Genomic DNA, 144179 nt, shown 5'->3' with positions numbered 1-144179 from the left:
CATACACCCTGCCATGACACCGGTCAGTCAGAAGTGCCAGCTTGATGCCAGATCCAGGGAAGACCTGTTTTCTATGAACCTCGGCCACATGACCCAAACCACAATCGAGCCAGATATGGCATGCCATCACATAGACAGTGTCATCTATGCCAGGCCTACCTGGGCCATATCAGGATGACATACGTCTTATCATGCCAGAAGTCAGCCAGCAGTGCTGGCTTGATACCAGATCCGGGCCAGACCTCCTTGCTATGTGGGAATGGGCAGTGAGGTCAGTTAGGGGCAGCTTCACAAAGTCTTACAATGCTTCTAAATAAGAATACTTTTCAAAAGGTTTTCGAATTCACTGAGAAGGCTCGTCTAGCACAGCGTGAAAAGTCTAAGGCTACATCCACATTAATGCGTTTTCGTTTGAAAACGCATTGTTTTCTCTCCATTTTGGCCTCCTGTCCACACTGAGACGACGCTTTCCCCAAGGAAAAACGCATGGTTTTGAAAATGCTCTTGAAAACGCATACATTTCAAAACAAAGCTGTCCCGTCGCAGTGTGGACACTCGAAAACGCAGACTTTCTAAAACGATGATGCATTTCAGTCATGTGAAGCGGTCATGTGACCAATTAACCCTCTCAAGGCAGGCGTTGCCGATTTGCAACAGTTAAAAATTAACAACCTGATTACCCCACATACATATTTTATGAGGTTTTTTTACTCAGAAGTACCACTGCAGGACTTGGTTGTGCATTAGCAACAAAAAGTTTAATTTGAGCCTGAGAGGGTTAAACAAAGATAGCGGAGGGTATTATACAGCAGTTGTTTTGTTTGCTTTCAATTATGACAGCCCTGTTAAAGATTAATATCAGTATGTACATGTTCCTTTTCTTCAAATCATTTAATTCTCACGCGCTTTGGCAACTTTGTACTTTTGTGTTACTTGCAGCAACAACTCCACCTCATTGTTTTTCCATTTAAAAAACTTGGTGCTTTTCCCCAACCTTTTGCTGCGACGTTTCAACGAGCCGTAAAGTAAATAAATGGCAGACAGAAATGAGGCAGGCCAAATCTTCTTGTTCTTCTTGCATGCGCAGTACTGGAACGTAAGCATTTTCAGCCGTTTCAATGTGGACGGACAACTCTGAAAACGACTGAAAACGCTAGTGTGGACGCGGAGCATTTTCAGACGAAAACGCTGTTTTCAAATCTATCTATAGTGTGGACATAGTCTAAGACCAGGCAACAAAGAAAGTTTGACTTGCTGAGCATCAGAAACACAAGCAAAATACAGAGAGTGTTCTCAGCGGCCAGAAGAAAGATGGATGCCACACAGAGAAGTGTGGACAAGTGGGTGAAAAATATGTCTGACAGACAACTCACCCAAGCAGAGACAAATCCCGCTAGTGGACTGATCACAGCCACAGAAACATTAATTCGAAACAACATTGCAGACGTGGAAGCAGAGCAACTACGGACAAAGGTTTTGGCCTGTCTCAGCAATGCAAAGCCCCCAGTATCAATACAGTCATCCCACATAAACTCACTCACAAGCTGGCAACACTCAGCCTACACCCCACCTTTTGTGACTGGCTACAGGACTTTTTGACTGGCAGGCCCCAGTCCGTCAAGATCGGCAACAGGACTTCAGCCAGCATTATTACAAATACTGGCGTTCCACAGGGTTGGTCCTCAGTCCCATGTTCTACATCCTGTACACCCACAACTGTGTCGCCTCCAATAGGGATAACACCATACTGAAGTTCGCGGACAACACAGCAGGGATTGGTTGCATCACTGGAGGGGACGAAGTGGCTTATAGGAGAGAGGTGGCCGGTCTGGTGTCATGGTGTGAGGACAACAACCTCACCCTCAACACTGATAAAAGAAAAGAGATGATAGTGGACACAAGACCTCACCAGCCGCTGTTTATCCGGGGCTTTGAGGTGGAGAGGGTGAGCAGCTTTACATGCCTGGGCGTCTACATCACTGAGGACCTCACCTGGACACTGAACACCACACAGCTGGTCAAGAAGGCTCAGCAGCGGCTGTATTTCTTGAGGAAGCTGAGGAAATTTGGTATGTTGGCCAAGATCCTCAGCAGGTTCTACAGCTTCATTGTGGAGAGCACACTGACCAGCTGCATCAGTGCATGGTATGGCAGCACTACTGCTATGGACTGCAAACGCCTGCAGAGAGTGATAACAACCGCGGAGAAGGTCACCCCGCTGCCCTCTCTGCAGAGCATATACCATCGCAGAGTCCAGAGGAGAGCTGACTCTCACCCCAACCGGTCGCAGCAGATAGCCACCGCTCCCTGAGCCTGGTTTTGCCAGAGGTTTCTTCCTGTTAAAAGGGAGTTTTTCCTTCCCACTGTCGCCAAAGTGCTTGCTCATAGGGGGTCATATGATTGTTGGGTTTTTCTCTGTATCTATGAAGCGCCTTGAGGCGACTTTTGTTGTGATTTGGCGCTATATAAATAAAATTGAATTGAACTCCATCCTCAAAGACCCCACACACCCCGAACACGGACTGTTCACACTTCTAAACCTTTGTCCTGAGGGCAGAAGTGTCCAGAACATCCCAACTGAACAACTCCTTCTTCGCCACTGCTATCAGACTCTTGAACAACTGACCTATTTTAACAGTAAAAATAACCTTTGCACATCACATCATCTTACATATCAAACCAGCATATTAAGCTCATAGCTCTTTTGCATATAAATCTATTTATCTGTTTCAATTTTTGTTGTATGTATTTATTCATACTGTTTATATTTTATTTGTTCTAGTTCTATTTGTACATATTAACAGGCATCTGTGTGTGGACAGCAGAGAAAGAATTTCATTGCATAGAGAAATGCTTTTCTTTGTACACATGACAATAAACGTTTTGAATTTTGAATCTATTAATGTGCAAATGTACTGTTTATAAGGTTGGGGAAACCTGCAGAACTCACTTGGATGAGTGACTAAACGTTTCTCCCACTAAAAACGTCCAGATGAACAGAATCAACCTTTTGGGACTTCCTTACCTTGATGATTGAGCATGCATCAAAAGATCAGACAGAATATTTACAGACTACAGGTCACTTAAAATGAACATTTGGCACAAGCAGCTCACAGAGATAATTCCAGGTGGAGGAAACACCCAGTTTCAGTTTGAGTGCAAGCTTTAGGGATAGACAGAAGGAATAACTCTTGAGGTTAATGAAGCCAACTTTTGGGTTGGCACTTTTTGGATGTTGGTGTATGTGAAATGGGAGGGTCTTTAAATGAAAATTACTAACATTGACTTTTGAGAGAGAGAATAAAGCATTTTTTTTTATCATGCTGGTTGTTAAAAAAGCCTAAATTGGCCCAAGAATGGAGCAGCTACTGCTTTCTGTATTGCCTTTTACCTGTAAGTAAAAAAGAGGCCACACCCCTAATAATGCAAAAGGAGAATTTTAAAAACATCCTTCCTCATACAGGTGTTATGAAAGGGGAAATTATCTATAGAAACTAAAACAGTTTGTGTATCAGGCTGTAAATACGTTTATTTTTACATGGGAGTCTATCCGTTTTTTAAGTGATGACGTATGAATCCTGCTTCCGAGTCCAGACTACTCTACGTTTATTAAGGCTGTTGTGTTTTTAACATGTTTTAATGATTTGTATCTTGAAGTCAGTAATCACTGTTTACCTTTCTCGGGTTTTATTACCACTATTCATTTTAAAGCTCAGTTTTTAAACCCTTACGATGTAACTACATCCCAGCCCATGCAGAAGTATATTAATGGCTAACCTCGTATTGTGGATGAATTATCTCAGTTGTTTCTCCTGACTGAAGTTTGGTCTCTTTACAGCATCCTGCCATGTGAATGCATTTGTCCCTAACCATTGGGAACACTCACGTTAACTTTTATCGAGTGGAAAAAAGTTAGCGTTCATCCTCCAGCTTCGGTCTGTTTATATTATGCTAACATAGCTGTGTAGCTAGCCACCGCATAGCACATCATTATATACCAGCTAGTGCAGCTTCAGTAACCCTACTAACGTCACTGCTGTTTAGTTTTCTGTCTTCATTTATGTCTGAAGTGATAACAGAGCTGTACGTTTTAATCTTACAGAAATCCCTCAGTCAGAACATGGTATATCATCTTTAGATGGAAACTAGTGAGCTAACGTCCTGCTAAATTCTAACTCCGTTAAATTTCAGAAATTCTGTTTTCATGGATGCTTGGATGTTAAACTTTACTGTTACACCTGGTAGAGCAGCCACACCGATCATTTAAACAGTCAAGAATTTATACAGTGATCTCACTCTCAGTGATACTGCAGTGTTCGTTTGATTTAGGGACCTGAAGCAAAGTTTGGACCCAGAAACAGCTAATGACGTCAGACTTAAACACCAGATGGGACTGACTCTCTGCTGCTGCCTCTGCTGGACACTAGAGGAACTGTAGCTCTTTGTTTTCATATTTGCTGCATAGCAGATACACTTGTTCTGTTTGGAGGGTTAATGATGTTCATTAACAGGTGTGCTCACATCTGTAGACAACGCTCTCTTTTTCTGCATTTTGTCGCATTATTTTATCATAACTCTCTAAAAGAAGAAGATCAGTGCAGAGGTCTTATTTGAAGTACAGAAAAACAAGATGAGGGTACAAAATGATCTTGTAATCAATTAGCTATACAGTGTAAAGTGGATATTATAGATCTACCAGCTTCTATAAGGTATAATTTCTCAAATGTGCAATTATACCAACCTTCGTGTGAATTTTAAAAAGACTGGAAAAAGAAAGTCTTTCTGTTATCTGGAGTTTCTCAGCAGGATGTAAACCCACTACAGTGTCAGTGCTCACACTTTAAGCACTCTGATCCTTCAACAAAGAGAAAAAAACCTCAGATGCAGCAGGTTACTTCAACCATCTCAAACTAAACTCTTCATCTGTTCCAGTCTTCCTGTGTGATCGAGTAGTAATGATACGGTGTCCATGATAATACTAACAAAAAGGTAGTAATGCTCTCTCAGATCAGCTGACAGTTTGAACAGCACCATGAAAACTGCTAAACGAAATCACGAAATCGGCCGACTTGAGAGACGATGCAGATCGAAGGTTCAAAGACAGGTTTTGATTAGTTTAGATTACATTTTAAAGATTGAGGACGTCCACGTGGAGCCTCATCCATAGAAATGCTGCTGTGATAAATGCCTTTTAGTACCAGACATTAAGAAATGATGGTGGAAATGATGAAGCGAGCTGTTTCATGCCACATTTCAGACAAAAACAATGCACATTTTTTAACTGGAGTGATGACTGCTTCTGGTTTTTTGCACCAAGGGAGAAAAATGTGACACTGGAGATTTAACTGAGCTCAGGCCTGAAAGAACAGTCCATCAACACGACATCAGAGCCGTACAAACGCAGCAGGACATGTGGCCACAAGCAAAAAGTTCAGTGTTAGACTGTTACTGCAAAAGTAATCTAATTACTTTCTGCAATGACTAAGTAAAGTATGCATTACTTTCTTCATAATTTATTTTTCTGGAGGTTAAACAGCGGCGCGGCGCAGTTTGTGTAAAATGTGTTGATCTCCAGCACCCTGACCTGTGCTGCGTATTGCTGTGAGGAGAGACTACGAGCAGGTGCAGCAAGTCTGAAACCCTGATGAATTGATTTTCCTGCCTGGACTAATTCTCCTGAGGTCTTGCTGGACGTCATGCATCACCAGAATGTGAAAACTGCCAAATAACTCATGGGGAAATATGTGAGTATTGAAAAGTGCAGTGAAGGAGTGTGAGTGCTTTATCAGAACCTGTGATGATGATGTGTTTGATGAGCAGGAGGTGCTCAGGTGCTTCTGAAGTGTGTGTCGCTGTCAGAGTTTTACTCATCGATCACAGTGAGTCAGCTGTCAGGCTGCCAGCGCTTCGTTTTTCTCACACCTCAAACGTGTCGGGGAGTCTCGGAGAGTTTGATCCTCTGCACGAGCCAACAGCTCATCAGTGCCTGAGAGCCAAACTTCAGACTCTTCAAGACTTTCACAACAAAAGAGCTATTAAAGGAACTCATCAACCTGTCAGGCTGATGTTAGAGTGGCTTCTGTGAGGACTCTGGGGTACCACATACTCTTTTTATTTCTCTAAATATTCTTGCAGGTCTATTACAATAACCAAGTAACTGCACGATTATGACTGTTTTATGGTTTTTATAAGATTTCTCAGTTAGGATATCATCAAAATATCACGCAAACATACTGAAATACACAAACATGAAAGCATGTCTGAGCCATCGCCCTCAGAAAAATGGACCAATGGATCAATCCACTCATTTTTAACTCCCAAATGATTAAATTCCTATGTGCTCACAGACAAACACAGGAGCAAAGAGAAGTGCTTTCATCTCATCATTGGATCCATCAGCCAATTAAACTTTATTAGCTTTTCATGCAGGTTATAGGCGCTTCACAGGTGACTGAAATATCTAATAAAACAGAACAAAGGACACAAAAAGATGATTTTAAATCAAAAGAAATACATGCAAAATGCAAAGCTAGAGTTTATTTATCTTGGAAAACTTGGAAAATGCCTGCAGCACAAAAATATAAAACAACCAACTTGCAAAGAAAAGTAGTATTATTCAAGCAGAAAAGAGTTCAATAAATGAAATCAATAAAATTGAACAGAAATAAAACGATTCATGCTGGGGACTCTTAGAGAGACATTCACTGATGTAACCGAACATCTGGTCACATCTGTTCTGGAATCACAAAGTTCCAAAAACTCAAAGAAATCCTGCTGACGAGCATCTACCGGGAGGTCAAGTGTACCTGCTTTCCTGAGCTTCCTGTTCCTGAACACGGAGACGATGACCAGCAGGTTCCCGATAACATCCACCACGATGGTCGCGATGAGGACGCCGGCCAGCAGGGTGGCCACCCAGGGCACGGCGTGGTGCTGCGGGGCCTCTCCTCCCGCGGCCGGCGTGGAGTTGCGGGGCCCCAGGGTGCCCGTCGCCGCGGTGGGCTCCCGGTCCTTCAGGGGCATCAGCTGCGGGAGGTGCCGGGGGTCGACGAGTCGCATCGGGTCCATTCAGCGTCACGCGAGGGGGTCAGAGCTGCGCGCGACGCCGCCTTCGGGCGTGCGGTTGTCCGGGTGAAGCATGCCGACGCGTCTGCGCAGGACTTTTCCCGCCTCACGGTTCAGTTACAGTCACAGCTCCGCGCCGCTGTTGTCACACTCACGTGCGCACAGACGCCTCTGTCCGCGCGCAGCAATTCCGCGCGCTTATAGCGCCCAGCCTGCCCGCAGCCGCTCTACGTCTCCGTCTGAGGAGAGGAAGACAACTCTAGCACTGTCTCCTCTGCTCCTCCCTCCTCCCTTTCCTCCTCCCTCCCCTCTCTCTTCTTCTTTTACTATTTCACATCTCTTCTTCCCCTCTTTCCTCCCTCTTCCCCTGCCTCCTCTCCTTCCTCTCCTGCTGCATCTCCATCTTCTCCTCTGTTGTGCTGTTTGAACCATTCTAATGGTTAATGTTCTAAATGATAACAAATGCCCATTCTATTATTTTCTATTGTACTGTATTGTGAGAAAGAGGAAATAAATCAGGAAGGTAGAAGAAGTGTGGTTAATGCTCTTGAAGTGGAATATTTGAACCCTGACCCCGTGATCTCTCTCCTTGCTAAACCCAGATGCTTCCAAAATCTCAAAGTTTGTGGCAGGAAGCCCCGAGGGCAAATTTCTCCCATTGGCACAAGAAAACATAAATCCCTTAACCCCCCCCTCACACACACACACACACACACACACACACACACACACACACACACACACACACACACACACACACACACACACACACACCACCACCACCACAGATCCACGAAAAGGACTCATGTAAGGAGGTGCTCCAACAGGTCATTTACAACAGCACTCATCTCTGAGTCTGAGCACAACTTTTCGTATCTTAAATTCACAAAGTGACCCATTTTACTCTGAGCTGATTTTTGTTCTTCCAGGGAGTGTAGAGAGGTGAATATCCAGGCCACAGACAGGAGGAGAAAGACGGCATGAGTAACATTAGTGGCCCACAGATGGGCGAAGGTTTTCACGATCTGCGGGACTAATGCAGTGTTTTACTTAATCACCCACAGATTTGACTGAACTAATCATCTTAGACATGGGAACAATGATGGAATCACCTCGCTTCACAGAGATGAGACCAAAAATGAAATCATGTTTTTTCAGATGAAGTGGAAGAAAAAAGATGGACTCATTAAAAACACATCAGCTGCTGCCGTGCTGCACCTGCTCTGTGGCCAAATTCATTGTCATCCGGCTTCTTACATGAGCAGGAAATGTGCTTCTCATCTTCAGTCATTTTTTTAAATATAAATTTTATTGCTTTTTGCAACAACATACAAAGGTTTGTTTTCCCAATAATATGCTGCTGTAATAGGAACCCTTTTCCCCCACCCCCCACCCTGCTCTCTTCCAAACCTACAACAAAATAAAAATAAAAAAAACCCCACATAGAATATGTATACATTTGCACAATATGTGGCATTTATACATATTCAAGGAAACAAAAAAGAAAGGAGAGAAAAAAAAGTAGACAATAGAAATAGCTAGCACATACTAAACAATTTTCTCCTCATCCACACTCCTGCAGGAGTTGTCCGATGTTCACTTCTTTTATAAAGTTTTTAAATGGCTTCCAAATTTCATCAAAATATGTTAACTTGTTTTTGAGAAAGTACGTTATCGTTTCCATTGCCATACACTGTGCCAAAGAATTTATCCAAGCACCAATAGCAGGAGGATCTGATGTTTTCCAATTTAATGCAATCATACGTTTTGCCTGTAATGTACATTAATCCATAAACTTAATTTGATGGGCTCTTAGTTTAAGATTTTTAGAATACACTTGTAATAGCAACATTTCTACATCTAAAGCAATCTTTTTATTCAAAATTTGGTTTATTTTGTTCATCACCTCCTGCCAAAATGCACGGACAATTCTGCATTCCCATATACAGTGGAAAAATGTTCCACGGGCTTCTCCACATTTAAAACATGTATCTGGAATTCTGTTATTATATTTATTCAATTTCACTGGTGTTACATATGTTTGCATGATCCAATTGTATTGTAATAACTTTAAGTTATTATTAATTGATTGTTTTTGTGATTTTAAGCAAATTAACTTCCATGTCTCCTCAGAAATATTAATATTTAGGTCCTTTCTCCAAGCTTCTAACTTAGAAACTGATGTATCTGGAGAGGCAGAGACAATCCAGTTATAAAATGTTGAAATTAAACCTTTATTACCACCTTTTTTCACCATTAACTCCTCTAACTTACTTAACTGGGGAATGTTGAGAGACTGATTTTGCATGGAAGAAATGAAGCTTCTAATTTGTAAATACTTAAAAAAGTGTTTTTGGGGGATTTGAAATTTTGAGACTAAATCCTCAAATGAAACCATTACTCCATCACAAAACAGATCACCCACTTTCTTAACACCTTTTTCTGCCCAACCCTGGAACCCTGCGTCCAGATTTCCTGGTACAAATAAGGCATTTCCCCAAATAGGACTAAACTGAGAGAGATTATTCTTAATATTCATCATTTCTTTAATTGTAAACCAAACTTCAATCATATTTTGGACTATAGGATTATTTGTTTCTTTCTTTAACTGTTTTGGCTTTGCAGAGTATAAGTACAAATTTAATGGCATTTTAAGAGAATTTGCTTCCATCCCCACCAAAATAAAACATTATTGTCCTTAATTGAATAGCCAGATAGTACCAGTAAAAATTGGGGCATTTCAACCCCCCTGTATCAAAGGGAAGATACAACAAAGACAAGCGAATGCGGGGATGCTTCTTGTTCCAGATAAACTCTCTGACTAATGATGCTAATTTAGTAAACAATCCAGCAGGAGGAGCCAGTGGGACATTTTGAAACATATACAACAGTTTAGGTAATACATTCATTTTAAGAACACTTATCCTTCCAATAATAGATAGTGGTAAACTTATCCAACGCTCCAAATCTTTGGAAATTTTCTGTAGAATTATATTATAGTTAAGTACCACCACATCTTTTAATGAAGGAACTATTTTAATGCCTAGATAAGTGAGTTCAGAATTAACAGTAAAGCCAGATATATTCTGACTTACGTTTTGATTATACCCTTGTTTAAGTAACATTAATGATGATTTTGTTACATTTACTTTATACCCTGAGAAGGCCCCAAACTGGTCTATTAAATCCTTTATAGCGGGCACAGAAATTTTTAGTTGCTTTAAAAATAATATGACATCATCAGCAAATAAAGCAATTCTATGCTCCTTTCTACCAATCCTAACACCTTGTATTTGTCCGCTGGTTCTAACAGCTATTGCCAGCGGTTCAATAGCTAAAAGGAATAAAAGTGGAGATAAAGGTGAACCCTGCGGGCACCCTCTTTTAATGTCAAATGGTTCAGAAATTATCTCATTTGTCTTAACCTGAGCCACAGATTGACAGTGTAGTAGCTTAATCCAATGCAGAAATAAATTACCAAACCCAAATCTAACAATGACATCAAAGAGATATGACCGTTCAATTCTATCAAAGGCCTTCTCCGCGTCAAGCGAAAGAATGGCTGTATCTTCCTGTTCACTTTGATTATGAAGAATGTTGAGGACTCGTCTTACATTATGAAAACCCTGTCTATGTTTAACAAATCCATTTTGATCATCTCCTATAATAACTGGAAGAATACTTTTTAATCTTTTGGCAAGAATTTTACAAATAATTTTAGTGTCTGTGTTAATTAAGCTTATAGGACGCATATTTTCACACTTGTTATTTAGTTTTCCAGGTTTAGGAAGCAATATTATCAGGGATTCCCTTAATGAGTCAGTAAGATTACCAGTATTAAAACATTCTATATACATGTCTAAGAGGGGCTGTGCTAATTTATCTTTGAAGTATTTATAAAGGTCAATTGGCAATCCGTCTGGGCCAGCTGTTTTACCAGCATTTAGAGAGTTTATAGACTCTATAATTTCATATATACTAATTTGCCTGTCAACATTTTCTTTGTCTTTGTCTGAAATTTTTGGTATATCAAGTTTATCTAGAAATAAAGATTGAATTCTAGTTGCATTGTTGAATTCAGAGTTATATAACGTTTCATAAAACATTTTAAATGCATTATTTATCTCTAATGGGTCTACTATGATATTTCCATTTGAAGTTTCAAGTTTTGTAATTGCCTTTTCAGATTCCTGCTTTTTTATACGCCAAGCCAGGAGTTTGCTGGGTTTTTCACCTTGGTCATAGAATTGTTGCTTTAATCTCAATAAATTTGCAGCTGCTTTTTCACTTGTCATTTCATTATATTGCGTTCTCAATAGTAATAATTATTTTACAATGTGCTCATTATTTTTGACCTGATTGAAAGCTGATCTCTTCTAACATTTTTATTTTTTCTTCCAGATATTTTATCCTTTGGTTTCTTTCTCTTGTTTTCTTACTAGAATAGCTTATAATTTGCCCTCTTAAGTATGCCTTAAAGGCTTCCCATCTCACACTTGCCGATGTTTGATCTGAATTGTGCTCAAAATATTCATTAATTTGCTTGCCTAAATACTCAGGAAACTGTTTGTCCTGCATCCACTTCAATTGAAACCTCCATTCAATTAGAGTTTTAATCAGTTTTGGCTCTATGAAAGTCAAAATAACGACTGCATGGTCAGATATTATTATTTCCTTATACTGGCAATCTTTTATATAATGAGCCAGCTCAGTTGATACCAAAAAGTAATCTATTCTTTGTGTGTACCTGACCGGCAAGAATATAGTAAATTAGTTGGATTTTGATCTCGCCATATATCAATTAAATTTAACTCCTTCATAAATTGTCTGATCACCTTTCGTGTTCTATTATGAGTATTACCCATGCCTGAAGATTTATCCTTCTGTGGGTTCAAAGCACAATTTAAGTCCCCAGCAATTATACATTTACCTTGCAAGTCTGAAATTTTAAGAAATAAATTGCTATAAAAGTTTGGATTATCTTCATTTGGGCCATAAATATTAATTAAATTTAGTCTAGTAGATAGTAGATTACCTTGTAGTATTAGAAAACGTCCATTACAATCCTTAAGCACATGCTCAACGTGAAAAGGTATAGATTTGTGATTCATTATCATGACGCCCCTGGAATTGGAGGAGTAAGGCGCTGAAAAGATTTGACCTGGCCATCTACGTTTCATTCTATTTGTCTCACTGCCTAGCAGATGAGTTTCTTGTAGGAACACAATTTTGGCTTTTAATTTCTTAATCCTACCAATGACTTGTTTTATTTTTACTAACTTACGCAGACCTCTGCAGTTCCAAGAAACACAGTCAATCAAGACTTCTGCCATATATATTCATTTATGTTAAAACTGTACTATTAAATAAATACACACATATATATACACAAAAGAAAAGTATTGTACCATGTTGAGAATTTACCGATTTGAGAGAGCAACCCTTCCCACACCCCAGCCTGTGTAAGAACATACAGGCATCCCTTAACCCCAAAACTACTTCCGCCCTCTTCTTGGAGCATGTCCACCCTACACCGAGGAACTATTCACCCGCGTTTAGCAACAGTTGTTAAAGTAATTACAATTGATTAAAAGAATTTAACTAAAGAAAAAAAAAGATAATAACAATAGAAATAAATCCACCTTGTCAAGTTTTTACTCTCACACATTTGACACAATAAGTGAAATTACTAGTAACTCTTATTAAGAGAACAAAACAACCATTGTCTAACCCAGCATTGTATAACAACCCTTTGGCAATATAATAAATTGTTCTGTCCATTATGGTTCGTAAATACAGTTAGAACAGAGTTAGTAATCTACCATCATATACCTTATCAAACATCTTGTACTTGATTGAGGCTCTTAATGTAGGCGTCCACGTCCGCTGGTGTATCGAATACATGCGTACGTTCCTCGTTGGTCAAAAGCAGCCTCGCTGGATAAATGATCCGATGTTTCCACAATCCAATCTCCCGCAGCTTCTTCCTCACACCATCGTACTGACGCTGCTGTCTATATGTCTCTGCAGGCAGGTCCGGCAGGAAGGCTATCTTATTGTCCTTATACGTCAGTTCTTTTGTCGTCCTAGCGGCTTTCATGATGCCTTCTCGATCTCTGTAACTTAAGCACTTAATTATAAAAGTTCTCGATCGGTTTGCAATGGAGCTTTGCCTTGTGATTATCCTGTGCGCTCTCTCCAGGACAGGAGGGGGGATTTTCAAAATGTCCGATATAAACTTCTCCATGAAAGTACGTGGATCTGTACCTTCTTCTTTCTCAGGGATGCCGAGGATTCGGATGTTATTACGCCGACCTCTTCCTTCCAAATCTTCCACCTTTTTAGATAGAAATTTGGCTTGTCTTTCAAGGCATTCCATATCATTTTTCAATAAGGTGATTTCGTCCTCCGCGTTGGAGATTCTTTTTTCAGCCTCGTCCACATTTTTGTATATCAGCTTGAACAGCTCCTATTGCTGACATAATACCACCCATTTCAGTATGGAACTCTTGCTTGAACAATCGAATAGCGTTTAAAAGGTCCAAGGTAGAAGGCATTTCTGGCATTTTCTTGTTCGTGTTCATGCATAGCGTCTTTCTGCCCTTCCTCCACCCCGCTTTCGTCTTGTGCCTCAGACGTAGTTTTTTGTTTGTCCTTGTTCAGTTTTTTAGGCATGTTAGTGTTCTCATATGTTCCCAAACGAACTATGTCAAAATGTAAGTTCTATTTTGGATTTACAGAGAGTATTTAACGAAAAAGACAACTGAGCTCGCGAAGCACGGGTCTCCTCACTTTGCCGCCATTACCGGAAGTCATCTTCAGTCATCTTTGTTTGTTTGGAAAGACGTCAGAGAAAAATTCCAGCGTCATGCGGTCGATTGCTCGTCTTTAGCGTCGTGCTGGTTTGTTTTTGTCTTTTCTGTGTTTGAGTCATCCACTTTCAGACAGTTGTGTCTCAAACACCGGTTCCTGCTCTGTCCCGTCTGTGTTTCCTTTGTTTCTACTACATTTTGTATTCTAAGCTATACTGATTGGAGTTTCTGTCCTGATGTTCTGACCTCTTACACCGTCTCCACGTAAGCTTCCTATTTTGGTTGCACTTGCTCCAAATTTGAGAAAAGTTGGCTGAGCGTGTGCTCTGTCAGGTTTCCTTCTACAGACAGACTTATTTTGCATATTTAGATTTGTGTAGGTTTTGAAAGGTGAGTCCATCATTTTTTCTTGATATGGCAAATACTGTGTCGTTCAGTAATGTAATAAAACATGTTTGGTGTGTTTAATGAGGCCAGGATGCTCGGCTGTTAAACACACATAGTTTGTGCCGTATCTGTCATATCTCCATATGCTGAATAAGAAGGGGAACGAATAGCAGAGGGGAGATGAACATGACTCCTTTAAATGTGCTGAGTGATGTTTGATTTTTAAAAATCCTTTAGCAAAGAATGCCCACATTATAAGTTAGAAATCTCACAAAGAAATGACAGAGTGGGTGAAGCTCCGTGTCATGGCGGTGCTTCACGTCCTGTAACTTCCTGTAAGCTGTCACAGTCGCCAAAATGAACAAAGAGTTCCAAATTTAACTTTGGAGTATAAAAGGAGATTTGGGGTGACAGCTGTTTGTGAAACATGTAGCTACAGGCCTCATTTCCTGATTTTGATGAAAAATCTGCTGCTGAGCTTCTGAAGTACCAAAATATTCTCTATATTTTTATCTTCATGCAGAAGATTAGAATGCATTCCCATCCATAATTATCCTGCGTTCACAAGATAAAAATAATTTGTCTTCCTTAGAGGGTTTGGTATGCTCACACATCATCCCGCTGCTGCTGCTGCTGCTAAGGCCAAACATGGATGAAAACTGGATTACTCAGATCTATGTTCCATCCCTGGTCACTCCATCTAAAATCAGTCCAACCTGACCACCTCAGAATCCGCTGATTTCTTTGTTATACAGTCTCTCCACCAAATCCTCCCGTTAACAATTAAAAAATTCAGAGGCAGAGGGAATCATGTCTGGACGATGTAAAAACTTTAACAGAGCTTAAATGTTTCTCACTCCCAAAGATTTCATGTAGATATCTTGTGAAATCCTCATGAAGATCTGAGGGAAGAAACAGTGAAACTGGAGCCATGCCTGTGCACTTCAACAGCCTCTGAAAGCATTCACAGTATGAAGGCAAAAAAATGTACGTGGCTTCTTTAACAAAATGATCCGTGTGAGCGCCACGTGCTCCAGTCAGAGATGTTATGAGCAGAGATGGTCAGTAACGTGTTACTTGTAATGCGTTACTGTAATCCGATTACTTTTTTCAAGTAATGAGTAAAGTAAGGGATTACTATTGCAAAAACGGTAATTAGATTACTGTTACTTTCCCGTAGGAACGCTGCTTTACTAAAACCGTGATTTTTTTGCGAGAATGTCTCATTAACGTCGCACGTTCGTGACAACAGCTGTGTGCAGATCATCAATGGATAATATATCGAGTGCGGGAGAGAGTTTGAGCGTGCAGCGTTTAAAGCGTGGAAGTACTGACCTTACTTTGAGTTTGATTCCATAAAAAGTGACAAAAACATTAGTGTCCGTTGTGCGTGGGAAGAAAACGTAGCACAGAGTGCGCTACCACGTAATGGGAAATTCACAGAGAAACTCATGGATTCTTCAACTCACCGCTGCGGCACATCTGCACCAGGGTAAACCTCTGCCTACCCCACTCCTGCTTTACAGGTGAAAATAGAGCAACAGGACCGCTAGTCTTTGATTTTATTTATTTTCTGCTGTGGTTTACTTGCATCTATTTGAAAGAGTGAGTGTAAACCAGGGCGATTCTAGGATCAGAGCTTTGGGGGTGCTGAGCACCCAGAGAGCTGCCCGTCCAGGCAAGGTAAACTTTCCTCGTCACGATGAGACTTCTTCCCTGTCTCTGTCAGTCCCTGCATCCTTAAATGTCTCCCGTTGTCCCGAGTTCCCTCTGACTGTCCCCTTGGTGCATTTAAACCCCTGGTCCTCCCTGTCCTCGTCCTCTGTTGTCTTCATCTCCATTATCAGTCATCATAATTTTACCATCTCTGTGCAAGTCTGCAAATTTCTTTATTAAATCATAAGGTTCTTAAATTCATCAAGTCTCTCTGTGCCTGGGTCCTCGTCACAAAACATGACATCACTGTTTTGTACATTTTAACACAATTTAATCCCCACATTTGTGAAAGAAAAGCAAAACACTTTTTTGAAAAGTCTGTAACAAAACCATCAAATCTGAGCAAGGTTATTTAAATGCTGCAAAAGAAGAATGGATTGGAATTTTTAAAAAATACATATACTAATAATGGATTGCATTCATATAGCACTTTGCGGGGCCCTCAAAGTGCTTTACAATTCCACTATTCATTCACTCACTGGTGGAGGTAGCTACAGTTGGTGACAGAAGCGAGGCTGCCATATCGCGCCATCGGCCCCTCTGGCCATCACCAGTAGGCGGCAGGTGAAGTGTCTTGCCCAAGGACACAACGACCGAGACTGTCCGAGCCAGGGCTCGAACCGACAAGCTTTCGGTTACAAGACGAACTGCCAACTCTTTGAGCCACGATCGCAGTTTCCTAACCTTAATTACTGCGGGAGAATAATGAATGATGCTCACTGTGAGTAAAAAGTAAGCTGAGTGCATTTGTTTGGACAGAGATTCACTTTTAGTGTATTATAATACAATAGAGATACATAAAAATACACTCCAAAAATAGAAGAGTCCTTGAAATGTACAAAATATTATTAAAAAATGTAAAAAAACTGAGACACCTTAGCCTCTGGTACAATGTATACAATGTATGAAAAGATCTTTACTGCAGATACTAATATGGCTCTGCAGATTTTTTCTTGTCTTTTATCCTCTGCCGCCTCAGCTTGAGGTTGGCAAATCTGTCTATCACATTTTGGTGTTCAAGTCTCTCAAGCATTTCTTTCTCAACTGACATCACAGCCAGGTGCTGGAGTCTGCTTTGACCCATGGTCCTTCTCAGCCAGGTATGGAGCTGACTCAAGACACTAAAAGACCTCTCACAGCTCCAGCTGCTAACTGGGTTTGTTAGGGCAACCTGAATAACAGTTTTCAGTTCGGGGAAGATCTGATTATCCAGAAGATTGTACAATGTTAACATATCTGGAATGGCACCAGCCTCACTCTTGAGCTTCAAAAAGTCTCTGGCAACCGTGACTTCCTCTGACTGAAGCTCAATATGGTAATGCAGTGCCAGGGCTGACAACCCAGTTTGTTTTGCAGACTGTGTATAGCAGCTTTAACATAGGGAGAACACAACTTCCAGATTGTACGAGTAAAATTAGTTTTTCTTTGCCAGTTTAACAGTTTCTGTTGTGCCTGTTAGTACTCCCTGTCTGTTTTCTTACCTGGTTCTTCCTGACCTTGTACTTTCTCCTCATGTTCTCCTCTTTCCTCTCTCCCTCTTTGGACTGACAATCATACACAAATAGATTGTATTCAATTAGATTAAAAAATACTATTAAGATCACTAATAAAAAAAAGTCCTCTCTCAGTTTACTTTTAACCAAAAGGCAAATAACCAAACCACATGTACATCTAATAAAGGATATAAATATTGAAACACTGATCCAACATTATCCTTTATTGATGGATCATTTGATTTTACACTTTTACCTGAATGTGGCTCCTTTTTTTGAAAAAACTACCTCATATCCATTATGAACCTGGCTGTCTCTCTATACACAAACAAACACACACACACAACAGGAGTTATAAGGTTAATGGGCATCCAGTCAGCTAGTTAGTACCTTGGGTTCAATATCGGCACATATGACAAAATAACCAGTTTCTCTCATTACATTTAAAACAGGACGGTGGTAACAACAGTAGGCTGCGGACAATGTTACGTTTTAGATTTTAAATAGGCTGCATACATTTAAATGGGAGCAACAGGACGGTCAAATGTTGCTGATTTTACTACAGAGCAGGACGGATTGTAGGGTAGCAAACACAGTCGGAAAACACGTTTTCAACACTGCAGGTTACCTGGTGTAATATTTTTCAGCTAAAAAGAAACATGGCCTGACTCCTACCTAACTATATAAAGAGTAACTGAAGGTTAAAGGCAGCTAACATGTCCTGTTTTAAGCCAGGCACTTACACCTCTGCTCCGCTGCGTCTCAGCCACCATCGCTCTGGCAGCAACGGCACTAGAGCCCGAGCAGGGGAGAGCTGGAACAAACCACTTTGGGAGGGGGGAGGGGTTATCTATACTTTTGTTGTTAAAATGTTCCATCTCAATTACGTACTGGATGCTTTTTATATTTTTAGTAGTGTGTCCCACAAACAGCAAATATTGTCAAAAAAGTAAGAAATGTTTGGGGGTGCTTTGATTCATTTTTTTAAAAAATGGGCTAAAATCGCCCCTGGTGTAAACACAAAAAATATATTTTATTTCATGTGCTGGAATGTGCAGAAAATAGGTTTAAATGTTAAACTAATTTCTTCCAGTCAAAGAATGTTGCATATAATTAAAATTTTGCTTGCTGCATAAAATTAAAATATTAAAACTAATAAAACAAGTTTTAAAAAGAGACTTTTCCATTTGATTACATTTTGTATGGTGGATTATGCAGAAAAAGTAGAATTGGGCTCTCAGATCTATTGCTTTATCACCTATTCAGGTTGTAAATCGTGTTTTTAAAAAGTAACTAAGTAACTAAGTAACTCAGTAATTAATTACTTTTGAAAATAAGTAATCAGTAAAGTAACAGGATTACTTTTTGGGGGAAGTAATCAGTAATTAGTTACTGATTACTTTCAAGTAACTTGACCAACACTGGTTATGAGTGATATAATTATTGTAGAGGTTGAGGGATTTATCACTGTTTCGCTGTTTATTTGCTCTGATTAGTTTGCCAAGCTCTGGACCGTCTTCTGTAACTGCTAACTATTGTGTAACTAATAGTCAAATGGCTAATGCTAACATGTGCACTGACCAGCTTAGCATTTATGTAACTGTTTGATACTTCAGTGTCATTGATAAAGGACATTTTCTTCCTCCTAAAAGGTTGTTCGGTGTTATGAGCGTTAACGACTTCAGCTGTTAGTGAGGGGAGGAGCTGTGTGTCTGTGTGAAGCTTTGCCTGTCATGGTCCGGAGTTTGTGACTCAGTGTTTATGTTTCAGTTTATTATTATTCTGGGTTTTTGTGTTCCTTTTTCACGTTTCATGTTCCTATGTTCTGAGTCCCCCAGTCTGTGTTAAGTTTGTGTGTTGTGTCATTACGTGTATGTGTTTCCTGTTTTATTGTGAAGGTCTCGGTCTTATGTGAGTGTTTTCAGTTTGCCTCCCTGGTCTCGTCACGTTAATCACTCCCAGCTGTGTCCCTGTGTAATCTCCCTGTGTTTCTCTGAGTGTATTTAAATTGTGTCTTCTGTCTTAGTAGTTGCTGATTCGTCTGTGTTGTTCGGCTCAAAGAGACTGCTGTAATTAAAAGAACCCCTGGAAACAAGGTGCCTACCTGTGATAAGTGCAGTGTGATTTATCATAGATCCACATTCCTGAAACAAGAAAGCCTTTTGACTTGAAACGGTCAATCAGACATGAGTCTGAACAAACTGATTGTTGGATGATATTTTGTTCCAAGGTTATATTTGTACTCACACTCGTACTCATGCTGCCCCGACGTTAGCCAGTGCATATTGTGAATGGCATAGGCACCGATCGATTTTCTATCGCCCATTTGCTGGGAGTAAGGGCGCTCTTCGTTTGCGAGGTGCACCTGCTGCTTGCGGCGCAGGGAGGAGAGGGCGGGGCGGCGGGGGATTCTCTGACCGGCTGGAGCTACATCTAATAACCAACTCACAAAATAAAACAAAATAAAAGCAAACCAACAAACACAAAAACACCAGACATTATAATACAGACTTATAATTTGGACCGATGGTTTTTTGAAATTCTATAAAGTGAGCGCGAGAGCCCTCAGTGCACCTGCTTGCTGCTGAAGTCAAAGTAAACTTTATTGTCATCTCCGCTACAGTCCAGTACATAGAGAGACAAGACGACGAGGCTCCAGTTACAGTAGTGCAAGTAAACAAACAATATATATAAGAAGAGTAAGAAAATAAATATAAACTTTAGGGCTAGGGGTAAAGGGATCAATAACAATTTAAAATTTACAGTTTGATGATTTAAAGTCTCACACATAACCCGTCGAAAGGGGAGGGGGGCCATGCTGCTTCCAAATAGAGCACATTCCATTCATGATGCTGTAGATCCAAGTCCATTATGAATTCATGATTTGAATCCTGGGTTGTGTGAAATCTCAGAAATGCACCCTAGACAAAGTGAATCTGTGAACTAAGGTGTAGGTCTATTAGGTTATGTTGTGGTGATCCTCGGGTTGAAGGATGGGTGTTTGTACTGGAGTGCAAAATTAAAACCGATGGAAGATGGACAAGAAAAGTTCAAACCCATCAGGTCCTCAGTTTAGTAGTGATGGGATTTCCGGCTCTTTTTAGAGAACCGGCTCTTTCGGTTCGGCTCACTAAAAAGAGCCGGCTCTCTAACGGTCCGAACCGGCTCTTCAGGTTGTTTTGTTGCTTTAATTAATTTATTATTAACAATAATATAAAATTATGCACAAAAGGAATTACTAATGTAAAAAAAAAAGTGGTTTTATTTATATATATGCGGTGGCCCCTAGAGACAAAACACGTACAAACTCCAAAAAGCACGTACAAACTCCAAAACACATTTTCCTAGCATGAACTGAACTTCCAAAACAGAGCTACCTAGATCACTTAAATTACACAATTCAAAGCATGAAAGCATATGTGTATTGTTTGTGTATTTATACACAAGCATTCATATATAGTTCATTTAGTTCATTTACCTGTTATTACCACACACCAAATCTGGTCGTTGGTACTTGCTGGCTTGTGTAGCCACTAGGTAACAAAAGTTCAACACTGCCCCTAGCATCCTGGAGCACTTCTGTTGTGTTTTGTACGTGTTTTGAGTTTTTATGTGCTTCTGAGTTTTTACACGTTTTGGAGTTTTTGCGTGTTTTGGAGTTTGTACGTGCTTCGGGGTTTGTACGTGTTTTGGAGCTTGTATGTGCTTTGTCTGTAGGGGCCACCGTAAATATACTTTTATTTATTCACTCCACATAAAATGTAATAAATAAATCATATAATACAAAAACCAACTATTCACATTTCAACTTTTAACTACTTAAATTTTCAGCTTTTTCCTTTTACAAATTTAAAGTGAAACAACACAAAACACTGCAAACCACAACACAATTAAATATAAATTATAATATGAAAACAAAAAGAAGATGCATATTCTCTGTCATATGGACCTGCATGAATAAACTTTCTGAATCCTTTATCATCTGCAACTGAAAATAGTTGTGGATGATTATTATACCTTTCTAATGTCACGTTGTTGTCCCTGGCTCTCTTTCTCTCTCTCCCTCTGGCTCTGTTCGTGTGCTACTGAGTGTAACTACCGCCCCTCCCCCCTCTTCCCAGCGTAAAGCACAAGGCTCGCATGCGGAGTGAAGCGGAAAAAAAGTGCGAGAGAGAGGGTGAGAGAAAGAATAAAAACCCCACGGCTTGCGATAAGGAGCCGGCTCGTGTCGTTCACGTCAAAGACCCGGCTCTAAGAGCCATTTCGTTTGCAACCGACCCATCACTACAGTTTAGAAAAAAGAGAAAAGAAGAGGAAGAGAAACGAGCAAAAGATACAGTAAAGTAAAGTAAAATTTTATTTATATAGCACCTTTCAAGATAAAATCACAAAGTGCTTTACAGAGGCAGAAAACAGACATGACTGAGTCCACAGATCTCAAACTCAAAGGGAGCGAGTTCCAGAGTCTGGGAGCCACTGATACAAATGCTCTGTCACCTTTTGTTTTTAACCTTGTATGCGGGACAACCAGCAACCCCTGGTCACAAGACCTCAGGGACCTGCTGGGGTGATAAGAAAGAAGAAGATCACTTAAGTAAGTTGGAGCTACACCGTGCAGGGCCCTATAAGTCATGATTATGATCTTAAATTGGACCCTGAACTTGACAGGGAGCCAATGGAGCTGAATCAGCAGGGGAGTGGCATGGGAGTATTTGTGATGCTTTGTCAGAAGCCTAGCAGCAGCATTCTGAACACCCTGCAGTCGTTCCAGGGAGGCATTACTTAAGCAAGTAAACCAGGAATTACAATAGTCTAAGCGAGATGAAACAAAAACATGAATAATCATTTCCAATTCGGAACGTGACACAATGGGACTCAGCTTAGCGATATTTCTTAGATGGTAAAAACAAGAGCGAACCAAAGATTTAACGTGTGTGTCCAGCGTCAGAGCTGGATCAAATGTAACACCAAGGTTCCTAATTCCTAATGGATGATTTAATATAAGAAGCAAGAGGGCCTAGATTTTTAACCACGAGGGGAACAAATTTCTCAGGGGCAAAAAATAATGACTTCCATTTTATCAGCATTTAGTTGAAGGTAATTACCAGCCAGCCAATCTCTAACGGAATCTAAGCAGGACTGCAGGATTTGGAGCTTAGAAACATCAGGTGGCCTAAAAGAGTTATATAACTGAATATCATCTGCATAACAATGATATGAAATATCAGAGTAAGAGCTAAGAAGTTGCAGAAGAGGGAGTAAATACAACAAAAACAATACTGGTCCCAAGACAGAGCCCTGAGGCACCCCATAGGCAAGAGAGCTGACGGAGGATCTGAACTTAGAGGTAGCAACAGAGAAAGATCAATTTGACAAATAGGATTTAAACCATTCCAATGCGGTACCAGATACACCCACCCAGTGGTTTAATCTATCTAACAAAATAAGATGATCAACAGTGTCAAAAGCAGAGGTCAGATCCAGCAACATCAAAACAGTGCACTCTCCAGCATCATAAATCATCAAAATATCATTAGACACTCTAAGAAGTGCAGTTTCGGTAGAGTGAGCCTTACGAAAGCCAGATTGAAATTTATCAAGAATGTTATGTTCACCTAGAACAACTGTGAGTTGCTTGGCCACAACCTTTTCTGAAATCTTGGCAATAAAAGGCAATTTTGAGATAGGGCTGTAGCTGGAAAGCAAAGAAGGATCAAGTTTAGGTTTTTTAAAAGTGGGTGAATGACAGCACTGTTACAGTAAACAGGGACCTGACCAGAGAGTAGAGATGCATTAAGAATTTTAAGAACACTAGGACCAATAGACTTAAAAACATTTTTAAGTAAAGACCCGGATAAAATATCAAGGATCTCATTGATAGGTCAGGTGAAAATCTTTCAAATCTGACAGGCTTAATAATAATAATAATGATGGATTGGATCTATATAGCGCTTTTCAAGGCACCCAAAGCGCTTTACAATGCTACTATTCATTCACTCTCACATTCACACACTGGTGGAGGCAAGCTACAGTTGTACCCACAGCTGCCCTGGGGCAGACTGACAGAAGCAAGGCTGCCATATCGTGCCATTGGCCAACACCAGTAGGTGGTAAATGTCTTGCCCAAGGACACAACGACAGGACAGAGAGCTTGGGGATCGAACCGGCGACCTTCCAGTTATGGATGCGCTTCCCAACCCCCTTAGCCACAGTCGCTCACTTAAGTAAAATCGGAACAGGCAAATGGTACATGGAGGGAGAGATGTTGCTCCTTACATTGCTAACCTTTTCAACAAAGAAGGAAAGAAAATTTTCACAGTCTTCATTCAAATAAATAGGGACAGCAGCAGAAGCCGGAGCAACAATATCCCTAATTGTATCAAATAAAACCTTAGGGTTACCTCTGCTTCTAGAGACTAGGTTTGAAAAATAAGCAGCCCTTGCATCACGAATTGAAGCGTTAAAAGAAACTACAAGGTCTTTTAAATGAAAGAGATGAACCTGTAAACGAGTCTTTCTCCACAAACACTCAGCTTTACGACAGACATGCTTTAAACAGCGAATGCTGTCGTTTATCAGGTAAGCAGATGTGTCATTGGATAAAGGCATATATCCTGAAACAATCAGAATCAGAATACTTTATTAATCCCTAAGGAAATTATGTGTGTTACAATTGCTCCAAGAAGAAATGGTAAAAATAGCAACAGTAACAGACTAAACTGCAAACAATACATTATGTTACAGATTTTAATATTAATTAGTCATTGTCAATTGTTGATTTGTCCTGTCCTCATTGTATGACGAATTATGATGGCTGTTTGTTAGCCGTTTGCATACGATGCATACTCTCTCTCTCTTCATATGTGTGTGTGTGTGTGTGTGTGTGTACAATAGTGTTATGTTAATGTACAATCCTTAATATGTTTTGTCTGTGTGTGTGTGTGGGGGGGGGGGGGGGGGGGGGGGGGGCAGAGGGAGTGTTCACCCAGGGCGCCAAACAGGCTAGGACCGCCACTGCTATTACTAATTACTTAATCAATATTGTATTTAAAATACTTATCTAATTACTGTGTCTGAAAAGTAACTTAATTACTCAATAAGTAATTTAACTAAATACTTATTAAAATCCCCATAAACCTTGAGTGGACAAACAATAGAAATGAAACTCTTTAAATAATAAATAATTTAAAAAAATACGAGTTAACATGAAACAGTTTAGCCTTTTTGCTTCCTGAATCATCTTTATTACATTCTATAAAAAAACATTCTTTAATAATTACATTTTTTAGTAAGGAATGTAACTTTCTGTCACGGCGAGTGAGGTGAGCCGTGTGGAGGAAATGAAGGAGGATCCAAGTGCAGGCAGTCGTGAAGGTGTAAAGGTGGTTTATTGAACATGAAAGTAAATACAAACGGCAAATGGAGCTGGAACTAAACTATACTGGGAAACAACTAAACTACAAAGCACAAACCTGAATGAGAACGAGCAGAGGAGAATGACGATGGACAGCAGGGAGAGCACACGGATGTGACATGGTAGATACACAGATGACGCAGGGTGGAATACACAGACAGACCAGCAACAACAATGACGGAAGACATGACTTAAATACACAGAGAACCACATGGGAATTACACACAGGTGGTGGACACAGCTGGGAATAATCAACAAGACGAGACAAAGGTAAAACTGAACACACTCACATGAGACCCAGACCTTCACAATAAAACAGGAAATGAGAACACCACACCAAGACGCAGACCTGACACTGAGAGACAGACAGGAAATGACATATGAAACTAAACTCACATCGTAAACCCAGATAAACAGAAACATGGAACTCTAATAATAGAAATCATAATCATCACCATAACACGACAAGAGAACAAGAACACAATCCCTGATGAAAACTTAAATCAAAACACAATAAACTCAAAATACTGGGTCCAACGGACCCAGAACCGTGACACTTTCTTTAGCTAAGAAACACAATTCCAGAATAACAAATATATTTTTCTGCAACATATCTGAATAACAAAAAAGCTTAACTTAAAAAATGTTAAACATGACATATTTCACGCAATGAACATTAAAATTTTTACATTTTCAATGCAATGAGTAACATATTCATACATAATGTATGTAATCATGTCATGTGATTCAACAAAGTGAAGTTAACTCTGAACTTTGGTTAACAAACAGAATTCCTCTGAAACTTCCTCAAACCAATGAGCACCATATTTCCTGCATGCTGTATGCACTCATGTTTTCCAAAACATTTTTTGTACTACTTAGCTGTGTTGTTTTTGAAAAAGTTGTTGTATCTCATTAATGTAAGTCTCTCAAAGCGTTCACTTGACAGTCTGTTTCTTCTGGGTGTAAGCACAAGATTGCCGAGGCTAAAAAGCCTTTCGACTGGTGCGCTTGATGGTGTGGCTGTGTTGTACCTCAGTGAAATGGCCTTAATCCTGGGAAACTGGCTAAGACCACCCAGCTCAGACCCAGCAGATTTCAAATATTCCATCACCTCTGTTTCAGCAGAGTAGGTACAGTCGTCCTCCTCAAATGAAAAAAAGTCATAAGTGGAGTTAGCAGGGTTCTTGTGATCTTGAGCAGGTTGTTGGTCTTCAAGAGACAACCCACGGCACTCTGTAGTAAGCATTGCCCTAACCATGTCTTTTTTCTCTTCTTCTCTGATCCAGCGTAACTTAAATTTAGGCAAAGTGACTGCAGCCAGGAGAGCTTCTTTATTGTCCATCATTGAGGAAAAGCGCACCTTGATCGCCTATGAGAAAAAAATACATCAGACACTTCACATAAGAGCATGATAAATAAAACAAAAATTAATTTTAGGGTAAGGCTATATATATATTACCTTAACAATGATATCAGGGAGGGATGCTGTCAGCTTAAGCTCGTCCTGCAGTGCCAGCATCCTGGACATTAGAATCTCCAGAGTTGGAAGAAGGATTCCAAAATAGCAGTTCTCTTCTCCTTGCAATATGTCTAATGCAACAGTGAGTGGCTTCAACACGATACAATACTCCTTTAGGAACAGATACTCCCGATCAGTGAAGCATTTGATTCCAAACTGAGTGCAGACAGTATTTAATTCAGCAAGGGGAATGTCAGTGATCCTGGACAGAGCGTCGTGAAATGAATTCCATCGTGTTGAAACAGGTACTACGACTTTTTTCTTGAAAAAATTATCTACCAACTCCAACCAACAGAAGAACAGTTTGCTTTTGTCCACATTGCAGAACACTTTGAAGTTGCACTTCTGTAGATTAATTTTGCCTCATTTGCTTGAAGCCATTTCTCAAAATCATGAAAAATTAAGTTCAGTGTGTGTGATGCACACCTTAAGTGTGGAGGGAGAGAAAACTGTCCTTCAGATTCTGTGGAGAGGATCTTACTGAAGAGGTGACATCAGTAAATGTCACCTCTTCATCTTCTTCCGATTCCTCATCAGAGTCTGATTTTTGGAACATTCTAAAAGCTTTGATAAAATTGGACCCGTTGTCTGTCACGGTGGCTGTCACTTTAGAGTTCAGTCCATAAGCCGAATGTACTTGCTCGATTTCATTGCCGATGACATCATATGTGTGTCTCCCTCGAACTCTTTTACATGCTAGCGCTGCATGTCCTCGTACAAAAGTAGAAGGATCAATCCAGTGTGCCGTCATTCCGAGAAAACTTTTGTTATGGCTGGTCTAAATGTCAGCAGTCGTGGAAATATATTCCAAACTCTCGAATGTCTCTTTAAGCTCCATTTCCATGTCAGCATAACACTTATCGAAGTAAGTAGAAAACGTTTTTCGATCATGCAGTGCTGCTTTTTTGCCACACGCAGGTATTTTGTTTAATATGCACCTAAAAGACGGAGACTCTACAGTACGCAGCGGTAGCATCTCTTCCACAACGTAGCCTGCAATCATTTTCTTAAGCTCACCTTCAGACACTTTCTGTGTTGCTGAAGTGAAATCAAGTTTCGTCTGCTTAGCAGGAGTTGCCGCGGTGTTATCCATGGATGATGAAGATGGCTCACTCAGAAGTCTCTGTCTGTGCTGCCGTGTCAGGTGCTTCAGGAGATTACTCATGCTATTGACAGCGGACGATAATTTTTTCTCCCCAGGACATAGCTTACATATTACTGTAATGTTCTTGTCTGCTTGTTTTAGAAAAGTGAAGTGACGGGAATATTTCATAAAACAGGCCCTCGCTTCAGCCGAGTCCGACATCTTCCGCTGTAGAATACGACTATGCGGCAAACTGGCGCGAAATGACGTACAGCTGCACTACAGCGATGTTAAAGCGGCAGAGTTTATTTTTACCTTTAGAAGATAAATTATTGAAATTACATAATGATTTTCAGCGAATTTAGTTATTTTATAATGTAACGCAAGTACATTGTAAGTAATTGTATTTAAAATACCTAAAAATGAACAGTAATTAGTTTCTCTACTTTTTCAGTGGAAAAGTAATTTAACCCTTTAAGACCTACCATAGAACCAAGTCCGCCAGAGCTTATATTATATTTTTACATGCTGTGGAGCCATTTTTGGGAGCATTTCAAGTTGCTATACATCAATACAACCATTACAGCCTAAATTTCATAGTTTTATTTTTGAAATACACCAATTTTTATACACTGCAGGAAAAACGAAAATAAATATTATAGTGCAAATTTGCAAAATAACAGCATATGCATCAAAATAAACTATTTCCAGCAGTGCAATATGAGTCCTAAGCATCCCAGAAACGACACAGAAAGTCATAAACTCAAACATAACTTTTTAAAACACAAGTATAGGCTCATAAGGCCCCGATCGTAAAAAAAACTACATTTCCGCAAAATGACGTCACTTCCGGTTTCGGGCAGGTCATGCGGTCATGTGATAGTTCGCGCTGATGGATGTAGGAAGTGTTACAAACAGCTGATCGGATCGGCGAAGCGTGTTTCTGGAATATCATGTTTTTGTTGCTGCAAGTGATTTTTATGCAGTTTTTGCAAAGCTATATGTGGAAGGAAACTGTGACCTAGGACAAGCTGATGGCATCAGATGTAAGTACAACTCCTCCGGTTTCATATGCAAAAAAAATTATTGCGCTAGCTTACGTGGTTGCAGAGCTACCGGGATTTAAAAATAGTTACGCAAAATGGAGCGTGCCCGCTCCGATCGGCTGTAAAGGGTTAAATACAGTAACGCGTTACTTAGTAACACGTAACACCCAACACTGGTGCAGACTAAATATAAAGGACCAGAAGCAAAAACAGAAGCTCACCTGTTTTTGAATGAAGTACAGTACGGACTGAATGAGGAGACAGATCTGGATCATGCGCCTTCCCCCAAAACAAGAGCAGAGGAAGAAGAGGGTGGAGGCTGAGGTGTGAGAAGACAAGATGGCGCCCTGAGAATCTGAATCTTTCATTTCCACATCAAACATAACGCTCACTAAGTCTTTGGATTTTCATCCAAACAGGCCAAATACTCGTCTGCCTCATCTCACATGCACTTTGTTGGTGCCCGAGTCTCCACTGTGAATAATGTGATTCAGTGCTTTTGATGCACACATCTATGTATGCAAATACACCTGCATCTTTGAGATGATAGCTGAAACATGCTTTATACTGTACATTATTATTGATGAGCGAGAGTCGCTCTGCTGTACGAGGCACAGAAAGCCTCATATGTCAAGAAAAACACAGAGAAAGAGATACAACCAGGGATCGGTTGCTTCTTATTTACATCTTCTATGCATCAGTGCATCACGCACAAATTCCTGTCAGTGATTTCAGGGTGCATTTATTCAGACCCCGAGGCATCCGCTCGCCAAATTCAATCAAGAAGAAGCACAGAAGCTCTCCTGGAAATAAGGAATTTATGCATGATGACCAGCAGGCGGGGGGGAAAGCAACAAATGTCTGGGCCAATTGTAAAGTCTACTCTCAGGTCAAGGAATGAAAAAAATGAATCTGCTGAGTCACTCTGAGTGCCTGCAGAGCAGAGAAATTTCTCATGAATGCCCACTCAGGTCAGAAAAACAACTCGTACAGATCATACAGAACTGGTTTCATCTGCGTGATGAAAGCAAATATTTAGCTGCAAACAAGCATCAGCAGCCACGGCTGAAGCCTGAGGCACCCAAACCTCCTGCAGAGGCAGCACTGAGCCAGTCCCATAGACTCCCAGGAGGGAGCATGTTCACAGCCTGATATAAAAACTGCTCTGGTCTCCAAATATCGTTCATTATATTAAGGCTTAAAGTTTGCATTATTAGGGGTGTGGCCTCTTTGACTGGCAGATGGATGGTGACAATTTACTTTTTATTCGTTAAAAATGTTCGACTTGAGTTTAGGTTTTAGAGTTGCTGTGTCAGTCGTAAGCGCTCATCCGAGAGGCTCTTTAATCCGTCACCATGGAGGAGGTCACTCACTGACCCACCCTGTCACCGTGTGGATTGGAAAAGGTTGCCTGAGCTGAGGTATGAATCCTCACACCCTGGCATCAGCAGGTAATCACTGTATTTGTGAGTACCACATGCTCTTTCTCAGTCCCATATCAAACCTGCAGCTGCCGTCGTAAAGACACTTTTAAATACACAATGATCTTTCTGGCATTAAAATGAAATGTGTAGCTCTCAAATGGTTTGTTCTCTATATTCCGATGTGGGCTTTCCGAGCCTTTTCTTGCTGAACGGTCCCCTGCTGTGGTTGAAAAATACAACACCAAGTAAACAACAAAGGGCTGAAACTTACTGTAAAACTCCATAAAGCCTCAGGAGGTGGAAGATTAAGGCAATCATTTATTTTCTGTACTAACAGCAATGAACGATTAATGAAGCAGTTCCACAAACATTCAGTAATAGTGCTCGATTTAAAATTACTTCTGTGGCTTATTATATGTGAGTTGTGCAGGGTTGAAGTTTTGCTCACAACTGAGTGGAATCTTGCAGTCATTTTGGGGTCCATCTCTAAGGTCAGATGTCTGAGTGGAGACGTTTCAGTGAAAGTCTGCTGACTCCAGCGCTGACTTGTTCTTCATTGCCATCAATGTTTTTCTGCATCACGTGCTCCATAAAGCAGCACAGGTGTGTGTATCTCTGGGACGTTTGTGTTACTCCTCAGCTGTTCATCTCGCTGCTCATGAAAACACACCCACTCATACAAGCATGCTGATCCACACAGGTATGCACACAGATGTACACACGGGTGTTCACAGACAAACAGCTTTCTTGGCTGCTGCCTCAAAGCACATTGTGCGCTGTCTATCTTGCGTGCTGCACAATATCGTTTATTATTTAGTATCTACTGTTATCTACTGCTAGCTAGTTTATTGTGATGGTACAGTTTTTTTTATTATGTTGCTCTTTGTTGTTTGCTTTCTCTTCTGTTTTTTTTTCTCCATACAGGTGATCCAGGTGTTTTTTTTTTGTTTGTTTTTGTTTTTGTTTTTTCTTTCTTCCCCCCCTTCTCACCGTCTCTTCTTCCCTTTGGTTTTCTTTCTCTCCCTCTCTTTCTTTCATTCTTTCTCCCTGTCCTATCCCCCAGTCATGTCTGTCCCGTTTGTAGCAACTGAAAATAAAATAAATTCATAATTATAATAAAGGTCAATCAAATGGACCAATATGGCAAGGCCATGATGATCCACTTGGTAAAATAAATCCGCTTGGCATCTTTCTTGGCCTTAAGACAACAATTCTGATGGCTAACGATCCAAACGGGACAGAAAAAAAAGAAAACACACCCTCTCACACTGGTCGTAGATAATGAGAATGACACCCGAGGTGCTGAAATAATTGAAGATGTTTGATGTCTTTCCAAACACACACACACACACACACACACACACACACACACACACACACACACACACACACACACACACACACACCTGTGCACATAAATATGAACTCCCTATATATTTGATCCTTGATTCTAAAATCCAGCAGGCCACCGTCTAATATGGTTTGAGTGTGTGTGTGTGTGTGTGCGTGTGCGTGTGTGCAGACTATGGCAGGTTTGCTCTGCTGGGGTTTACACCTTTGCCCTGTTTGTCCCTTCCTATTCCAACATGACTTCACACCAGTGAACAAAGCATGGGCCATAAAGACTGTAAGTGAAGGTAGACAAGCAAATACTCTTATTATAATATAATATATAATACATAGAGCTGGGCGATATGAGATTTTTTCATATCACGATATGTTTTTTTCATTTCAGGCGATAACGATATCTATCACGATATAAGCCAAATAACTATATTTGTAAGATTTAAATGTGCCGTTGCTCACAAGTAAAATGTGAAATAATCAGCAGCTTGTTTTTATTTAAATATTTATTTCCCACAATAAGTTCAACAGGGTAGATGTACTTAAGGAACATGAGACTTTTTCAGATAAATAAAGGCAAATATTGCAAACTACACAAAAGGCAGCCGCTAAAGCGTTTAAGTTTCAAAATAGAACAAACGAAACAGACTAAATTGTCAATTCCACTTAGAAACAAAATATTAATTCTAAAAATAAATCTTAGTTTGTTTTACAGAAGAACAGACAAAATTGACTAACTTTTGTCAATATCAAATAAACTGAGAACTAAAAGGAAATTCTCAATCTCTCCTTGTTGTATAGCTTAGCTTTTCAAACAGTTTTAACAGTTACTTTAGTCTGACAAAAGCCGAATGACGAATTAGCGCTTCCAGTCAGAGACTGAGGCTACGTCCACACGTACACGGGTATTTTTGAAAACGGAGATTTTCCGTTTTCGTTTTAAAAAATAATCCCGTCCACACATTAAGGCAGAAATGAAGGAAAACGCTGCTATGAACATGCCAAAGCAGCAGGTGGCGCTAGATTCCTAACCGTGCAGAAATGTTGGCCAATCAGAAGTCTAGAAGCCTCGGTGGGAAAAAGTAAACAAAGCTGGGGCATAGAAGCAGAACAGAGTCGTATGTGTGGAGGGACAGTAACTGTGTGTATATGTAAGCATTTAAACACTGCAGAGAGTAGAATTAACAGTAACAGTATTGTAGAAATTCATTTCACCGAAACAATAACGTGGCGCACAGTGTGACGCATGCACCAGTTTATTGTATTTCCAGACTTGCTTTCGGCACAATTTACAGTGCACGGTACTCTGTTTTTTGTCAGACTTGAAATAGCCGAAATACCTTCACACTGCGGAGCTTCTATGGCTCTTCCGTTCGACAATCTCTCCGGCATTGGAACCATCATCTGTTTTCTCTTCGGTCACGCTCGGTTGATTTTTCTAGTCGGCACACTCATTTCCTCCATTACCCGCTGGCTCCATTACCCGCTGGCTGCTTCCCAAACAAACACACGTGCGGCTTGGCACTTGTGCTGTATGTAACAAGTCACGCGACGTGACGCTGCGGCTGTGATTGGTTCGGCTCTGCGCTACTTAATTTGGATTGGCTGACCTTTTTTTTTTTTTTTTTTAAAGAGGACAAGAGCGGCGAGGTCTATCGCGATAGCTTAATTTCTCTATCGAGTAAAAGTTATATCGCGATACATATCATTATCGTTCTATCGCCCAGCTCTAATAATACATAAAATAATAAAATACTTTTGGCAGTATAGTGTATATGATTTTGTTTCCACACACATGCTCATACAGTCATGTGACAGAGAGTTTGTACCTCACTCCGGGCAGAGAAGAGTCCACCTCATGATAAGTTCAGTGATGTTTCCAGTCTGTTGCTTCACTGTGGAGGAACTTTGGTCACTGTTCTTTACATTACTTCGATTCATTGAGGTTTTTAGGTGTTGATCCATTGGTAATACCTCAAGTCTCCAGTAGAGGGATTCAATACAGACGAGTGAAAGCGAAAGCTGTGTGTCAAGTATGTTCATTTATCCCCCCCCCCCCCCCCCCACTACTATTTCTCCTGTTTAAGGTTATTACAATGCACAAAACTCGTGTTACTTTTAGTCCGTCATTGTTCACTGTAAGAGGTGAACTGTGCGCTGTTTATTTTGCTGTGTAAGCTAGCTTTCGCTATCGTCTCGCCATATTGCATGATGGTTATTTTGTCAGTATTTGTATTTCAGTTAACCACTGAAAGCTATACAGTGCTCAAAGTATTATTTCAGTACTGTGAAAAGTGTCAGCCAAAATACATACGTTAGGAAGATGTGTTTCATGTTGCTGTAGGAGAGTTCTCGTCAGGTAAAACAGAAAAGAAGAATAACTTAGTTTGGAAACTTCAGTCCAGAGACTGAATGTATCCATGCAGAGAGGGCACATCTCCTCCTCACGGTGAGTTAGCGGGACATCACTCTTTTGTCTGGTCATTTAAAAAAAAAATTGGAACAAAAAATTAAAAACTCAGTGACTACAGTAGAAACTGATGGGACCAAATGTAAGAATGTATCAACACAAAGTTATCACCGATTGTGTCTGTGCTCTTTTCCAGTGCTGTCGGTCCAGCTCAGAGGAAGATTCAGAGCTGTTGCTGATCCTTTAATAATGCTCTAATAATGCTTCTTATGAGTTATTGATCACCGCAGCTCAAATATGTGAATTTCTTTCCAACTTAACCATGAAAAGTGAAGTGATGTGGATCGTTGACAAAATCCCATCATTCTTCTCTCTACATGTTACCTCCCCTTGCCCGGGCCCGTCACACTTCCACAGTCAGTGTATTTCACCAGCTCAAAGCTGTGATTCGTAGCTGAGAAACTAGAGAAGCAGCTGGCTAACCTACCTGGCTGACATATTTTTACTGGCTCTGGGTCATATGTCCACCGGTTATGTCTTTCTACAAGACATACAGTGGGGCAAAAAAGTATTTAGTCAGCCACCGATTGTGCAAGTTCCCCCACCTAAAATGATGACAAGGGTCGGTAATTTGCACCAGAGGTACACTTCAACTGTGAGAGACAGAATGTGAAAAAAAAATCCATGAATCCACATGGTAGGATTTGTAAAGAATTTATTCGTAAATCAGGGTGGAAAATAAGTATTTGGTCAATAACAAAAATACAACTCAATACTTTGTAACATAACCTTTGTTGGCAATAACAGAGGTCAAACGTTTACTATAGGTCTTTACCAGGTTTGCACACACAGTAGCTGGTATTTTGGCCCATTCCTCCATGCAGATCTTCTCGAGAGCAGTGATGTTTTGGGGCTGTCGCCGAGCAACACGGACTTTCAACTCCCGCCACAGATTTTCTATGGGGTTGAGGTCTGGAGACTGGCTAGGCCACTCCAGGACTTTCAAATGCTTCTTACGGAGCCAATCCTTTGTTGCCCGGGCGGTGTGTTTTGGATCATTGTCATGTTGGAAGACCCAGCCTCGTTTCATCTTCAAAGTTCTCACTGATGGAAGGAGGTTTTGGCTCAAAATCTCACGATACATGGCCCCATTCATTCTGTCCTTAACACGGATCAGTCGTCCTGTCCCCTTGGCAGAAAAACAGCCCCATAGCATGATGTTTCCACCCCCATGCTTCACAGTAGGTATGGTGTTCTTGGGATGCAACTCAGTATTCTTCTTCCTCCAAACACGACGAGTTGAGTTTATACCAAAAAGTTCTACTTTGGTTTCATCTGACCACATGACATTCTCCCAATCCTCTGCTGTATCATCCATGCGCTCTCTGGCAAACTTCAGACGGGCCTGGACATGCACTGGCTTCAGCAGCGGAACACGTCTGGCACTGCGGGATTTGATTCCCTGCCGTTGTAGTGTGTTACTGATGGTGACCTTTGTTACTTTGGTCCCAGCTCTCTGCAGGTCATTCACCAGGTCCCCCCGTGTGGTTCTGGGATCTTTGCTCACCGTTCTCATGATCATTTTGACCCCACGGGATGAGATCTTGCGTGGAGCACCAGATCGAGGGAGATTATCAGTGGTCTTGTATGTCTTCCATTTTCTGATGATTGCTCCCACAGTTGATTTTTTCACACCAAGCTGCTTGCCTATTGTAGATTCACTCTTCCCAGTCTGGTGCAGGTCTACAATACTTTTCCTGGTGTCCTTCGAAAGCTCTTTGGTCTTGGCCATGGCGGAGTTTGGAGTCTGACTGTTTGAGGCTGTGGACAGGTGTCTTTTATACAGATGATGAGTTCAAACAGGTGCCATTCATACAGGTAACGAGTGGGGGACAGAAAAGCTTCTTACAGAAGACGTTACAGGTCTGTGAGAGCCAGAGATTTTCCTTGTTTGAGGTGACCAAATACTTATTTTCCACCCTGATTTACGAATAAATTCTTTACAAATCCTACCATGTGAATTCATGGATTTTTTTTTCACATTCTGTCTCTCACAGTTGAAGTGTACCTCTGGTGCAAATTACTGACCTCTGTCATCATTTTAAGTGGGGGAACTTGCACAATCGGTGGCTGACTAAATACTTTTTTGCCCCACTGTATAATATAAAATTTTAACCAGCAGATTTTCAGCATTTTTACCTCCTCTCACATTGCTGCACTGTTCAGGAACAATCAGCCTATTCCCAGGTTTCCTGCAGTGTCCTGTGCAGGAAGGTTGTGGCCTTCCTCACCAGGAATAATGAGAGTCATATTCTTATATGAAGTATTATATCGCACTCATTATGCTAAGGAAGCAGGGTAAATTGTTGGCTGAGGAGATACTTAGTCATTAGCAAGTGTTTCGGGGTCTGTGTGATTTGGCGCTGAAACATCATCATTGTAATCAGTCAGATCATGTCAGGCTGTCAGGATGATGACATAATCAGGAAACTGTGGGCATCAAACAGCTGGTGGGAAAGCCTCTGCTGCACTGCAGACGGAGCAGCTTGATGTGTGGAGGTTAAATGTAAGATTACTCTTTGTAGAAAGAATTAACCACGGAAATAAAACCTTCCACAGAATGCAGCTGCTGTGATTTGTGCAGTCTGCCCTGAGTATGGAGGGATGGATGGAGAGATGGACAGATGGACTGACTGACAGGTGGAAGGACTTAATAACAGATGGATGGATGGATGGATAGACTGATTGAATGATTGATGGATGGATGGGCGGATGGACGGATAGAAGAATTGACAGATGAATGGATGGGTGGATTGACGAATGGATGGATGGATGGACAGATTGAATGATGGATGGACAGACAGATAGACGATAGATGGACAGTTGGATGGATGGACAGAAGATGGATTAAATGATGGATAGACGGACGGGCAGATGGATGATGGACAGACTGATGGACGGATAAATGGATGGATGGATAAATGGACGGATGGATAGACGTATTGACAGATGGATGGATGGATGGGTGGACAGATTGAATGATGAATGGATGGACAGACAGATAGACGATAGATGGACAGTTGGATGGATGGACGGACATTGGATGAATGAATGGAAGGTTGGATTGATGGATGGACGGTTGGATGAATGGATGAACAGATGGATTAAATGATGGATGGACGGACGGGCAGATGGATGATGGACAGACTGATGGACGGATAGATGGATGCACGGATAAATGAACGGACGGATAGACGGATTGACAGATGGATGGAAAGTTGGATAGATGGACGGCTGGAAAAAGTAGTAGTATTTATTTATTGTCATTGTCAAGAACAATGAAATTGCGTTTGGGGCTTCCATACAACCCAAAAAAAGAAGAAAATAATAAATACCCCTTAAAACCCAAGTGTACATATTTAACCCAGTGTGACTCCAATGCAATAAGACAATCCTTAGCAATAATGTTCGTAGAAATTCAGACAAAGACCTGAGAAACATGACAAAATACAACAATGCAACCCATTCAATATTATTGTACTGTGAGATATGATATCAGATATGATAGTTATCTATTTAAGAAAGAGGGGGGGGGGGGGCAGGAGGGGGAAGAGAATAAAGATATGATGCACCAATGCAGACCAGTTCATTGCTATTAAGAAGTTGGATATGGTTATTGTCCGTGAGAGAGGGGCAGAGAGTTCAGGAGCCTCACAGCCTGTGGATACAGGCTGTTGGCCAGTCTGGATGTTCTGGCCTGTATAGACCTGTACCTTCTCCCTGAGGGCAGCAGATGGAAAAGGTGGCGCGCAGGGTGATGTTGGTCCCACAGGATACTGTGCACCCTCCTCAGACAGCGAGTGGGGAAGATATTACTGATCTCTGGCAGACTTGTTCCAATAATTCTGCCAGCTTCTTTCACCACCCGCTGGAGTGCTTGCTGATCGGCCTTGGTGCAGCTGGGGAACCACACTAGAAATCCATACGTCAGAACGCTGCTGATGGCACAGTTGTAGAAGTTCAACATCAGAGATCTGGGAATGTGTGCGCTCCGCAGTCTCCTCAGGTAGTAGAGGCGCTGTTGGGCCTTCCGTGCAACTGAGGTGATATGGTTGCCCCAGGACAGGTCCTCGGTCACAGTTACCCCCAAGAATTTAAAACTGCTCACCCTCTCCACCGCCTCACTGCCAATGAAGAGAGGCAGATGGTTGTTATGACCCCTCTTCCGGAAATCTACAATGATCTCCTTGGTCTTTTTGGTGTTTAAGACCAAGTTATTGTCGTGGCACCATGACTCTAGTTGTTGCACCTCTGTCCTATAGTTTGTCTCATCATTGTTGGATATAAGTCCGAGCACTGTAGTGTCATCTGCAAACTTAACAATGAGATTGGACGCGCAGGAGGAAATACAGTCATGGGTGAAGAGAGTGTATAGCAGAGGGCTCAGAACACACCCCTGAGGGGCACCGGTGTTGACCACAAGGGTGGAAGAGGTGTTCTTACCCACTCTGACACTCTGTCTACGGTTAGTGAGGAAGTCCACAATCCAGTTGCACAGAGAGGAGTTAAGTCCCAGTTGGTGGAGTTTGGGACGGAGTTTGTATGGCCGGATGGTATTAAAAGCCGAGCTGTAGTCTACAAAGAGGAGCCGTGCATAGGTGTTCCTGTGTTCCAAGTGCTTCAGTAATGTGTGCAGCACTGTGGCGATCGCATCCTCGGTTGACCGGTTCTCCCTGTATGCAAACTGGTGCGAGTCCAGGGATGGTGGAAAAGCAGCTCTGATGTGTTTAATGACCAGTCTCTCCAGGCATTTGGCGGGAATGGGGGTGAGTGCCACAGGTCTGAAATCGTTCAGACATGTGACATTTGACTGTTTTGGGATGGGAACGATGGTTGCTGCTTTGAAACAGGATGGTACCAGTGAACAGGACAACGAGGTGTTATATATAGAGGTGAAGACGTCCGCCAGGTCCGCAGCACAGTCTTTTAGCACCCGGCCCAGCACTCCATCCGGCCCGGCCGCCTTCCTGGTGTTAATGCTCCGGAACACACGCCTCAGCTCATGAGTGCTCAGGACTGGAGAAGGATGGTTGGATGAATGGTCATTGGATGGATAGACGGACATTGGATGAATGGATGGACGGTTGGATTGATGGATGGACGGACAGACAGATTAAATGATGGATGGACGGATGGACAGACGGATGGACGGATGGACAGACATAGATGGATAATGAGTGCACACAATATCAGCTGAAGTTTCACCTGTAGTTTTAGAAAACAGGAGTCACTAACTTGAAGTGGAAGTAGCTGAAAGCAGGTTCACCCAAAACAGACACACCTTATCAGGTAATGTCAAGACTCGGCCAGATAAGAGCATTTGTTTTAAAAGGGGAGTTTAAAACATGCACATGCTGTCTTGCATTTATCTCTCAACGTGCTGTCGTCCCATCACACTCTCACAGCCTCAGTCTGCAGACGAAGGTGCTCGTATCTCGTTTGCTCTTCACTACGTGTCTTTAATCATTTCAGGAACATGACTGAGTCTGTGGGGAATCATTCATCATCATCATATTGCAGCTTCTGCTTGTTTTTGCAGCGTTTCATGTCTTTAAACACGCTCCATTAACAATCTAGATGAATGCACTTTTCATTCCGGGAAACTACTCTAATTCTTCACAAAGCGAGCCCTGTTGCACTTTCTTCTTTGGTGTGTGGTGTGACGCCTCCACGAGGAATATGATTGGATGTGCTGGGCGATGGTTCCTGTAGGTGAACCTGTGAAGAGCACCTTCTTGTAAGCAAACTGCAGGCAGTCCATGATCCCTCCACAGGTTCAACTAGAGAAACTGACAGTTCTGCTTCCTGTGCAGTGATCTTGTTTATCTAAAGCTGGGCCTACACTGCAATTTTTTTAGTCACGTTATTCAGCTCCTGCTCAAACTGTACAACTGAATCGCAGGGGTTAGAAGTTCATAGGTCACAATGCATAGTCTCATACTATACGGCCTGATGCTCTGACGTGACCTGATTGCTCACTCTGTGCGTGCATAATAACATGAAGTGGTAACATGAAGTGTTACAAAATCTTCTAACACAAAATCTGTCTCTCGTTCTCCCTCTCTCTCCCTCTCTGTCTTTCACTCACACAGACACACACACTCACACCACCAACTTTGCTAAACTGCTAAGGAAAAACATTGACCAGGCAGCTGCAATCGAGCAGCAATTATGCGGCGGGGTGTGAACAGCGGTGCCGCTGCAGGGTAGGCGCTGGGTTAAAAGGCTGAACTGAGTCCTATCATGTTGTTGTTATTGATGTGTGTGGCTGGCAGCAGGAGAACTGCAGCCGAGTGTGCACAGCATCCGTGAGAAAAGTGTAAATAGCGTGCGTCTGTGAAGGTTCTCAGTCATCCAGGTCATCGCACCTCTCTGAGAGGTGAAACGTCTTCAAGAAACTTAAAGAAGTCCAGACGCTTTTCTTTGCAAGCTCCCTTGACTAAATAGTGTGTGCAATAAAGTGATGCTTAAAAGCATGTTCATGTTGTTGGGTCTGCCGTGGTCATTACAATCATCCATCCAACTCTTTTCACGGTTGTTGCAGTCGTGATAATTTTGTGAGACCACATCAAAAAGGCACGGATGAGCTTGCCAAAGTTCTACAAGTTGGGCCTCCATCGCTTGTGTCCAGATCACACGCTGCACTGCCGTGCTACTCCATCTTTCTCACTTCCATTTCTGTTTGCGCATGCACAGCGTGAGAGGTTGCGTTAAATCGGCTCATGGCACTGCTTCAACAGTGCGATACCCTCACGAGGGGCACCCAGGATTTCAAACAGGTTTGATTTTCTTATGACCGTACAATTGCTGATCGGGAGCTGGTTGTGAGGTGTTAATCGCTTCTCATTACCCCATGTATACTACACAATGCACGACACACGATTAAGGCAAAACTCAGGCCGATCCCCAAAATGGTCGCATGACTGAAAAATGTCTCAAAATGGGCCACAAATCGCACAGTGTATGCCCAGCTTTAGTCATCTTGGCTCAAGCTGAACTGAACAGGTATTTCACAAACTGCTGAGAGACAATTAGGTTTTCGCACTGATCAAAGCCCGTTGATCAATGTCCATGAGTTACATTCACAGAGAGTTGGGGAATGGCTGCAATCACAGCATTGTGACAGATGGTGACAGATGTACCCTTAGGCCTCCTCCTCAATTCAGTCTTTCCCTTTTCCCGTAAATGACCTTGACTGCCCGCTCAAACCAGCGTTCCTCAGCGTTGGTCTTTGATCAGTGGTTGTTGATCAATGGTCATGACAATTTGCATATTAATGATCATGGAAATGACCTCCCAGCCCATTGTTCATTCAGTGGTGCTAGTTTAGTCATTGTGCAAAAGCACTGTTTATAAGGTTGGGGAAAACTGCAGTCAGCTGAGACTGAAGAAGTCACCTGGACGAGTGACGAAATGTTTCTCCCACTGAAAACGTCCAGATGAACAGAATCATCCTTACCTGGATGATTGAGCATGCATCAGGATATTATTGAGACTTTACCCTACATTATAAAGTCATTATAAAGTCCCTTAAGACAACTGGTGTTGCAATTTGCTGCTATTTAAACAAAATATAATTGAACTGATAACTTGACTACAGGTTTAAGGTCCTAGAACAGACCTCTGGGGGACACCACTTGCCCTGTTAAAGAGGAATGGGGAGATTTTAGTAGTTTTAACAGTAAAAGTTTATCATCGTGCTGCATTCCAGATGTGAAGATCAAATTCCTGTGATAACACTAATCCTGTCTGATGAGGGCTGTTTTTCCACCTGGCCTGTTCTGACCGGAACAGAGCGTGATATGGTCGGTGTTTACAGAAGATAATATCTTTATTCATATTCTCTTTACAATATTGGAAAACAAATGGACAGACAGCATCTTAATAAAATCTCTCAGAGAAAAACATCAGGGCAAAACATGGGGATGCCCACATTGGTACAAAAATAAACTTTATGGATGAAATGAATACAAACAACACATGTCAATACATTCAAGTGATTCATATTCAGCACAGCAACACACAGGCACAGACTGTACAGCACGACACGAGCGGATTATGGGATCTCTTTTGTACAAAGGACTCAAAACAAAGGGAAAGAGCTCACAGTGGAACCACCAGTGAGAGAAGGATCATGTCCATAACACATCTACACACACATCCTCAGCCTTAGTCACGGCTGGCCCTTAGGTTGCCCCTGGTTTTTGTGCGTAACATAAACAAAAGTATGAGACAATCACACTGTGGTAGCCATGTCTCTGTTTCAACCCGAATTCTTCCAAAAGCCAAAGCTCAGCAGGAGTAATATGTAATCATATGTGGAGTGTGCGTGCTTTGATTTGGCAATTTGACATTATGGTGCCAGATGGGACAGGTTGGACAGTCAGGACATTAAGAACCAGCCCTGCCCGAATCACCGTCTGCTAACGCCTTCACGTTACTACAAATGCCGTGTTCCAGATACAAGTGCTGCTCTCGTGCACTGTTTATCTCCCCAGCCTCCGAGAGCTCACCACATACGCCGCTTATGCAGGCTTTGATTTTTACATCTGCAGCCTTGGCACGTTTTGGAGGCAGCGGTAAACACAGCGCTCATATTCAGCCGGCACTTCATCGTTTACAGAAACATGAACTGACCAAACAGCAGCCAGATCGACTCAGTGTCCCAGATCTGATCTTCTGTCCTGGAATCCACAAACCGCCTGGAGGAGCTCATTGAAAAAAACTTCAGGCTTGGACATCGTTTAACCTGCTCTACTCTGTCCTTCCATCCCTGAAATCAAACAAAAGATCCAGATTCTTTCAGCTCCAATAAAATGATCCATGAGGATCTTCTTCCAGCTGTCGCAACAAAGTGAGCTCGCCTTTTCTGAAGCCTTCAAATATTTGGTCTCTGGGACACCATGAGCTCCCCGTGTGCTGTAGGTACACTGAGTTTTTAAAACCTGAGCTTACAGACACACTGCACACAGCTGAGAGGAGAGGCTGAGGATGACCACTTAGGAGTTTTGGGGATCAAAGAAGTGGTCGGTGCACCAGCAGGTAGCAGGAGGACAGTGCGAATCCTGAGAGTTTTATCTTCACAAAGTGCCACGGCTACCACAGAGTTGAAAACTAAGCAGAAACACTGAAACAACCAGTCTGTGAGTCACAATTAACAATTATTTCAGCTTTTAACTGAAGCTGCTCACATCCAAATATTCCTCTGTAATTTCCTGCAGTTCAGATCATAACCTTCACACGTAATTTGGCAGGAGGGAGTTTGACAATGAACTGACCAACTCTATGTGTTATTAGAAACAAGTCGTCTCTGCTCAGTTCTTTGGGAAAAAGAAAAGGTCAAACTGTTGATTTGACAAAACTAAACTAAACATCGACTCTTCACTATCTAACAGTCACTTATAAAAACGCTGCATCGTGCACTCCGAGCTTCTCTGCTCATTCAATCCATTTAAAATGGCTGCATGGACGATTCTCTCCTGCTGCACTTTAAGAGTTCCCTTTATCATGCAGGGCAGCGATACACAAACACGAAAATACTGTCATCAAATTCACTCATTGAAATCCACAAAGAGATGTTTACAGAGTTCTTACAGCTAAAAATACAAAGTCCACTTCACAATAACGTCACTTTTTTAATCGCTTTCATGTTTCTAACGAGGATCCAGCCCTCTGAATGCTAACAACAAACACCGACACCTTTCTCCTGTATGAAATGTGCTTTAATACGCTGAGATTTGAAATCCTTAGACATACCATAAACCTGTTTCTGCACTTTTAGGAGCAGATATGAGCGAACACACCCAGCAGGATGTGCTGTCCGTGTTCAGCACAGCTCCAGCTGTGTGGCTGATCAGACGAGTGTGTGTGAACGGTGAAATGTGGGAGGTGTGTTTGGAGTGCAGAGAGGCAGACTTTTCCGCTTTGAAGCTTTCAAAAGTCTGAGCAGTTCACAGCCCGCTGGGTAATATTGTCCATGATTTCACAGCCCTGTCGAGACAGCGAACACCCTGGGTGGTGTCCCAACAACAGAAGATGAACTTGTGCTGAACTTGTTCTGCGGAGGTGAGCGAGCCATCCTGAGATGCTCTGTCTAATCTGGCGCAGCAAGACTGCAACACTTTAAAGAGTCTAACAAATCAGAGGTGTGTGAAGAATCATTCCACATGCTGTGATCATCTCACACAGAGCGACGAAGAGATCTGATCTCTTCTGATTGCCGTGTGAGGACCACGCCCACATGTCACCACCTTAAAACATCACCTCCTCGCAGCTCCCGTAGTCACTCTCCACCATGCTTGACCCATCGCAGCTGCGTGGGTTCTGTCGTGCTTTTCGGGTTTGAGGCTGGGCCTGGTTCAGGTTCGGTGCCGGCGGCGGGCTGGCCTGCTCAGCGTATGAGGGCATGGCGACGCTGAGGCGCATGCTGAGTCTCTTGTAGCCCGTGACGTTGTCGAGGCTGCGGGTGTGCTGGGTCGGGTAGTAGCTGATGGCGGTGTACTCGTTGGGGCACTGAGAGCTCGGAAGAGGAAGACCGTCTGGACCCAGGAAATCATCCAGGTTCTGGTTGCTGTAGCACGGTGGCAGGGGTGCACGGCGGTCGCAGCGGTCCAGCGGGAACGGGAAGCCACCAAACCTAGAGTTCCTGCGGGAGTCCATGGTGGAGGTGGAGTAAGTGTCTTCTACGATGTCAAACTGAGGGAAATCCTGGACCGCCGGACGGCCGTAATAGTCCGGGTCTGCGGGGTAGACTGAGGACAGGAAGCAGAGGAAGAGCTCTGGTTACTGATGGTTTCGCACTCAAACAATCAGCTCAGAAAATCATCACTTACTTCCAACTTTCACCTAAAATGTCCCAGGCAAACACTACCCAGGCCACTCCTGCTCTTACATTTGATTTACTGCAATGTCGTCTATCATCAGCGACAGCAACTCGCTGGAAACGAGGGATTGAAAATCCCCACCCACCGGGATGGAGTCAGAACTTTACTACGCTGAAATCAAAGTGAAACTTCTCCACATCTACTGACACTGAACACAGGGCTGAAAGTGGGTTTCAAAAGCTTTAACAATCTGCATATTAAACACTCAGTGGGTGTGTGTGAGAATAGCTCCGCGTCCCCAGGTCACCGTATTTCACTTAGAGGCAGGCGACTGATCCAGAAACATGTCTAATGACTTCCTTAGTAGAATAATCCTCCTTACTTCTCTATGGCCAAGATTAAAACAATTCAAGGGCAACCTTAAAGATTAGCTCCTCCATCTTTCTGCGCTGTAATCTCGAGCTACGTCTCAACCTTGAAATACTAATTTGGTGATTTCAGGTTGCTCATCCCAAGCAAAAGTGACCGTCAGGAGGATTTTTAATCATGTGCAGCAGCTGCTTCAGACTTTAGTTATTAAACAAGCAGGAAGTCGGTGAGGAGAGAGGAAAACGTGCCGCTTACGTAACCTTAGCGGTGACTCGGCGACATTTAATCTGTCATGTCAGAGGTCACCGCTCTGAACACACATCTGGTTATGAGCACACGCACGGCGTCACTTCCACAAAGAGGAGTTCACTCATCAGAGCATCACAGACATAGTCATATGTGTAAAAAGCATTCTATAATTCAGCTACGAAACACCGCCCTCAAACCTCATATTTATTATTAATTATAATATTATCACATAATTATTATTATTAATATTAAACATCAATAATAATAATTACCGTAAAAACTAAAAGTCTGTAAATCCATAAAAATCTGTTGTAGCTCTGGATGTGCTCTGCATTTTTACAGTAATCACTGATAAGTTTTTAAAAGTTGTAACTTGAATTTGATCATTAATTCAACAATAAATAATAAAAAAATGTTATTAATTTTAATAAAAAAGTTCATTAAGGTTAACATTTTATCAGAAAGAGCTCAACTCATTAGAAAAAATAAAATAATAAGTAAATAGCCATAAAATGGGACACTAAAAATACAAAAAAAATAAAAATCAATATGATGCAATAATTATTTTCTTGTGTCCTTACTCACATACACACAGTGAAATAGACTACAGAGTACATATTAATTAAATTTGCTTACACATAATAATAGTATAAATGTATCATATAATGAATTAAAGAGTTGCAGCTCTTATTTGCTTTTGCCTGACCTTTGACCTTTACCCCTAAACATGACTGACATTTTACAGCTGCCGTGACAACATCACAGCTGCCGTGATATCATCCCGACACCAGTGACATCAGCAAAGCCGCCGTGACATCACGTTTATTGATTTGAAAGCTGATTGATGACAGCTAAAGTAGCCCACACTGTCAGATGTGACAGTGCTGCCATCAAACAGGCTCTTGATCCCGGGTTCCTGAGCCTCGCTGGACGAAGCCTTCAGCAGATGCTTGGGCCCATACTGTCATACAATACGAAAAATGAGAAAATATCAAAGAACACAAACTCAACAGGGCTGCCTTTGTGCTTTCTAAATAGCTTAAAACAGTCAATCCTTACTCAGGAGTTACAGTCATGAAAACAGGTAGAAAATCATCCCTTGCAGTCAAGTGGAAACCTGTAAAGCCAGTCTGTGCCTAAAACCTCTGAACAGTGATACCAACACACTAATCATCATCATCATCATCACGAGGAAATGGTCCCAAAACGTCCCAGAAGAGACTCCCGCAGACTCGAGGGCTCAGCAGAAAACAAAGTTGCTTCCCGAGGACTTCATATTCCTGCCCTTCATCCCCAAATCTCAAAGTAACAGAGCAGACGTGTTCGGCACTTTGCTCAGACAAACTTTAGAGGATTTCCTGCTGTTAGTTTGGTCTCTGAGAATACCAAGCAGACTCCCGGCTGCTTGACATGTAGACACAGAGACAAAATGAGACAAAAGAGGAGCGAGGGAAATGCAAAGGAGACAAAAGGGAAACGCTGGAGAGAAGCCGAGGAGATGAGGGGGAAAGGGGGTGGAAGATGAAATGAAAAGCACAGATGGAAGGTGAGAGAGGAGAGACGTGACTGATGAGAGGATGAAGTAAACACAGCTCGGCGATGAAAGCCTGACAGCATCTTTAACGGTTCACCCACACCAACAGTCTTTGTTCAGTAACTCCGATCGGTGGCTCAGGCTAACAGCACGAGCTGCTCCAAAGGGCCTGGGATTTGTAGAAACTGAAACAATGTCTGTATGTATAAAGATAAACAGGATGGTTCACACGGATGACTTTCTGAAATTTAGGATGCTTACTGACAAATTAATAAATGATGTTGTATTTAGACGGCAGGTCACTTTAAAGCTCCCTCTTTGTCTTTCTGTTTCCTACTGAGGTAGAATTAGAGGAAGCTTTCTATCTGAAAATGTTTTCAGACTAAAGTCCTGTTGGGGAGTTGCATCATTTTTCTTTACACATGTGTGATGAAAGTCCAGAGCCTCTGGGCCTTATTTATAATCAGTGAAATGACGTGTAAAAGCAAAAATTGTAATTGGTGTTAGAATTCACCGCCATGGGTATTTGTGCCTGAAGTGGGCAGATCATGTTGGTTTAGGGTTAGCTGCTGCTGAGCTGGAAAGATTCGAGAACTGGGGACAAAAAGTTTCCCTGTAGCTGTTTTTGTAAAGTCTGATATTCAAACAGCCTTGAAAAGACCATTAAAAGTAATGAAATTCCCCTTTGGAGGCTTTCTGTGAGGCTTCCAAATCACACAAATGAAAGGCTGACCAAGGGCAAGGCGGTAATCCCATCTCAGGGCTGAATGGGCTGCCATCTACCACTGTGTGCATGATTTAACTACAGATCAGTGTTGCTGGAAACTTTCACTGAGATTTTATCCAGAAACACAGAAAACAAATGAAAACATCAAATATCAGCAGCGAGCTCATGATGTTTGGAAGATTACGGCGCTGTGTTCACACCAGCAGTGGCGGCTTTAATCCTCATTCAAGCATAAAATCTTGATGGAGAATTAAAATGAAGTATCAACTCAAACATTAGTGCTGCTTAAACCTGAAGCAGTCCTCGCGAACACATGCTGACCATCTTTAGGACCAGACTGGACTCTTACCCCTTAAAGACAACATTCGATGACCTCTCCAGCACCCTTAATGATGAGCTCTGACACCTGAGTATATGCCCATAAAGTCGTGGTTTGATGATCATTAGAACAATTTCCAGGTTTTTCCAAGGGTGAGGCAGAGACCTCCCTCACGGATGCACAGCCAGTCCTTTGTTCTAAAGCCAGGCCTGACTCAGTTCAGAAATCATGTTATCATCCTGTGAAGAGTTTGATATGGAGGTCACTCGGCAGCCTCGGGTGGCGTCACCATTAACAATAAGTCTTACAACGAATGAAGCGGCTCACACAGAAACGTGTCCTTTCCTGTGCTCGTAAGGTTGAACAGACGAACGACCTGCCAGCCGGGTGCTGCCTGAGGAGCGATGGCATGACAAACACCCAATCTGCCTCTTCATCTGTCTGAGCAACACGACCACGGACGCAGGACTCACAGCTCGGTGGTATGGATCGCTTACAGACAGATGAGCACGACAGCAGGAGAGGGAGACAAACATGGAAGCAGACGTTGGCCTCACACAGGAGCGTTATCTTATCGGCCAGCCTCACGGCGACAAAGCAGGAAAATAAAGACCTGCACTACTATGAAAATCCTTTTCATAGTAGAATAAAGGCCACCTGTTTGAGCTGTTCACAGGCTGAATTACTCAAACTGCTTCATGAAAAAGTTCAGAAGAGGACAACGACAGCTCCACACCTGAGCTCAGGTGTGCAAACGGGACAGAACCAACGCGGACTCTCTGAACTAAAACCAGGCGCAGATTAAACATCATCGAATATCAGTCTGTGTGACACTGATGGTGGGGTTAAGTTGGCACATCACATCTTCATGTGATTTCCACTTAGACTGGTCGTCAAACATCACTCAGAAACAGATACCTGCTAATCAATAACATCCATCCATTCGCTTCCGCTTATCCTTTCCAGGGTCGCGGGGGGCGCTGGAGCCTATCCCAGCTGTCATAGGGCGAGACGCAGGGTACAGCCTGGACAGGTCGCCAGTCTGTCGCAGGGCCAACACACAGGGACAGACAACCATTCGCACTCACATTCATTCGCACATTCACACCTAGTGACAATTTGGATTATCCGATTAACCTATCCCCACAAGCTGCATGTCTTTGGACGGTGGGAGGAAGCCAGAGTACCCGGAGGGAACCCACGCAAACACGGGGAGAACATGCAAACTCCACACAGAAAGACCCCGGCCTGATGGTGGAATTGAACTCAGGACCTTCTTGCTGTGCGGCAACAGTGCTAACCACCGTGCACCATGCAATCAATAACATCCAAATAAAATCCTGAAACTGGAGCTGCTCGGACCACACAGCAGCTATTTTATATGATTATTTATATTCCATATAAACCAGTAAGCAGAACAACGTGCAGGAGTTACATTTAACTGTTGTTGAGGAATTTATTGTTAAGTTCTTTTTTATGATTGTTAATAGAATTTATTTCCGGGGAAACACCACTTTTGGGTTCATGCTGTGTTGGTAAAGTTGAACCACAACTGCAGCTCATCAGTGTCGTCAGTGACAGCAGCTGATTGGACGAGGAGAGAACGTCCTTTATTTTGATAGAGCTCATAAATGTTGCTGCCTGTGAGCTCCAGGTCGCCGATGAAACGCTGTTCAGTGTTTGCTAGCAGTAGATAGCATTTAACATGGCGGTCTATTGTGGATGCTTTTTGTTACTTCGTTTTTCAGCAGCTTGGTGGAAACACAGCTTCATGTTTAATGTGCACGTATAACGTTTGCTCGGAGAAACCCCCGGGACAGCTGTAGAGATTTAGGGAGCCTGAGAGGTGCTAACTGAAGGAAGAGTACTAACGAGAACGAGACGTGGAGACAGTGAGGAGGCAGATGTGACGTGATCACAGCAGTGAAACAGAAAAATCGCTTCCCGATGTTATCACTTCCTGTCGCCTCATTGAATGTTTCATCTCCCAGAGTTTAATCAGTGCCGTGTACTGACAGACAGTGCACGTTTCACATGATGCAGCACTGCACATCACAATTAACTGCGTGTTTACGGCGACATCGAGTGACTACAGCGTCTCTTCTGACCTTCTATATGTCAGGACTGAAAATGCTGCTGTGACTTAGATGGCATCTCTCCAAACGATTTTCCAGTCGGATTATTTGAAACTCCAACGCCGTCTTATTAAAGAGTCAGAGCTTTAATTATTGCCCTGAAGTCAAGTCTTCTTTAAAACAGACTCCATGCTTCCCTGGATTGATCACAGCAAGGATGCCGGTGTTATCTGCATGCCTGTCCAAACGCCTTCTCTCGTACATTTATGCTGTCTTTTTGTTTCCTCTATCAACAAAATCCAACACACCTTCAGACCAAAGATGCATGATGTCCATGCTGCATGATGTAAAGTGCAGCACTGTTAAAATCCCTAAAGTGTATTGTGGGTAAACGTTCATGGATCACATCAGTTGGTGGGACAGGTGGCTGCTCAAAAAGACCTTTTGCTTCCATCTGATACCAGGATCATCTCATAGCCCTGCTTCCTCCTTTTTTTTTAATGCACTCAGTGTTTGGCTGTCTAAATGCGGCTCACAGCTGTGAAACGCAGAACAGTTCACCTGTTCGGCGGAAGAGTTTGCAAACATCGCACACTTTAGGTCCTGAAGGAGTTTTTGAAAATGTTTGAAGGGTCTGGATCACAGACGAAACTGAATTTTAGTGGAGTCATCCTTCTGTCTATTCGTGTTGAGCTAGAAGAATCACTGCGATAAACCCCAGGAGCGTCGGCTCTAATGACATTCTGCGCTGCATGAGTGCTGCTGATAGTCCTGCTTTATTCTCATTATTAATGCTCACAATCAGATGTCCAAGAGCATGCTGAGGTTTCATCAGAAAGTCTCCCAGTCCCCCAATTCAAACCAACACTCACCCTCATAGTCCAGGTCCCAGTGGTTTTTCCTGATGGAGTCGTTATCAGAGCTCGATGGCGGCCTGACAGGAAGGTTGGGAGCAACGCTGCACACGACCGGCCCCTGCGTCTTTGGAGACCCACCCGCCGACGAACCGATCTGGCTGCGTGGCCGTAGCGATCTGAACGGTGTGTGGTCGAGGTCATTGGTTGGACCAACCAGCGAGCTCATCTCAATGGGGTTGACTTCCTGGGAGTTTGCTTTCAGGCTCTTGGCCAGACTGGACTGTAAGTACCTGCAGGTGAAGCAGCTGACGTTAGAGATTTAATAAGATCTGATGGAATATGTTGACGAATAACTTCAGAAATAAAAACTCTTACCCGTTGGAGTCCTGGACGCAGATGGGTTTTTTCTTCTTCTGCTGAACATGTCGTTTCCTGATGCAAACAAAGACGCCGACCAAGAAGACTAATCCGAGCACACCGGCACCAATCTGTATGATCTCCATGTATCCAAACGATGGATTGACCTGAAGAACGGGAAAATGATTAAAGTTTGATCTGCTGCCACTGAAGAAGAAAGAACATTAAGGTCATGTGTGTCTGTCGTCATGACTGACCAGAGGCAGTGGCTCGCAGTAGATGGCACCATTAGTGACTTTACAGCCGAACCCTTGAGGACACTCGTTGGGTGAACAGCCTGTGTCTTGGCACCTAAAAGGTTAAAGGGAGGAACATTAAAGCACTTTCAGAGGATGGAAAACTAAAATATTCCAAAAAACAGCAAACTGTGAGTGAAAAGAACCAAAACTCTCATTTAAACTTTGCACACCTCACATTCAGTTTCGTCTCCTCGGGCACCTCTGGACTGATTTTCAGTCCTGTTCTGATCTTTTACATCCCAAAAGCTCACAGAGCAAATATCAGCTTTAGTTTCAGAAGGACCTGAATTTCATGTGACTGTGTCCACAGTTTTTAACTTTGTAAAAAGAATTTATGTTGGAAATGAAATGAAAAAATGATAAAAGATTCCGGTGATAGCCGCACACACAGCAGCTCCTGTCCCTCCTCAGTTGGACTTCTCTGCTGATGAGACTGCCCAAACTCCAGAGGTTACTCTTTGGTCCTGAAGCCTGTCTGAACAAGCGCTCATTAGCGGAGAGGAGCACAGAGGTGGAGGTTAAATCAGTGATGATCCTATAAGCTTCAAAGCTGGCATGGGCACGAAACACCACCCTGAGACCCTGCTGGCACAGATCTGATTGCTGAGTGCTGGAGCGGAAGCACTCACACAAAGCCGGCACACTGTTTTCCATAAATGTGCCCGCAGCTCAGTTTATTTCCCCGGTGCTCAGGTCCCCCGCTTTACTTCACTCAGAGTGTATCCCGGCAGCGCTTTGCAGAGAAAAACATGTTTCCTGTTATTATCTGAAGGAAGACTTTGCTTTGGAGACCAGAGGAACGTTTCTGAATGTCTTTGGACACTCTAAATAAAATGTCCTGTTGTGTGCTGCTGTCCACCACACACGCTGGTGACAGCTTGATAAAATATCTCTGCATGTTTTCCTAAAGCAAAAGTACGCCGCCTGCAACTACCATCCAGCAGTAGCCATTTTTCATTCAGCGAATTAAACCAAACCCACCTGGAAGAGGGACGGTGGCTCAGAGCCGCGGGGATCGAAGCAGCTTTAATGAAAGGAAGGAGATGCAAATATGGCCGTAACTCTGTGGGGGGGGGGGGGGTGAGCTTGTGTGTGTCAGACTGGGTTTTTTGGTTCGTGTTTATATCTTTAGTTTCAGTTTACCCTCAAAATGTCAATTTTAGTTGTTTTTTTTATTAGTTTCACTGCTCTATAAAAAAAAAAAAAAAAGCCCAGAAGTAGATCAGTTGCAGTGTGACTGCAGTCGCTCTCAGACAGATTGGCAAATTTGAAGGTTTGCAAATAATCATCATCTAACTTATAAATGCAGACATTTACCAACATGTTGCAGTCAGTCTGCACCCCGTCGCAATGCAATCAGGGGTTCGACTCAGCGGGTTGCAGACTGGGTGTAACCTGATTGAACTCGAGGGTAAAAATGAAGGTCTCGATGCACCGAAGTCACTTTGAAGACGGCGGCTGACTGTGAGTGGTTGCAGACCTGGTCTCCAACTCTGAAGTGACCATTACAAAGGTTTAGTTTTCAGTTTAGTTTCAGTGACTTGCTGTGTGACAACACTAGTTTGTTATCACTGGAGCATATATCACCCAAAACACAATGCTTTTTGCACAGTGGCACATGTGCAGCAGCTGCTCTCTAAAGCAAATATCTAATCAGCCAATCACGTTTTAATGCTCAAAGAGCTTGTTGCCATGGTCTCAGGACCTTGATGTTGAATTTTCTCTTTCCTCTTCTGGATTATTGTTGCAGGATCTTAGTTCATGCACTTGAGTCTTGGTCTCTCTTTTTGGTTTCCACCCTTTGTCTGAGTTAAGTAGTTATCACTTTTGCCTGTTTGTTTGGTCTTTGAGGACATTTTTAGTTTGGTCAGTCCTTAAAAGTCAAGTAGATGATCACAAACCTGCACACTATAAAGAGGATGATGCGACAGGAATGGATCTCCATCACTCAGGGCTGGGGCCAGATGAAGAAGTTATGAAGAATAAGGATACAATCTGTGCTTACATTGATTTGAACGGCAAAGGCAGGCTCCACTGTACCTAATAAAGTGGCTGTGATGGTTAAAAGCATCGGTGAATGAGGTGTGTGTGTGGACATGTGCCTACCTTGCCTCAGGGTTCTCACGCGAGCAGTTGCACAGGTAACCTTGATCCATGGGCATGCACACCCTGCCGTGGGTGCACGGCTGGGAGGCGCATGGGTTGTTGGTCAGCTCGCATCGGGCGCCGTGGAAGAGTCCTGCACACCTGCAGCGCGGCTCTGCAGAGCAAATAAAACACCCAGACATCTGAGACAAGAGCAACTGATCAAAGCCACAGCGAGTCTCCCCTACAGGCACGAAATAATCAAAGCAAAGGTCAGCAAGGTCCGGCCGGAGAGTGCAGCACCTTGTTGATGTTTAAAGGGAAAAATCGTGCAAGCTTTATTCTCCCACGGATAACTGGCAGAAAATAGCACGTGGAATTGAGAAGGCAGCAAAAATCATGTTTCATCAGCCAGAATCAGAGAGGGAAGCCACCAGGATGAGGAAGCAGGGATCAAGGACACAGGCTGAGATCACGACTCTAAACTGACTTCTGCACATACACCTGTATTTGTCTTAATCTGCGAGTCATAAAAATAAAGCTTTCCTGATTTGTAAACGACAGGAAGCAGGGGAGGATTTAGGGTGGGGCTATGCTATGATTGACATGTTGATACACTCGTTTTTACCCAACCGGTCTCTCAGATGGGGTCACCTGATTGTTGGGGTTTTCTCCTTAATGTTGTGTTTACCTTACAATATAAAGTGCCTTGAGACGACTGTTGCTACGACGCTGTGAGATGGGGACAGACAAAAAATCATATTTGTTTCAACAGTTTCATAAAATGTTGCAAACTGAACGTTGCCCTGCAGCTGTACTGAGGCTGATTCTTCATTAAAAGCTTAACTTCCACCACCTGCAGGCACTAAATTTTTGTTTTTTCCTTCTAGTGATGAGATAAAAATGACTGCAGGGGCAAAAACAGCAACTTTTTTAAGTTCGAATCCTCCTCAGAGGAGGAGCAGAGGAGGACACATGGAGCTGAACCTCCTGAGGAGAACCTCAGCTCCAATGGGTGTGGGTTCCTGCTGAATCCGCACGTCGGTCCATCTCCTCCTCCTGTGGTACTTCACTTGTTCTCCTTTAGTACTTTAGTTACTGAGCTCACATTGTTTGTTTGTTTGCTTTAATCTAATTTTATTAAGTCATCATAACAAAAACACTAATTAAACTATGATAAAGGAACACACACTGTGTGGTATTTCCTTATGTTTTGGCACATTTTTCCTGCTTTTATTTTGGCGGGCTAAACTGGAGGCTGAGAGGAAACTAAATGATGTAAGAGCCCTGAGCTGGACTCGGGACTTTGGCCCTGAAGTGTGGACATTTGTCTGTTTCAGGAAGTTCTGTGCACAATCTCGAAATCTCTGTTTTATTTTTTTACTTTCAATAAAATCTAGTTTTTGGCGACTCACCCCCCGTGGCGTCCTCCTCACAGACACCTCCGTTCTTGCAAGGGCTGCTGTCGCAGGCTCCTCCCCCGCTGCAACACTGGTACACCCCAAACACCCTCCTGCTCCCTGACCCCCTCCATTCCGCCGAGTCGCCTGTTCTGATTGGCTCCCCATTGAGCTCCAGGCCCTCAAGGCAGCCGCTGAAATTATGTGGCTGTTGGTGGAGCTCTGGAGGAGAACCAAAGAGCAACGCTCCATGGGAGCGCAGCATCTGGCACGGCTCAACTGAGGAGGCGGACACCGGATGCTGCCCGTCCAGGGTCAGCCTCAGCGAGGAGGAGTTGACCTCCAGCAGGACGCTGTGCCAGCGACCGTCTGACACCATATGAGAGCCAATCGGCAGTGAGGCAGGGGTGGTGGTTCCACATCTGTACCTGAAGAGCAGGTCTCCGCCGGCCAACTGAGGGAGGAAGACAAAGGTCAGTGAGACACATGCACGAAAACCAGAGAAGAATACGTCCGACTCAGTTTTTGAGTGTAAGCCTTTGACTTGTTATTTTCTTTCTTTCTGGGGAGAAGAAACTGTTAAATGAAGAAACAACATTATTTAACATTATTTAACCACCGACATCCTGCTTGGAAGCAGCTCTGACATTTAATGCTCCTTTCAGATTCGTTTCAGTGGTTCCATCACTTAGTGTTTTGTAGTTTGTTAGAAAAAAGTCTCAAAATGCTTTAAATTCATCTTCCTTCGTTTAGGCGCTCGTGCTGTGACTTATGTTTCAGATTTTGAATGAATGCCAAAAATATTGGGTCAAAGGTCCTTCACTGTGTCATGCTGTGCACTCAGCATCCTCTCAGAGTTTCTGCACGCTCAGCGTTCCCAAAGCCAGGTCATGTTTTCTACATGTAACACCATGCTACTCCAACTTCCAAGGAGCATGGATGTTTTGGCCTCGCTGGTCACCGGAGGCATTATTGATAGCTGCTGTGTCTGTTTCGGCGTGCTCCTGTCTTTATTTGCAGCCCTCTAGAGCGTTCAGGCCGTCCTCTGGGTGATGCTGCACTGCTCTCTATCGCTGCCGCATGTTCTCTCTGCTTTCTTGTGGCAGTAAAAAGCTTCAGCAGTGATTCATATCGGAGGGGCCGGACCTGCAGGACTCTTCTCATGGATTAATGACAGCCCACGGGGCTGAAGGAGGGAGCTGAGGGCTGAATTGTGCTGCTCGTCTTTATTCTGTATCATGTACGTTCCTGTGACTCTGGGTGTGATTTATGGCAGCCGTGTGAGGGAGATGATGCACTCGGGCTTTTACAGCACCAGCGCAGCATAAGTCGAATCCCGCTCCTCAGAGACTTCAGCTCTGCAGCATCAGTGCTTCACGCCTCTATATATCACATCCTGTCAGTGCTGCTGATAAACTGGAGAGTGCCCGCAGCGTGTGATGTGTGTTGCGACTGCACGCAGGCAAACTACAGCGCTGGTGTCAAACCGAGACAGAGAGGGAGAAGGCCGAGCTCAGGCCAAAGAAGGAAAACTCAGCAATCTGACGTGCTTCAAACATTAAAATAGAAGTTTCCAATTTAAAAAAAAAGGAAAAACCCTTGGACACACCCCTTTCCCTGTATGGTTCTTCCTTCCCACAGTTGCCAAGTGCTTGCTGAAAGGGAGTGGTCTGATTGTGGAGGTTTTGTGTAGTATTGTGGGGTCTTTAACTTACAATACAAAGTGCCTTGAGATGACTGCTGTTGTGATTTGGTGCTATGTTAATTAAAGTGAGTGAATCGGGGCTGGATTTCAGCTTTGCTCACACTTGTGATCCTGCGTGTCTTCACTTGGACGGGGACAACAGAGGTATGTATGAAACTCAAAGAGGCTCCCTTGCATCAGGACTGACTCTTGGCTTTGAGAAGAGCTGCACAGCCAGGAAACTGCATACCTGTCCAATTGAGCTACTTGACAGAGAGTGTGCATCCTCACATCCTGGATATAAATCCAGTGTTTTTAAGGAACGCTGGTCTTTAACAGTCTGCAGATTGCAGGTGATGTTTCAGCACCTGGGAGAGAATTTTGGGAGGATGAAAGGCAGCAGTTCAGACTGCTCAGAATCAGGCTGGCTAAACGGGCCAAGAGTCTGAGAGGCTAAAAGCTGATGTCACTAACGCGATGTTTATCAGGAGCAATGCTCTCACATTTAGCATAAAAGTGCATTAACTTTTGTTTACTCTCTTTGGGGATAAATAGTGACTCAACCTGGGAGACATGTAATTACATTTTCACTCATGTCGTCCTCAGAGTATTGGACATATTCATCACTGTCTGCCCTGCACCTGATCAAAATTCAGCAGCACTGAGAAAAAGCTGCAAACTCCTCCTGAGGGAGACGCGACTGTTTTCCAAATATGAAAATTAATAATCATCCATTCAGTGTTCGTGAGCATTTGCTCAAACACTAAAACACACGAAGACCATCCAAGCAAGAGCTCCCACCGACTGTTAAAATAAACACGTTTACAGCATGACAGAGAAACTGTTCTGGTCCCTGTTAATAGTTTCCCCCTTCATAACAGTTCCCTCTGTGCCTGACAGCTGGGTGGCGGCACCTCCATCCAGCTCCTCTGGGCAGCTGTCCCTACACCTACTTACTCACGCATGTGTGTGTGAGTCTTTGTGATGAAATGGACAAAGACACACACAAACCAGGACACCCCACGGATGTTTTCTGTGGCCTGCCTTTCCTCCTCCCATGCACTGATGTTGATCTTCCTTAAAGAAGGATTTTCAGTCCTGTTGCTTCCTCACCATATGAAGTCCTTAGTCTTCAGTGTGAAGGTCCTCCTTCTAAACCAAGCCTCTTCAATGTTTCCGTAGGAATTTGGGTTTTATGGGGTAGGCTTGCTAACCCTACATCACAGCCTTCTCAATTCTCAGTTGTTCCTAAATAAATATAATCTCCCCAGAGTTTCCTGAGCACGGCCCAGGCTCCTCCCAGCTGGACAGAAAACACCTCGTCTAAGAGGCTCCAGAGTGATCAAATGCCACCACCAGCTCATTCTGCAGGTTGGAACGCAGACAGCTTAGCTCTCCTTTTCTTCAGTTCTGTAAATCGCCTCCTCCGCTCTGATTGTGGAGCAAAGTGAGCAACAGAAACCTCAGAGCCTCGCCCGCCGCAGACCCACACTGGTGGAATTTAATAAAACAAAGGGACGACTGCTGAATGAGACTGTGAGCAGGATTCCCTGCTGCTCTCTCACCGCGATAAAAGCCTAAACTGACATTTCAGGCATTTTGTGTCACTGCAGAAACACCAACTGTGTATGGAGTGTGTTCACTGACACTCCTCATCACACAGGAGTGACAAATCACCTCTTCCTATTCTACACTTCTCACCCTGGCAGCTTTTCATCCACATGCTCACACATTTTCATTTGAAAGGAGCCGATTCCAAGCGCATGCATGCAGAAGCAAAGAAATTAATGGCAGCAAACAGGTCTGAAGGTGAGCACGCATTTCCTGTCCCACAGGTGTGAAAGCTGACAGAGAATACTGATGAGGTGTGGAAGAGTACACTCATACAGTCCGCTCAGTCCTCCCGGGTAATCAGGTGTATGAATAGCGCCTCGTATGTTCAGGAAGTTTCTCTGAACCAAACCCAGGTGAGGGAGCTCTCGCTGCTCAGAAATTCCTTTTGAACAGTGGCGCGGCTGCCCCTCTGTTGGTCTTCCATGGTCTCTTGTGTTCTGGGGGCCTCTGGATGTCTGGAGTTTTGATCTCCTCCATACCTGCTTCACACCCTGGAGGACGGGGCTGTGGCCCCCCCACACTCCCTAGCAGATCATTACATGGAGATTACATGCTGATCCACACAGGTATGCACACATGGGTATTCACAGACGCGGACTAAAGCTTTCTTGGCTGCTGCCTCAAAGCACACTGTGCGCTGTCTATCTTGCGTGCTGCACAATATCGTTTATTATTTAGTAAATATTGATATCTATGACTAGCTAGTTTATTGTGATGGTGCTTTGTTTTCTCTATTATTATGTTGCTCTTTGTTGTTTGCTGTCTCCTCTGTTTTTTTTTTTGTTTGTTTTTTTTTTTTCTCCATACAGGTGACCCAGGAGTTCTTTTTTTTTTTCTCTCTCTTCCCCCCCTTCTCACCGTCTCTTCTCCCCTTTGGTTTTCTTTCTTTCTCTCCCCCTCTTTCTCTCATTCATTCCCCCTGTCCTATTTATTAAAAAAAAAAAAAAAAAAAAATGACAAAGGATGAACTGAAGCTCTGCCATCACGTAATGTCGCATACTGCTGTTTCTGATGTCATTTAAAAAAAAAAGAAAGAAAAGAAATTCCTTTTGAAGCCATTTCTGCTCATAATGAAGCGGGCAGGGACCGAGATCCAAAGCCCAGGAGGGAGAACGCTGGGAAAGGCTGAATGGTGCTTTTGAAATTTCCTGAGAATCAGAGCGAGTGAATATTGAGCCGGAGAGCTCATAGAGGAGGAAAGCCCAGGAGGGGAAACATCATCAAACCAGGTTTGGGTCATGAGTTATCTGTTCAGGTCTCATTGTTTTCAGTCAGCTTAATAAAGCTTCCTGTACTGCTCCACGAAACGAGGCAATAAATGTTGGAGATTTTTCTTTTTTTAAGTTCAGAAACTTACAGCCTGTGAAACTCTGCAGGTTTATGGTGATATTTTTGTGCCACTATCCTGAGCGCACGTAAAAAAAATTTGAGCGCACGTAAAAAAAAGTTTGCAGGTGCAAGTGTTGCATTTTGAGGAGAAATTTAGCGAAGAAAAGCTAAATTTGAGTGAACAAAATTCATTCCTGCGTGCAAAAATGTATTTCAGTGTTTGCTATTATCCACACACACACACACACACACACACACACACACACACACACACACACACACACACACACACACACACACACAATAGCAGCCCCTCTCGCTCAGTTTTTGCATTTGTAGATGTTACAGGAAAAATGATTCTATGTTTCTTTACCTTCTTTTAAATGTACAAAGATGCCTTTTGTCTGCCCTTTGCCTATGGTTAGATTAGTTTAGAATTATCTTTTTAGACTTTCCCAGCAAACACATCTTGTTTCTGGGACATATTGTTTTAGATTGTTTTATCTTCCCTAGCTCTCTGCTGACGAGACTAGCACCATATATGGAGTTGTTTTATTTTATCTGTTTATTATTTGTTATCCTGTTCTCACTGTCTCTGTGCTCTGTGCCTATAAAAATTACCAAGCCACTGTGCATGGTGTGAGTTGTTCTTAGCAGCTCACCCGTGTACACGTTTGATAAAGAAAGTAACTTTGTCTCATTGTGTCTTTATTTCTCCTGGGTTTTTTACAGAGTTTTCCCCCAACATTTCTTGGTCCTTCGAGCCGGAGCGCCTCCATCGTGTCCCATCTCCGTGACCAGTCCACGTTGTTCGTCTGTCGACAGCCCACACACTAGGTGTGTGGTCAAAGACCAAGGGCGTTAAATTCGAGTCTTGGCCAACGTTCTAGAAAGCGACCCACGGTGGTGGGGCCCGATCGAGGTGGACCAGACCCGGCGACACTGACCAGGTAGATACAGACACACTGACACAATCTTGCGTAAAAGCGTATTTTAAATTCAGGGAATTTAAAATAGCGAAAGTAGCTCGTCGCGACTGGAAGCTCCCCACCTCTGTGGGTTTAAAGTAGCTCGTCGGCTGGTAGCTTGGAGCTCGTCGACTGGAAGCTCCCCACTTCTGTGGGTTAGGTTTGGAGCTCTGGGTAGCTCCCCCAGCTGGGTCTAGGGAATAAGTAGCTCGTCTACAGAAAGACTGGCAGCTCCCCTTATGATAAGGGTTCCGATCGCGCGAATAAGTGTGAATGTGAATGTATGTGTGTGTATTGTTTTAATTAACGGAGCAAGCTGAATTTTCACGGTCCAATAAGAGACTGAGCTGCTCCTCCTGTGTTTTTTCTTTTACTGCTGTTCACTGACGTGCTGGTGAGTTGAGAGAACGGTCGAGTTCCGTCTCGTAAAGTTCACACCGCTTTTGGAAATAGTCCGAAAGTAGAAGGGCGTGTGAGCAACCACTCTCGTCTCTAATACCAGCGAAGGTGATAGCAGCTGTATTGTGTATATATTACTTAAACAAAAATAAGTAAATACATAAATAAGATGGGTAATCAAGCAAGTGAAATTAAAACTCACTCCTGACGAGCAGTGGTGAGAAAAGAAAAGTCCAGACGCCGGACAAAAACAGTGTCTGTAAACTGAGAGATTTAAGAAAACAAAATATAAACAGTCAGAAGAATAGAACTCAACTGCCAGTTTAGTAAAACCAGAAGACGAGACACTGTGCAGTGCCCACAACCCTTTTAGAAAGCCATCACTCATTCCTGCAGCCGCATCTGCAGCACCACCCATATCAGGAAGAACTTAATAATCCCTTATTAAGTGAAAACTAGAGATCAAAGTAGTTTGAAGTAGTTTAAAAGGGTTGAAAACAGACCCCACTGAGTAGATATAAATATAAAAAGTACGAAATAAAGATGAAGGGAAAATTACAGTAGAAATTATCTTCAGAGTATTTGAAATTAATAATAGCAAGGATAACAACCTGTAAAGTGATATTAACAATGAAACACAGTTGGCATGATGACCATGCCCAGCATGTATAAAATGAATATAAAGCAAATAATTCACACGAAAATATTTTAATAACATAAATAAGGTATATTAAGGCTGTGTCACTGTTCAGCCAAGGACAGTGTGTGAAAAGGTAACTGTCTCCACCTTGGGAAAAGGATGATTCTGCAGGTCATCTGAAGCCCTTGATGGATACAAAATAAAATATAAATAATATATTATAATAGAACTGCCTGGTCCGCCATGCAACAGAGAGAACAAATGTGACCGCAGATTGGATGAATTCTAAATTATCTGTTTGCTGAATAAGATGATCCTAACTATCAAATTGGCTCAGTAGTAGTATAATGGTACACACTGATAAAATATTATAATATGCTATTGCTGTTATATAAGACAAAGAGGATAATATTAACAATGACATAATATTAATATGAAGAGGCACCTTAATCGGTTATGATGTGAGGTGGATAATTGTTAAGCAGTAGTCTGCATCAAGCTTAAGGTTTGCTGAAACTCAGTGTAATGACATGTGAGATGAAGACAATACAGAGAATAACTAAACTAATGAAGTGCATAGAGGCACTTGACCAGCTTGAAACTTATCATTCTAGAATGACACATTGCTGAGATATAGAGCACACCTATAATAACAACCAATAAGCAAAACCCTGTAGACAACAGCTAAAACTACAGGATTGAGAAGCTGAATTAAATATGTAGACACTGCTAAGCTGATGAGCATGTTCCACATTTTCTTTTCTTTTTATTTATTTGTTTCTTTTAGAGCAGAAGCTGCTATTCTGCCCAAAGAAAGACTCTAGGTCTGACCAACCGTTTCAGTCATGGGCAAAAAGATGTCAGTCAATAAAATTCTAAAAGATAATTTATTGACGAAAAATATATCAAGAGATAAAAGATAAAACAGTCCAGTGTCCCACTTATGAATTGTATAAAAACACACAGTCCCAAGGCCAGAGCCAGCTATGCCACACGGCCAAGTTGCACCCCACATGTTGCCTTTAACAGGGTTAGAAGTTGTCCTTGGAGACCCACCACCCTGCAAGCATATAGTCAGTGGTCACTCAAGCCTCTGGAACTCTGCTGCCTTTAGGCTGTGGCATATAATAGGCCCTGGACTGCACAGAGAGACAAAACAACACAGCAGTGTTTGTAGTGTGGGCTAGATGTAGACCAGTGTATCAGTGCAATCAAGTACACCTGCCTCTAATTAGTCCAACCCCATTCCAGCCATTGGCTCACCAAAAATGTGACAACCACAAAACCACTCCCAACCCAGTGCAACTTCACACAATAATATGGAGCTGAATTAACACAGGCACATTAGTCTACCATGTTACAAGCTGCATGCTATTACAAGCCAACATATGCAGACTTCTGCCTTGTTCGGGTGGCAGCATTTTTCTTTTTCTTTTGTGTCCTGACACGTTTATGTTTTTTGTTTTTGTTTGATTATTTTGTTGGTTTTGGAAACGAATTTAAACGAACTTGTGACCATACTTGAGAATCACAGTGACACATAGTGATTAGGCATATGATTGAAAAATGCCTAGGTTTAGAGCTGTGAGCTATGAGCTGTGAGCAATGCAAAGTTAAATATATATATATTTGTATAAATGGGAAACAACCCTAACTTGAAAGTTTGAAATGTGTGAGATCCATGAATTGTTTGAAGAACTAGAAATTATCTAAAAATGCCTTAAGTGAAAATGTAGAGTTGCATCTATTCTCCCAAACCAAAAAAAAAAAAAAAAAAAAGGAGAAGAAGCATTCTGTAACTTAGAAATAAGGCTGACGTGTTGACAACAGACTAAAACACTAATTCGCAGGTGGCTATCAGGAACAGAGAGGCGAGCAAAGTCACAAACACCAAGGCTGCAGACAGCCACGCAGCAACAGCAGATAACATAGAGACAACGCCTGCTAGAACCGTTTTGAAACCTCAGCAAAACAATTTGTCAGAACGTGCATGACGTGTCAAAAATATAATGCTCAGGGAAACCTGAGACCACACAATCCATATGGACTTTATTGAGCTAAATGAATGCCAAGGGTAAAAATACACCCTAGTGGTTATAGATGTATTCTCAAAGTGGCCAGAAATCTACCCAGTGAAAAAGGCAGATACAATTTCAGTAGCAAAATGTATGTCTAAGTTGTAGGAAAATAAAGAGATGATTGTAAATGACGAAGAATGTAATGATGTCTATCAAGTGTCTTGCAGATCACAGCCCGGTGACTGGGTTCTGATCAAAGTGCTCCAAAGGAAAAACTGGAGCTTGCAAAATTGCGGAACGACCATCCTGGATCCATCAGAGTCACTGCAGGCGAGTCAGTGAAGCCATCTAAACACAGCTGACGGCAGGCTTGCCCACTTGTTGTGATCTCGCCCGGTGGAGGGGTCAGCTTTCCTGGCCGGGGGGTCTACTCGCGACAGGAGGGTGTGTCCCGTCGTCATGAGGTGGTGGCTCTTAATAACTGCAGTGGCCCTGACCATGGCCGGGCTCCTCATCTTTGCTTCCGTGAGGGACAATAAGTCACGCTACATGGAGAAAAGGCAGACACTGTATGACAAAGGAAAGTACACCAAGTTTCCCCATGGCTATGCCACTAATTTCTGGTGGCAGTTTATGAACACTACAGCTTACTGGAATAATAAAACTGACTGCTATGCAAATACATATACACTTTCTGCCCACCAAGGAACGAGAGGAAGTGTATGGACTGTTCACTCAACGAAACCTGTGCCAGTAACGCGACACTGATGAGCCTCAACTGTCGCTCCAACTACAGCTACCGAATGATACTACAAACAAAGACTCATTACCAGACAGGATGTGCACGGACGGCACCAAGCAGTAAAGGAACCAGAGTTTCGCATCTGAGGAGGAGTGAAATTCTTACAGAGCTTGATCCCCGGCATTGGAGTTGCCGAGGTGCGGGATCACGTGGAAATCAACCGATATGCTCTGCTACGACACATCAACTTGACTAAGACCCTGGGAACCGCCTTAGCAGGAGAACAGCAGGCCATCAGAACGATGGTGCTGCAGAACAGACTGACTCTAGACCTGCTAACAGCATCACAAGGAGGAGTTTGTAAGCGGAGACATTTATGAAGCTTTGCAGAATTTGACCATTCTGCAGAAATATGTCACTGACCACACATCTGGAGCAGCTACACCGCCATGTCTAAGAGTAATGATTTCAAAGATGATAACAACTACAATGACTGCTTATGTTGCCATGCCTCAAGAAGAACAGCATCCCGTTGCAATTCTGTTAGAGGAGAACTTGTAATAACTGCTAATGAATGACGTGGTGATTAAAAATGACTTGTCAAGTGATCACGCACTGATTAAAACATTAGTAGGTTATGCAGGTTTTCATCCTTTTATTTTTTGAAGTTTTCATCCTTGTATTTTTTGAAGTTTTCATTTTACATATTAGGTTTTCATCATTTTTAAATACAAAGTTTTCATTTTAGTTTTCATCCTTTTATTTTTTGTAGTTTTCGTTTTAAAATATAAGGTTTTTATCCTTTATTTTTTGTAGTTTTAGTTTTATTATTTTTTCTTGTTTATTCCACTTGTTATTTCATTTACTATGATTTTCATTTACTATGTTTTTCTTTTTATTATTTTCTTTTGTTTTATTCTTTAGACCAAATGACTTCCATTTCTGCTATGCTGACATTTTGAAAATTAAAAAATTGCTTAAGATACTTAATAAATAACCTTCACAGACAATTGTTGTATACATTTAAAATAAGTTAAAACAGGAGGGAATGTTACAGGAAAAATGATTCTATGTTTCTTTACCTTCTTTTAAATGTACAAAGATGCCTTTTGTCTGCCCTCTGCCTATGGTTAGATTAGTTTAGAATTATCTTTTTAGACTTTCCCAGCAAACACATCTTGTTTCTGGGACATATTGTTTTAGATTGTTTTATCTTCCCTAGCTCTCTGCTGACGAGACTAGCACCATATATGGAGTTGTTTTATTTTATCTGTTTATTATTTGTTATCCTGTTCTCACTGTCTCTGTGCTCTGTGCCTATAAAAATTACCAAGCCACTGTGCATGGTGTGAGTTGTTCTTAGCAGCTCACCCGTGTACACGTTTGATAAAGAAAGTAACTTTGTCTCATTGTGTCTTTATTTCTCCTGGGTTTTTTACAGAGTTTTCCCCCAACAGTAGAGTTACCCAAGGTGAGTGTTGTTGTGATCTGGATGTGAACTGATTCCTGCTCCACACTCACACATCGAGATGAAATACAGTTCCTACACAGACGTGCACGATAAGCAGCGTGCTCGCATTTTCCTCTTTTACAAAGTCAAGCAGGTAAGAAGACGTGTGTGTCTCTATTGCTGCTCTCCTGAGACACAAAGAAAGAAAACTGCAGCATTTGGCGGAACAAGGATTTCTGATTCCTTCATTCACAGGAAGTTTCCCCTGAGCTGGGCATCTCAGCTGGCAAATGTTTAATAACGTTGTTTGACACTAATTTAGCAGCAGAGCCGCTGAGTTGATTTAAGGCGGGTCTCTGTGGGGACCATCGAGTGAGGCTTTTCATCCCAAAATGTTTCTGTCATGGTCCGACAGCCCTCGCCTGGATGCCTGCCCATGTGTTATTGTGTGCATGTCGCTCCCTTCCCCTCTCTCCCACTCTCTCTCTCTCTCTCGTAACGGGATTGTTTACCTCCGAGCTGTGACGGCATTCCTGCGCAGAGACTGGCCGCACCTGTTGTTGATCGGAGCCGACCAGCTGTAGCCAATTATCCGCCATCTCCCGGGCTGCCTACTTAACAGGGCGATCGAGCTTCGGTCAGCGCTGGATCATTGTGTGAAGCACGGTAGAGCAGCGCGGATGGTTTTTGTGGCAGTTTACGTTGATCTGAGGATTGTTTAGTTACTCCGTGTGTGTTTGTGTGTTTGCCACCAGGAGGGAAACGGAGAGAGAGATCACGGGAGCTGGACCGCCACTCGGGATTACTGTTTGGAAGGAGTCACTACGTGTGTTTTCACTTATATACTGTTACACCTTTACCGCACTGTAAATACATCCACTGTCTTCTCCCAAAGGAGTCCTGCATACGAGTCCTCTTTTCTACACCTACCCTGAAAGTTTCCAGCTATGATTCACAGATATGACCTGGTGCTTCACTTCATCCCCACTCACATCATCGTAAATACCGATATTTGATTTGCTCCTGTTTGCCGGCCGCCGTGTGTGTGTGTGAAGTATCTGATACCCGCCGAGCTGCTGGTCTGTGTTCTTCTCACTGTGGTGAATCTGGGTCAGTCCGCCTGTTTTTAGACGACGTTGCCTTCTTCGGTGTGAAATTCCAGCGATGTCCCGGACCTCTGTGAGCTGACGAGGCAGGCCAGCGTGAGAGTGGAGTTTGTTGTAGAGATGTTCAGCTTTCTTTAGTCACTGCTTTGAAATAAAACTCCTCACCATCATGCTGGTTCTCCCGACAAATCGAGAGCATATCGGGTATTCCTTTCTTGTATCTCTGCGTGACAGGTACTTTCATGTGCTCATGTCCTAAATGCCTGATTGAATTTCAGAAGCGGTTCTGAATCGCAGACCTGCATGAAGCTTCTACGCTGGCTGAGGAGGCGCATGACGCAGGTCCCGGTTTGATCTGGTCATGTGACCCCTCTAATCCGCAGCAATGACTTTAGTGTATTTAACGAAGCCACTCAAGCCTTTCTGTGAGCTTCTCTCAGAGTCGGAATAAACTGGAACGAAGTGCATTCTGGGTAACCTCTCACACAAACCCCTACACTGCAACAGTGTTCAACAGGATCAGGCAGACATAGTTCATTGCACACTTCTGAAACAGTGAGAGCTCTGATGTGTTCTCAGGAAGACTACATCAGTTGTAAAACCAAAGATGTCCGGCTCTCTGATGACAGCACCGCAGATGCATCCATACCTGTAAAGCTCCCCAGCCGGTGCTGCTGTTGGTGGACACAATGACGCCCTGCTTCTCGATCGTCTTGAACCTCAGTGACAGTTTGAAGTCCTGGTTGTCCTCGTCCTTACGGTGAAGGTACCTCAGGTAGGACCTACTGTCGAACCTCAGCGCCGACTCTGAGACACAAACAGAGGAAACACAAGCAGAGGTCACACACAGAAGAATAAGCTGGCCAGGCGTTTGCCTGGTTTATCCTCTCCTGAGTAAATGTGCTAATCATCTGATTTTTATTTTTGGATGACTTCTACGTATTCTGTCTTTCGGACTTTAACCGCGTCAACCATGAGGGTGCCACCGCGGCGAGCTTCTGAGATCAGGAATCTTATGTTTGTCTCACTAAATACCTGCAGAGCAGTTCTCACCAAATCAGCTAGGCATCCACTTATCTTTAATAATCCTAATCTGTGTTAAAAGGCGCGGCTCTTTTTAATGTTTTTACACCTTCAGATGAAACGAGGTGGTAACCTGTAATGTGTGATCTCTGATCTGAGAGAAAATTTATTTGATGTTGTTACTGGAAAAGGAAAAAAATGGAGCAAAGAGTCAGGCACAGACGGCAACCACGAGTCCAGTCTGGCAACCCAGAGCAAATAAGAGCCATGAGCAAATTTCTCTTCTGCTTTTGTTTTTTAGTTGGTCTAAGATTAAACTTTGATGATGCCTGTGGGGAGGTTTACTAACAACACCAAAGTCGATCAGAGCCCAGGAACTCTGATTTTTACCTTTTTTCTAAACTGAACTTGTGAATTTTGAGCTGCAGAAGAAACACGTGGCAGCAGTTTCATTTGGACCTGCAGTGTGGCACATCTGGCACAAAACTCAGCCTTTACTGGTTTTAAGAGCAGAGGGTTAAAAAGTAAAGTAGAGTCAGACATGTTGGTGACAAGAAGAGCCAGAGGAAAACCCCCTGCAGCTATAATCCATACAGGAATGCCTGCACAAATCCCAATGTGGCCCGCTGAGGGAATACTGACAGCCATTCATGAAATCCGGGGATTTACTCCCTCAGTTCAGCTTGTGTAACCGCAGGGAGGTTAACCTGAACGACATGATGCACCAGAACAGGCTGACACTGGTGAGAATATTTACCCTCCTCATCCTCAGATCTCAGGAAGAAAAGGACGAAATTCCGGCTGCACACACTGAAGCATGAAAAGATCATTTTCTCTGCAGCTCTTTGAATATGGAGTGACGTCAGGGGTTAGGAGGTCAGTGTACTCGTCATCATAACACAGCATGTAAGCATGCAGTATATATCGTTTTCCAGGTAGAGACCCTACAACGATGTTCACTTTAAAGTCACCAGCCTCCACGAACAGAAAGCTCGCTTAGAAGCCTAGTCCTACACGTGTGACAGAGGACTCGATAAAGAGCTGAACCGGCCTCATGTCAGGTTCGCTCAGGTACACCACAGCTGAATAACCCAGGAGGACGCTGTGCCCTCTGTGGGTGTTCAGTCACATGACTCTACTGCAGCACACTTATCCTGCAAACCTGCAGGCCCGAACTTTACGATTCAAACATGCTGCTCTTCAGAAGATGTCAGAAACAGCTGCTGCACCCTGTCAGCTCACTCATACGTACATATGCTCTGAGTACAGACAGACAGGTGGACGTACGGTTGCAGGGGCAGGCGCTCTCCCAGGTGTGCTGCGGGGTGATGTAAGTAGCTCTGGCGGTGGTGAAATGGCCCAGCCTCTCTCCCGACAGCCGCACGGAGTTCCTGCAGCCTCGCGGTGGGCATCCGCTGCCCAGACAGCCGTTGTGACTCACTCTGAGGATGCTGAGGCCTAGAGAGTCCTCGATGTCCGATATAATTCCTGTACCAAAGAGTCCAACATGTCAGATGGCACACATACTGAACACTGACCTCACTGACCACGTGTGATCATGCAGCACTTTCACCTGCGAGCCTGCTGGTGGGCAGGGGCCGAACGGGGCCGCCCTGAGGCCTCCAGATGAGCAGGGCCTCCAGGGCCCGGGGGTCAGGCCGCTGCTGTAGGCTGGCCAGGTGGAGCTCCTGCCGGGGGAGATCCAGCTCTTGTCCCAGGCTGCGCTGGAGGCCTCTCCAGTGATCGCCCAGGAACTCCTCCGGCGACATCCCGACCAGCTGCAGAGTCAGTCCAGAGTCCAACGCTTGCTGAGTGGCCACCCACACGTGAACTTTGACCCCGGTCCAGACGGTGAACTTCCCGTCGCTCACGCTGATATTGAGCGCGTACGAGCCCTCCTCCAGGTGTTCGTCTGCCCAGATTTTGCCGTCAGCCTGGTCTACGGAGAAGCTCCTGCCGTCGGGACTCTGCGAGACCAGGCTGTAGGTCAGGACGTCCTGCACATCCTGGTCTGAGGCGTGGAGCCTGCCGACAACCCGGTTTGCAAACAGCCCTCCGGAGGTGGTGATGGAGACCTCAAGCGGCACCACAGACGGAGGATACTTGCTCTCCTCGGTGACATTGATGTTGACCACGCAGATGGAGGACAGGGGAGGGTGGCCGCTGTCTGTCACCTGGGCAAAGGTGGAGCACAAAAAATTAAATGATTTGATTTGTTCTTATGAAATATCATTGAAATGTAAAAGCTGGGACAGGTAACATGTCTGTTTCTCCTTATGCATTTACAGGTGTGCAGGTGTGTGTCTCCCTCCTCTCTAATGCTTTCTAATAAACTTTTTTCTCACTTGCAATCAAAGCAAAAACATTTGTATTTCACATTTCATATTAATCCTTTTGTTTCTTTGTTGTGATCAACCAAACACTGTCCAACCACTGTGATTTTTTTTTTTCTCCCTCTGACAGCAGAGAACAAAATGAAAAATGGAGCATTTTGGACTAAAGTATCATCTCTCAGCATCCCAAAATATATTTGTTCCAGCCAACAAAATCCATACAGTGCAGGACACGAATATGCACCATCAGCTGCAACCTGAAACAGCCTGAACCCTCAGAATAACCCCTTCTGTAAATGGATTATAGTGAAGAGTTGAAGCAGGGTCATTCTTCTGACTTTCATTTTTCCAGCTTAAATAATTCCTGTATTCAAACTCAGTCATCATTACTAGGTGTGCAGGGTCAGTCTTGACAGTTCAGAACCACAGAAAACCATAAAGACGACTTTGTTCTAACTTTTCTTCACCTCTCTGGACAGCACAGTGGCTGAGGCCGGGAGCGACGCTCAGCACTTCCAAAGCTGAGACAAACTTTCTAAGATGTCTTTCCTGCAGTGAGAGTTTGTGAGAGAAAGACAAGAGCTTCTCACCTGTATCTTGAGCTGATGGTGAGCTTTCACCTTCTTCCTGAGCGGAGCAGAGAGCGACAGCAGGCCGCCCTGGTCCACATGGAAACGGCGGTCCTCGTTCCCGCTGACAATGTGGAAGGAGAAAGGCGGGCCGTTCCTTGGGGTGTCTTTGTCCGTCACCACCAGCTGGAGGATGCTGCTGCCAACCGCCTCGCCCTCCTGCGGGACACATTTTTATTCAGTTTTGTGCTTCTAAGGATGTTCTCGTTATCCCAGCACCACAGAGCTCCAACATCGACCTCAGAGCTCCCATTAACCAGAGATTTAGTATGTTCTACCTCATGTTAAATCATTCACATGCAACACTGCCTGTATAGTTGCTCTGCCTATTTCATGACATCAAGCATGTGATGGGAGATACACTGCAACGTCATCCAGCTCATTCTGCAGGATTTAATCTGACAGTTAGAAATGTTCTGTCTGCAGGAACATGTGAAGCATTGATTATACTCAAACACACTCGGCTCACATCCATTTCACTCACACTGGCCTGTTTAGGCTCAGTGACTGGTGGGCAGTGTTGGTCAAGTTACTTGAAAAAAGTAATCAGTAACTAATTACAGATTACTCCCCCAAAAAAGTAATCCCGTTACTTTACTGATTACTTATTTTCAAAAGTAATTAATTACTTAGTTACTTAGTTACTTTTTAAAAACACGATTTGCAACCTGAATAGGTGATAAAGCGATAGATCTTTCAGCCCAATTCTACTTTTTCTGCATAATTCATCATACAAAATGTAATCAAATGGAAAAGTCTCTTTTTAAAACTTGTTTTATTAGTTTTAACTTTATGCATCAAGCAAAAATTAAATTATCTGCAACATTCTCTGACTAGAAGAAATTTGTTTAATATTTAAACCTATTTTCTGCACATTCCAAAAATTCTAAAATATTTTTTTGTGTGTGTTTACACTCAGTCTTTCACATAGATGCAAGTAAAACACAGCAGAAAATAAATAAAGTCAAAGACTAGCGGTCCTGTTGCTCTATTTTCACCTGTAAAGCAGTAGTAGGGTAGGCGGAGGTGTGCTCTGGTGCAGGTGTGCGGCAGCGGTCAGTGGAAGAATCCGCGAGTTTCTCTGTGAGTTTCCCATTACGTCGTTGCGCACTCGGTATTTGCTTGGAAGTTTAGGGTTTTTTTTCGCTGTAAAAAGAAGTTTTCTTCCCACGCACAACGGACGCTAATGTTTTTGTCACTTTTTATGGAATCAAACTCAAAGTAAGGTCAGTGCTTCCACACTTTAAACGCTGCACGCTCATACTCTCTCCCGCATTCATACATGTATATATCATGTATATATCTTTCTATCCTTCTATCTACTTAGCACTTTTAATTCTTATTCTCATTTTTATTTTCATGTCTATTTAAGCTTAATTTATAACAGTATTTATAACAGTATGTTTGCACTGAAGCAATTTCCTAATGTTGTAAACCCGCTCAACATTTGGCAATAAAACCCTTTCTGATTCTGATTCTGGTTCTGATTCGATATATGATCCATTGTTGATCTGCACACAGCTGTTGTCACGAACGTCGCACTCGCTTACGTCACTGTCATGAGATGTTCTCGCAAAAAAGAAATCACGGTTTTAGTAACGCAGTAACGCAGCGTTCCTACGGGAAAGTAACGGTAATCTAATTACCGTTTTTGCAATAGTAATCCCTTACTTTACTCGTTACCTGAAAAAAGTAATCAGATTACACGTTACAAGTAACGCGTTACTGCCCATCTCTGCTGGTGGGTGAATGGATGGATAGATGGATGGATAAATGAATGATTGAATGAATTGGTGGATTGATAGCGTGGTGGGTGGATGGATGGATGTCAAATATCTTATGTGTGCTGGACAGAGCCACACTGATCACACTCTTCCTGTTTAGCACTCCAGCCGTGTTTACTGGTCATTTAAAGAACAGCTGGCATGTCTGTACAGCTCAGAGACACTTCGGCATCGTTTCATGGAAGCTGTTTGTAGAGTGACTCCCTCCTGTTTCCACTGACTGTGCCAGAAAATAATGAAGACCTTCAGCTGTTTGCTGTGATGGATTACCTACTATCTCAACTAATTTAAGAGGCTTTGCATGCTGATTTTCATATTGTAGGGAATTAATAGAAACCAGAGCTTCCTGGAAAAATAGGTTATCAATCTAAAAACATGCGGCGTGCTTTGGGAGAGGATGCATCAGAGTTAATGGACTAAAATGTGCAACACCTCCGAGAGAGGACCTTTAAACTTCCAACTACAGCACGCCTCACAGGACGCAGGAGAGACGAAGCTCAGCTTCATGATAGCGAGACCAATGTGCAGGTGGAACGTGCAATTATCTTAAAGCTGCATTCTTTCTGAGTTTCTTCATCAGGCAGAGCTGGCTGCGGAGCTGTCGGCAGATGGGACGATAACCCAGAGTCCGGATTTGTCCTCACACTGGCAGTTTGGCAGTGTTTCGGTCCTGAATCAGTGACTCGATGGAAGTTTGCGAGCTGGCGGGGGAAAAAGTAACTGTCAGTGAGGCGCTGCGATGGGACTGCCAGCAGCGTGAATTCATGTCCACGCACGCAGGCATGTGGGCATCCACATCCCAATGAAGCATCCAAAAATACACACTGGAGCGAAAGCTTTGACTTTGCAACGTAATTAGGAGTTTCAGGTGAGAGCGAAACGCTGACGTCTTTCTGCCGCTTTGATCCCTGAAAGCTCAGAAACCGCTCTGATGACGGAGCAGCATATATCCACCTGTCACAGAGAGTACTGACAGGTGGATAAACGGTCACCTGTAGTGAGCTCTCTTTAATTACCTGCAGCCATCAGGTCATCTGTCTCCATTATCACCTTGTTAGGCCGAGCAGCTGCTTTACGGGGACGCCTTAACCGCTTGTCTCTGTCTGTGTTTATCCACAGGTGTCAAAAGTCACACAGGACTGTAACTGTGGCGCCCTCCCTGAGGACAGCCGAGCTTATTAATGACAGGTGATTCATTCTGGCCGGTTCTGGGTACACACACGTATTTCTTTCCCTCGACATAACTCTCTTTTTCCTGACGCAGGCGTGTGGTGCAGTCATGATTGTGTCTTTTTAAAGCTGCAGAGCCACATTACATATCTGCAGGGTGACAGAGTGATTATAAACCTGGGCATGAGGCGGGGGAATATATGGACCACTGAGCTTGGATCAAAAAACAACAAATGTACAAAAAAAATGGGGATGTTTTTCTTAGAAAGTTACACATAAGGGATAAAACAGCGGAGAACTTCTCCGAGATTAAAATCACTACTTAAGAAGCAAACCTTTGACCTGAGAATATAAAGTCTGAATATTTACAGAACATGGTGAGACTCTCTCATTACCCCTCAAATGTGGTGTATTGGGCTCATTGCAGCTCATTTTAAAGCTTGTTTTCTAGGTCAACTCGAACAGCAGCAGGAACACGAGTTGGAATCTGGGGAATATCTGTCAGCATAATAATAACATTAATATTTTAAATGAATAAAGGCTTCCAGCCTGGGTGGGTGACGCTCGGGTCGTTGTACCTGCAGCAGCAGACTGTGGTTGACCTGAGAGAAGACGGGCGGGTTGTCGTTGACGTCGTTGACGGTGACGGCGACGAGGACGGCCGAGGACAGAGGTGGGCTGCCTTCGTCTGCTGCCTGCACCGTTAGGGAGTAGTGAGGGATCTGCAGATGAGGAGAGAGTTTTCACGTGACCTGCTGCTTCTTTAGTGCGACGCAGCTCACATTGCTCCTGAGCACGCTCACCTCCTCTCTGTCCAGCGCAGTGCGGACAGTGATGTCACCGCTGCGAGCGTCGACGGAGAACTGTTGCAGAAGGTCGCCGCTCACAATCGAGTAGCGCAGCAGGTTATTGACTGGGCCATCCTCATCTGTGGCAGTTACCTGGACATGGAGAAAAAGCAAGGATGAAAATCGGGAGAGGAATAACTGCGCCTACCTCTTTGGAGGTCAGGGGTCACACAAAACATCCCCACGACACACCGACAAATTGAGTTGCGAGTGGGTCAAAGGTCACGGAGAGCTGAGCTCTGTGCGAAGGTCTGAATGTGGCTCCTTGGCTGGAGGACTCTTCACATCCAGCCTCTCAAGCTTTCAGCAGCTGCGTCCGCACAGCGTGCATCTTCCTCACAACAGCGCACTCGTTCTCACCTTCATTTAAATGAGGATTAGATTGGACTTGGATTTTTGCCTCTTCAGCTTCAGTATCATTATCATACTTTTGTTCTCTCTAACATAATAACTTCAATGAGTCATCCAGTTAATCTGGGTTGGTTCGACTGTAACATTATTATTAAAAGTCAAAACTTGATAATAGATTAAAAAAAGACTGAAAATGAATAATGCCGTGTTTTGAAGTTGTCCCGCCCGACTTCTCCTCCTCTGTGACTGCAACTAACGAATCCTTTCATTCCGCTACCAGAACCTCTGTCTCGTTATTTAAAGGTGAGCCTGACGACGTGGGAACAAATGACAAGAAAAACGAGGAGGAGAGAATCACGCAGCCCAGCTGTGACCGTCGGGAGGCGGTGAGCTGTGTTATCTCTGCTGCTGGCCTGAAAGGATGACGCTGACGTGCTGCTGAACAACTGCATGTGTGTGCGTGCTCCTCCCGTGCTGTTATTAATGTGTGTGAATGATGTTTTTCATCACTTGTTTTCTTTACATTAGCACGTGTTATGAGATCATCAGCTTGCATGAGCACTAAATACATGCAGATTGCCCCTCAGCTGTGAAGCTGTCAGTGCATCTCTGTGTACGACCTGGGGAACATTGTTAATTAAAAGCTTGAGCATGTGCTACATAAACCCAGCATGCGGACTCCATACAGAACAACGACCGACCTCGTGTGAGTCACACCTCTCACCTTCATCACTAGGCGCCCAGGTGATAGATCCTCCAACACCTCGGCACTGTAGTCACTGCGCCCAAACACCGGCGGGTTGTCGTTCACGTCTGTCACGTTAATGATGACCGTGGCGATGTCACTGAGTGGCGACTTCCCACGGCTCCCCTCCACAGACAGGTAGTACTCCCGGGAAACCTCAAAATCCAGCGGGGCCACGAGGGTCACGAGGCCTGCATGAAGGGAAACGGCTGGTTTGATCACGTGCTCCGACACTGGTGCTAAATTTGCTCAAAATTCCATCCTCGCCTCGAGAAGCAGGAGACACGGGACAGGAGAGAAGAGTTGAGCTCAGTAAATCAGAGTGCCCTCGCTTCCTTCCTCTTTCCCTGCAGTACAAACTTCCCTCCTTCTGTGTATGGTATCATGTGACACGCCTCTGTGCATTCTCACCTGGACAGTAAGTCCACTGCACAGCTTTTATCACCACTCAGCAGCTCTGCAGCCAATGTGTTAAAGCAATAAGCTGAATGCCTTGCTTAAGAGCGCTGATCGTAGCTGATAGTGGAGAAGTGAACACCTCGTACATTAGATCAAACACTGCTCATATTTCTGAGGGTTTGCGGAGGCACGCACACTGTGCAGTTACAAACACATTACAGGGAAACGCTCACAAGTGGGTACAAGACCGAAACCGGCACATGAATTCTTTCATAATTACTGTTTTGATGAAGCCCTTCGACCAATCAGAAACTGGGGATGATAGGCCTTTTTAATGGCGCTGCCAAAAGGCAGATAAAGTAAACTGGACTCAACCTTTTTACATCTCTTTCAATTTTAATTAAGTGGTGCAGGTAACTGGGTCACATCACCTGGATGGAGCCCTCACTCTCCTCACTGTTGATCTGTTGTATCTGGTGGCTCAGAGCAGGCGGCCTGCTAATCAGAAGGTTGCTTTGTGAGCTCGACTTCCCACGATTCAATGTGCACCATGAGCCACAAGCGGCCCCACAAAGTCTGTATGTATTTAGTCCCTGTGTGACCAACCGACTCCAGGAGTTTGGACACATTTTTAACGCTCCTCACACCCACTCTGCTCCTACACCACATCCTTTATCTCGGACCTCACTTCCTGTTTTATTTTGAAAGCTGTTCCTTGTGCTTTGCGTCTGTTTTTGTTTCCCCCGTGTCGTGTTCGGTGTCTCATTCTGCCCAGCTGCTTACACTTCCCTGATAACCTTTTTAGTGTTTCTCAGCCTCACTGTGGGTTTCTTATAATTCCAGTTACTCTCCCAGTGGGTCATAGTTTTGCCCTCTTTGGACTCAACCCTAAATGAAGAGCTCATTTTCAGTTCAACCCTCCATCCACACTGACCCTCCACGGGACCAAAGCTGCACCTCTCAGGGGCCGGCACTGGTCCCCGGGACAAATGTTTGACACCCGTGATTTAAAAGCTTAAACTGATGACTTTAATAAAATAAACCAAGCTTCTTTGTGAAAAATGAAATCTTTACAATTATGAATTTTATTCACAGCAAAAAGCAGAAAAACCATGAAGAATGTGAGAGCGTGACAGCAGCTCCTGACGGGTTGATTCACATCTGCGCTAATGTGCGCTGGTGTGTGTGGGCTCAAAGAAAATAATCAGAGAGCCAAGACATCAAGTCCAGGCTAGCTTGCTTTTGACGAGTCCTGTCATTCACGACTCGTTTCACTGGAAGCTGCCACGGTGCGTCTCCCTCTTCATTAACATCTCTGATCTCACCCACATGATTTGGTGACACAAATGACCTCTGGGCGTAATGGCGCATTACCGGCAAATGTCAAAGGAGGGATTTTGGAGCGTTTTCAGCTCACACATTCCTCAAGTTCGCAGCCTGTGAAAGATCAGTAACGTTCAGTGAAGTAACAGAAACACATTTTACAAACTTGGCAGGAAGTCCGCGATTTCACTTTTTACTCTGCAGATTTACTATTTTTTTCCTCCCTTTGTGTCACCGCTGCAATTCTGTGCCATTAACTAACTTTCAGTGCATGGTAATGTTTCCCAACAACTACTAAAAAAGACATAAAGTCTAAGAGGAAATGTGCGGAACACTAACAGAGCAGCCCGCCTCGAAGCTTGGTTTCAGATCTCCACCCACATTACTGAGCACAGCCCTGAAAGACAAACGCTGCTAAACATTAAAGCCTCTGGAAAATTCTTGGATCATCCGGAATCAGGTTAAAGGCAGCTCGGATCATCGGGGTTTTCTACAGCAGCTTTTCTCGCACTGTTGGAAGCAGCAAGCTCAGCTTCAAGCTCAGTAGAGTCTTCATTCTGGTCCCAACAACCCCCCAACAACTCGGCCACGAAGCATCAAAAGATGCTGATCACGAGTGTCTCCATGGAGGGCAGAGTCAACTCATATATTTATCAGAAGGTGGAGGAGGCCCTAGAAATCCTAAAAGTCAGGCAAACAAGACAAAAGTACAAGAAAATAAAGAAAATAAAGACCAATAGATCCATTCATCCATTTTCTTTCACTTATCATCTGGGCCCTGAGCAGCAAAGCCCTCCCTCTCCCCCATCACCTCCCCATACTGCCAGGGAAGCCTGAGTGCTCTAAACACTCTTTAGATTAGGATTACATCACAGAGAGGAAGCTGTTAGACTGTCTGTTTATAATGGTCAGCCAATCAGAACAAAGCCAGCTTCAAGGGCTTAAACAGCTTGTTTCAGACAGAGGATGAACTGAGGTCCAGTGCGAGAAAAAGAAGGATTATTTTGAACTGTGACTCATGTGAAGCTGCTGTAATCCAGCCCAAGAATCAAACTGTGATGCTATAAACTGTTCATCTCAAATCCTATAACTGAAACGATGATGCATGGAAGACTTTTGTTTCCAGCTTGACGTTGTGTTTTTGCCTGAGCAGAAGCGTGAAGTGACACGTCACTGAGGTTTTCCTCATTTGTGTGATGGCGCTGTCTTTTGGTTCTGGAGCTTACACAGCTCGCAGAGATTTGTGCGCTCTGGCTCACAGTACAGAGCTGCAGTAAGAGAGAAAAAGTGCTGTGTGTCCGGTGTGTGACAAACAGCATTTGATCCAGGGGCGATTCTAGGATCAGAGCTTTGGGGTGCTGAGCACCCAGAGAGCTGCCCATCCAGGCAAGGTAAACTTTCCTTGTCACGATGAGACTTCTTCCCTGTCTCTGTCAGTCCCTGCATCCTTAAATGTCTCCCGTTGTCCCGAGTTCCCTCTGACTGTCCCCTTGGTGCATTTAAACCCCTGGTCCTCCCTGTCCTCGTCCTCTGTTGTCTTCATCTCCATTATCAGTCATCATAATTTTACCATCTCTGTGCAAGTCTGCAAATTTCTTTATTAAATCATAAGATTCTTAAATTCATCAAGTCTCTCTGTGCCTGGGTCCTCGTCACAAAACATGACATCACTGTTTTGTACATTTTAACACAATTTAATCCCCACATTTGTGAAAGAAAAGCAAAACACTTTTTTGAAAAGTCTGTAACAAAACCATCAAATCTGATCAAGGTTATTTAAATGCTGCAAAAGAAGAATGGATTGGAATTTTTAAAAAATACATATACTAATAATGGATTGCATTCATATAGCAGGGCCCTCAAAGTGCTTTACAATTCCACTATTCATTCACTCACTGGTGGAGGCAGCTACAGTTGGTGACAGAAGCGAGGCTGCCATATCGCGCCATCGGCCCCTCTGGCCTCACCAGTAGGCGGCAGGTGAAGTGTCTTGCCCAAGGACACAACGACCGAGACCGTCCGAGCCAGGGCTCGAACCGACAACCTGTCGGTTACAAGACGAACTGCCAACTCTTTGAGCCACGATCGCAGTTTCCTAACCTTAATTACTGCGGGAGAATAATGAATGATGCTCACTGTGAGTAAAAAGTAAGCTGAGTGCATTTGTTTGGACAGAGATTCACTTTTAGTGTATTATAATACAATAGAGATACATAAAAATACACTCCAAAAATAGAAGAGTCCTTGAAATGTACAAAATATTATTAAAAAATGTAAAAAAACTGAGACACCTTAGCCTCTGGTACAATGTATACAATGTATGAAAAGATCTTTACTGCAGATACTAATATGGCTCTGCAGATTTTTTCTTGTCTTTTATCCTCTGCCGCCTCAGCTTGAGGTTGGCAAATCTGTCTATCACATTTTGGTGTTCAAGTCTCTCAAGCATTTCTTTCTCAACTGACATCACAGCCAGGTGCTGGAGTCTGCTTTGACCCATGGTCCTTCTCAGCCAGGTATGGAGCTGACTCAAGACACTAAAAGACCTCTCACAGCTCCAGCTGCTAACTGGGTTTGTTAGGGCAACCTGAATAACAGTTTTCAGTTCGGGGAAGATCTGATTATCCAGAAGATTGTACAATGTTAACATATCTGGAATGGCACCAGCCTCACTCTTGAGCTTCAAAAAGTCTCTGGCAACCGTGACTTCCTCTGACTGAAGCTCAATATGGTAATGCAGTGCCAGGGCTGACAACCCAGTTTGTTTTGCAGACTGTGTATAGCAGCTTTAACATAGGGAGAACACAACTTCCAGATTGTACGAGTAAAATTAGTTTTTCTTTGCCAGTTTAACAGTTTCTGTTGTGCCTGTTAGTACTCCCTGTCTGTTTTCTTACCTGGTTCTTCCTGACCTTGTACTTTCTCCTCATGTTCTCCTCTTTCCTCTCTCCCTCTTTGGACTGACAATCATACACAAATAGATTGTATTCAATTAGATTAAAAAATACTATTAAGATCACTAATAAAAAAAAGTCCTCTCTCAGTTTACTTTTAACCAAAAGGCAAATAACCAAACCACATGTACATCTAATAAAGGATATAAATATTGAAACACTGATCCAACATTATCCTTTATTGATGGATCATTTGATTTTACACTTTTACCTGAATGTGGCTCCTTTTTTTGAAAAAACTACCTCATATCCATTATGAACCTGGCTGTCTCTCTATACGCAAACAAACACACACACACAACAGGAGTTATAAGGTTAATGGGCATCCAGTCAGTTAGCTAGTTAGTACCTTGGGTTCAATATCGGCACATATGACAAAATAACCAGTTTCTCTCATTACATTTAAAACAGGACGGTGGTAACAACAGTAGGCTGCGGACAATGTTACGTTTTACATTTTAAATAGGCTGCATACATTTAAATAGGAGCAACAGGACGGTCAAATGTTGCTGATTTTACTACAGAGCAGGACGGATTGTAGGGTAGCAAACACAGTCGGAAAACACGTTTTCAACACTGCAGGTTACCTGGTGTAATATTTTTCAGCTAAAAAGAAACATGGCCTGACTCCTACCTAACTATATAAAGAGTAACTGAAGGTTAAAGGCAGCTAACATGTCCTGTTTTAAGCCAGGCACTTACACCTCTGCTCCGCTGCGTCTCAGCCACCATCGCTCTGGCAGCAACGGCGCTAGAGCCCGAGCAGGGGAGAGCTGGAACAAACCACTTTGGGAGGGGGGAGGGGTTATCTATACTTTTGTTGTTAAAATGTTCCATCTCAATTATGTACTGTATGCTGAAGCACCCCCAAAAATGGGCTAAAAAAATGGGCTAAAATCGCCCCTGATTTGATCAGAGGCCGGAGGGAGATTTACTATTTACGACCGCGTACTCCACAATATGCTCGGAGATGTTTATGGATGATGCACAGGATCAATAATTGATTCAATTCTGAATCATTCTGCAGACATCAAAAAACTCAAATCATAAATTATCCACAAGCCAGTGAGTCACTCATCTCTAATCGTGCTGTGGATGGATGAGTATTGATTGGAAATTAACTTTGAGAAAAACAGGAGAAACTGGAGCTTCTGCTGTTTGTGAATCATCTCAGACAGAAAGCTGAACTCTTCCTGTTGGCGATTCCCGCCGGAGGCGTGCGAGCTTCCGACACACAAACAGCACTCCCTCTTCTGCAGGGGGAAGGATCCATTCATAAAACACACGATTCAGGTCAAACACAACCCGCTCGCCTGGAATTCTTCACTGACATAGCATCGACCAGCTCAAAGTTCACCAAACTAAAAATAACTACGCTGACCAATCATATTCTCACATCCTGTATGCTGGGTAAATATGAAACTAGTGTCAGCCGGCTGTTAAAAAAACAAAACAATCACAGAACTATTTCTGCTGTCCAGAGAGCAGCTGCATGAAGGACCGTCACACACTCATGCAAGCGTGAGTGTGTGCTGCAGGCTGACAGCGCTTCAAACTGAGAATAAGTAAAGACATGTGAGTTAGTGACCTGCGTTGTTGCAGAGGCTGCATCGATCAGTGAAATCGCTAAACTGCTGGAACTGTGGTGCTGCTCGCTGGTCTCTTTGCTCTGGTGTGCAGGCCGAGCCAACAGTTTCACACTTTTCCATTTCAGCTTTAAAGTGTCATACGAACCAAAAATAACCTGCAATCTCAGTGAATCCCATCTAGTTGAGATTCTGATCGTCTTGTCTTGTCTTTTCAAAATAAACAGATGAGTGCACCTCTTCTGGCCTTTAATGATTTATTGGCAACGAGCTGTGAGTCCCACACTGCAGTTCAGTCCGACTGTTAAACCCAGCAGAGGGCGAAGCTCGCGAGCGCTCGCTGCACCACCTGCAGCATTAATAAAGCCTCTCTGCACCAAGGCAACAGTCTTAATCCTTTTTAAAAACATCTGCAGGTAGAAAAACTTAAACCTTGTGATTATTTGTCCAAAATGATTAAACTGTTTAAATTCAGACTGAGCCCAAAGCATTTCCTTTACCTGAATATTAATGCAGAGGAAATATTACCGTTGTCATGAATTTAAATACTCAGCTAATTAGTGAGCCTCTAGTCACCCATAGCAATAAAAGTTGTATATCGTTTTGTTGTAAAGTAACAAAAGTGGAGAAAACTCTGTCACAATAAATTAATCTCAACCAACGGTCCCATTTTCTCTTTGTGCTTTTATTCTGAAATCCTTTTTGTGTCTATATTTACTGTTAGCGAGTGGTCACCTGATATTTGGTTTAGCATCTTTCAGCCCTTTGTTTTGGCTTGTCTGTTTTCAGCTGACTAACCCTCACTCATTATTTCTGCTGCTGTTTTCTTTTCTCCAGCTGAAAGGACCTATATAATAAGAATAATAACAACTATTATTATTGTTGTTGTTGTTGTTGTTGTTATTATTATTTGATATGTGGCTTGTTTCTGGGGGGCCGGGTAAATGCCGCTCAGGTGTAAAGCTCACCTGTACCTGTACGCCTAATAATAATAATAAAAATAATAATGGATTGCATTTATATAGCGCTTTTCGATACCCTCAAAGCGCTTTACAATTCCACTATTCACTATTGCCTAAGCGCAATAATGAAACGCCGAGTGTTTCGTGTAATCAGCTGTTCTGACCTGTTCGTGAGTCCAGCTGGAAGCGGCCGTCCTCGTTCCCAGAGATGATACGGTACACGATGGGATCCGGGGAGCTGCTGTCTCTGGTGAGCGCAGACACGCTCAGCACCTCCGACCCGACCGCCGAGGACTCTGGGAGCTGGGCGGTGTACTCGGAGCTCATGAAGACGGGCTGGTAGTCGTCCAGAGAGACCACATCCACTGTCACCGTGGCAACAGAGTGGAGGTGACGAGGCAGGCCGCGGTCGGTGGCCTTCACCTTTAGCTCGAATGTGGTCGGAGTTTCAGGGTTCAGGGGTCGTTCCAGCCGTAGGATCCCCGAAAACTCGTCCAGAGAGAAGTAGCCGTCATCGCCGGACAGGAGGGAGTACTTCACCTCGGAGTTTATACCTGAGCACAGGAACACGGATAGGTAAGGTGTGTGAGGATGTCTCACCTGCTTCTCTGCATCAGGTCATCACTTTTAATAGCGACCTTATCCTGCTCAGGTTAGAATCATAAAGACTAAAGCAGTGAAATCTCTTATAGAGACAGACTGTATAAGCAGACGGCTTTAATCAATATGTTAATATAAATAAATGTAACTATATAAATAAATATACTCAGGTCATCAAGAAACAAATACGTCTCCATTTTACTGTCAGCCGATCCCAGCTGTGATTGGCTGACAGTAAATGAGGCCCTGAGCCAATGAACAGAAGCTGTTCTCCCCTTGAGTTCAGGTGTTTTGGATCCACTGAAGGTGTTTCAGGAAGTTTGTGAAACCCCGGATGACGGGACTTTGATTTTGCAGAGATGAAAGTCCAACATGTTTGTTTTGAGTTATCCAAAATTGTTTCGAGAGTGTAACTGGAGGCCATCCAGAGTCAGGTTATTACTTTGGTTTGTTGGGTGTGACTGATCCTTTTATCCAAACAGAAAAATATGAATTAGTCAAGAAACTGTTATCTAAGCCACATCTGGATTTCCACATAGCGCCAATTAAAAGAATCAAAAGAAAGAATAATCAGCGCACGCTTTGAACTCTCCGGGCTGTAAACATGAAAAAACACGAAGCATCCAGGAGATCCCACTGTTTCTGCACAGTTACACATTTACAGTGGGAGTGTGTGGGTGAAAAGCCCAGCATGTGTGTTTCTAATGAAAACCACTGATGATAAAAATGACCCTCCCCATGAGGAGGCTCGTTAACCACTAACTCCAGAGCAATAAGTAGAACATTCAGATTCCCGCAGAGCTCGTGAAATAACGCCTCTATTTTTCTCACTCTTTTTATTCGTTGTCTGATCTCCTGCTGAACAGACTAAGCAGCCTAAAGATGTCACTACGGGTAAAGGTCAAACACTTTGTGTTGGTTTTTCAGAGGATTAGCACTTCAACTACGGTTATTTTCTGTCTGCTGCTCGAGCTCTGCTGCACAGTTTCACCGTCACATGTGACTCCACATCTCTGTTTTGATGCCTGCAGTTTTTTCTCTGCGTGCTGAAGTGGTTTTATCCATTTATCTGGCAAATAAAGCATTAAAAAATGGAAACATGAGTGTGAGTCACTGGCATCTGTGAGAAAGTCGTCAGCACTGAGAAAGAGGACATGCCGCTGCACATCTGAAGGCGTGGCCAGCCTGTTGGGGCTGTGTGTGTCCTACCTGTCTGAATCTGTCCACCTTTGTACAAACTAATGTGTGTGTGCAGTCCCACTGTGATCCACCATTTGAATGACACATCGAAAACCACACACACCTGCACAAACCGAGCTCTTTTCTTTAATGTGACTTCACCCATGCAGCACTCAAACTAATTAATAAGGTGTTTACGACTGCACTGGCAATCTGCAGCAAAGTGTGGCCGCTCGCCTCAGTAAGAGAGGGCTGGGGTACATCAGCGATACGTGTGCTGATTACAAAACCCCGGGCTTTACATGAATCACAGGAAGGAGGAGCAGCACAAAGGAAACCACAAAGACAGAAGTGAACACGCAGCTCCACCTCTGCACAAATAATACCAACCAATGTGAAACACTGGCTGCTTCTTACTCTTCTTATCGGGATTTAGAGCAAGCGGCCTACAAGTGTAGCATTAACAGATTTTTGAAATGAATAATATTTAAAAACGGTTTGACAAAAGTAAATCCTCATGAAGAAGACCAAATTTGTGGTATTTGGGGGAAAAAATACAAATAGAAGGTTTAACAAAGAAAGAGTCTTTACTCGTGTTCAAGATAAACTCTGTAACTCTTGGATTTTGTAGAGCTGAAAAAAGCACAGCTGATGTCTGAAGTTCATTCATTTGTTGCCAGAAAGTATTCTGAATATTGTGTGAGATGGACACCAGTGGGCCTACAGTTTAAGGCTGCGATGAATCTAAACAGGGCTCTAGAGTGCGACCAATTTGGTCGCAAATGCGACCAAATTTTTCAGTGGTGCGACTAAAAATAAATATTTGGTCGCACAGGTGCGACCAACTGTTCCGGTAACAAAAAAAAAAATCTCTGTAACTCTCCGTGTGGTCAACAACAGACACACATTATGCCCCTATCGTGGACTAAACCAATCAGAGATAGTCAGGGGCGGGACCTCTCTGATTGGCCGTGGTCCAGTTGAAAGTGCAGGTGGAAGAGAGAGGTGAGTAGCTTGAATAAAGCGATATCAATTCATTAACGGATTCCACACAAAGACCTAAACACGGAGCGGACCCAACACATCAGAATCAGCTTCGTCTTTCTCGGCTTTCTCACCCGACGGCCTGAACACGGACACGCTGTCGGAGCTTAGCGATTCTTCGGGTCCGCGCTGTGTTTACGTCTTTTTGCGCTGATTCTGAGCTGCAGGTTTTGCCTCTCTCCAACCAAAATTCACCGAGCCTGCAGCAAAAGAAGCAGCAAACTGCGCTTCACATTTGATCAATGTCGTCATGAATTCCCTCTGACTTTTGCTGTTTTGCTTCCACCATGATAAAAATCACACTTCCTGCACAGCTCTCTCTCTCTCTGTACTTCAGGAACAGTTTCCCGTCTCAAATCTGTTTTCTGCATTATTCATTCGCTTATTACCCACCAGTCTAGCGTTGTTTACAGCGCTTTTTCTTTTTTCACTTAAATGACCTCGGACAAGAAAGCCTCATTTCTGCTGTTCAATACTGAAGAAATTTAAATTTCTTAAAATTATGCAAAATTGCAGAATATTTTTAAGGTTATCTGCTATAAAAAGCCAGACCAGGAAAATCTCCTTCATGTTTTCCTGTGTTTTATTCTCAGTTACTTTCACACAAAGGCATCTGCTGTGATTTTCACAATTCTGATGAAGTCTCATGTGTATCAGTACTGATAAATGATCAGAATTATAATATTTCTGACTGTCTGAGGCTAAATTGAATCAAATCAGGACTTTGAGAACCGGAATTGAATGGATTATAGAAATCAGTGATGATACTCAGCCCTAGTGAGCAGCCTAGGCCTGAGAGAAGTGGATGTACTGTAGCTGTGGGTAATAAGAAAAGATGAAAAGAACTATTGATAACTTTTCTGTTAAGTTAAGGCCTGATCTGTCTGAAATTCATAGCCAGTGCTCTGACACGGTGCCATCAATATTTGAATGCTGAAAAAGCACAGTGTATCCAGAAAACACATTATATGCTGCAGTAAATGCACTGCCCAAGTGTCCCCTCTCCCCACGGCCTTTCAGCAGCAGACAGCAGCAAACAGGTCGTCAGAGGAGGCCAAGATGATGATTAAGTTTTTAACATTTTCTACAATATTGACAAAGCACTTTAAGCACAAGTTTGTTAGTTAATAATTTAGAAATTAATATTGTCTGTATGGACTTCCCCCCCCAAAGAAAGTGCACATGTAAAACTGCGGTGTTAAGCGATGCGGTTGAAAAATTTGAGTGCGCCTAACTTTTGTGCCGGTACGCCTAAATTTTTAAAGTTAGGCGTACCGGTGCGCCCATGTCAAAAAGTTAGTCTAGAGCCCTGCTAAAGATGCAAAAAGTGTTTCTGTATTCATACGTGTGTAACTGTTCACACAGAGATATTACTAATGTTACTATGTTATTTTGTATTTCTTTTATATTTACGTGTTGGAAATAAAAAGCAGTGAAACTTTTGTGACAAACTTTTGCGTGCGACTCGTAAACAGCAGCGTCAATGCAGAAATGCCATTAAAGTTTTAAGTGATGCATGAATATGCGTTCACACTTTAAATGTTTAAGAAACTCTGATGACGTCACCGAGCCATCAGCCTGCAGCTGGTTCTGAAAAATAAGCGTCTTTCGTTTCATGTCCAACCTTTTCCCGCTACACTCACAAATTACACATCAAAGCAGAGGCGTGTTTGCCCTCCATCCCCCGAAACCCCCCACCCCACAGACACTGATCAGAGCTCTCACACAGACGTTGGCTGTCCTTAAAATAACTACAAAAACTGCATATAAAACTACTTTTTATCATTAAAGTGTCTTATTAAAGTTTTCTCTAGATTTAATTGTCATTTTAAAAAGGTAAAGCAACACCTGTACATAAAAAAGGCAGTGTTTACAGTAATTCAGGACTACCCACACTGCATGAAATAATAACAGACGTCCAAATGTGACACCAAAGCCAAGTTAAACGGCTTTTATGGCTGACATTATTTTTAGCTGCTTTTGTAGTGGCCTTTGGTTTTGCTTTGTCATTAAGGCACACCCACGTATTTTCACACATTAATGAGGACACGCAGACACGCGACCGACTGCAGGAAGCGCGGCAGCTCTGATGTCATGTTTAAAAGCAGAAATGTGGCAGTAAAAATCTAAAGGGTGAAAGTTCAGGTTTGAAATGCAGACTCTAATGAAAACAGATTAATTAGGATTCTTTGTTTTAGAGCGCAATGTTTTTAGAAAGAGTCAGCTATAACTGAAGCTAAAAATGTAAAATGAGTGAGGTGCTCATGCTGCAGGGGTCAAAGGTTAAAAGCTACGTGATGCAGATAATTCCCATCACAGCTGGAACAACACAGCAAAGGTGAACTTCAGGTGGGTGTTTCATGGACGGCTTTGCCTTTATTATGTTTGGGATCAGTCAAACCACACACACACACACACACACACACACACACACACACACACACACACACACACACACACACACACAGGCACGCCTGAGCATCAGGCTTTAACCTGATACCAGAATGAAGGGTTTGTCCCAACATGTTCGGACCTGACATAAACAACTCCGTGTTCAGTTTGTCTAGTTACTCCACCTTCGCTGCACCCACAGCGACACGTCAAACTCAGCAGCAGCAGCTCACCTGTGTCAGGGTCCTTGGCATACACCACAGCGACCGGCGTGCGGACAGTGGTGTTGTCGAACACGGTGACCTCATAGTGGCTGGACGAGAAGCGGGGCGGGTTGTCGTTCATGTCCTGGACCATCAGCAGGATGTCGGCCTGACAGGATCGACCCCCGCCATCCGTCGCCTTCGCCACCAGGTTGAACTCCACGTTCCTCTCACGGTCCAGCACGGCCAGCGTGAAGAGCTCACCTGGGACAGGTGTACGACACACAACCATCAAACCGCGGAACACAAACATCCCCAAAACAAGGCCAACACATCTCCACACGTTGGTGATGCACATGCAGATGATGACGTATGTCTTATAATTAAAGTATCAGCAGTCATCTTCAGGTCAGATGTAGCGTGTTGAGATGAATATTGTGAGGTGTTATTTTAATATTTGAGGTGTGAGCAGGTGAGCATGGTGTTTCCTGCTTAAAACTGATAGTCACTCCCTCCAAAAAGACAAAGTCCAACTGGTCTGCATGGAGTCAGATAAGTCACACTGCTTTGCCTCACTAAACAAAAGTGTCTGCATTTCCTGTTCTTTATGAACATTTGATAAGCAATAAAATATTCAGGAAATACCCCAGCCACGAAGGACAGGCCTCCGCTAACGAGCAGCTTAAAGAGGCCGCACACGTTATTCATCGCCATGACACAAACATCGTGTGACTGTGGTGCTGCTCATTTACAGGTGACAGTTTTAGGCCCGAGTATTATAAACTTATATTACTCAGTCAAATGTTAAAACTTTTTGGTGTTTTGTCGCGTGAATGGCAGGATGCTAAACTCCAGCGGAACCTAAACACATCACCAGCTTGTCCCCGTCGGTGTTTTAGTGTTTCATGCACACCTTGCTGAAGTTTGGCTCCCGTGAAGGTGTGAGCATGTCTCTTTGATTATTTTGGATTCTATTTTGCTGCAGGTATCACAGCTTGTAAAGACTTTACAGGGAACGGAGAGTCTTTGAATTCCTGCTTTAGGATTTTTGGGCACATTCTCATCTTCATGGGCTTTACGGCGTTATGGTGCGCCTCTTTTGAAGTCTAGGTTTTCAATCCTAATGCCTTCAGCTTGGCCTCGGGTTGAGCCCGTTGTGTTTTTTTAGTCTGCAGTGGATGCTAAGGTGTGTTTAGGATCACTGTGCTCTGCTATGAGCCATCCACTTATGGAGGCTTTCCATTTCTTCCTGATGCACCCCCACAGAGAGGAGTTCTTTTCATAGATCCTGTACTCTTTGTTCTCCAAACGTCTTTCTAACAAAAACTTTCTTTTGAAAATGTTTCACGAAGGCACCGGGATCCTTCTGATGTTCAGACTTCCAGAGGAAAGCTTTTCTTCTAATGACTCTTCCATGAAGTTCAGGAGCTTTGATTTACCTTCAAGCCCAACCAAGAACTTTCTGTGGTAGTGTTCTTGCTTTTCTGAACTTTAAAAGCCCCACTTAGAACATTCATTTCTTTATTATATTATATATATATTTTAAATGATCTAAGTATCCACACGAGGTAGACACTTAGAGGAGGATTGTTTGGACAAGATTTGAACAGTCTGTACAGTCTGGGGCTGTAAGTGCCCAAATTTCACATCATGATACAATCAACTTTCAATCTAAAGCAGCTTTGAACTTTTGGAAATCCATGCACGTGTTACTTTTCTATATTCAAGTATAAAATCAACCTCTAGTTTTACACACAATATGACAAGAGCGGCTTTTGACCTGTGAGTGGGTCAAAAGATTGACTGATGTCTCAGCAGGTGGTGAAGATATCAGGTGATGGATGTCAGTTCATGCTATTGCACCCTCAAACTCGCGCTGACAGGGATGCCGTGCACTGACGTCAAACAGACACCATCATACCTGTCCTGTGTTCCAGGTGGAACTTGTCGGCATCTGGCCCGTGGAGTGTGTAGGAAATCTGGCCATTAGTGCCCACGTCTGGATCGGAAGCTGAAACCTTGAGCACAAACACGCTGGAGGGCGAGTTTTCCATCACCACCTCTTTGTACACGAGCTGCAGCAGGAGGATAATAACAATAATCAGGCCTGCATTTACTGGGTGGGTTTCAGTTAAGCTACTCAGCGTTGGATTAAAGAGAAAAAACAGGAAGCAGCAGAAACACACCTACAGAGCTGAGAAAAAGGTCACGTTAAGTAAGTTGTTACTTACATCTGAACTTTGACACCATAACATATGGCACAAGGAGGAAGGGAGGGACAGACGGACTGACGGATGTATCGATGGATGGATGTATCGATGGATGGATGCATCGATGGATGGATGGATGTATACATGGATAAGTGGATGAATGGATGTATGTATAAGTGGATGTATGCATGATGGATGGGTGAGTGGATGGGTGGATGCATGGATGGATGGATGGGTTGATGGGTGGATGGATGTATACATGGATGGGTGGATGCATGGATGGGTGGATGGATGTATACATGGATGGGTGGATGCATGGATGGGTGGATGGATGTATACATGGATGGATGGATGGATGGATGTATACATGGAGGGGGTGGATGCATGGATGGATGTATACATGGATGGGTGGATGCATGGATGGATGTATACATGGAGGGGGTGGATGGATGGATTTATGTCACAATTAACTGTTTAATATACATGTTACAAACCTACCACAAACCTTCCAAGCGTAATAAATAAATTATTTTTTACTTATTAACTGCTTATGATGCAATACTCCATAAAGTCTTGTTTTAAGAAGACTTTGTGTCAAAGCCAGTTTTATAACTGGCTTATAAAGACTTAAAAGGACTTTATTAACTGTTAAGTAAAGATTATTCATGCAAATGTTATTTACCTGGTTTCAGTTAAACAATATGTTATTATGATAGAAATATTTCTCCTGGCTGCTGGATGATACGTGATCTATGATGGTGAACATTTCATGCATCTGTCTCCATTAAACTCTAGTAATGACTGTGAGGAAACAGACAGGGAGAAATACTGGCTTTATACTGAAACCATCTTTAATATTAAATGTTACACGAAGTCAAGACTAATCTTTTTTTTAATAGCTCAGTTTCATAAATTAGCCTCGGGGGCTTTACAGCCTGTACAGGAAGCAGCAGCTTTTGTCTTTACTCTTAATGTGGAGATATTCCCAGAAGCACCTTTAAAGGAAAAACAAACGCTTTAAAAAATAAAGGTTCAAAAACAGCCCAGCGTCCACTTCCCCTTACCATTTTCACTCTGAGTGGCTTCCATGCATCTAACTGCAGAGCTGAAGTAACCTGTACTCACCTGCTCACACAGCGGGCTGTTGTCATTGATGTCCAGCACATGGACGTCCACGCTGATGGGAGCCTCAAACTTGCCATCGGTGGCCGTGACTCTCAAGGCGTATCTGTCTCTGGCCTCTCGGTCCAGACTCTCCTTCACAATCAAACCCCACTGGCCCTCGTCCACCTGCACGATGGCGAACTGACCCAGCGGGTCTCCGGCTGCAGGAGCAAGAAGGACGTGAGTGACAGCAGAGAGGCCTGGCGTCATGCTCTCAGAGGTAGAAAGCCGTGAGCACTGTTGCTTTAGGCTTCTACCAGAAAAGCTTGCTTTGTCCTTCATTCTGCTGAAGCATCACGTTAATGAGCGTGAATTCAGCTTTTCTCTTCTGATCTTTTCTTTTGTGACTCAAACTTTTGGATAAATGTTCATCGGTTCACTCTGGAAGGGGTCGACATGGTCAGCATGGATGAATTTTGACTAACCTGTCCCATTTTGAACCTTATCAGATCAGTCAGACCCTCCTGTGTATCCCTGTTTACAATTTGGTGTGAAGGAAAATCAACTTTTAATTCTTTCCTGACTCCCTGTAGCTGAAGTTTGAATATTTATTTAATTTCTGATTTGATTCCTTTTATTTCTTTTCCAGTCTTTTTATTTTAATCGTGTTTTTATGCTGTTTGACCTCAGTCTTCACTCTTACTTCAGTCTAATACGTCCTGCTGCATTTTTAATCTGTTGTTCTCATTTAAGTTTAACTTTTTAATATATTTTATCTGAGTCCTGTTTATTTTTATACCCTCTGCTGTGACTTGAAGGCACCTCGGGTCAGCTTGTTGTTTTTAAATGTTCTGCATTAATATTAAGTATCTATAACTCAGTCAAAAAAAATAAATCCCCTCCACTCACGCATCAAATACTCAGAGCAATCCCCCAAAATATTAAATACATGATAATGTGAGAGTAGCAACACTTTTACAGACAGAACCTAAAAACACAGACACACTCTGCTCTGAAAACTTTTTCCTGATGTTTATGGGTCAGCGTTTCAGTCTGAAGATAAAAGTGTTAGACTTCATGTTATGGATTTGAGAAACAACCGCCTTGCTCTGTCTCCACCAGTGTTGGGACTAACGCATTATTAAGTAACGCGTTACAGTAACTACGTTATTATTGTGGTAACGAGCACGGTAACTAGTTATTATGCCAAAATCAGGAACGCGTTAATCGTTACTGGGATTTAGATAGGGTCGTTACTCGTTACTTCATGTGGTGGCTATCGTGGAGCTTCCACAGATTCAGTAACATTAGCAAGTGTTGGAGGCCAGCAGGTGAATGAAGGAAAGGGGAGGCAAGAGGAGTCTGCAGTCTATCTGGGTCAGACATAAACCAAGTTTAGGTGGAGATTATTTTCGTTATGCTGACTTTTTCGTACTGGGTACTAGCTAGCATGACGGAGTTTCTAATTGCCAACCATCCTGTAAAAAACGGAATCGTCTGGTATTCAGAGAAAATATTACGCGTTTCTTATTGAGGTGAAAAGGAACAGTTTGTCCCGGACTTCAGCTACAATGAAAAAGACACAAAGCTGGAGTTATTCTGTGTCTTTGCTGCACAGCTGCCTCTTCTTCTCTCATTCTCTCCCCTCCCTCTCCCGTTTCTACTTCAATCATGAAACTGATCAGTGATCAGCTGATCGGCTTTTCTCTCTTGTTTGTTTATCTCCCACTCTGTGCCAGAAAGAGGAAACCAGCGGATGTCGCGCTAAACAACAGCAGCACGTTTAAGCTTGGTCAGCTGTTGTTAGAATTTATTTAATATTAATTTCTAGTATCAGCTGATGTTTGCTGGAGCCACAGCTGCAAAAAAGCTGCTGGTCATGATATGGTTTGGTTATCTGGTGAGAGGGAAACATGAAGATGAAACCAGGAGATGTCCTTACTGGATCATCAGAGCTGAGCAGGTGATGGAGAAACAGGTTTACCTTTTAGGTGACATGAATGAGTTGAAGGGAAGTTATGAACTGTTTCTGAGAGACAAATAACACCAGGATCCTTTTTTACGTAGCTGACAGCTGGTAACTGTGCAGGGGCGGGTCTAGCAAAGTTTTGCCAGGGGGGCATGTAGGGCATTAACAGGGAAAGGGGGGCACAAAGACATACTTTTCTTTCTTATTCTCATTTAAAATTTCTAGCTTTTAAAAAATAATTATCTGAATCTTACAACAAACGATTGTTAGATTGATACATATATACCATCAAAACAGTGTACATCACTCTCACAACAGTGTTTATTTTCATTCAAAGGCTTTATGATTTTTCCTATAATGGTGGGCCGGTCAGTCAAAATGCCCGGGCCAATTTTTTGTCACAGTCCAGCCCTGTATGCAGTCTGGTGTTACCTACATCTTCCTATTCAGAAGGCAGAATTCCCGAGTTCTGAGTACAATCGAAAGCACCACGACTGCAGTTTTTGTGTTGGATGTAAAAAGTGCACATGACGCTGTGCTAGAATCATGGCGGCGGACAACGACGGTCCAGGCGTGGGATTTCTCTTGTGGAAATATGCACATTATTTTTTCCTTTCTATTGGTAGGTGGCACAGTGCACTTGTGGCAAGTAAGCAAGCTAGAAGACTGGCACTCTTGCTTGGTATCCAGTTACGGAAGCAACACATTAACAAGAGAATTCTGAGTAAAACCAAAGTTATTTTTTCCTAATAACTAGTTACTTTGAAAGTAATGAGTAACTTGAAGTAACTGAGTTACTTTTGATAGAAGTAACTAGTAATGTAACTAAGTTACTAATTTAAAGTAACTTACCCAACACTGGTCTCCACACAGCTGACTAATAAAGAGTTTAAATTAATCTTCTGATGTTTTTGTTTCTGTATTTGGAAAATAATCTGTGCACTATTTTGGCAGGAATTCAGCACTACCTCATATTTTTGTCACTTTTTTTAAAGAAACAGAAGTGAAGAAAGGTTTTCTCTATATCGTTCTTCTTTTCATTATATATTTTTTATTTTTATTATTTAGTACTGGTAAAACTCTTTGGACAGATGAAAACAGGATGAAGATGAAGCAGAATGATGGAGAGAAAAGTGCATGCATCCAAATCCTCTGTCTAACATGGCGGAGGCGGTGTTATGGCCTGGGCCTGTATGGCTGCAGTGGAGCTGGCTCTCTGGTGATTTATGATGATCTCACTGCTAATAGAAACAGCAGGATGAAGTGTGACGTGTACAGACTTCTGCACAGCTTCACAGCAGAACAGATGATAATTACCCAAAGTAAACTGCAAAAGCAACCTGAGAGCATCTCAACACAGAGGAATGGGGTATTCTTCGAGGTGTTCATGAGAGAGACTGCAGGGGGAAAAAACTCCTAACATTTAAAATGATTTTACAATAAAGAGGGAGGAACTCTGTCACTCTTGAACAGTTAGCATTTAGTTAACCTGCTTGAACTAAAGCTGAGAGTCTGCACTGCTGCTGAGGACGCTGAAGTCATGTCCTCATTACACAGGACGTTCTTTATGTCTTTTGCTGCCTTCACTGGGAGCCAGATTAGCATTTTTACAGCGTGAAGCGTCTCAAACAGCCCCCAGAACAACAATGTGAATGTTTGTGCAATTGCAAAGTTAAAGGAATTAAATATAGGAGGAAAAAACAAACAGAATAGAAAATCGTCCTGTGGTGATGGGAGTAAAATCCTCTCATCAATCACAGCAGAGGTGGGCAGGCTTTGTTTCTGTTTTCGCTTCTTAGAGCAGAGCAAATGTCAGCATCAGACAAACCTTCTATTATAAATTATTCCAAAGCAAATACTCGTCTGTTAGGAAAACCGCAGTGTGACAGAGAGCTCCTTTAGAACGGTTTAACTGTCTGGGGGAAAACAGGATTTGCATTAATTCGAGGCTTTGTTTTGTTGTTAGCTGCAGGGCAACCTGTTGGTATTCTCCCCTCGTTAGCTGGCAGTGCAGTGCGATTAATCTGAGGCTCAATAATATTGACTCTCTGCTGGGGGTGATTAACACGTAACTCATTTCACCTCATTAACGTCTTCGTAACAGAGCGGCCACTCTTTCGACGGGACGCTGATAAACACGCAAACACGGACAAAACAACACTGCTGACACACGCACACAAACGTAATGCCCAGACACGCAAGAGCAAAACAAACAGGCTCAAATTTACAAACACACACACCCATGAACACACCTGTGATGTAACACGTGATGAGGCGGTTCTCCAACGACACATCAGCGTCCGTGGTCGTCATGTAGACAATGGGTTCGTAGGGAGTGCTGTTCTCCACCACCGAGCCGCGGTACACTTCCTCTGTGAACTTTGGCGGGTTGTCGTTCTCGTCCGTCACCATCACCTCCACCAGGACGCTGGATGACAGTTTTGCGTTGCCGCCGTGGTCAGTGGCGACGACGTTGAACCTGTACACCCTGGTTGCCTCGCAGTCGGTCTCTCGCAGTGTGGTGATCCAGCCGCTCTCCCCGTCGATGGAGAACACCTCAGTAATGTCCAACGCAGTGTCATCGGGCAGCGGCTCCAAGGTGTAGGTCACCACACCGTTGGTGTCTGTGTCCGGGTCGTTGGCCGTTACCTAAAGGTGGATACGTGCAGAGAGTTGTGCTGAGACTGTATCTGAACATGGGATGCTGTTGCAGAATCCAGGTGTTTCTTTAGCTCATACACTGCTGCAGGATTTCACTAAGCTAAGCTAAATGGCCTGTATTTGCTAATGCTAATGCTTAATAAACAGAAAACCAGGGAAACATCCATAATTCAGCATTTTCAGAGGTATGCACTGAGTTTACCTGTCATCACAGCTTCTGTAAACTCGAAATCAGCTTCTTTGATATAACTGAAAAAAACTGACACCCGAAGTGCCAAAACCTGCAGTTTTTCTGGCATCCAGCAGATGATCCAGCAGAGAGTCAGTCCCACAGACTCCCATGTTGGAATAAACACGTTTACAGTGTGATGCTCAAACTATAATGGTCTCTATAGATAATTTCTCCCACCAAAACACGGGGAGAAAATTATTCTATAACTGACCTGATTAAATTGGATTAAGGCTTACTGTCTGCATTATTAGGGGCATGGCCTCTTTAGTCGTGTCCAAATTCATAGGCTGCATTCTCCTGAGGACCCAGCCTCAGGAGGATGCAGTCTATGTGGGCTGGGTCCTCCGAAGGCCGGGTAGCCCAGAAGTGAGCAGCTGTGAAATTGTACGGTGTAGCCTTCAGATTTGTGTCACGATCTGTCTCGGTGTAGTTTAATAAACTCAGCTGTCTGCTCCTTGCTATCTAAAATATAACAGGACACTGGCGTAAATTCTCAACCATCTCACACTTCTGTTTAATCCGTTTTCTGTTTGATGTTTATTCAGCTGTGTAAAAACTATAACTTTAATCTCAGCCAAACCGATTTACTCAGAAACAAATAAAACACAGAAAATACCCAAACAATAACATTTTTAAGTTATCTAAGTGACCTGTATATCATGGTTAACCTGAGTAGCGAAAGACCGTGGGGGTTTGAAAACGATGTGCTGGGAGTCCGCTGTTTTCAACGGCTCTAGTGAGCCAGCTAGCTATCAATCTGGTGGGTAACAGACATTTCTGAAAACGTCAAAGCACAGGGATAGGTTGGGCCACGAAGGATACACCCGACCCATCCTGAAATCTGGGGAAAAGGAGGACGCATTTGTCGGCCGCATTTGTCGGAGTCTACAAATTTGGACAGCCTTCGTCGCGTCACTGTGAGGTAATCGGCGTATAAATGCAGCTTCATGCAACCTATGAATTTGGACACCCCCTTTGACTGACAAGTGACACACGCAGTTGTAACAGCTAGCTGTCTGCCTGAACTAGACCTCTGGACCATTTTTTTGTGCTGTTGGAGCCTTTTCAATGACATTATCTGACCAATGGTATGTCTGTGGGGAGGTTACTGTACTCTGTCTGAGCTCCAGGCTTGGTGCACAGTGAAATTCTAGCATTTTATTTGGATGTAATGAACACTGATTAGCAGGTATCTGAATCTATGCTAATGTGCATTTTTTGGCACTGCCAGTAGAAAAATACTCCATGTTTACTATGTTGTATGTGTTATATTTGAAGCACCAACTGCTTTTCTCTGAACTTATGAACCAGCCTAAACACATCATGGATTCATTTGTGTGTTGAACAGTTTAAGGAACTTTGATTCTCACAAACTCCTGTCCTGGTTGTTTCTTAGAGGGGGCAGTTGCTCCAGCACATGGTGTATTTTTTGGATTTCCACACTGTAGAAGTCCTGGGGAAGTAAGCTAACCAAGGTATCCAAAGTGTGATAGTCTTGCATCCGTGCCTAAATGTCATCCTCTGTAAAAATTGAGAACAAAGCCTTGGCTTTGTCTTGACTCCAGTGGCTTTAAAATCTCTTGGGCTGCTCAACTCTATTATTGAAAGAGCAAACCAATAATGACACCATTTCTACTCAGTCTGCTCTACGCCCAAAAATCACAGGTGATGTTTCCCTTACATTTTTCAATAATGTATTGAAAGGGCTAGTTTAAAAAGATGAATAGTATGAAATCTGAAAATAATCCGCTGTGAGAGCAGCTGGAAGAATAGCATTAAATTTTAATTGCTACATGTGTGGAATATATTTATATATGCAATGATGCAGTTGTTGCACTGAAAGCAGAGTCTAACTTTCCTGAACCTTCGGTAAATATTTCCGCCTAAAGCAGCTTCGTTGGGTGTAAGACCATCCTCAGCAACCTAATGATGATCTGCTACAAAAACAGGTAAGGAAAATCCCTGCTGGAAACTCCCTGTTTACCCAAGGATATCAGAGGAAACAGTCCTTTCTCAGACAGAACATATAATACACTGCAGTCTGGTAACTAGAGTGGATAGGCGAGTTTATAGTGCATTTTTCAGTGTGTATAACAGTTCAGACTTTTATACACACTTTGCTTAAACCATGACGGGTATCAAATGAAGCTTCCTGTGTCTCACCTGAATAACAGTGGTTCCAACAGGCATGTTTTCAGCCAGGAAAGCTCTGTATGGACTTGCATCAAACACTGGCTGGTTGTCGTTGACATCCTGGACTTGAATGCTGACAGAAACCAAAGATGCCACGTCCGTCCCGTTGTGATTCCCCTGGGCAATCACATCTATCTGGTACCACTTTGTCTTTTCGTGGTCAATGCTCTTCTGCAACAACAAAGTTCCACTTTCCTGGTCCAAGCTGAACACTTTGTCTTTGTTGCTTTCAACGGTGTTCCCATTCACCAGGCTGTAAATGAGGGGCATGTCGGAGTCCGCCCTCACAGCGCCGATTTCAGTCCCTATGGGAATGTCCTCTGCAGCCGAGAAGGTGTAAAGTGGCTCGGAAAACTTCGGAAGAGGAACCTCTGGCGGAACAACCTTCACCTGGACGGGGACTGTGGAGTTATAAAAAGGAAGGCTGCCATCACGAGCCTTGACTTTGAAGTTGAAGATCTTGTTCTCCATGCCCACAAGGCTCTCTTTGACACTCACAACTCCGGTGAAAGGGTTTATCTCAATAATGTCTTCGGTCACTTCTTCCGCTTCATCCACCAGGTAGGTGACGTCTGCATTTTTGCCATCATCTGCGTCATAAGCCATGATTTGAATGACTGGGGAGCCTTTATTAACTGTCGACTGGATTGAAACCTGGTATTCAGATGCTTTGAACTGCGGTACATTATCATTCTCATCTGTAAGGATAATCTTGACAGTGCAAAACGCCACTTTACCACCTCCATCTTTAGCCATGACTTTGATTGCTATGACCCTCTGGGAGGGGTTTTCTCTGTCCAGTGGCTGAGTTGTGACAATCTGCCCATCTTTGCTGATTGCAAATTTCTCATCAGCAAGTTTGTTTATGATGGTGTAGTCAACGCTACCGTACGGCCCATCATCTGGGTCGATTGCAGCTAGCCGGATCACGCGAGTTCCCGCCTCTGCGTTTTCGGCCAGCTCTGCTTCATAGACGCTCTGCTTGAAGTATGGATTGTGCCTGTTGCTGTTTATCATATCGATACTGACGGGGGCAGTTTTCTGAAACACGCCATCAGAAACCGCCACAGTCAGGTTATAGTGAGGATCGAGATTCCTCCTGCAGACATTAGAAAAGGAGATGATACCCGAGGATTCGTTTATATTGAAGTACCGGCCTTCATTCCCTGAGAGAATTTTGTACTTGAGGTTATTCAGGTCACCAGTATCAGGGTCTGAAGCTTGGATTTTGATGACAATGTGGCCACACTTTGCCATTTCATCAAGTGTGGCTTTATACCGGGAGCTGTCAAAGTCCGGAGGGTTATCGTTGACATCGGTGACATTTATAGTCACAAAAGTCTCGCTGCTGAGAGGGATGGTCCCATTGTCTGTGGCTTTGATTTTTAAATTAAAATGTTTCCTGCTTTCATAATCCAGCACCTGTTTTGTAACAATCAACCCAGTCTGAGAGTTTATTTTAAAGAAATCACTCTCATCTCCGTGTGTTTTCACCATGTGGAAGGTCAAATCTTTATTTCTACCAGAGTCTTTATCAGAGGCAGAAAGCTTGATCACAGAGGTGTCAACTGGGAGCCCCTCCGCGATATTCACATTGTGCATTAGCTTAGAGAAAACCGGGGCATTATCATTGACATCCTCCACTTCTATTTCAATTGAGGCCTCTGAGAAAGCTCCAGTCACTGAGTCAGTAGCTCTGACTATCAGCACATGCATGGTCTGGCTCTCATAGTCGAGGGGGTTGGTGACTGTCAGCACACCAGTTTTGAAATCAATGTGAAAGTGTTTTGAAGCGTTTTCCTCTTCAAGATTGTAGATGAGCCTGTAACCCTCGGGGTTCCTCGCCTGGACGTGCAGGATGGTGGTGAATGGAGGAACATCTTCAGGGACTTTTAGCGGATACAGAAGAGTCTGGAAGACTGGATTGGTTCGATTCCTCACCTGAATGCTGAGCTGAGCCATGATGCTGTGACTGGGCTCGCCCTCATCTATAGCTGACACCGTTAGTACGTACTTATTCAGGGCATTAAAATCCAGAGGTCTTTGAAGGGACACGTCGCCAATGTCTGGATCTATTCTGAAGAGGCCATAGTCTTCCTCCAAATTGTACACAATGGCTCCGTTTTCTCCCAGATCTCTGTCGATGGCGGTCACTTGATACAAAACATCTCCTGGTTCCGCGTCTTCGGAAATCATCATTGAAAAAGGCAAGTTTAAAAACTGTGGCAAGTTGTCATTGACATCATCTATGAAAACCTTGACCTTGGTGATGGCTGTTCTCGGTGGGGTTCTCATGTCCTGCACTTTAACCACAACGTCATAAACGTCTTGTTCTTCCCGGTCAAAAGGGACTCCTGTGGTTTCGAGTAGGCCTGCTGTTGGGCAGATTGTGAACCTGCCTGCTGGGTTTAGGACAGAGTATAAAAGAGGTTCGTTTAAAAAGCATCCTGTGACTTTGAGCGCTGCTAAAGTTTTGACAGTCTTTATGTTTTCAGAAACGCTCGCTGAGTAGACTTTGTGCTCAAATCTGAGGTCACTCTCCGTTAGGTTTGTTACGCTTACGTTGACAATAGCTAAATCTCTGTAGAGGCCGTCAAAGGCTTTGACATGCAGCTGATAAAACGGCCTGAAGTCAGACACGTTGTTCACAGTGATGAGTCCGGTATTGGGGTGAATTGAAAAGGCATTATGAAGATTTCCCTCGGTGATGCTGTATGACACTGCTGAGTCAGCATCATAAGCTGTGATGCACACCACCTCTGCATCTCTGACAGCTGGGAGGATGATGGATGACTCATACACAGAGGCAGTGAATTGTGGTGGGCAGTCATTCAGGTCCAGGATGCGAACAGTGACCTTGGCCGGCTCTGCCGCATACAGCGATGGCTCCCCTGAGTCCTTCACCTGTACCGTGAAGTGATACTCAGCCTTGGTTTCAAAGTCCAGCAGTGAAATTAAGGAGATGGTCCCCATACTCGAGTCTATTCTAAAGACTTTCAGGGCCTCTGGTTCAAGGATTTGATAAGTCAGCAAGGAATTTGAATCTCGATCTGAATCCGAGGCCCGAATGACCAGGGGGGTGTTTCTTTCTCCCGTCACCATGCTGTTTATGTGAGCGGACTCACCTATTTGCCCCTGGTACTCCCTCTGCTCAAACACAGGCGCGTTATCATTCTCATCGACCACGTAGATGTGAACGACCGTCCTGGACACGGCTCCAGCTGTGGTGGAAGCTGTAACTCTCAGCTTGTACGAATCGCAGGTCTCATAATCGAGGCGCCCCTGTGTGGAAATCAACCCCGTGTAGGAGTTGATGTAAAATGTTCCGTTCCGGTTACCGCTTTCTATCTCATAATGCACCGCAGCTGGGCTTGAGGCTGACACGGTGACAACGGGAGTACCAATAGCGCTCAGCTCGCTGATCTCCGTCAGGTAATCATCTGAGAGGAAAGTGGGTGGGGTTTGTTCAGAGACCCGGACGTGGATGTGGACAGAGCAGAGGTCGCTGCGCTGAGGAAAACCCTGATCTGTGGCCTTCACAGTCAAGTGGAACAGGTCCTGAGGCTGCAGATCCAAAGATTTGGAGACGCTTATGGATCCCAAGTCTGGATCTATGTTGAAAACGTTGTCGATGTTACCTGCAGGGACACAGAAAAGGAAGTTTGACACAAATAAAATATCCCACTGGTAAAATACCTCAAAAATACCTTTCATTGTTGGCAATCCAAGAAATCAAATCAGCTCCATGCCTTTTATTACTGAGCTTTCAAAATGATGTCTGAAACAAGATCTTTTAGCCCCTTCCTCTTTAAGAAAGTTTTCTTCTGATTGGCTGTTCCTCTTAAATGGAACAGTTTGCCTGAGACGACCATGATGTACTCAGATCCAAATGATCATTATTAGAAACTCAGGAAAAAAGGAAAAGCCATTCAGGTTTAACAAATTTAAGACTGTTATCAATCTAGATATCAAGATATTGAACACACTTCTCTCATATAAACTCCTCTGTTTCAAAAACAGGTGGGTGAACAAAAGCTAAAGTATTCAATGTGAAATTACCTTTGTTTGTTTCCACGATCTACTTTTAGGAAGATTTTCAAAGAATTTGAATTAAAGAGGGATTTTCTTGGATCTGCTGCAGTGATTTAAGCAGAAGCTCCTCTGGGAGACATTTATCTTGCCCACTGCCCATTTTTTTAAAGAAAAAAAGAAGTGTTGAAAGCTGAATCTGAGACAGAACACTTGTAAAGATGGATGTTCTCTGCTGTCTGAAACACAGCAAGCAGGCATAAAGGATTCCACTGCGGCAACTCGGGTCGAGCGCCATGCTCCGTCACGCATTTTCATAACCGCTCTGAACACACACGATAAGCATCAGAGAAAAACCTACAGAGCAGGCCGAAAGCAGGCTTCAGCTGTGAGGTAAGAAAAGATCGAAGAGGAGGAAACTGCAGCTGTGAATACACAGAGACGATTTCTCGGATATCATCGCTGTGCCCTTAAACCTTTCACTTCAAGTGCCTGACACTCAGAGGTTTCCAGCTTTCAAAATGAGAAAAGGGAGCACCATGAATAAAAAGAGAGGCCTGCTCACCAGAGTGCAGCGAGTAGCTGATGTGGGCGTTGCTTCCCATGTCCTTGTCTAGGGCCTTGACCCGGAGGACCTCGGTGCCCGCGTGGGCCAGGTTAGAGACACCGACCTCATAGCGAGGGCTGAGGAAAGCCGGTGAGTGGTCGTTGCAGTCCTCCACGTGAACCACCACCTTTGCAAAGTTCCTCTTCACTGGTATCCCCTGGTCACGCACCTGCAGACGAGCGAGGAGATAATGAACTGCTGGAGGAACAAAGAAACTGAAGGGTTGAATAAAGACAAATAAAAGTCTTACTTTACTGTTCTGATCAGACGAAGAGATTATTTTTCATCTTATTATTCTAATTAACATCAGCATTCAAAGTTCACGCTGTTGGACATTATGGAAAACACAATCTGAGTTTCTTCTTCCATAAACATGTTTGTGGTAGTAAATCAGCAGTTTTCAATACCATGACGGTGAGCGTATGAACGGCGATCTTCTCGTAGTCCAGCTCCTCCGTCATCACCAGCACTCCGCTCTTCGGGTCCAGGTGGAAGAGCTTGGTGCTGTCCGGGTGGAGGCTGCTGTGGATGGAGTAAACCAGCTTGCTGTTGGTGTCACCATCCTGAGCGCTGATCTGTAGGATGTCCTTCCATGGGGAGGTGTCCTCAGGAACCCTCACCTTAAACCCACAGAGAACATTTGGAGGCTGATTACTGTGACCGACAAACAACTGAGAGAAAGAGGACTTCCAAAACATTTTACTGTGAGACTTCATAACCAGCTATTATCGAGTGAATCCAGAGAAGCCTGACATTTTAGTCAGTAGGAACAGCGCAGTGAGAGTTTTTTAAACACACTAAAATAAAATGTAAAGTAAATGCAAGTTGGGCCATCACTGTTGGGCCAAAACCACAGATTGGATGAAATTTCATCCAAACTCACAGAATAAGTATTTTAAACACATTTCAAAATGTTCACGTCACTTTCTGACGTCATCATCAGGACTCCAAACGCTAACTGGTTCCAGTATGCTTGAATCTATTCTCATTAGGGCTGGGCCATATTATACTGTTCATGGTAATACCGGTACAATGTTAGGCAACGATAAGAAAATGAAATATCGCGATAGAAGATGTGCCTTTGTTTTCATACGCACATGGCCAAAAAAGCATGGCGGCAACGGAGAATGAGAAGGGAGAAAGCGGAAAGCAGTGATGTGGAACTGGTTTGGTGTTTGTCCGTCAGATACACAACAAAGCACAGTTTTTTGTAGAACATGCAAGCGGGCTGTCGTTTCTCTCACCTCGTACAGCGGCTCCAGGAAGACGGGCCGATGCTCATTGATGTTCAGCACCTGGACGTAGACCTGCAGTTGGGACACACAGGGTTTGAGAAAATGGATTCTCAGCATGAACAATATCAAATGTGAAAGGTCAAGCTTCAAAACGGCTGATCTGTGACTGCCCGCAGGATCTTGAGTTAGATTCTACAGCAACCCTGAGACTGAAAATGAAGACACAAATGGAGTTGTAGGATGTTTGTATGTGTTGCTGCCACAGCGTGCTGCCATCAGACACGCCGTTTGTTTCCTCTGATGTCAGAAACAGGGAGAAAATGACGTTTGGACGCTTTGATGTATTTGTTTAAGTTCGACTAAACAAGTGGTTTAAACTGTGGCTTCACAAACACAGAAATCTATAAATTCACATGAAAAGTGGCTCGTTGTCTCAGTCCTTTATTTGTCTCATTAAATGAAAAAGCTGTGAGTTACTGTCACTGTGAGTCAGCCCAGACTCCATTTGTGTGAAGTGCCTCCTTAACAGACAAGGATTATTTTTAGAAGACTAAATGAGACGAACTGGCCCTTTAAATAAACGGCTGACCCAAACTGTTAATTCAGTATCAGCCAAAAGTGTCATGTTCCTCACAAAGTACAGCATCAGGTATCAGAGGGGGCTGTTAAACTGGGTGTTAATGAAATTAAGACCAGGGGTAACAAGGAGACAACCCCCAAAAACACCCACATATGATGTTTGGGGTGAATTCTGTAAGCTGATCAATGTGGCTCCTTTGGTTCCTCAGTACAGATATTCAGCAGAAGTTGTTGAGAGCTGATGTGTTTCGAAGTGTAACTTTTTAACAGTATACTTTTATAATTATAATGAAACTAAAAACTTTGCAGGCCTAACTGAGCCTAATAATTAGCTGGCCTCATTATCTCTTTCTCGCAAACAGCTTCCAAATGTGTGATGTGAGTGCGATGAGGCAGATTTAGTCTCAGGATTTCCTGATGCTAAACATCAAAATATATAAATATCTAATAGCCGTAAACAGAAAAGACAAAGGTCGTCACTTGTTTCAAACACAGGCAGGTAAAAACAATCGAATTCTGCCCTCCAGCCGTTGGTAATGAGTGGAACAACCTTTATTTTATTCACCATCTCATCTCCTCTGTCCACACACCAACACTAAGTGCTGCTGTTATCTGCGCGCTGAAACATCTGTTTATTAGTGAAGAAGAAGACACTTGTGTTCCTAACCTGTGTGATGGCGCTGTGGTGCCCATCTGTGACCCGCACAGTCAGGTTGTAGATGGAGCGCCGGGCCGCATCGAGCTGGCGGGCGATGGAGAGCCTCCCAGTGTTCTTCTGGATGTCAAAGTCTTTTTGCTCATCCCCACCTGAGAGACGAGAGGGGGACAGGTTTGAGTTATTACCAGTTAGGCTGATTGTGACGATTATTGGCATCGTTAACACAGATTCACTTTGCAATCTGTGTTAACAATAATTTCTGGGGGGGCATTCAGGGTTGGTGCTGCTGCTTTTCATTTACATGTAATTACACATACAGCCAGTTATGAACCATTATGATATCACCATTATGATGACATCATGTGACCCACACTGAGGCAGCGTGCAGAGCGGGTCACTTTCTACTTGAAACAAATGTGTGTCAGACACTCTTGCGCTGGTAAGGCGGGACACACAGACTCATACCAGAGTCCACAGCACAACTCTGTGACGCCTTCTTATTGGCCCACTGAGCCACTCACCTGTCTGCACCACTTGTCCGAGATCTCTGTTTGTTTCCTGTCAACAGCAGCGGTAGATGTTGGATTTGTGGAGCAGCATGCAGTTCGATACTAAACATGTGAACCTTTCCGATGCATCGCTTCCCTTTGATGGTGACCTTTGGTTTGCTTAAACTGAAGCTTGTTTCAAGTTCAAACAGAGCAGAAACTGGTTCGTCTGCTCTCGCGTCCACGCCGGAAAACAGCTGGATGTGCTGCAGTGGCTCATGGTCTGAGGCATGAAATATGATCCACAGAGTTCAGTCTTACTTACAGATAAAGGATTAGAGGCTGAAACACTGTGTGTCTGTTTATAACAAAGATAGGATTGTGAAACCATTTCCTCATCATAATCACGAAGCTAGAAGGATAATGTGTTGCTCAAATAACACCATTCCAAGTATTCCCAGTTGATTACTTTGTAGTATCACCTCTGGTTCGGTAAACAGTTAAAGGAGGGTTCTTATGTGCTTCTCTACTCCACCGCAGCACTCCAAGCTTGCCTCATTCACAGAAGCACTTTGTTCTTTCTATCTAACACTCACATACAACTCAGGGTTCACAATCTCTCCCCAGGATACTTTGGCAGGCAAACTGAAGCAGCCAGGGTTGGAAGCACCAATGAACTGATGCATTGCTGCACCTAATGAGCTGCAGCCAAATCTGAAAACACTAGGTCACCTATTTCTTGAGATATCGTGTCCACAAGACTTTCAGAAAACTTGTCCGAAAACTTTAAACCCATCAAAAAGACTTTTAGTAGGTGTACCTCCACCCATCCACCCTGCGGGCAATGGCAGCACCCTCCCAGGGTAAAAAGGACACAATCAGCTGATTATTGCTGGAACATGACACGGATATATGGCACACTACAGCTGTGACCAATCACAGCTTTCCATCTTTTCATGCACCACGAGAACAGTAAGGGGGCGTCTATAATTAACCTTCATCTCTCTTCCTCCTGGTGTTCGATGTCACAGACACATAGCCATTGACAATAGGCTGAAGGGAATAAAATTCCTCTCAGACTGGACTGCTTTCACACCAACACCGTTCAGTTCGAGTATCTCCAGGAGTTTTATTTTGCCCCTTTTCAGCCTAACGACAGAGTTCTTCACTGGTATTAATGTCTTTTGGGGCCTCATTCTGTGAGTTGGAGTGAAAAGCTACTAAACTGCACTTCAGTCCCATCTTTATCTTTTGATTTTACAGAGGAACACAGACCAGATATTTAAGGGTTTAACTCTGTATGAACCTTATGAGCTGTAGCATCGATGGTTACTCTGCGGTGAAGAGGAAACTTTAGCGTGTTTGTCCTTCTAATCTGTGCACCTGAATCCCATTGTCCGTGGTTATCCAATGAGTTTTCTTGACTTTTTTTGTCACAAATCACTGAACTATGACACATACAGTGATGTACCTGTGCATTTGCTCACTGAGCCCCTCCCACCATCTGTTTATTGCTCTTTTCATACACTTCCTCCCTTTTATCCTTCCTTCCTTCTCTGTCTCTCTTTCTCAGCAGGTTCTGTGGATGTACGTGAGAAAGGTAAGCCTCATGCCTGCTCAGCCAGATGGTGTTTATTACGATATCCTCGTTTCACATGCATGCACGCACACACACACACACTGATATTACTGTGTAACATGATGAGCGAGGCAGTGCAGTGTTATTTTTGCACTAAGCCTTCGATGTCCTCTTGTTCTTTTTTACTTCTTCATCGCACACACACAGTCTCTCATTGGCGTTTGTTCCTGATCGATAGATAATCGGGTCAAGCAATTCACTTTACTGATCGTCTCCAGGGAAAAAAATGATATGATCCCTGCGGACACTGGAGGCTTCTTTAAGAAAAGAATGACCCACAGAAGAAAAAGAGCTTCATCTCAGGAATTTATCTCCGTCTACATAACCTGTGAATGTCGACCAGGGCAAGGTGCCAGTGGCCGGAAGGCCAAGCTTTTTTTCTAGGATTTTGAGCCCTTATATCTCATTAGTACTGCAGACCTCCCAAATCCCACCCCAGCCCTCCAAGACCAAACTAAAGACTAAATCTGCTCTTGTTCAGACCGATGGATCCATCGGTCTGAACGAATTGAAGCAGTTTCACGTCTGTGACGTAGTGGAGACAAACCAGCGCTGAAACTTCACACGTGCATTCTGGGTAGCATGTCAGACTGGTGAGTAACACCTGAACTTCTTACGTCTGAGCCCTGCCTCTCTGTTCAGAAAGCAAAGATTTAACACATGACATGCGAATGTCTCTGTGTGTCTTCCTTTCCTGTGTTTCAGGTGTGAAGTGTTGGACAGGTAAGCCTGCTTCTGAACGTCCTGCAGGGCCTCAGTGGTAGTTGATATGTCATCCCTACATCACCATACAAATGTCTGAGTAATGACTGCCTGTGGGCACTGCGGCAGAGCCGCAGCCACCGCCTATTCAGGGCGAATCGAGGAGGAAGAGTTAACATGACCGGCAACAGACGTCCTGCTGCGCTTTCCCTGTCTAACTGTTCCCAGGCACAAACCTGGAAGTTTTCATTTCTCAACTCGGCCGCCAGCTTCCTTGTTCTCCTGACCTGGCCGAGCCGCCGCAGAGGGGGTCAGGTCAGCTACCCCACCAGGAAAAGCTCATTTTCTCACATCTCCTGCTGCGCGCCGCGAGTCACTGGCCGAGGGTCAGAAAACGAAGATGGACTGTCTTCACTCCTGCGGCGCCGCAGACATACAGCAAATCAGATTCATGACTTACAGGAGCACGCAAACAGACAATGAGAGAAGCGTCGTTATCGGCAGAGTTAAAGCTCAACAGCTCACCAACACGTGACTGTGAGCAGCAGGCCGCTGAAGCAAAGGCATCAGTGAGGAGTTCCTCCGTTCATGAACATCAACACGCATTAAAATCAGATGTTTTAAGACCAGAACGAGCTGCGTGTTGCCGAAGTTACTGTAACTAAATGAAGCTGTCGCTCTGCCGGCTGTACGTCTTTATTAACGTTCATATTCAGACTTTAAACTAACGTAATCTCACTGCTGCAAACGTCTCTGTTTGTGTACCTGACGTGATCCTGCAGAGAACTGCTGAGCTGTTTGTGCTCTACAGTTTCCTTCATCTCTGCGCACAGCGCTCTGCTTGCTGTAAAACAACCTCCTGCAGACACGTCCTCCCACCCACACTGCACATCAACTTCAGCCCAAATTATCATCTGTGCTCAGAAACATGTGGGTGAAGTCTTCACCTGCAGGACAGAGCAAGACCTGAGCTTGTTCTGATGATGTCTGTCACTCCAAAAACAATGAACACTCGTAGCTTAAAGCTTAAAACCACATCAGGAGCAAAGTAGTAAATCACATGTGCACGATTTATTTCAGACTTAAATCCTGCAAAAGCATCGACAATAAGCCGCTAACAGCTGTGTGAGCACACCTTTAACCTCTAACATGACATGACTGGATTTTTACTGCATATGTGGTTTTCTTTTTTCATTCCTCCTAAGTCTGATCAGTGAAACATGTCTTGGGTTAAATGTCACCTTTCGGGATAAACATTTTATAAACTGCTCTGTCTGAACAGAAGCTGGAGCCTCATCCTAATGCACCCCTCTGGGACCCGATCCAGGACCCAGATCTCAGATCAGTGCCCAGTGAACCTGCAGGGCGCCACATCCATCCACAAACAGCCGGGTTGCATTCCTCGCCTGCTAGCCAACATCCCACTGCTGCCGTTTCCACTTGGCCCTTAACACAGCACGGCGATAGACATCTGATGGGGGGAGGGCAAATCAGAGGAATAAATACCTGATGATATCTGTCTGAGAGAGTCCCATCAGATATCAGCACCCATGTGCCAAACAGTAAAATAAGAGAAGAAGATGGAACCCTGCAAACACAGGAGGAGGAGGAGGCACAGGGTGAAGATTATAAAGATTATCAGTTTTTTTCAGACAAAATGACTCTTACAATTTGAATTTGTGTGTACAAGCTCCTCCATCACAATAAATGTGAGAATGAGCAGACCCGAGCGCCTCCTCTGGGACGCACAGGGTCACGCCCGGGCTCTGGCTCAGACCGAGCTCGGTGCAGCCAGCCGAGCAGGAGGAAGCTCGGTCTTTCTCTGCACGCGTCGCCCCGCCTGGCAGGAAGCACTTGGCAAAACCCTGATGTGTTTTCCTGCAAGCCTCAAAGGGAACAGCCAGCGATGACTTCCACTTGAATGTGATGTCATGCCTCTCATGGATTTCTGTAGAGCTGTCCGTGGCGGCCTCCTGAGAGGAGGGAGGAGGCAGAGGAGGAAAGGCCAGTTGTCCCTGCAGTGGGGATCTGGCAGGTGATGAGAGGAGCTCTGCTGTGTCCTGCTCACAGAGAGAAACGTCCTGCTGATACCGCTGACACCAAGACCTTTTTTTCCTCTCCTCCATCCTTTCCCCCTCTTCAGGCAGCGCCGGCCTTTTGCATTATTTATCCGCTGCTAGTTTTTCTACCTGTTTTCTGAAAGCACTGCAGATTTTTCACTTGTGCACAGACAGAAGCCTGAGATGCCGCCAGGCAAATGTCAGTATGTAACAGCATAATTTCACATGTTTATTCAGTGATTACATGACTGACGAATCAGAAAAGGGAGGATGAATCTGTCCTTCTGAGTCACATCTAACTCCTGGGATTTTTTAAACAGAAAACACACAGGTTGAATTGAAAGTAAGCTGCTGATTGGTGGAAGTCCAGCACAAAAGGAGGGGGAAAACTGAGAAGCACAGACTTTGTTTGATTTAATCACCAGGAAAATCTTTCTACATTCTGACTTCTGTCCTCACTGCAGCAGCTCATCTGAAGGACTGATGACGTAAACCTGACCCCACACCATCTCTAACACTGGCCCCTGGTGATGACATCCAGCTGCAGTGTCATCACAAACATCTGACAAACACACACACGAGATAAAAGCCATGCCAACACTGGAGCTGACACCTCGCCACCTGCTGGAATCATTCATGCAATCTTTGTATTGATCGATGAAATAAACCCTGAACATCGGCGATCAAGAGAAGAGGGAGAAGCTGAAAACATTATCCCACAGATGCCTCGCTCCGGGGTCTCTCATCTCGCTGAGTGAACACAGGTCACGGCTCTGGGACCAGTTCACCATGCCTCAGTTATCAATCAAATGTTTTCACGTAAAAAAAACGCCTGCATCAATTTTCTTTATTGTAATAACATGACTGTAGTAATAAACGTCGTGACTGGATCTCTTGAGTCAGGTTCGGTTCGACTGTCACTCTGAGTTTTTCAAGCAATGAACCCGCTCGCTCACTTTTCTGCTCATGCGGGTCGAGTTATGTCGCATGGGAATGTCGGCCTTTCAGTGAAGCCGACACACTTCTGGGGCACTTCTGGCTGAAGCCGAGCAGGCACATTTAGGAAAATTACATAAATCACCAACATCTAAACATTTCCCTCCTCCGGTGCTCTCGTCCTGCACGGGCTGCATTATATTGGTTGACCTTAAGAAAATCACACTACTTCAGCTCATCTGGAAACTCATGAGGATTGATTGTAAAATGATGAGACCCTGTTAGCTGTGACTCTCCGAGTCAGCACTCTGGGCTAAGTGGAAATATGGCGAACGTCAAATATCATTTCCATGGCCGCAGAGTTTAGCGGGAGGAGCGGAGACGGAGAAACTCTGAATCATTACTATGAGCTCAGCCAGCTCTGATGCAGGTGATTCCTCTAATTTGTTTTCTTTGTGGAAGTGGGCGCTCTGCAGGCGTGAATGCAAGCAGCACTTCTCCCCATCATTTGTCTTACTTTCAAGGTCATTACAGCCATTTGTGTGATGCTCGGCTTCCATCAAAGGTCAAACCTCAGAGTGTGTGTGTGGTTCCACTCACCCACGATATCGAACCACTTCTCCCGATGCGGCTCCGTCAAGATGACGCCCACCATCTGAGCGACGCGGTCTGTTTCTATGACAGCAAAGTTGATGTGTGGCTCGACGAACACGATTGGTTCCGCAGAGGCAGGCGGGAGGGCGATCCACTCGATGTTGAGTCGAGCGGTGGATGAATAGGACGGGCTGCCCTGGTCTGTAGCTTTAATCTGGAATAAACAGAGAAACTAAACAGGAAGCTGTGACACACCTGCACATCCAGTCCAGCAGGTAACTGAAAACACTTCCAGCTCACGTCCAGATGTTTTCTTCAGATTCACCAAAAATGACGATTACACCGTCACTCATGTCGCCGCGTCAGATGAACTAACAGCTGAGGGCCTGGACTCACTGGTTACCTATGGTAACTATGGTAACAGTCGTGCCACATACAATAACAATCGCATACTGCTTATGTCATTTTGACTCTAGGGGGCGCTCTGACTGAGTCAGGATCAACACATAGATGCTGACAGACTGAAGGTGTTGCACAACGAGCGCATTCTGAAAAATAAAAAAGACATGAAATTCCTAATTTTTGGGACACAAATCGCAAGTGTGTGTAAAAAAAATCCTTAAATAACAACGGTGAAAAAAAGTGATGATGAGATCCTGACGTCCTGATTTAAGGATGTCAGAGGTGGAAACACATCTGAGGAAACGTAATAATCCGTTCAGAGAGCCGACTGAGCCGGAGCAGAGGTAACCTACGATTATTTTACTATTTCCGTATTGTGAGTGCACTTATTGCCAAATGCAGTGGTCTGATTGGTCAGATCTGTTTGCATCACAAAACATCGGAAAAATTGAGCTTGATAAAATAATCATACATGCAGTAAATTCATCCAATGAGTAAACACTGCGTTAACAACAGGTTTGTAACAGCTTCAGATTCATCAGCCGTATGAAACGTTGACGGGACAAGTAAACTTGCTGTGGTGAAAATTTCTGCAGCACCTACTGTGAGAATATTGTAGCTTTCGGGCAAGAAGTCGCCGTGCGATGTGACCACGCCCGTCACTGGGTCGATTTCAAACTGCTCGTCCACGTTTTCCTGCAGACTGTAGGTTACTGCCGCGTTCGGGCCCTCGTCGTTATCCTGAGCGAGTATCCTGCAGACTTCCTGTTTGCCACCGTCGTGACGCCGTTCAGGCAGCTTGACGTCAAAACGTTTTTCCATGAACTTGGGAGGGTTGTCGTTGGCATCTAGAACCTGGATCACAACGGTGGCGGTGGAGCTCAGAGCCGGAGATCCGTTATCTGACACGATAACCTGAAGGTGAAAAAGAGTTGGAGGGTCAACATCAGAATAATAAAAGCACGATTGATCTTTATATTTACTTTGACTTAATTTTAAACCACTAAATGAATTTCTTGGGGTTTTAAAGCTACGACAAAGATTGCTGGAGGCGGGGGTATTTTTGTGTTGCTGCTAAGAGTTTTCCTTTATTAGGAGTGGGGGAGGTTGGGGTGGAGATGTTCTCCATGTGGTCATGCACCTGTCTTATTATTTAGTTATTATTCATCTCTGGCTCTGTTCCTCAGCTTGTCTTTGTCCCACCTTCCTCCCCTCACACCCAACCCGTCTGACCCTCCCTGAGCCTGGTTCTGTTGGAGGTTTCTTCCTGTTAAAAGGGAGTTTTTCCTTCCCGCTGTCGCCAAAGCGCTTGCTCATAGGGGAGTTATCTGCCTGTTGTTGTTTTCTCTGTAGTATCATTACAAAAAAATGGAGAAGGCTGAGAAGGCTGTTGTTCTAATTTGGAGCTCTATACATAAAACTGATTTGAATAGATAATATCAGAAAAAATAAAAATGGTCTCAGATGGACGGCTCAAATCTCTGAAACTTTGGGTCTGTCCTGAAATGTCACACCAGTTAAGGAAGATTAATTTCCAAGCAGCTGAGATACATTTCTTTTAGTCGGTAGCCAGAAATGTGGTTTGATTTTCTGATGTTGAAATATCTGAACCAGCATCTAAATGTTACCAGTCACATGCCTTTTCTTTCTGCTTTTATCTCATTACACACCTCCGATTGTCCACATAACAACAACATAATTAAATGTAATGACTGTGCACTGATTCCCATTTCTGTGGAAGTTTTAAAGTGGAGCTTCCAACTGAAGTAAAGCTTGTTTCCCTGAGGAAGAATTCCAGTTTTCATACTCTCAGCCTCATGCACTCTTAGTTACACGGTTCATTTATGCCATGCATTTTTTTAACCATATATATCTTAAATATTTAACATGAGCCAACAACACAAACCAACAGAGACACACTAAAAGATGAACTATTGGCCTTTAAAAAAAAAATATTGGAAATAAATAAATAATAATGATCACAACACATTCGGACGGGGCAAAAAAACCTTTTTCACTTTTATTTGTTCGTCTGAAAACTTTCTCGAAAAAATCGTTATGTGTGGGGGGGTTGTGCTATTTCCTGACTCACAGGTCAGCGATCGACTGAACGATCACTAAAATTATAGCATTAAAAAAAGAGCAGCTTCCACACTGACGTCACGTTTGGTGCTCGTTACCCGTGTCAGTAAAGCAGCGAGCACTGCTGTGTATTCTGGATTTATGGGAACGTCGGCGATTCACAGCAGAGCTGGATTTGTGTTCCTGTTTCTGCATCGATCTGATGGGAAGAGAAAATGTTGTTTATCAGAGTCTCACCTCAATACTGTGCTCCGGTTTATCCTCTCGATCCAAAGCTGAGACAGTGCTGATAACACCTGCAAACACAAACACACACACCAAACACAGGTGCTGTTAGCAGGAAGTGAGAGTGCAGGTTACACATAAACAAACAGAGTTGGGAGTTTTTGTGTGTGTGTGTGTTGTGGCGGTTGGGAATGGAGGCGGGTGTCCCTGAGTAGTAACAGAAGAAAACACATTGTATTTTACAGCTCTTGATGTTGTTTCTGTTGTTTTTGAGGGTCACTCAATGTTTGTTTATGTCGCTATAAAAAATTACAACAAACAGCTAAAAAAAAGATGATGATGATGATGGCGGTGTGATGCAGTGCTGAGGTGAAGTCGACCTGAATAAAGACTGATACAGATATCAAACAGGGACAGAGTGAGCGATGGATCGCGTGATAAACTTCTGAAGCAGAGAACAAGCCGCCTTCAACACGACAGAGATCGCATCGAGGAGCTTTGCAAAGGACTTTCTTCTGTTTGTCTAAAAAAAGAAACAGCATCCATTTTTTTTGCATTGTTTAATATCAAGAATAAACTTTCAGAAGACATTAAAAAACCTCCATTTCCTTCCGCTCTCCACTTCAATGTCGTGGGGGCGGGGGCTGGAGCCCATCCCGCTGCCACCAGGCAAAGGCTGGGGCGTCCGGACTCGATCGTTTTCTCACAGAAACTGGAGCTGTCGGTACTGATGCTGGCAGAACAGGAAAAAACTGGAGGCCCATAAACTCAAAATAACCAACAGGAGACAGAAGCATAGAGCGGCTGCTCATAAGGGGAGGGCATCACCTTCAGCATGGCTGGGAGATACGGGAAGCACCTGTGTCACATTACAGGACCAGTGGAATTTACTGTTGAAAGACAAAACCACTATTTTGTCATCCAAAGCTGCTCTACAGTTGGAAATTAGCAATTTGGGTCACCTTACACTCAGAGCACAACACTGACTGATCACTGGGAGGAGGGGTCACTCACAGCCAATCAGATGCTTCCGCCGCATCCGCCTGAGCTCAGTCGGCCTCTGAACTGTGTGACAGGTGATTATCAGACACCGCGAGGGAAACCGCGGCTGACAGTTTGCTGAATCAGCGTGTTTAAGTGTCTGCAGCTGCTGGGAGAAGCGTCCTAGACACACAGCAACAGGCTGGGAAAATACAAGTCTCTGTGTCTCCAACCAAAAGAGGTGTGGGAGCTGCAGACAGAGGAGGGGGTCGTAAGTGCTGCAAAAGAGGCCCCACTGAGCGTCATCGAGTCCTTTTATGACAGAGCAAACAAGCCCTGCTGGGAGGGACAGGTGGGAACGTTAGAAAGTGTGTTCCTGTCATTAGTGCAGATGTGGGAATCACGGCTAAAGCCTCGTCCCTCCCCACCGCCTGTTTTCACTCAGCCATCCAGGACGCCTGTCAAAACCACACGAGGACAAACAGCTGCTTCTGCGTCAGGGGCCGTTCATTCCTTTTTCGCAGGATTCACATCACATTTTTACGTCTCTTCTTTTTTGAATGTGGACTAGTTTCACTTGCTTTTTAATTCAGACATCGCAAATTTCTGAGAACTATTTCAGAAATGCCAATGAGAAAAAAGTTTGAGAATTTTTGTTTGTATGTTACTGAGGGGTAATTAGCAGGTATCTGTGTCTGTGTGACATTCCCACTGAGTCTGTGGATTCAGCTTGATAACAAGGTCGGTGGAGCCTTGGCATTCCAACCTCTCATCCACATACAGTCACTCCTGCCTCCAAAAAGCCAACATGGCAACGGCCAAAACACATTAAGGCTTCAAAGCTGGGCTTTTGGCTGCATCCTTCCTTTACACAGTGTATCGTTCCCGTCTCGATAGACGTAATAATTCAGTCTCAGGCTCTGAGACTGAGAATGTGCTACCCAAGACAGATTTCATATAAAAGTTGGTCTCAGGTGTTGGACTCTTTTTCATGTAAATTTGTTAATAGTAAGAAAAATATCATACATCTTGGTGAGTGCTTTGTGTATATCAAGAATATAAAATACACAATCGCATCATATCACTTTTTGAATCATCAACAGCCTGCAGCCATTTGAGGAATTTGCTGTTGCAAAATGCTAATGAAGTGGGCACATTCCTGACTTGCCTGGCCTTGTCAACAAACAAACACATAATGAAGTGTTCCACGAGATGCTTTTTCTCAAAACACACACGACAATGTTTCATGTGCATTTCTGCATTAAAGCACGAAGCTTCCTCGATTCTTCTCGCCTGAAACGGACACAGCGCTGTGGTCATGAGTCACTTTCATCTTGTCAAGGCACGAGTGGTTTCACCCTCATATTACTAATAAGAGGTTCATTTGTTAACAGTAAGACAAGGTGGGTCATGTTCCAAAGAGGAACAGGTTCCAGGTAACATGATCTCCCTCTGCTTACGCCGTTTTTCTAATCTATATAAGCTAGTACACGATATTTCTTTGATTCTTTGTTGTCAAAGGATTTTAAGGACAGCTCAGTTTGCTGTCTACAAGTAAAAGTCAGAGAGGATGTCAGCACATCCTAAAAGTCTGTTTGATTTAAGCTATGACAGCCTGTGCTCCGACATGGCTCCAGGAGTGTTAGTGACCACTGAAGGCAGAAGATGAGGTCCCAGTTCGAGTCCAGTTCATCCCGTATGAGCTGAAAGAAGCTGAGGTCAGAGCTCTAGAGGCCACAAACTGGCAACTAGGTTTCCTGTTGATTTGGACTTCAGTGAACCACAAAAACCAGTTGCAGACCTCGAAGTCAAAAAGCCTGTTTAGCATTTGTTCTGATGTTTACTGGACCTGTGGAAGCTGCGATTTAATGTAAAAACTATTAGCAAGAGCTCCAACAGCACAAATGTGGTCCACAGTAGGGGTGGGTTTTTATAATCGATTTATCGATTAAAATCGATTCTGGCTTGGATAACGTGAAATCGATTCATTAAAATCCTGAATCGATTTTTTAATATAAATTTATTTTGCCCGAAATGCCAGAATCTCTGGTGAAACCTCACAAAATTTCAACAACCACCAAACAGCTAAGACAGTAAATGAGAGCAGGAACATGGATTCTGCACACACAGCGCAACCCGCGGATCAGAATCAGTCAGATGTCGCCTTTCTCACAGTCGGGGCTGAAAGCCGACAGCTCGCTGATTCTGATCTGTCGGCGGGTCCGCGCTTTGTGTTCACACCCTTTATGCGCTGATTCTAAAGCTGTTAGTTTGATGTCTCTCCAAACAATATTGACCGAACCAGCAGCAAAAGAAGATCCAAACTACGCTTCACATAAACATCGTCATATATTCACTCTTACTTTTACTGTTTTGCTTCGACCACGATGCACAGCTCTCTCTCTCTGTACTTCAAGAACAGTTTTTCTTCATTATTCGCTTGCTTGTTACGCACAAGTCTGCTGTTGTTTACAGCGCTGTCGGCCGACGTTTTTTTTCTTTCCGTTTTATATACTTCCAAAAAGAAAACCTAATTTCTGCCGTTCAATACTGAACAAATTTAAACTTTTTAAAATTATGCAAAATGCAAAACACTTAACTGTGTCTCTAATAAAACCGCTGTAACTTCAGAGGTAATGTTCATTTATTGATTAATGGATTTCTTTCGTTTATGATGTACTGCAGAATATTTTTATAAAATCCCAGGCCAGGAAAATCACCTTCATGTTTTTCTGTGTTTCTGTGCATCACAGCAGATGCCTTTAAAGGCATCTGCTGTGATGCACACACTTTTGATAAAGTCTTGCGTGTGTCAGCTTCCTTTTTATAGATACAAAAATATGTAAATGTACTGATCTGAATTATAATATTTCTGACTGTCAAAATTTCCCAGATTCAAATCGAATTGAATCGAATCGAATTAAATCGAATCGAATTAAATCGAATCGTGGATCAATTCGGGACCTTGTGAATCGGAATTGAATCGATTCTAGAAATCAGTGACGATACCCAGCCCTAGTCCACAGGTCCAGTTCAGGAACTCCAGCTAGCTGAGGAGAAGCCTAGCAGGCAGCTAGCAGCTACAGCCACTTGTGTCACCAGCAGTGTTGCCAACTTAGCGACTTTGTCGCTATATTTAGCGAGTTTTCAGATCACCTTAGCGACTTTTTTTCTAAAAAGCAACTAGCGACAAATCTGGCGACTTTTTCTGGTGGTATTGGAGACTTATTTATGACGACTTTTTGACATGAAAACGCGTATCGCTCTTACTCTCAACAAGCAGCGGTGTTGCCGTGAGCACCTCACCCGTGCCAAAGCGCTCACAGGCGGAGGATAGTCCTCCCCAGCTGCTATCAGGGCAGGAGACGTTCACACCTGTGTGTCCAAACGGCAAATGAATCGCGCATGAGCGAAGCCGCTGCTCCCGCACTGACTGTAACGCAGTCTGTTCTTCTTTTACTCTTATGCTGTTTTGTGGATCACAAGGTTTAAAACTACTTATAAACACACACTCTCACACACACAGTAACTCCACCAGAGTGCCTATTTCAGGTCACTTTTGCCGGTCCAGGCCCAGAAAAAGGAGCAGGGTTGGAATTGTGACATTAAAAAACAATAATTGAAAGAAATTTAATTTGTAGTTCTAAATAAATTCTAACTGCATTTAGGACGTTTTTTACTCACTTTGTCTCTTCCACGATGTTATTTCTCTCTAAAACACCGTAGGTTACAATTACATTAGCATGACCAATTATGCAAATTAGGCGATGACGTCATTTGGCAACTTCTAGCGACTTTTAGGACAGCCAATAGCGATTTTCCTTACTGAGGAGTTGGCAACACTGGTCACCAGCCACCCGTCAGTCAAAGAGACCACAGCCCTAATAATGCACGTTTATTTTTGCACGTTTATTATCACTGCTGGAGCCTCTGCTAGATGTTAGAGGAACTTCAGGTTTTAGGAGTTTTTTTACTTTAATTATTTTTAGTTTGCAGCACAGGGATAAAAAAAATAAAACTTCGGTCAGTTCTGCAAGAATTTGGGTCAGTGTCAGTCAGCTGTCCTCAGCCTGCAGCCTCAGAATACAAAAAGGTTCACAGAGATTTAATAACCCCTTTTCAGCAAAACACTATTCATCCTGTGCTTCTATGCATGAGTAAATGGATACCAAATACACCTGCATTTATAGAAAAATACTTGTTTGAATGTGACACACTCCAGCTGGCAGCAAACCTTTGCCCCGTCTCTGAGCGACATCTCTGTAATCCCTCGGTACACTGGCCTCGGGGCGTGGACAAATAGCATGTTAGAGGACGAGGACAGGGCTGGTAGCGGCTGGTAGCATCACAGCTAATGCTGCGCTCAATAGCTTTAACTTCAAAGTCCTCGCCAGGTGATTCAGCTTCAACTGTCAGCGAGGAAGGCAGAGATGTTTAGGCTTCCTCATTGTTCCCGTCATGCTAACTCAGTTTTTATTTCAGGTCGCACGTGACTGACTCTGTGAGTGACTCTCAGGGAGCTCCCTGTTGTATAGGTATAGACAGACCTAGCTTCCGCAGCACATACTGCACTCATGCTTGCAACACTGCATTTGCAAGCATGCATATGCTTGTTAGCTTTTCACCCATGAATCAAAATGTAACACGTACAGATATACCAAAACACTCTGCAACAGAGGCCTGCCAGATGTCCTGCACACACAAAGGGAGTTTGAATCAAGATGTAAATCAATTGCAATGAGAGCATGAAGTCTCTTTTTCTGCTCGAGCTGCTCGTGAAATGCCAGAATGACGCTGAGCAACTTGATCCAATTACATCCCAGAGTTCCTGTATTTTTGCCTGCACATATGCTGCTCACTGAATGCTTCAATACCATGATTCAGGGGTGAGAAATGTTTAAGTGGGAGGGAGGAGACGTGAGCCAAAGCTGGAAAACTGGAAAATTGTACTTTTGTACTATATTCTAATAATAAATTCAATAACAAAATAATTATAGCTGCAATTAAAAACACAATGTCTACCTGTTGGATGGAATAAGTGCTACCTGTCTGGAAATTATTTTTTCAATCTTATGAAGGTTTAGGAACTTTAAGGACAGAGTTCAGAGTACTGACCATGTTTTTATTGGTGAGTACTCATAATTAAGGTTAAACACTCTTTGTACAGCTGGGGGCAGTTTGGCCTTTCTCCATGTACTCACGCTTCCTCTCACAGTCCAAAGACATACACCAGGGGTGTCCAACTCCAGTCTTTGTTCCGACACACCTGAATCACATGAATGGCTTGTTATCAGGCCTTTGCCAAAATTGATGGCATACTGAAGAGGTAATCCAACCATTTTATTCAGCAGTGGTGGAGTAGGAATGCATCTAAAAGCTGCAGGACAGTAGCTCTCAAGTTGGACACCCCTGACGTTAAATAAACTGTTGAGGTTAAATTGACTGTAGGTGTGTGTGTGTCTCTCTGTGGGACAGACTAGCAAAGTGTCCAGACTGTATTCTGCCGCTCGCCCTGTGACGCTGCAGCCTTGAATTGGACAAGTTAAATAAAAGGTCTGGATGGATAAGAAATTCTCCAGGTTAGCTTGCCATTCAAAACTTGGTGTTAAAATGTTGTGCCTCAGTTTGCGACTGAGATAACTCACATGATATCACCTTGTTTTACCTTTCTGAGCCAGGAAAACTTTCTGTGACATGTTGAAATTCATCAAGGTCTCCTTTGATTATATTTTTCATTGAAGAGTATTCACCTGTGTTAGGATCGATGTCAAAGTGCAATCGGTGAGATTCCAGCATCTGGAAGGAAAGCTTCCCCTCAGAGGACGTGTCCACATCTGTGGCCGACACCTTGATGACGGATTCGACCGTGTCCACGTTCTCTGGGACAGATGCAAAATACATTGGCTGGGAAAGTTCGGGAGCATTGTCATTAATGTCCAGGACCTCGATGAAGACGTGAGTCCAGGTGATCAGAGGCTCAGTCCCCAGATCGGTGGCGTAGACGGAGAGCCAGTAATGAGGCGCCGTCTCGCGGTCCAGCATCTCTGTCATACGAATCACACCTAAACACACCAACGGTACAGTTAAATCATTGTTGTCTACACTGGTATTCACATGTTTCAAACATGCTGCCCTGCCTCAGGAATGAATCACTTATCCATCTAATCTGTTCATGCTTAATCACTGTACAGCCCGGGAGGAACTAGCAGCCACTTGCGCCGTCACTGAGCTTAAGGTGTCTCTTTGCATTCAAAAAAAATCTGGAAAGGAGCCCAGACGTGGGTTGTGAAATTTTAAGTTATTCCCTGTTCAGCAAAATGTGTGACATATTTGTGTTAGCTTAATACGCTAGAAAAGAGGCCCGCACAGAGGCCTGAACACAATGGAAATGTACTCCTCTGCACAGTGGTCTGAAGAGGCTGTTTAAATGTTGATGCCCCAAGTGAGAGATAATGAAGCAGCAACGTGGAGACAAAGACATATTTCAGCATAACTCTTTTGTCACAGTGAACACCATTCAGTCTGATTTTATTTGAGTCTTAAGTACAGCAGCAGGCCAATGGAATACATTGTGATACGCTGCAAGGTCGCAGGGTATCCTCTGCAAAGGATATGCTGATGGAAAAATATACAAACTACTTTAACAACCCCAGACGAAGAACTGCTTCTTCAAGCAAGTACACGTCCCGTTCTATCAGAGTGAGCACATGAGCATACAGCTGTAAAGTTCAATGCAGCACGAGGCGTGTCAGAGAGGTGGAAAAGACAAATGTTACCATGCAACACTTGTGCCGTTTAATTTATGCTGCAGTGCTAATTACTGTTTACAGAGCACAACGGTTCTGACCTTTGACCTTTCTACTGAGAACTAGTCTATAATCTTTACCCTTCACTGAAGACACACTCTGCTAAACAGTGCTTTATTTAGCAAGTGGTTAGCTTTGGCTTTCAGTCAGATTGGTTCTTAGCTCCTAAACTTTGTTTCTATATGGAAACCTAGTGTGTTACCAGGTGAGATTTAATGGTGCAACCTTTGGAGAGGACAAAGGCCTTTTCCCAGTCTTTCTGCTAAGCTAAACTATGAGAGCGAGATCAGGCTTCACATCTGACTAAAAATTGCTAACATTGCTTTTCTACTTTTTAGATAAAAACATCACAACAACAAAAATTGAATCACCAAGTGTTAGTTACCTGCTTCCTCATCAATGGTGAACACTCCTAAGCCAGAACCATCATGGATGTGGTACCTGACAACCCCGTCTCTGCCCAGGTCTTTGTCTGAAGCCGTGAGAGTTACCACAGATGTCCCTACAGCTGAGTCCTCCTTTACCAGAGCTTCATAGACGAACTCTGAGAACACCGGCCGGTGGAGGTTCTCATTGACATCCAGAACCTCGATCTCCACGAAGCATGACGATGACAAGGAGCGAGGGAGGCCGTGGTCGACTGCCCAGACTGTGAGATTGTAAGATGGCCGCCTCTCAAAGTCCAGCTCTCTCTCGAGGGTGAGGGCGCCGGTGGAGGAGTCGAGATGGAAGATCCCGCTCTCTGTGTTTTTGAGGTTATAGGTGACAAGGCCTCCACTGCCCAGATCCAAGTCCATGCTGTCCACCCAGACAAGCAGCGTGCCCACAGGAACATCTTCTGGAACTTTTATTTTATGCACTTTGGGCACAAATTTGGGTGGGTTGTCATTTATATCCTGCAAAATCACCACCAGGTTGACAGTGGAGAACAGCTGAGGGCCGACTGTAGCCTGGTCTCTTGCTTCAATCAGGAGATCATGCTTGGGTGAGCTTTCTCGATCCAGTCTACCCGTCACAGTCAGCTCTCCGGTGAATTCATCCATCCTGAACATGTCGGTCATTGTCAGGAGGGAATACTGGACTTTACCACTCATATCTGAGTCCAGGTCTGCTGTGCGACATGTAAAAATAACCGAATTCACCTCTTTGTTTTCAGGCACGTGGATCACGTACCTGGGCTGATCGAAAACAGGAGGATTGTCATTGACATCCATGATGTTAACGGCAATGAATTTCCACGCAGAAGTTTGCGGTATTCCCAAGTCATAAACAGTGATGTTCAAAATGTAGAACCCCTTTCTCTCTCTGTCAAGTGGACAAACTAGCCGAAGATCACCAGAGAACGTATCAATGGAGAAACAGCCATCTTCATTCCCACTCGAGATGGCGTACACAAGCTTACTATTAAACCCAGAGTCGTTGTCTGTTGCTTTGAACTGAACAATGGTTGAATTTAATGGATGGTTCTCGACGAGATCAATCGAACTGGGAATGCTTGTATCAAACTTGGGAGAATGTCGATTGGTGATGTGGATATCTGAGAATGTGTCCTCCTCCTGATTGATTAAAATGGGTTTGATTGACTTGATTAGTTTATCAGTGACCTGTTTGGCAATGCCAGTTTCCTTGCAGTGCAGCGTTCGATCTTCACCTCGGTTAGTAATGGTTATCCTGACAACCGATGCTTCAGAGTGATGCTTCCCATCGGTGGCTACAACTCTCAGAGTGAATGAACCCTGCAGCAGAGGGATAGGTTGTTTCAGGGCAATGACTCCAGTCACAGAGTTGATCCCGAACACTTGGAGCTCGTTCCCTGACTCGATGACATACCTCAGCTGCTGCAGCTCATCTAAATCAATAGCTGACAGCTTTGCGACTTCGTGTCCCACAGGTAAATCCAGAGGTACAGTAACATTGCAGCCCACCTGCTCGAACAGAGGGATGTTATCGTTGATGTTGTTCAGAGTTATTGTCACAGGGCTTTCGCTGACCTGACTGAAGGGGCCGCCGCTGTCCGACGCCCAAACTCTCAGGTGATACCGCCGTTTCATCAGTTCATAGTCCAAGTGTTCGGAGGTAGAGATGATGCCCGTGAATGGATCTATTGTAAAAGGCAAAGGGCCTGAATTTGCAATCGCGTAAGTCACAAAGCCGTTTTTGCCTTTGTCTTTGTCTGAAGCTGCTACTTTCAACACGCTGCTGCCAACAGGGCTGTTTTCATCCAGCGTGGCCTGATAGGATGTCTGTGTGAACTCTGGGCTGTTGTCGTTTTCATCCGTTATCTCCACCACGATGTGAGTTTCAGCTTCACCGTGATTGGCCATTACATCAAACTCATATCGATCTTTCCTCTCATAATCAAATTTCCCTGTAGTTATGATAATCCCAGTTTTAGGATTGATCTTAAAGTTAGAGGTGTCTGGATTGTTCTTGATACTAAAGGTAACGTTAAAGGGAACTGAGGTGACAGAAACCTTAAGTACATGAGTCTGTGGGGGTGAAAACTCACTCAGAGTCACAATGTAGGTGTCCTCCAAAAATGCCAGTGGGCTGTAATGATAGGCTGGAATGTGGATTTGTGTGATTGGAGAGAGGAAACTTGGCAAGCTCCTGTCTTTAGCTTGCAGTGAAAGATTCAACCCAAAACGAGCCTGAGACCAGATAATCCTCTTTGTAGAGATCACTTGGAAGTCACTGCCCTGCACACCTGAGGGGATTACCTCAAACCACTTGTGGGGATCCCCTCCAATGATATTGAGGGATTCCACTGGCTTAACTCCTTCCTCCACATGGACATTGATATCTATTTTTCCATCTGCAGACACTGTAGCTTCAGGGGGCGGTGTGATAACTGGAGATGCCATGGTCATCTTTTGTATGTTTACAGTGACCCTGGCGACATTCCCAAATTTCTGAACACCGGATATCTTTTTTGTCCTGTCCTCTGCTAATACAGTGAGGTCGTAGCGCTGTGCGCGAGTGTGATTGAGCCTCTTGATGAGGCTCACCGTGCCCGTGAAAGGGTCAACAACAAACGGATGAGCTCTGCTGGTGAATGAATAATAAAACTCAGCATTGCTCCCAATGTCGGCGTCTGTAGCGCTGACTTTGGTGACACTTGACTTTAGAGGAGCGTCCTCCCTGATGGCCACATTGTACGATGCCGGGTAGAAGAGAGGCTTTAAGTCGTTGGTGTCAAGCACCTGGACGAAGACCTTCGTCATTGCCTCGAAGCCAAAAGTGCTTTCCTTTGCCTCCACAGTGAGAGTGTACGAGTCTCTGACCTCCCTGTTGAGGAGAGCCGAGTTGCTGCTGCGCGTCTTGATCCTGAGAAAGCAGAAATTTCCGACTTTGACTGCCTCTGCTTTGAAGAAGCTGTCATCGTCACCTGAGACGATGTTGTACTTGATGTCCCACAGCGGATCTGTCACTTCAATGCCCATCTTCACCTGCGTCTCAACGTACATCCGCGGGGCTGAGTTCTCGTTGATGGCAGCGTTGTAGAGGTGGTGTGTAAACAGCAGAGGAGAACTGCCTTTTCCCAGTCTATAACTACCTTCAGATCTTGTCACACATGTGAGGACTGAGGCAAAAACAAGAAGGATTGCTCCTGAAGCTGCCATCATAATCCCCTTTTTGAACATTTTCACATCTGTAAAAAAGACAGAAAAGAGAAGAATAAAAGTCATGTAAGAAAAGCCTTTAGGGAGAGACAACAGCTGCCTGTATCACACGACAAGACATGAAATGTACACTCCAAGCTATTTTGTAAATAGACCAATCACTTCCCTGAAGCTCGAGCACAAAGAGTACAACAGAGAAAGCATATTGACACAACAGCCGAGGGGAGGCTGCGGAGAGGCGTCTCACTCTTGTCCTAACTTGTCTTGACAAAACGTAAAACCAGTAAAACGCTGGATTGTTTCAGGCCAACAAGCTTTTTCAGAGAGTTGGCAGCCCAAATACCCCCTAATCATTTCTCTGAGGCTGAATATCAGCAGCGCAGAGTTGTCCCAATAATCGCCTTCAGTCATTGCAACGATGTGTGGAGGAGTGGTAGGTGATGGTGGGTGGCTCAGAGACTGAGAGCACTTATCCGTGGAGGCATGAGTCATTAAACTGCTACACCCATAACCTTTTACAGGGAAGACCTGATCAAAAAGTTAAACATATAAAACCAACAATCACTACCTGAAGCCCACATTCATGTCCAACTCTACAAAGCTCACATGTGTGTTTTGTCTTTTATTCTTCCAGTTTAACAGCATCTTTTATTATAAGGTGTTCTGAAAGACAATGCTTTTTAATCAGATTCAATTCATGCGCCAGCTGCAGCGAGAAATAACGGACCTGAGTAACAGACCTACAGTGTCTGTTGGGAGGTTGGAGGCATATGGTGCAGTTATAATTCCTTTTTTTACTTTCTCTTTGACTTCCTGGGAAACTTCAGACTCTAAACCAGGTTAGCCTTAGGGAAAGACAGTGGTTTTAAACTGTTTACACTTTCTGCATAAATGAGTCACAGCAGCAGCAGCTGAACATGTTCTGAAAAGATGGACTTGGACCAAACCTGATGATGATGACGATGATCATGCAAAAAAAATCAAAAGATTTTTTCCATTTTTGCTACATTCAGCATTTTGTCCAATGTATTGCTCACAATTTGTTTATACAAACGAAATCATTTAAGGGGGTTAGGATGAAGACATCCCCGTGATGATGTAGAGGCCTAAAACTCAAATCTGATGAAGACATACATCAAAAGTTAAGGATGTCACTGCCAGTGTTGTCTTACACTTTAAAGTTTGTCTTTCAAAATCATGACCCACAATATCCTTCTGAACCTAATCCATGTTTCCATACATCAGCATTGTAGCATAACTCTTCAGCATCTCTGGAATCGCCATATCTACCTATGCTAATGTTTTCCTGTGGTTCATCATGTCCATGTGGTCCAAGCCTCTGATTGATGGTGTGTACAAGGCGTGCTGGCAGAAAGATCAACCCCATCAGGACACAAAAAGCTAAAAGTAACTCACAAATGACCTAAAACCATGAATCACACAACTGCTTTAAAAGTGAAGCTCCCTTTATTCAGAGGAGTACAAAGAGTCTGATGTGTCCAAGGAATCTGGAAAATAATGAGGATGCCCACACCATCCTCACTGCGTCTCTGACAGTTCATCCAATCATAGGAATCTGGAAGGAACAAACTCCTTTTTCCAAGATCAGAGGTATGAAAAGTTCTCCCTTCTACCTCCGGTTCCTCCACAAAAATAAGCTATTTCAAATAGAATATCTTCACACCTTCACACCAACCATTCGGTTTCAGTTGTCTAAACAAATCTGAACACACAACAGGGCAAGACAAAAGATGCCTTATTGTGGCAGAAAGTTATGAATACCAGTATCTCACACGATCTCACACTCATGTGGGTTTAGGAAAACAGCACTCCCGGACGCGCTGATGGTTTGGTCCCGAGTCTCCAGGTAGGCTGGCGCTGGAGCTTTCACTGGACGGTGACAGGTATGAGGGGTGTTATCTCCACTCACATGGTGACAGTTGATCAGATTACAAACGCCAACGTCACAGCTTGGAATTCAAAAGAGAGGCAAGGTGTTTTGTAATTTAGCCAGGCTTTCTGCACCATCATTTTTTTCTGGTGCTCACGTCTATTTTGTGACCGGCACATTTTAGATGCACTGCTTCAGGGTTTGACTTGACTTTTTTAGGACACCTCACAGATCGCTGATCTCTCCACCGAGAATATTTATGCTGCCTGGAAATGTGGACATTTTGGGACATCTTTATTTTTATAATCACAGTCCAAATGTCTCTTTTCCTGTAAAAGCGTGCTTATAATGTAAAACTGGGAAATATTGTTACGCAAGCGCTAAAACTTACTTACTTAAAACCTGACTTATTACCTCCTTATTTAAATGGTCTTACCCAGGGGCGATTTTAGCCCATTTTTGAGGGTGCTTCAGCACCCCCAAAATGAATCAAAGCACCCCCAAAGATTCCTTACTTTTTTTTGACAATATTTGCTGTTTGTGGGACACACTACTAAAAATATAAAAAGCATACAGTACGTAATTGAGATGGAACATTTTAACAACAAAAGTATAGATAACCCCTCCCCCCTCCCAAAGTGGTTTGTTCCAGCTCTCCCCTGCTCTGGCTCTAGCGCCGTTGCTGCCAGAGCGATGGTGGCTGAGACGCAGCGGAGCAGAGGTGTAAGTGCCTGGCTTAAAACAGGACATGTTAGCTGCCTTTAACCTTCAGTTACTCTTTATATAGTTAGGTAGGAGTCAGGCCATGTTTCTTTTTAGCTGAAAAATATTACACCAGGTAACCTGCAGTGTTGAAAACGTGTTTTCCGACTATGTTTGCTACCCTACAATCCGTCGTGCTTTGTAGTAAAATCAGCAACATTTGACCGTCCTGTTGCTCCTATTTAAATGTATGCAGCCTATTTAAAATGTAAAACGTAACATTGTCCGCAGCCTACTGTTGTTACCACCATCCTGTTTTAAATGTAATGAGAGAAACTGGTTATTTTGTCATATGTGCCGATATTGAACCCAAGGTACTAACTAGCTAACTGACTGGATGCCCATTAACCTTATAACTCCTGTTGTGTGTGTGTGTTTGTTTGTGTACAGAGAGACAGCCAGGTTCATAATGGATATGAGGTAGTTTTTTCAAAAAAAGGAGCCACATTCAGGTAAAAGTGTAAAATCAAATGATTCATCAATAAAGGATAATGTTGGATCAGTGTTTCAATATTTATATCCTTTATTAGATGTACATGTGGTTTGTTTATTTGCCTTTTGGTTAAAAGTAAACTGAGAGAGGACTTCTTTTTTATTAGTGATCTTAATAGTATTTTTTAATCTAATTGAATACAATCAATTTGTGTATGATTGTCAGTCCAAAGAGGGAGAGAGGAAAGAGGAGAACATGAGGAGAAAGTACAAGGTCAGGAAGAACCAGGTAAGAAAACAGACAGGGAGTACTAACAGGCACAACAGAAACTGTTAAACTGGCAAAGAAAAAAACACAACTATTAAACTATCCGGTTTTTTAATGATGACGCGACGAATCCTACTTCCGGGTCTAAAGTAGTCTGCGTTTAATATGGCTTTTGTGTTGTTAACATGTTTAATGTTATGTATTTTCTTCTATTTGATCTCAAAAAGCTCCTAAAACAGTCAGTGATCCCTGTTGACCTCCCTCGGCTTTTATTACCGCTAATCATTTATTTAAGCTCAGTTTTTAAAACCTTAGGATGTAACTACAGCCCAGCCCATGCAGCAGTATATGAATGACTAACCTCGTATTGTGGATGGATTATCTCAGTTGTTCTCCTGGCTGAAGTTTGGTCCTTTTACAGCATCCTGCCATGCGATTACATTTGTTCCTGACCACCGAGAACACTCACGTTAACTTTTATAGAGTGGAAAAAAAGTTAGCTTGTTTATATTATGCTAACATAGCTGTGTCGTTAGCTGTCACGTAGCACATCTTTATATCAGAATCAGAATCAGAATCAGAATACTTTATTGATCCCTGGGGGAAATTATTTTTTGTTACAGTGCTCCATTTTAAACCAACATTAAGACAAGACAGACAATACGCTAACTAAGAATAGTACAATATATACATATATATACATACATACATACATAAGTCACTTATAAATAAATAGTTGGAAAAGCTACAAGCTAGCCCAACTTCAGTAACCCTACAAACGTCACTGCTGTTTAGTTTTCTGTCTTCATTTATGCTGGAAGTGATAACAGAGCTGTACGTTTGAATTTGTTTCCAAAACCCCGCAGTCAGGACATGCTATATTGTATTTAGATAGAAGCTAGCGAGCTAACTCCCTGCTAACTTCTAACTCCGTTAAATGTCATAAATTCCGTTTTCATGGATGCCTGGATGTTAAACTCAATTGTTACACCTGGTAGAGTAGAACGCTGATCATTTTATTAAAGATGAAAGACTTTAGACAGTTTTTCAACTCTCAGTAATGCCATAGTGATCGTTTGATATATGGACCTGCAGCGGAGTTTAGACCCAGACACGGCTAGTGACGTCAGACTGAACAACCGGATTAAAGCTGCTATACACAGTCTGCAAAACAAACTGGGTTGTCAGCCCTGGCACTGCATTACCATATTGAGCTTAAGTCAGAGGAAGTCACGGTTGCCAGAGACTTTTTGAAGCTCAAGAGTGAGGCTGGTGCCATCCCAGATATGTTAACATTGTACAATCTTCTGGATAATCAGATCTTCCCCAAACTGAAAACTGTTATTCAGGTTGTCCTAACAAACCCAGTTAGCAGCTGGAGCTGTGAGAGGTCTTTTAGTGTCTTGAGTCAGCTCCATACCTGGCTGAGAAGGACCATGGGTCAAAGCAGACTCCAGCACCTGGCTGTGATGTCAGTTGAGAAAGAGATGCTTGAGAGACTTGAACACCAAAATGTGATAGACAGATTTGCCAACCTCAAGCTGAGGCGACAGAGGATAAAAGACAAGAAAAAATCTGCAGAGCCATATTAGTATCTGCAGTAAAGATCTTTTCATACATTGTATACATTGTACCAGAGGCTAAGGTGTCTCAGTTTTTTTACATTTTTTAATAATATTTTGTACATTTCAAGGACTCTTCTATTTTTGGAGTGTATTTTTATGTATCTCTATTGTATTATAATACACTTTAAAAGTGAATCTCTGTCCAAAAAATGCACCCAGCTTACTTTTTACTCACAGTGAGCATCATTCATTATTATCCCGCAGTAATTAAGGTTAGGAAACTGCGATCGTGGCTCAAAGAGTTGGCAGTTCGTCTTGTAACCGGAAGGTTGTCGATTCGAGCCCCGGCTCGGACAGTCTCGGTCGTTGTGTCCTTGGGCAAGACACTTCACCTGCCGCCTACTGGTGATGGCCAGAGGGGCCGATGGCGCGATATGGCAGCCTCGCTTCTGTCACCAAGTGTACCTGCCTCCACCAGAATTGTAAAGTGCTTTGAGGGCCCTGCTATATGAATGCCATCAATTATTAGTATATGTATTTTTTAAAAATTCCAATCCATTCTTCTTTTGCAGCATTTAAATAACCTTGATCAGATTTGATGGTTTTGTTACAGACTTTCCAAAAAAGTGTTTTGCTTTTCTTTCACAAATGTGGGGATTAAATTGTGTTAAAATGTACAAAACAGTGATGTCATGTTTTGTGACGAGGACCCAGGCACAGAGAGACTTGATGAATTTAAGAATCTTATGATTTAATAAAGAAATTTGCAGACTTGCACAGAGATGGTAAAATTGTGATGACTGATAATGGAGATGAAGACAACAGAGGACGAGGACAGGGAGGACCAGGGGTTTAAATGCACCAAGGGGACAGTCAGAGGGAACTCGGGACAACGGGAGACATTTAAGGATGCAGGGACTGACAGAGACAGGGAAGAAGTCTCATCGTGATGAGGAAAGTTTACCTTGCCTGGATGGGCAGCTCTCTGGGTGCTCAGCACCCCCAAAGCTCTGATCCTAGAATCGCCCCTGGTCTTACCTTTAACTATTTGTAAGTAAATATAATTACATAAATTACAGGAGAATTAAGCCCTTAGTCGGAGCAGTATTATAAAGTGTTACCTGCTCAGCTGAGGTGAAAGCAGACGTGCCCGTTTCACTGCTTTAGTTTCTATGATAAGTTTTAAGGAGAAGCCTGAATCTGATTTCCCGTCATGTGCCTGTGTTTGTTTTTTCTATTTAATTTCTCCTTTATTATTAAAAGGCCCTTGAACATCTCACTATACACATGCATAATGTCTTTATATATATTATTATTTTTTATCTTCACATCAAAGCAAAGCGTTGTGTTCTCAGACAAAGCTGTTTGATTCAGCCTCATGTCAGTCAAATCTAAACATTTACATGTTCATTTAGTCCAGTTTGAATATTTCAAGGTTAAAGCAATCTTATCAAATAAATATATAATATAATTTTTTAGTATAAGATAAAACAAGATAAGTCTTATATTTACCATTTGTACAGCAGCACTTAGAGACAGTCAAATACAAATAGATATACAAATTTAAACCACGTGCATGGGGACGTAGAGTAACGTGTTTTTTAAAGAGGAATTTTGAGCATAAAACAGGAATTCCCTGATCATGCAGATTTAGGTTCAAGCATGTCCTCTAATAGGATTTGAATTTTAGCATTTTTTTGGAGAAACTAGTAGGCCAGGTATTCTATTAAAAATTAGTTATTAAAGAGTGATTAATAAACACGTCTTGTTGAAGGAGTTTACGTACGACTGTAGTCTGCTCTGTGCCAGTCTGCACCTGCATATTGATATTACTGCATATTAGAGTATTGAACACAGTTTGGGAACATTAAAAGTCACAGGAGGAATCTAATGCTTCTTCATCTAGTGGTGAAATAAAAAGGACCAAAGCAGGGAGACGAAGATGGATTCGACCTTCGCTGGGAAACTGGAAAACATTATGAAATCCATTTGAATCTAATGAGCTTTGAGCCGGCCTGTAATGAACCTCACAAATCAGGATGATTTGTTTCATCAGCACGCGTTCATACACACTGCTCAGAGGGCTGCAGTGGCGCTGGTGCTCTGTTTTATCAAACACTGGATAAACGGACCACTGTGTGGGCCTTAGGATGCCATAAACTGTAAATGTTTAACATACATTTTGACCTGCGAAGGATAGCGTGCACGCTGGATCTGCAGTGCATTCTGGGCTGATGATTTAAGCTGTCTTATTTCTAACAGACTAAGGTTTAAAAAACACACGGAGTGCTTTTGGTTGAAATTTACAGGCAAAGGAAATGAAGGAATACATGTCATCCTTCACAGAAGCGCAGGTCAGGGAGAAGGGCAAATGCATGAGGAGGACCACAAGTTCTCAGCTCTTTGATCAGTAAGAACACCTCAGGTACAATTTAATTCCATGTGGATTCAAAATCCTAGCAGAACTTGAGCGAAAATCACTTAAAGGAATGTGAGAGATGATCTGCTCTGAAAGCAAACGGCCCCATTGCACAGGAAATGGCAAACTGTCCGTTCAGTGAGCTCAGCGCTTCCCCCTCAGACCTCATTTTGGGGCACAAACAAATGCATGGCTTACATTTCCACATCACCCCTATGGCTCAGGGCTCAAACAGAGCAGCATCTGCATCCTGGTCCCGCCCCGTCAGTCAGTGCGAGCTGGATGGGGTCAAAGACAGCTTCCTGTCTTTAATGGTCGCCGCCTCTGTTCAGCACTTTTAGCACAGAGGCCTGATGTGCATCTTATCTGCAGTGTCTAAGTTCAACACAGTTGTGCATGCTGGTACATTTTTTCAGCAATCTTTAAGATCTTTGTTATTTTTTCTCGACTTTGCTGTGTCTCGGTTTTTATTTTTAGCATAATCTTTTCATTTCATCTTAAATTTCCTCGCATTTTATCAGGTGTAAACTTCCTGGCAACACAGTATAAAGCAAAAAAAAAAATCAATTGATCAACAACGTTTGCTTAGTTAAACTGACACAAACACTTCTTAAAACTCAAACTGGGCAACCTTTCAACACGCCGATTTAAAATCGGAATAATTTGCATTCATGTAAAAAACTCTGAGTCCCAGTGGTTCATGCTGACGTTAACATGTTTCTGATGATGTGCTGTAATACAAACACTCATTTTATCACTCCAAGCTCTGGATGATGTCACATAGAGCAGGTTTCTCTAATGTGGTCTCGTCACCTACCTGCTGTTTAAAACTTCTGTTAGCAGGGGGCAGCCAATCAGAGCTGAAAGAGCTTTATTAATAATGAGGAGGAGCTGTGGGGCACAAAGAAGGATTATTTTGAACTATTAATCATGCAAAGCTGCTTTGGAAAAGTCATAGAAAGAAATAAGAGATCCACTTTGAGGGCATTTTGTAGAAAACTCAGTTAAAGGTTTCAGCTGCATGTCAGAGTAAACAGTTCCTGAAACCAGATGACTTCCTCCACACCATCAGACACAAGGAAGCTGGCGGGTCTTATCACTGAATCTGGATTCATAGAACTGCCACAGGCCTCTGGAAAAAAATCCAGATATACTGGGCAGAGGGAGCGTGAGAGGAACAAAGTGTCCTCACATGGAGATTATCTCCTCCTGAACTGATCATGACCGTCTCAGACTCATTCAAAATTAAAAATTAAATTAAAAATTAAATCTGACTCATCTGTTCAAGGAAAGAAAAAAACTACATGAGGCCTCATCCTTGAAATACGTCACACTTTTCTCTTTTTCAGGCCTCGTTTTGCTTTGAAAAGTGATACGTTTCTAAAAATGGTTTATTCTTATAGTCTGACTTCCTGCATAAAGTGGAACCCTCCTCCAGCCTGCTCTGTCTAGTTCAGTTTTATTATAAATTAAGCCTTTTGCTCTTATGTTCTTACTCATCCATGCTACGAGGAGCTGAACATGAGTCACTTCACTGAGCGTGAAGGTAGTAGTTTGTTTCCTGTGTGACGACTCCTGCAACAAGTTGAATCATGGATCCGCAGAGCTGCCAGTCTGGCTGTGAAAACCTGAGGGTATTTTATAACAGGAGGGCAGGGCACATTGTTTCAGCCTGAAGAGCACAATAATTACGGCCATATGTTTGTACAAAAGCTTCTCCTCCAGGAAACTGCAGTGAAACGCAGAGCGAGTGAAAGGATCTCAGGGTTTTCCTTTTGTCACTGGAAACTATCTGGCATTATTCTTCCTCCTGCTCCCTCTGTGAGTGTATTAATCCCACCAACCCACTTCCTGCTTTTTGTCAGTGATTACACCCCCATTCTGAAAAAAGCGAGCAGAGACGAGGGCCCTGAAATTTAATATCCCAGTCTTCACATAAAGGAGTTGCTGAGGTGTAGGTGTTTCACAGAGCTGAGGTTCACTTCCATAAATGAAAACAGTGTTTTATTTATTTCTCTAACAGCTAAATCATCCATTTATACTACAAACCCAGGTACACATAGAGCTTTAGTCTCACTGCATGCACAGCACGGGAGCCTTTTTAGCTGACTTTAGGCCCATAATAAGCAGACCTACGATCATTTCTAGTGTTCAATTAACATAAGTAAAGTTAGATATTAGAGCTCCCGTGGAGGTTTGTTAATTCATCCAGGAAGTTTAAACAGACACAAAGTTCAGACAAACCTATCACTGCCATCCCGTATCTAAAAGCTGGATCCAGTGTTGGTTATGGTGAGTCGACCTGTTCGGTCCAGGTGTGGGACATCTGCTAATGGCGCACGGAGGAAACGGACAGAGAGGCTCAGCAGGTCGGAGGTTTGTCCTGCTGAGACCCCGACAGGATGCAGGTTCAGAAATATACACAAAACCATGTATTTAAGTCTGAGAACAGTTCCCATCAGCAGTTTTTACCTGATTTATGTTGTACTTGTTTACATATAAATACGAGGCCATGACAAGTGCACAAATTCAGGATGAGAAATCAGTGAAAGCTTCACAAAGCAACCGCTGTGTTAAAGCTAAAAATGATCGTTCTTATTATTGACAAACAGCTGAGCTCTGTGCAGAGCAAACTCGGCACAGCCGAAAGCTCAGGCAGGAAGCTGGAGACAGTTCAAACTGAAGCTTAAGCCTGATTGGCTCACGTTATTTCACCTGTGCCACCAATCAGTAATTAGCTGAGTACAAATCACTTACTGACACTAATCACCCAGTGTCCCAGCATGCCCACAGCTGCACATCAGTGAGCCGGTAACGTGGCGGCCTTTTTCTTCTGAAGCCACACAAACACTAAGAATGCGGTTTGAAGTTTTTATCCTTTAATGCGCTCAGTCGTCTGGGCCGAGGCACGGCGGCATGTTTTCCTCTGCCAGAAACTCAACTTACTTTCAGACTTTCATCTTCATTTGCATAATTGCAGAGTTCAATTTCCTTGGTAGCCATTAAAAAGAACAACAGAGGGTCGTTACACTGGGACAATCTCACACAGTAATGAGTCTGGGCTGCAGCGCCGGACCGTGATGGATGGGGAGGCTTCGCCCGCTGCCACTTTATTAAGTACTCATTTTTGTTTTAAGGTGAAAAAAACACCTAAGATCTGATGACTGCAAAGCGTAAAGAATGTCTTCCTCCTCCTTTAAGAGCAAAATCAGCCCCAAATGTCAAATTTGACAATGAGGTGCTCCAGCAGCTGCTCGCCTTCAGACGAAAGGTCGCTTTATGCTCTGTGACACGTGCAGCTCTGCAGCACATCGTTGCAGCTTAATGATGGAAAGAGTTTTAAAATTGATGAAGAACAGCAATCAGAGCGCAGCACATGAAACAAGAAGATGTCTCATGAATCATAAGTTACATTTAAAATAACATCGACGCCAGGTCCAGTTTCCTCAGAGGGGATTCAAGGTCTTCTTATTAATCCTGAAGAGTTGTCCATTATAATCCCCGCTAATCCCTGTATTGGTGCACTGTTTGCAAATTGTCAGCAGCCATTTGAAATGCCTGCTGTTTGCAGAACATCTATGCACAGTGTGTGTCCCTCACACAATCATTTCATAGTTTCTGATGCGAAAACACCTACAGGCTCATCTCAGACAGATTAGTGAGGTGATTTCAGAGGAATCGTCCAGGTATGGATCTGTCACAGTTCACAGGCTACTGCTGTAAAAATGACGAACGCCATCTCGAACATGACCATTGCCGAGAGTGATTGTTGTTAGTCGTGGATGGACAGATGACGGGAAAGGCTCTCGCCGACTCTGGCTGGCAGTTTCAGTTCAATTCAGTTTTATTTCAATCACAACAGCAGTTGCACCAAAGTACGTTATTCTGTGGGTAAAGACCTAGAGTAATGCAGAGAGAACCCCAACAATCAGGGAAAAACCATAGGTTATTATTGATTAACTGTTCTGAAAAGTGAAAATGTGCAGCTTGGTTCACGTTTACATTCATGAAGCAGCAGACAGCAGAGCGACCACTGGCTCATGACTTTAAATAAACCTCCAGAAGCTTGGACTGTGGCCCAGAATGAGGCCGACACTCAGACGCTGCAAAGCTAGTCCTAACTGTAATGTTGGATTCAATGAAGCCAAACCTGTTGGAACTTGAAACTGACTATGAAGAAGAGCGAATACCAGCCAACCCCACAGTGATCAGTGATTATCAACAAGGCAGCCTTCCACAGCCACCCTGTCGGCCACGTGCAGCTGCAGTTTATCTGTTTGCTGTCTCAGTAACGTGCAGCATTATTGGTGCTTTCATACATACGCTGTGTTTTCTCATGAAGTCATGCCCCGTCTTTACACGCGATTCTGTCTTTCACCTGCATCCTCTCTGCTATTCAGACATCTCAGTTTCCTGAAACAGTCCGACTGATCGAGACTCTACCAGCACACAGTGCAGACTCTGTCAGTGTGACACATTTGGTCAACTGGATTTATTCCTCAGAGGACAAAACCAGAACAGAGATCCCTCCATCACGTAGATCTGTAAAGACCTCGGGTTAAGTTCAGGGACCAACCAGGTGCAGGATGGCTCCACGTGTCAGGTTAGGAGGGCTTTAAACTCTACATGGTGTTAAGTGTCAGTCAGCTTTTTTCTTTTACAGCCAGAGGTCTGCAGAGTGTTTTTGGACCTTCACAGGAGAAGTGAAACGTGCTCCGCTGTTTGAGGGCTGTTGAGGTATGAAGTGAAAAAATACTCAAATAAGAACAGACAGCTGCTCTTGTATGCGCTCCTACTTCCAGGTACCAATTAAAATCGGGCTCTTGGGCATCTGCCAGTCGGAGGTATGACTGACTGACTCCCCACCCCCATGACTTCTTCTTTTTGATGGAAGCTGCCTCACAGCTCTGCTCTCGCTTTATAGCTTTTTTCCTGCGTGATCGTTAGCAGAGCTCAATGACTGTGACCCCTGACCCCTGCACGGTCAGCTCCAGTCACCATCCCAAATTATTCACCTGTTCTCATATATAAATTAGTGCTTCGGGGCTTTATTAGGGGGACTTTATAATGAGGCTGAGAGTAACATTACTCTGTGAGCTTCGTGGCAGGGCAGCTTGTTTTTTTATTTGAGCTGAAAGTCCAGCTTCCTCACAGTAATCTGATGAAAATCAGCAGTCTGGGCCTTTCTGGGGTGTGTTTAACTTAAAAAGCAGATGTTAAGCCCTTTAAGCAGCTTTCACAGCTGAAATTCAGATGCTGGATTTCGTCAGGGTGAGGCTACAATGGTGACCTCTGTCTGGAAAGGTCATGGCCTCCAAACTAACCCCATTCACACCCAGAGTGAAGCTGGAGCGTGGAGGCCTTTAGCTGAACGGTTATATCTGAGTGAGTTACAGTGTGGTAGGACTTAACCCGGCCTCGATGACCGACATCTGTGAGTGAAACCTCAAACGGAGAGTCCGTCAGAAATAAGGAGTTGAGGAAAGAGTGAGTGAAATGATTTAATGTTCTGGGTTTGATCAGAAATGTGTCCGACCTTTACTCTGAGCTCTGCTCTACAACAAAAGCAGAGACGCTAACCTCAGCAGGGGGTTTCAAAGAGAAACGTCCAATCTTCCCCGGTTCAGCGTACACGTGGGACTCCTCACCGTTCTGAGTCATAGGTGATCGTGACCAAAGGCAGATGAGAGCTGCGGTCCGGACATCAGCCTCGGCCTGCCATACCGGGCAAAGTAAGGTGGCCTGGCCTGCTGCGCGGAGACAGTTTTCTGTGAGAGAGACACTAAACAGGCTGGATGTGGAAAATCTGAGCTCTACTGTTCAGTTTTATAACTGGTGGTTTATTAAATGTTAACATTTTCAGAGGTTTTTCTGGTTTTAGTGGTCAGGATCATGCAACGTCAAACTGGGCTGTGTGTGTCCACCAAATCAAATGAGCTTTATTCAAGTACACACACACACACGTGTGGTCACAGTGCGCTGACACGGCCAGAGAAGTTCAAAGATTGATAAATCAACCAGAGCTTCCCCACCTGACCTACACTATCTTTAACATATTTAATGAAGCCATGCAAACTTTTACCTCCAAATCTTTTTACTGTTTGGAGCCTTTGAAGGTTTTATTTTTATTTTTGAGCCTTCGCAACTTAATGAGGGTTCATGGATAACAGCTGCTATCATGTGTTGGTAAAAATGAACCTTTTTCAGACACCTATCCCACTGAACACGACCCCTCAAAGTTTACCCAGAATGCATTATTTTGCCTTAAGAAAACAATCAAAAGGCAGGCTGTCCAGGATGTACACATCTGTACATCTGTCCAGGAGAGTCAAGGAGGCCATTTACGTGAAAAGGGAAAGACCATCTCTGAATCGAGGAGGGGGCCTAAGGGTACATCTTTCACCATCTTACAGTGCTGTGATTGCAGCCATTCCCCAACTCTCTGTGAATGGTACTCATGGTCATTGATCAGTGGTTGTTGATCAATGGTCATGAGAATTTGCATAATTATGATGAAGGTGACCTCCCAGCCCATTGTTCCTTCAGTGGGCTGGTTTCAGTCATTATGCACATGTACTGTTTTGGGGATTGGGGAAACCTGCAGTCAGCTGAGACTGAAGAAGTCACTTGGATGAGTGACGAAACGTTTCTCCCACAAAACGCTACGTCCAGATGAACAGAATGAACCTTTGGAGAAAAGTCTGACTAAACTATAGCAGTACCTGCAATTTTCAGAGTTTTTTTCAGCTATCTGCTGTCCTAATGACTCAAAAATCATGTGATTGACACTCGACCAGCCCCCACGACTGTGTGCACTTTTATTTAATTTGCCAGAGGACTGACTCAAGACTTTGTGGACTGGTGCCAGCTGAACTACCTCCAGATCAACGCCAGTAAAACCAAGGAGCTGGTGGTAGACTTCCGCAGGCACAAGCATTCTCCACTGCAACCACTGAACATCCAGGGTATGGACATTGAGGCTGTGGACAGCTACAGGTACCTTGGTGTTCATCTGAACAACAGACTGGACTGGACTCATAACTCAGACGCCCTCTACAGGAAAGGGCAGAGCAGGCTGTACCTGCTGCGGAGACTCAGGTCGTTTGGAGTGGAGGGCCCACTCCTGAAGACCTTCTATGACTCTGTTGTGGCTTCTGCTATCTTTTATGGTGTGGTCTGCTGGGGTGGCAGCATCTCTGCTGGGGACAGGAAGAGACTGAACAGGGTGATCCGAAGGGCCAGCTCTGTTCTAGGATTCCCTCTGGACCCAGTGGAGGTGGTGAGTGACAGGAGAATGGCGGCTAAGCTGTCATCCCTGTTGGACAACGTCTCCCACCCCATGCAGCAGACTGTGACAGCACTGAGCAGCTCCTTCAGTGGGAGACTGCGGCACCCACGGTGTGGGACGGAGAGATTTCGCAGGTCTTTCCTCCCCACTGCTGTCAGACTCCACAACAAAGACTTTAACTGAACAAACACACACATCCACACATGTGCAATAACACTAAGTGCAATAATCCTTTCTGGCATCGTTGTATTTTTACTCAGTTGTATATAGCATTCGTATTCTATTTTTATCTTATTGTATATTTTTATTCTATTTTATTCTACTGTATATAGTATATTATTTTATTCTATTCTGTACAGCTGTGTACTGTATTTATTCTTATTGTATTCTAATTTTTGCGTCATAACTTTTGCACTGTCCACTTCCTGCTGTGACAAAACAAATTTCCCACGTGTGGGACTAATAAAGGTTATCTTATCTTATCTTATCTTAAAAATCTGCCCCAAGTACACTAACCTGTTTTTTTTCCTTTAAACTGAACGTTACTGCAGCGTTGTACAATCACACGTTTTTCCTTCATGTCCTTTTCCGTCTGCAGACTAACGACATCTGTGATCAAAATAAGACATTTTTCCTTGTTTAGGAGCAGCTCCCCTCCCACCCACGCCCGACAGCCACAGCTTTTACATGCTGCTGTTAAACTCTGTTCGAGCTCTGTTTTACAATCAAAGCTTTTACTGGTGGAGCATCTGTGAGAGATGTGGCGCTGCACCACTGAAGGCCCTCATAAAAACTCTCACGTCACAGATATGTGTGTGTGTGTGTGTGTGTGTGTGTGTGTGTGTGTGTGTGTGTGTGTGTGTGTGTGTGTGTGTGTGTGTGTGTGTGTGTGTGTGTTACCGCAGCAATTTCCTAATGTTGTAAACCTGCTCAACATTTGGCAATAAACCCCCTTTCTGATTCTGATACAGTGGCTGTGAGAGACATTTTTAACCCCTTTGCACCCAGCGTTTACCAAAACAGATCACCTGAACAGGTACGAAGCCACTGTGTGAAGGTATGAGTCATGTGATGTGAGGTTGCGGGACTGTTTAAATCACACAGGGTCACTCTTGCCTCACAGCACTGTATTTACAGAAGTTCCACAGGATGCTAACAGGCAGCAGCTATCAGTCAATCAGGCTCGTTCGGACTCGGTGAGGAAGAGGAGGAGAAGTGTGTCGCTGCTCTGGTAGGCATGTGTGTGTTTGAATCAGGGTGCATGTAACCTCATTTTGCCCTCTCAGCACTGGTTTTTGATCCTGTGTAATCTTCTGTGAGACATTAGCTCAGTCCCATCAAGAGCCCAGCAGGCTGGACTAATAGCTCCCAGCTAACCATCCATCTCTCATTTATGGCGGGTAGTTTCAGCCACCCTTCCAGCTACGTCTTTATCTCAACAAGTCATTACAACCGTGTTATCAACGCTGTCATTAAATGGCCCTGGAGAAATGACCCATTGGTCCAGACGGAGCGCTTGGCTTTGAAATACCAGCAGAACATCCACTCCTAAAAAACACGAAACTCCATTTACTAGATTTCTAGTAAATCTATTACATCCCATCAGAGATGTGGCATCTGGTTACTCCACCTCTGACGGGATCACCAGCTAACATACAGCATGTGCCGGCCTGGCTCCAGGTGTATCCAGGGTAAAATCCTTACCAAGTCAAACATGCCGACCAGAGAACGGGCAGACAAGCTGCTGTTCCAAATCCGCTAAGGCATCGAACAAAAGAAGAAGAAGAACAAGAAGGAGATACAGCTGTTCTCCAGGGTCACGGCAGCCAAATTACAACTGGACACAACACAGACTCTGTGAGGTCAAGCCAGGTTCAGGGCAAAAGGGAAAGTGTGCTTTTAGAGAAGTTATGTGTTTTTGTCCTTAAAGGTTATCTCGCCTCCATCGGTTTCAAACACCATGACTCAGTTTGCAGGCAGACCCTGCAGGCGGATACGGGAGCACCTCAGCGCCTTCTAACCCTTATTTCAAAACCATCAAATTATTAGCGCACTGCAGAGGCTGATTTAACTGCTCATACAGTAAATCAGCTTGAGGACAAATATGAAGACAAGGCCGAGAAACTTTGGCTGAAGCTCAGGACGTCAGCCTGCATGCGCTGACATGTGCTCCTTCACTCTCCTCCCATACAAACGCTCGGAGCGAAACCTGTCAGATCACACACTTCACACACTCACACTTTCATCTCTTTTCTAAAACGTGTCATTTATTCTCTGTGTTAAACCTCAGATATCCTCCCAAGGAGAGATGCTGCCCTCGGAGAAAACCTACATGTGCTTTAAAACTGAAGCAAAAACTGAACTTTTCTCACATGTGAGCTTCATGTAGTTTTCAGCTCCTCTGTCCTGTTTAAAGCTCCTCCTGGCTACTGTTTTGTGACACTGAGGTGCTAAATAGTGGTATTATTCTTCACAATAAACAGCAAGCAGCGTGGAAACCTTACCTGACGTCCAGTTAGACGTCTTTTCCAGGAATTCCTCTTTCTCCTCTCCCGTCACGCTTCGGAAACTTTAAAAGAAATCCTTTGCTCGCACGGCGACAGCCGTCGTCCTCCCATCACAGTTTGGTGCAAAGTTCATGAGAAAAAGAAGACGAGTGTACAAACATGCAGAGTTACAGGAGTGAGTCTCAGCCTGAGCGCCTTCAGAGGATCTGCACCAGACACACACCTCAGCACTCCCTCAGGATCTCATCTCCACCCACTTCTTGCACTGTCCCTCCTCTCTGTCAGTGCAACACACACACACACCCTCCATGTGCCCAGATCGTGGGCTGCCCCCCCTTTCTTTGCCTGTGGGTTCAGGCCTTTGGGCCTCAGCCAGCACTGAGCCTCTGTGGTGAGTGCATATGTGTGTGTTTCTGATCCTGTACATCCAGTCTCTTCATTTTTAACATTTCTCTTATTGCAAATATGATTTTTCCTGAAGGGTAAAAACAAATCTGAGGACAGAGCTCACAGACCTTCAGCCAAACCCAGAATTCAGTAAAACATTTCGATAACACTTTCTGTTTAATCCACAGATCTGAGACACTGATCACGTGACCTCAGTGACCTGCTGAGGAGGTTTGGATGTAAAAGCTCATTGATGTACTCTGGTGATTGTCCATGCAGAGGTCTGAAAGTCGATAGCAG

At 43.5% G+C, this 144179-nt stretch overlaps 1 protein-coding gene across 1 annotated transcript; it reads right to left on the bottom strand.

Moving 5' to 3' along the window:
- Positions 1-41597: 41597 nt before the first annotated feature.
- Positions 41598-143720, bottom strand: fat2 (FAT atypical cadherin 2). The gene is made up of 29 exons (XM_085418036.1): positions 143490-143720; positions 123123-126389; positions 121682-121993; positions 114963-115021; positions 113247-113558; positions 112248-112455; positions 105832-105971; positions 104595-104657; positions 103758-103970; positions 103309-103519; positions 98685-102352; positions 95881-96277; positions 91681-91880; positions 90267-90420; positions 88376-88609; positions 83093-83482; positions 75684-75895; positions 74564-74701; positions 74339-74482; positions 70768-70965; positions 69418-70018; positions 69132-69332; positions 67471-67628; positions 54887-55325; positions 53493-53646; positions 51345-51438; positions 51106-51254; positions 50746-51020; positions 41598-44528 (listed from the first exon to the last, which is right to left on the bottom strand). The coding sequence occupies exons 2-29, from the start codon at positions 126379-126381 to the stop codon at positions 44029-44031; spliced, it is 13083 nt and encodes a 4360-aa protein (XP_085274162.1). The 5' UTR covers positions 126382-126389; positions 143490-143720; the 3' UTR covers positions 41598-44028.
- Between the last annotated feature and the right edge of the window lie 459 nt (positions 143721-144179).

This window comes from Rhamphochromis longiceps, linkage group LG2 (assembly GCF_057381845.1).
Source record: "Rhamphochromis longiceps isolate RC_006_pf linkage group LG2, R_longiceps_female_GT1.1, whole genome shotgun sequence".
Classification (NCBI taxonomy): Eukaryota; Metazoa; Chordata; class Actinopteri; order Cichliformes; family Cichlidae; genus Rhamphochromis; species Rhamphochromis longiceps.
Note: the sequence above shows the minus strand (reverse complement) of the source record. Positions and strands in the feature narration are given on the sequence as shown.

Excerpts from the sequence above, each read along its gene's own strand:
- fat2 (XM_085418036.1), bottom strand. The coding sequence starts at position 126,381 with ATGTTCAAAAAGGGGATTATGATGGCAGCTTCAGGAGCAATCCTTCTT. Across the intron at positions 90,421-91,680 it reads ACAGCCCGCTGTGTGAGCAG|CTCGTGTACAAAGAGGTGGT; the intron begins GTGAGTACAGGT and ends CTCCTGCTGCAG. Across the intron at positions 69,333-69,417 it reads GCCCACCAGCAGGCTCGCAG|GAATTATATCGGACATCGAG; the intron begins GTGAAAGTGCTG and ends TCTTTGGTACAG.